We start from the raw sequence: 144,179 nt of genomic DNA, 5'->3' as shown, positions 1-144,179 counted from the left end.
CTTGGTGCATATCTGCTTTTCTATAAAACTTGAAATTAATTTGTCACATGTAGACAGAGGATTAAGCATTAAAAACCCCTTTAAAATTTTAATTAACTGGTACTTATGCATCTCTCCAGATTTGCTTTTAAATCTTTTTTTTTCTTTAGGCCTGGCATATGTTTGGTAGAAAAATATGTACTTTAAAAAATTAACCTCCAAAGTTGGTTAAGTCCCAGGCTGGTAATGGGGTTGGGCAGAGGGAAAGTTACACATTGTTGCTGGAGGGCTGCATGATCACAGTAATCAGACACTCCAGATATTTTGGGTAATCTTTGTGTGTAATAGCAAGAAAAATCCAAAGAGCACAGAGATAAATGAAGGTTGTTTCCTTCCTGTAATAGGTTATTGGTAACACACATATAATATATAATTGAATTCTGATCTAAATAGTTATCTAGTCCTCCTATGAATGAGCAATTTTTTTCCACATTTTCTTGGTGCATTCTAGCTGTACATGCTAATGGGATTTCTTGTTACATATGCATACCTCCATACAATGCACAGTATAACAATATAAATTGGTAAACAACTTCTGATCATCTTTTAGGTGCCACACATGAAATACATCAACAAATTTAAAAAAGTCCCTGCCTCTGTAGAGTTTACATTCCAGCAGAAAGATCATGATTCCAGATGAACAAATCTTTACAATGCTCAGATTATGAAATTTTTAAAAAATAATCATATAATATTACCCCTTTTTCAGTTTCAATTCTCCTACTTTCCTGATGGCAACAGTTCAAAATATTGGAGGTCATGTGAAATGTACAGTTAGAATTATGTTAAAATAGTTTTAAAAACTTAAAGACATGACATCAACCTCTCTCCTCAAAGGATGAAATCTTCTGCTAAACTATATTTCTGTCAACTATTAATCATTTCTTAAGGTAGGAGGACAACTATGATAATGTAGTCATATTTTTTATTGATAAATTGGTCTGTCCAGGAAGAATATTTCTCTAATCTTAATGGTCACAGAGCACAGAAAAATTTAAAGTGTACTTCTCTTAAAGAGATAGGAAAAAAATCCCTTGATCTATGATCTATCATTTAAGGTTCACACTGCATTAATCTCTCCAAAGATCAGAAAATAAAATCGCAGAATTAAAAAAAAAATAGAGGACCATCCATTGCAATGTCAGTTCTCTGAGCTATTTGGCTAGATGATATGTGTAGCTTATAATACAAAAGCTTTGCATTTATCAGTTAGGTGAACAAATATAGAGCAGTCAACCTTTAAGTGGTTGACTAATTTTTTTAGATACCCCCCACTGAAAACCTTTACAAAATTAGGAAATCTTGGAAATAATAATGGGTCATTCTCCATAACATTGCAGGACTCAAGAGTTTGTGCCAACAGAAGTATATGTCATTTCAGAATAGATTCTTGGAGCTTTGAAAATATTAGCAAAGCCAGATGTGGTGGCTCACACCTGTAATCCCAGCAGCTCTGGAGGCTGAGGCAGGAAGATCACTTGTTCCCAGCCAGCTTCAGCAAAAATGAGGTACAAAGCAACTCAGTGAGACCCTATCTCTCAATAAAATACAAAATAGGTCTGGGGATGTGGCTCAGTGGTCGAGTGCCCCTTAGTTCAATCCCCGGTAACAAAGAAGAAAATATTAGCAAAGACTACTATTGATTAAGGGCATGTTAGATGCCACTAGTGAACTTGAAACTCTGTGCCAATTATTTCATTCAATACTCGACACAGTCTAATGAGGTAGATCTTGGAATACACATGATACAAATTAACAATTCAAAACTCAAGAGATTGTGTGAGCACCAAGATTTGATTCAAATCTCCAGACTTCATGCACTTTCCACAATGTAGCAATGCTTACTTTTAAAAAAACTAAATTTATTGGTGCATTATAATTATACATAATAGCAGGATTCATTGTTTCATATTCTTACATGCACATAACAATTTGATCTATCTCATGAAAAATGATTCTTTTAATAAAGCTTTTGAATGGATGAAAAATTAAAAAAATCTACTTTGCCTTTTTGATGTATGGTTTTATGGGGGCTTCTTTCCAAATATTAATACTTCAGTCCTAGACCAAAAAGCTAGTTGTCAAGCTAAAAAAAATCCATAAATTTGAAGGAACTGGAAGGCTTACAAGGGTCTCACGTATTTTCAACACATTGTCTGTAACAAAAGAATTTTTGTGTGTGGTTAACACAGGCAGGCAAATAGAATATTCATTTGCCTTCTAAGACTGTATTCTGGGCATCAACTCATAAGCAAGAGTGCAAAACATATAAATTCGTATGAATGCCTAGTAAAGGCTTCTGTGAAAGGAATTCATTTCAGGAACACAGAAAGGTAAAATGTTCAAAAGTTGAACCCACTAAAATACTATATCTTTAAAACTAATATTGTTGGGCTCTATAATATGCATAAAATAAATGGAAGATAGAGAAGATTTTGGCCAACTAGATAGAGGTAAGATTTCTAGGCTGCATGATTTTGTGCTTGATGGTTTAGGTTTCTACTGTACATTTCCTTTAAAGAAAATCTTATTTTCTAACATTAAGTCTCAGCAAGCATACACTTGGCTAACAAGGGGAAAACTCCATCCCAGTTTTCCATAATGAATTCATGAAGGGATTTGAAATAACCAACATTACTGTAGAAGGGAAACTAAAAAATTGTTGTTCCCTGGCATTTCTTAAACAAACACAAAAGTTCAAGCACTATGGCTATTAAGTTCTTTGGGGGCAATATAAACACTGGCTTATTTCTAACCCCCTATAATCCCTGCATCAACACTAGCCTTCATTTGCTGTTGTAATTTTTCCTGCAGTGGCCCAGACACCGGAAGCTTTGCCTCTCAGTTGGATTCCTATAGTATGGATATTAGGGACAAGGACTTCATTTTCTCTTGCCTGGTGGAGACCTGACATAATAACTCCTTTCTTTTCTACTCTTTCAGCTACAGAGAGCTCCTTCTCTTTGGGGGAAAATGTAATTTCTTCTCATATACTTTTTCTCAGAAAAAGAAGGAACGTATCTTGGGAGGATGTGGCTGACATATTTGTCTTCTGTATGAACAGGGGAAGGGCATTCTTTTCAAATAATGATTTGCTTTATGCAGAGTCTCTTAGGATATTTTAACATGTCATGTGATCATCAGGCTCAAAGGAACCTGCTTTATAAACCACAGCACAAAAAGATAGGATGGAACTGCTTTGTGGTCTTGGAATGAAGTTTTCACAATGTCCCTCAGTTCTCCTCAGTCAAGACATTTGCCTAGTTTGGTATGAAATCTCTCTTTCCTTTATTGACTGCCTTTAAAAAACAATTTGAGGGAGAGCAACAGTGAAAGGATGAGAGAGAGGGAGAACAATTAGCTACTATCACCTGAGCAATATCTCCTCGTTTTTTTTTTTTTTTGGTTTGTTTGTTTTGGGGTACCAGGGATTGAACTGAGGAGCACTCGACCACTGAGCCACATCCCCAGCCCAGTTTTGTATTTTATTTAGAGACAGGGTCTCCCTGAGTTGCTTAGAACCTCACTTTTACTGAGGCTTGTTTAAACTCAAGATCCTCATGTCTCAGGCTCCTGAGCCACTGGGATGGCAGGTGTGTGCCACCATGCCTGGCCCCTCGGGTTATTTTTAAATACTGTGCAGCACCATAGACCAGATGCACCAATTTCCTAAGTGGTGATGGAAGTTCTGCAGAGGACTATGTACCAGCACATGCTACTCAGCTGAGTCCATTTGCACAGCTACAAGTAGGCCCAATAATTGTAGGTGAAAACTCACAGCTAAATTAAAGGCCAGAGAGGCTTTCCTCCCACTTAAGTTCCTGAGCCAAAAGCAAAAAAAAAAAAAAAAAGCACAAGAGATGATCATTACAAACAGAGGCACAACCCCACTTAATATTGAGGCTCATTTGTGTAGAGATCAATATTTGGAGAACATTGGGATAAGAAGGCCAAGTTAACTAAAAAAATCTATAAGCAAACTTTTCCTGAAGTATGGGTTACTTTTTATGGTTTGAATTTTACCTGTGGGTGCTTTGTTATTATTAAACAAATGATGAGAATTCACATTGATTTACATCACAGTGGCGATTTTCACCTTAATTGATTGATGTTTGTGGGGCTCTATAGAGGAAAGCTGAAGTACATGGTATGTGCAAAGTATTTTTCTAAATGTAAAACTAACCCATTACAATTTAAGGTGTACCGCCTTAAATTGTAAGAATTCTTTTAGGGAAACTTTGAGCATGACACTTTATCTTTGCTCCAGACCTTAATTTTTCTATGAAGGTTGAAATCAGCGAGCTTTAAGATTCCTTTGATAAGTTTAACATTCTGATTCTACTCAATGATTGAGATGAAGAGTGATAGATTTTTCAATCTGGAAAAGATTGTAGAGATTATATAGAATTGTCTTCTGACAAATATGGAGGCATTAAATAAAGATTTTATGTGTAGATGCTTATCATGTGCCAGCCACTGTAAAAAATACCTCCATATATTCTTTCAAATGCATCTCAGAAAAATTCTGTGAGGTAGGCATTGTGATATTTCCATATAAGGAAACTGAGGCTCAGGAAAATTAAGTAAGCTGCTTGTGATAGCTTTCCATTGCTGTAACAAATACCTGAGAGGGTTGACTTTTAAAGAGAAAAGGTTTATTTTGGCCCTAGTCTTGGAGATTTCAGTTCCTGAACAAGTGGTCCCTCTGCTCTAGGCCCGTGGTGAAGCATCACATTGGCAGTCGTGTGTGGTATGGCAAAGCATACTGCTTCATGACCAGGACAAGAGAGAAAAAAGAAGAGATAAGGGTCTCACAATTCCTTTTGAGAGCATGCCCCCATTGACCTAAAGCCTCTCACTATACCCCACCTCTGAAAATTTCCACCACCTCCCAACAATATCAAGCTGAGGACTCAGCCTTTAACACATGGGATTTTGGGGTCATTCAAGATCCAAAGGAGAGCATTGCTTAGGAACAATAGACAGAAAAGAAATTCAAACATTTCTCTCAGTCTCCAAACTCCATGCTCTTAACTATGACCAGACTGTCTTTGGCATGGCTTCCCAGAATCTCAGTACCTGAGCAAAATCTGAATTTGCTTTTACTCACTGCCTACTCTTCTATTGGCACCCAGAAAACAATACTTTCAAAATGAAGTCTTCAGAAGCACTCTGGAAGCAAAGTTTCTTTTTAATCTTCTCCTGCCCTCCTATTTCCCAATATCACTCTATTCCCAAGACATAGGAACTAGAATTCCTCTTCTCCAATCTGGATCATAGAAACCAGAACCCCTTTTTCCTAAAGCCAGCCATAAATCCTAAAAATACTACTCTAAACTTTCCCTAACTTTTTATAGTAACCAGGTGACTCTAAAGAAATGAAGACCCTCATTCCAGGGGAATCCTGCCTATGCTCAGGTAGAACAAATGCTACAACAAAGAAGACAAGAAGAATCTGAATGGACAGACTTTTTTGGGTTCCCCACTCCATCTCTTCCTATTAGATCACACCCTTTTTTTGTTCAGTCTATACTTCAATGAACATACAGCTGTCTCTACTTCATTGAACCTGAGTATGAAAAAGGCTAGTTCACCCTGGGTCTTTGGGTCTGCATTCTGGAGGCTCCCATGCCTGCAAAACTTTGATTAAAGAAATGTGCTATTGAGGATGTCAGTTCCTGAGCCAATGTGATGGAGATTTGGACCCACATTTTCTTCTAGGAGGCACAGGGTTTCTGGTCTAATGTCTAGGTCCTTGATCCACTTTGAGTTGAGTTTTGTGCAGGTGAGATCAATTTCAATCTACTATATATGGATTTCCAGTTTTCCCAGCACCATTTGTTGAAGAGACTTATCTTTTCTTCAATGTATGTTTATGGTGCCTTTGACTGGTATGAGATAACTGTATTGAGGTGGGTTACATCTCTGTGTCTTCTACTCTGTTCCATTGGTCTTCATGTCTGTTTCTGTGCCAACTGCTTTTCTCTTCTTGTTAATTGTCTCCTGTTACAGGGGTGTCAGCCATGGACTTTTCCAATGGGCAGGAAAGAGATCACCCCAATATGTCCCATGTCCCTCTTGTCTTCTCTCAGACTCACAGTGCTTTTCATTTCAAAGAAAATAGAGTGAAAAAAAAGGGAGCTGCATATCTTCTCAGGGCTTAAATATCTGTATTCAAGCATCTTATGCTCAGATATCGGGGCAGGCAGGATAGGACAAGTGACCTTAGTTCTAACACAAGAAGAATTTTCTCTGGAATTTTATCCAGGCTAACCTGGCATTCTGATTTCCTGTTTCCTGGCAGGAGTCTAAAGCTTTGTACAAGCCACGAAGGGGTAGGGAGGGCGTTCTCCTTCACTGGGGAAGACAACGGAGGATCCCTCTGAGAGACACGTGCCTCTCTTTCTTCTCTCCTCCCTTTGTTCCTTTGCCCACTGTGCAGGCAATTAGTGCAATTGAATCCTTAATAAGCCAATTTAGTCCAGCCCACATAGCTATTTTGTTCCTAATAAATCAATTAATTCAGCTCACATTGAGGAGACTGTCATGTTTACAATATCACAGTCAGTATCTACATATTTCTGTAAGAAATAAGATGGTGAGAAGTATTATTAGAAAAAAAAAATTCTCATCTTTCTCTAGGGTGGAGGGGCTGGTTGTTATGCTGTGGCTGCAGCTGCTGCTGGGAGCTCTTGTCTTAGCCAGGCTGGAGAAGATGACATAGCAGACCAGTGGATGGCTTGCTTCACAGGGGAGTGAACAGGCAAAAGTCCACAGAGGTTTTATTTGCATTTTGCAAAGGGGATTTGAACAAGGACAGGGCAGCCATTTTGTGGCAAGGGTTCTCAGAGCTTTCCTATAGGGAGCAATCCTATAGGGAGAGGTGAATCCCACAAAAGGACATGAAATCTAAAGCTAATCTTCAGTGGCCTTCAGTTGGTCTGAATTATTGCTACTTATTCAGTCTCTTTTGGCTTCTGCCACCATGTTAGCAAGGTAAAGTTGAATCTTATTAAATTAAGATTTGAAACTTAGATTCCAAATGTTCCCATAGCACTACCCTAGAATAGAGGAAGTATAGGAGCCACATCTATAACTGGATTTAGAGAATATTCTTGATAAATAGAACTAGAGGAATTAATGGTGTGATGGTGTAGTTACTCCCATAAGCATTGGTGAAATACCCAGAGAGGTCAATTTCTGTGCTTTTCTCTGCCTTTTTCATTTTCATTACTTAAGATAGTCTGGCTTAGTAAACTTAGAATGTTCTAGAAAGAGTGTCAAATGGCAAATGAATTAGAAATTGTGTCAAATGTGAACCAGACGGCAGATGTCGACTTACTTGTTTAGAGAAAGGAAGGCTCATTTTGGTGAAGGGAGTCCTTGCCCTGAGAAATGCGACACCCTGTTGGGTGACTCTTTTTAGTCCTTTCACATAGAAGAGAGATCAGTTTATTCAATATGACCTTAAAAAGAGAACCAATGTCAATGAATATGACCAAGAAAGAGCCACAATATAGTTTAAGTACAATAATAGGCTTTCTAATAGTTACAGCTGCACAGACATTGGCGCCACTAAGCTACTGTTCTGGGGACATTTGAGCTGAGGCTCCGTGTAAGGGCTGTAGTGATTCTGTAGTTGGGGTTTGGTGGAAGGAGGTTAAAAAAAAGAATCTCATATTTGTTTCTTTCTCTGAAAGAAAGATCACTATGCTATAGTTTATCTCCTCACTAGAGATATCATCTATATTTGTTTGGTTCCCTTGAAAAACAGCTTGGGCTCAATAAGAAAGGACAAGAAGTGTGAGGCGTCACACCGTGGGATGCTGGGGCTGTCACCACGGCAGCAGGAACTTCCTTTCTCTGCATGGCAGCAGTCGATTTCCCTTCACTTGACAATAGTGTCTAATAATCGGGGCCTATGTATCTTGACATGGCACTGAATGGTAGCCTACCATTCATCTGTTCGAGAATACTTCCCCAGAATCTGCAAGAAGATTTTACACCCAGGATGCTAAATTCAGTAAGATAGTAGTGTAAGTTTGGGTAACTTGTCTGGAAAGACATGCACATGGGAATCTTTTTTTTTTTTTTTTGGTGACCTTTTCAATTAATTAAAAAATTAATGTAGACTTTAATATAATAGAAAGCTGTGGGATTTCTTGAAGATACAACATTTTGTAGTACAAATATACCATAGAAGATTTACCCAACAGGGTACATGCAGAATTACAATGAAAAGATTTTTCCCTTTGAGAATCCTAATGATTTTATTTTGTCCTCCTTTAGTTTTTTTAATCACTATCCTTGACTAAAAGGTGAAGTAAACTGGCCCAGTGTTCAGCTCTTTGTTCATGAAAATAAATGAAATCTCTTTGTGAATTCAATTGTTAACATAAAAATCTAATTTTGTATTCTTACTTGCATCCAACATCTTACCACAGATGATAGCACAACTATCAATTAGTTGTATTCCTTTTATATTTTGGTTGAAATAAAGATAAAAAAGAAATTGCAGTTTGCCAAAAGTAAATTTGTAATCATGGAAATATTAAAAAGGTTTGTCCTGGCAGCTAAATTTGATTTTTAAAAAAATCCATGGCTGTTAATCAGCTTTCCATTACTGTCACAAAACACCTAAGAGAGAAGTAACTTAAAGGTGGCGAGGTTTATTTTGGCTCACAGTTTTAGAGGTTTCAGTCCATGGTCATTTGACCCATGCTTTGGGCCTGTGGCAACACAATGCATCATAAGGGGGAGTGTGGCAGAAGACAGAGGCTGTTCACTTCATGGCAGCCCGAAAGCACAGGGTTGGGGGTGGGGGAAAGGGGTCTGGGTCCCAATATCCTCTTCAAGGGTACACTCCAAATGACCTAGATTCCTCCAACGAGGCCCCCACCTCTTCACATTTCTACCACCTCCCAGTAGAGCCATGGTTTGGGGACTAAACCTTTAACACATGGGCTTTGGGGACCTATTTTAGATCCAAACTATTGCAATGGCCTTTTGTGTTGTAAGTAGCATAACATGATTGCCACCAAAATCTCTTTTTTTTCAGATGGAGAAACTGTTTACTTCCTCCAAATAGTATGTATTTCTTGTCTTATGCTAAGTTACACTTTAGTAATGAATGACTCCAAAACATCTGTCCCTTAAAACAAATGTTTATTGTTTACCCACATTATACCTGCACTGTGGGTCAACCCATCTGGAAGATGTTACATCTGTTATTTACTCAGTGACCCAGGTTGATTGGGACTGCTGGGCTGATGGCAGAGGGAAAAGAAAAGGCCTATTTTCACATCTCATTCCATTGGTGAAACCAAGTCACAAGTGTGATGTCAATCAATAGGGTGGGGCGGTGGAGGGAGGAGCCCGTGGTTGCTGAACTTTATGCTACAAGCATCAAAGGGACATTTACAATGTGATCAAATACATCCTGAAAATATTTCCTCTCGACTGCTTTGCTTCTCCTCAACTATTTGAGTGATTTGATCAATTGAAGGATTTTATCAAGTCACCAATATTTCATCATTTGTTATTGTGTCCTCAGCCTTTGGTAACTTCAGATTATTTGCCCTGCAGAATGACAGTTCAATAAATTTTCACTGAGAATAACTAGAGAATATGATAGTTTTTGTCTTTTTTTCCTCCAGTAAAAGAACACAGTACCAAACAAAGCTCCGATATGTACTTTGCTCATTAACTCTTTAGAGTAAATGGATATTAATTTATGTTACTATACATTACAGTGGGGCATCTAAACTGCTGCAGAATTACACCTTGCAGCTACACGAATACCTGGAGAGTTGCTGGAGAATGATGTGATTATCACAAGCAGCACTAGAGGAAATAACATAATTTGTTGCCTACTCTAAAATGCTGTCCCATTTTTCTTAGAAGCTTGACAGGCTGAAATAAATTCTTTTAAAGTCAATTTATGAGATTAAAAAAAAAATCTCACCATTTCCCTCTTCCCTTCCTCAACCTAAGACCTTTAACAAGCAGGTGCAAAAACCAGCAGGCAACTAAGCTTGGGGAGGATATTCGTTCAGAAAAATGCTTCTGGAACCAACCAGGATAGCTATATTCTAAACAACATTTTTAAGATCACTGTCACAACAATTTGTGATTGGTGAGTCTGAAATACATTTTAAAATTTAAATTATGATTAGAGATTTAGAATGGTAAATGGGAAGATGGACAGAGGGAGGGCAGGAAGGAAAGGCCAGAGGAAGAGAAAGAGAGAGAGAGACCATTGATCAGAGAGTAACAGGATTATTTCTTCTAGTATCATGGTCTCTCTCCTCTCTTCTTCAGGCATGTCACCAATGGGAACATATTGGGACTGTCTTTAAGTAGGTGCGGGTACTGAGTGCGGCAGGGCACTAATTTTGGTGGCTGTTAGTTTGTACTCTGGGTTCTAATTCTCTGTCTGGATGCCCAGAACAGGCATCCTGGCTCCCATTGAAACTATTTGTCCAATTGTTCTTTGTCCCTCCAGGGTCAAAGAATTCAGTAGTATTTCCTCAATTCAAATCCCACTGTACACTTTTTGCTACCTGATTGTTTGCATATTGTATTCATACCAAAATGCTCTTTCAAATCAAAACATAATAAAACAAAAGCTAGAGAAATGACTCAAAATGAAAAAAAAAAAAAACACAAACAATGACTACATTCATGGTCTTACCACTGACTTATAATTTCACAATTATAAATCCAATTTGCGATTTCTTTCCATATCCAGTTACTAAAATATTCATGGGGAAAAGAGAACAGAGAAAATACATCTAGTACTGATCATTACTCTTTTAGTTTCCTACCTCAATATCTAGGTGCCCCCCTTATAACTACCCCATCACGGAATCACCTCACATAGTTTGCCACCCAACTATTAGTAATTCAATTATCAGCTTCATGCTTAATGATTTAATTCAACTCTGAAGGTAGATCAAACAGAACTTGCTGATGGGTTTGGATAAGGTGTTTGAGAAAGGGAAGAGTGGAGGCAGATAAAATGGTGTGAGCATCTAACTAAGACAAAGACACTATTGAAAAGATGGATATGGGGTAGGAGAATATCAAGAACTCTTTTTGGATCTTTTAAGTCTAAAATATTGAATGGACAATTGAATATGCAAGTCTGAAACTCAAAGAGGCTGGAGGTAGAGCATTGTCAGAGGAAATATATAAATATGTTGACTCAATATATATGGATTTGGATGGAATCACATAAAGAAGGGTGGAGGTCCCAGGAGTGAAGGGAGGAACACCCAACAGGGAGACTGGAAAGGAGAGGAAGGTAGGAGAGAATGGCATGAAAGGAGACAATATCAGCATTTCTTCCAAGGAGTTTTGTTTGAAGTGGGCCAGGGAAATAGGTGGACATCAGGAGAAAAACATGTCAAAGGAGATGTTTTTTTGAGGATGACAGCTATTACATCATGTTTGTGTACTGGTAAAATAATTCTACAGAGCGGGTCACCATGGCACACGCCTGGAACCCAGTGGTTCTGGAGGCTGAGACAGGAGGATCATGAATACAACGGCAGCCTCAGCAATGGTGAGGTGCTAAGCAGCTCAGTGAGACCCTGTCTCTAAATAAAATACAAATAGGACTGAGGATGTGGCTCAGTGGTCGAGTGTCCCTGAGTTCAATCCCAAGTACCCTCCCAAAAAATAAATAAATAAAATAATTCTATGGAATTAAGAAATTATAAAGGAGAAGGCAGGCTTGGGTGTGGGAGCAAAGGTCTTGCACAGTTAAGAGGGAATGGGAACCCAGGTCACAAGTGAAGGGGTTGGTCTAAACAGGATAGGAAACACTTCACCCATGTGAGAGAGACAGGTGAAATGGTATCTGTGGTGGAAAGACAAGAACATAGGCCTCTGGGCGCTCCTAATTTCTAGGTAAAAGAGTGGGCAAGATTTATCAGTTCCGAGTGAAGACTGGGGAGTTGGAGAAGGAACCCATGGCTGTGATAGCTTTGGCAGACCAATTGACAAGAGAAATAAAATATGAACTCTGGGAAATATTGCTGAACCACTTGAGATTATGGTCATAAATTTGAAGCAAGACTAGGCAGCTCAGTTATGGAATATTTTCTGTAACCACATTAGGCAGTGAGTAATTATTTTTAACTAGATATTCTGTTGTGTAAAGAGAGGAGTGAAAAGAGTTGAGGTGAAAATCCTGGAACACAGCTTGGCAAGAAGGAAGACAAACATCCCAAACCGAATTTATGAGCTTTCTCTCCAGGCCTGATTCTTGTGTCTTATTCTTTCCTGAGTTGTAGATACTCTAGTCCTTAAGGCAAAAATCTCACCTTCTTTTGTGTTTTTACCCCAACCAACTTCTCAACTTCTCTCAAGTTTCTCCTATATTGCTCGATTCTCTCTTCTCCCTTTGAGTTTCCTTCGTTTATGCTGCCTGATCACTTATACGGATTTTGCAAGAAATTTCAAACTGGTATTCTCTTCCAGGCTCTTACCTTATTGATTCATGCTCCAAATTTTTATTAGAATGATTTTTTAAAAAATCTGATTATACTAACTCTCTACTTAAAAACCTTCATCACCCCCAAATATCCTGTCTAGAACCTTTGAATAACCAAACAATAATGACAGTTGTTGTATTTTCAACAGCTACTATGTGCCAAATGCTAATTTAAGTACATTTGATATGCAAACAGTTTCAAGGGTTATTAATTAATTCACATATATTATTCTATAGAAATACTACATTATAGACCAAGTAATGGAATAACAAAAATATTTAGAAATTTGAATAAAGTAATACTTGGAAGTGGGCCAGCCAGGGTTTGGACTCAGATCTGATTCCTGAATGTGCCCTGATGAATGTGACCTTCAGACAATATTGTTTGAATACAAAGACTGCTATAATCCAACACTTGATTATTCAAGTCTTGTCTCCCATCACATCTCACTCTTGTTCCCTGACCTTGATCTTATATAAAATCTGATTTTGTCACTCCATGCCTGTACTTCTTTCTGTATGCTCCTGTGTTTGGAATGCTTTCCTCACATCTTCCTCCTTCTCCCGAAATCCACACCCTCCCCATCCAAATGCCCATTTCTTGCTGGGACAAACTTTATTAATCCATTTAAAATTCACCTCCTCTTCTGAGACTTCTGGTAAGATAAACATTTTTCTCCAGTCCCACTGGGCCTTCTATTAAGGTACCTTGATAGGTTGTTGCAACTTTTTTATCTGTTTTATTTATTATGGACTGAATTATGTCCCTCCCACCTCCCCCTAAAATCATACATTGAAATCCTAACTCTTAATATCTACAAGAAATTCTAAGAGAGGGAATTAAGTCAAATGAGGTCTTTAGGTTAAGCCCTAATGGAATCTTATTGGTGCTCTTGTAAGAAGAGGACCTTTGGACACACGGACACCAGAAATGTGTCTCACTCACTCACTTTGTGGGCACATACAGAGGAGGGACCATGTGAGGACAGTGAGAAGTGGACATTTGCAAGCACAGGGAGAAGTCTCAGATGAAACCAAACCAACTGACACATTGATCTCAGCCTTTAGAGCTGAGAAAATAGGTGATATTTTGTTAGTTAGGTGATATTTTGTTATGGCAGCGCTAGCAATCTAATACAGCATCTATCTTTACTACCAACCTTCAGGGTAAGAACTAATCTTATTTGCAGCATTAGGCTTTAGGATTCTTCCCCAGCCCCCTCAACCCTCCCTGTGAACTGTCATCTGCCAAATATGACAGATATTCAGAACACCTCAACAGAATGAAAGAACAGATGAGAATGAATGTATTTGCACACAGATGTAAATTGTCTATTCCTCAAACTTGGATCTGAATCCACTAAGTATTCCAAGGGCAAAGGTTAGTTACTTTCCGTCATTTATTTATCTTCACCATCCAAATCTCTCCTTCCATATGTTTTTTTTTTTTTTTTGAGAATAATTGTTGGGCAGTAGGAAATTTGGCAGTGTTTGTAGTAAATAAACAGAACTCTAGTGATTTTCTTTGCCAAAATTATAAGCCAATGTCCAAGATTCTTGACTTAAGCCTTCAAAGTTATCACATTTGAGCATGCTTCTTTCAAAGTAACCATGAAAAAGTCATCACTGAATCTGCAGTTCAGGTATGATCAGAAATTGAGCTCCTTCTTCTGGTGTCTGAGTGTTTTCTTTAAAGTCAGTGTGTTTGCCTGGCAGATCTTTTCAAGTTTTCGTGGTTCTAGTTAAACATTTCAACTTAACACTGATGTATTCTAACAGATTAAAAACTTAAGCAGGCAGGATACAATAGATGAAGTTTCCCACACATTTTGTGTATATACATGCGAAACTCCATGTATTCTAAAGGGATTCCATGCCTTACAAACAGAAATATAATTTCAGTTGATTCAAACTTTGTGGAGAAGAAAATTATTTCTTTCTCAAATTATTTCAGCTTCTAGAATAGCCAAAGTTTCTACCTCGTGAAAAACAGCCTTTAGTTTTATGATATCTTACTAAACTCTGAGGATCTTTAATGGACTTGAATTGGATTTTGAACCACTTTTATCATTTCTGGTGAGAATTTAAGTTTCACCAAATCTCCAAGTTTTTTGATTTGGTTGTCTAAAGTCACAGGATTTTATTTTATAACCAAGAAATTTATGAGCGGGTTTGATAACTTTAGAATGACCCGAAGGAGCTCATTTTTTGTATTGTATAAAGTGACTAAAGGGCACTTTGACCTTTTTTTCTCATAGATTGAGTTAGGACTAGGAAGAAAGTTACACTGAAGCAGAAAACCTGTTCTGTGCCTACAAGCCTCCATCTGCTCTCCCACGCCTCCCAGGTCACTATAGAGCTATGTAAGCAAAGACAACCTTAAAGAGTTCTCTCATCTCTCCAGTTCTTACTGCTAATCCTCCTTGTTTTACTCAATTTTTTCACTGCTGTGACCAAAAGAACTGACGAGAACAATTTTAGAAGAGGAAAAGTTTAGTTGGGATCTCACGGTTTCAGAGGTCTCAGTCCATAGATGGTAGCTCAGAGAGGAAAGCGGCTCAGTCATGCTCCCAGTGACCTACCTCTTTCAGCTACATCATACCTACTCACAGTTACCACCAGTTAAACTCCATCATTGAATTAATTCACTGGTTAGGTTAAGGCTCTCATAATCCAATCATTTTACCTTTAAATATTCTAGCATTATCTCATATGAGCTTTTGGGGACACCTAATATCTAAGCCATATCACCCCTATATTGTCTGCTCATTGTTTTCTAGACTTCTGTAAGCATTCCTACACAAATTCTCATACTGCAATTTTATTTTTCACTTAAAAAATTATTAGACACTCATAAGCCGTGCAGCCAAGTCTAGTTCTCCATATTCCCAGTCTCACTGCAGAACATCCCTCTTCTGGGTTTGTAGACTTCACTTCTACTCCCTTTCTTTCTTCTGCATATTCTCAATCCCTGAGAGAGTGGTAGGAATTGTAAGAGAGGAGGATTCCTGAGGTCAGGAGACAACGAATTCAATGATGGAAAGCTACCTAATATCATGACTTTGGCAGCACTTCAATTTTCCAATCATCTGAAATATTCTATTCTGCTTTAGAATACACCATACTTTGAAGTGGCTTTTTTGAAACTATGCAAGCTAGACAGACACCCTATTTTTGTAAAGCTATCTTACCTTTCTTGTTCATGTTTATACAGAATATCAACAAATAATACTGAAGGGTTCCTATTGCCACTTTACCTATTCAAAGGGCATGAAAGAGAGAGATTATGAGATTTGATGGATTACCTATTCACTCATTATCAAATAGGGCAAGTTAGGACCATGGTGAGGATATTATTGAAAAGACTAAACTTAGTAAGAGGTGGATTTTGTGATAGAAACTTTGGATCCAGGAAGGAGAAGGTTCAAAGATAACTTGGGACTCTTAATCTGTTCAATGCTGTAAGAACAAAGAGGTGGTTTTTAGATTTTTTGGATAGCTCTAATTCTTTGATGGAAGTTGATCAAAATATAAACAATTCCACCTTTTCAACTGTTTGATAGGCAATGCGGGTCCCAAGATTTAACCAAGATAAACACCCCATCCAGCAAAAGAAACACTGTTTTTTCAATTAAAATCAGAAATGACCAGGAATGGAAACCACAGTGAATGCTACTCTAACAGCATATGGATTCCAGTCTGGTCTCTATTATGGAAGCTGAGGGAATTTAACCTCATCCTACCCCCACCAAGCTCCTCATCCTTGACTTAAAGCCAGGGTTTACTGTATATGTTGGAGCATACTCCCAAAATTCTCCTGCTCTGTTGGCTACAAAAAACAATCTGTCTTTGGTAACTTGTCTGTGAGAATCCACCCTCACTCCTAATACAATCCAAGAAAGCTCTGTGACTGCATACAGCCACAGCTCCTCCTCCCAAACAGCAAAGCCATGTGTTGTCCACACCACTCTTCCACAGGACAAAAGGTACTGGGACTTTCCATGTGGGAAGACGTGGTCCTGCTGTTGTAGAGATGGCTCAGGGGAATAGGGGAGGTACCGGAGGTGAGGATATGAGAATCTGAGATCTCCAAAGAGAGGGGCCAGAACTGGGGTGTGGGAAGCTTTGGCCCCATTTTATGCACAGCTGTGTTATAAATGTGGAGAACTAGCATTTCTTGGATGGTGTTCAGTCTGGGTCACAGGACGGCTAAGGTGGGAATAAAAATAATGTTACCTTAGACCCACCCTCCCCCAGGATGTCTATTTCCAAGGGCTGAAAATTGCTGAGATCTGTCTTCACAGCTGCAAGGGCTCCAAATAATATAAAGATGATAGGCATTTTGTAACACCTAGTTCTCGGTTGTTTATAATTTAAGGTTGATAGGATCCCTCTGCATTCCCTGTGTCCCCCCCCCACCCCCATCTATCCTAAGACTGTTTGGAGGAAAAAGCCTTAGGCCACTTGAAACTTCCTCCACATCTTCAACATGGGAGGGGGAAGTGGTGGTGGTTGAAGACCATTCGTCCATCCCTCCAGCCGTCATCAAATGATCTGCCTCACATTTGGATGAATTGCTGAGTGAGCTGTGGTCCAACAGCTCTTGGACTGCAAGAGGGCCTCTGGGTGTTCCTTCCCCTGGGGAACCCTATTTGAAAATTGACAAATTATATAAACATTTTCCAAAATGTCTGCCTGCCCAATATTAACGACATACAAAACCTTCCTTCATAGATGACAAATCCATAGAAATCATTGCATATTTCAGTCCAGGAGTGAGTCATGGTTTACAGGGATGGAGGCCAAATTACCAGTGGAGAAACTGATTACTACAAAAGAGAAGTTAACACTTAGAGTCTGGCCACCAGGAGACAGAATACTGTTTACACACCTCCCTGGGCCGCCTTCCTCCTGAGAAAAACAGCACATCCCCTATTGATTTCTGTGTCATAATGAACCAAATGTAATTATAAATATGAGGGCGGGAAAGACACAGAGGGAAATTGATTTTGAAAAGAAACAGACAACTCTTTCTGTCAGATGCACGTCTCCCCCCTGTGAAGGCTGAGCAAGCAGGGAAGGCAACCCAAGGGTAAACTCTCCCTGCCCCTGGTGGGCTGCCCATAAGCACATCCTTGGACTCAAATGAGGTTCGAAATTTACGTCAGCTGATGCCTGTTGGAGCTCTAATGTTGAGCCAAAGTGAAAAGTCTCACTCCAGGGATCATGTAAAAACGTTCAAGTCAAGTATGATGAACTTCTAACTTCCTCGTGCTCACATGAATTGGCTTAGAAATTATACTGTATCCAGAAACCCATCCCTTTAAATGTCTTTGATCACACTGTTTGAATCTATTTTTTTTTTTAAAGAAGTAGATTTAAGCCCAATATATGTAATTTGACAAAAAGTAAGCCCATAAAATTCTTGGCAAACTCACGTGAAGCAGAAAGTGTTCTGAAAACCTCGAAATCCTAGAGATTGGCAGGGCATCCATTCAGCTGCCATCCCTTTAAAGAAGGGACCCTTGGAGAGGGCGAGGCCAGTTGCTGGCACAAGCTATCCCTGAAAGGCAGTGAGTGGTCTCACAGAACCATCTGAGAACATCTGTTTCCCTCTGTCATGGAATTCCAGACTGGGACACCCGCACTTTTCCTGAGTCATGAAGAAAACCACACCCAGCTATATCTATTTTCAGGGAAAAGTTAATTAAAATTCCCACGCCCAGCTAATAAACTCCAGTGGACTTAATCCATTTAATGTTCACCACAAAATACAGAAAATGAGAACCAAACATTGTAGGAGACAGATACAGGGTTAGAACCAGGAAGAGCTCAGAGGAAGGCTAATGAAGTGAAAGGGGAGACCTTGTGGAATATTTCTAAACCATCAAAGATAAATTCAACATTCTTACTATCTTTTGTTCTCTTTCTGTTTGGGAGTCTATTTGACAAAGAAGTGTGTGTGTGTGTGTGCGTGTGTGTGTGTGTGTGTCTGTCTTTGCAACAGGCTTTTTTTTTCTTTTTAATTCTCAAAATTATGAGAAGGTATTGAAGTCATGAAGAAAGGGTAGGAAAACAAATTGCAAAATAGAATTTGGGCCAATTTAAAACATGTCACCATATACATATTGTAGTTGATGATTTGAAAAATGGAGTTTATGCTTCTTTGATCTAATAACCAAGATCCCAAACAAATAGCAAAATAATTATTTTTTCTCAAAGTGACCCAAAATGAGCAGAAACTAAGTTAAATTAAAAGCATAGAATATTTTTACAGCCTCTTCAAACCCAGGCTCTTGGCGCTTGACCCATTCTTTTTCCCAGAATGAATTGAAAGGTGAACATCACTTATTAAAACTCTTGTCCCGAACAATTAAATTTGCAGATGAGATAGAGACATGGGTTCATTTGTCCTTTTTAATTTTCTTTCTTTTTTTTTTGTTCTTTTTTTTTTATCACATTGCTTGATCACTCTCCCAGTTGTCTTTTGTTCTAGAAGCACTATGGCTGCTAATTTTCTTTACTCTCCATTTTAAAAAAATTCCCTTAAATGCTTTTGCATAGAAAGAGCAGTAGAATATCATTTCTCTTGAAATGTCACTGATCTTATTTTTTTCCAGTTCTAGAGGGCTTTCTTAAGTCTGTAAGAATCAATGCACCTCCAAACTTATTTTTTTCACACTCCAACCTGTTTTATACCTTAATTCCAGGCACTTTGGAAATTCAAATTTTGTCAATTGATTTCTGAGGGGGAGGAGTGGGGGTCCTTTACTGTTATTATCATTCATTCCATTTATTCCTGTCTTGTTTCCACTATTCTATTCATGGCTTAGCCTATCTCTGCTTCTTTTTCCCCCTCTTTTACCAATTTTTGGGGGTCTCATGTTAGTCAGCTTTTCATTGCTATAACAAAATATATGATTAGTTTATATAAAGCCCGAGGGTTTATTTGGGTTCATAGTTTTAGAGTTTCCAGTCCATGAGCACGTGGACCCACTCTTTTAGGTATCAGGTGGAGGTTGCCATATGGTGATGGCAGGGAGTGTGTGGTGAAACGAACCCATTTACACCACAAGTCAGGTAGGAAAAGAGAGGAAGAAGAAGGGGCCAGGGTCTTGCTATTCTTGAGGGCATGACCTAAGGGCCTCCACAAAACCCCACATTCTAAAGGCTTCACAGCCTCCCAATAATGCCCCCCTGGGGAATAAGCTTTTAACATGATGGACCTTTGGTGGATACTCATCCAAACCATTTTAAGTGTTTCTAAATCGCTTTCACCCATAATTCCTTTCACAGATTGTCCGCCTATTCGAGTTGAGAAGAGCAATGGGCATTCATCAGCAGCAAGTAAGGGGCCATTTGTCAGTCCTTGATGAGTGGTGAAGGGTCCTTTTTAAGGGCAAATTAAATACTATAGTTGTTAATTCACCCTTTTGACAAGGAATAACTCAAAGCAAAGCAAGACTAACATAGCAGCAGCTCTCAGCCCTACTGTTCCTCTCAAGTTCTCTTCCCGTTGTCAAACCTCTTAGAAGAACGGAGTATATTAAAATTTCAACTCTTTCTCCTTTTACATAGTTTCCTTCATCAGGATATAGGCATTCCTGGCAACTAAAGCAGAAAAATGCTAAGAAAGTGAGGAAGGCCTTTTTCATATGGAAGGATTCTAATACGTAGAATAATCTTTCTCTCAGTCTGACTCAGAGCAATACCAAACTTCCATAAAAATGGAAAATACTCTTCTTAGCCTTAATTCTTTAGTGTTAGTTTATGAAATACACAATGCAGGAATCTTAAAGTTATCTTTAATTTTCCTCTCTAGCTGTTTCCAGTTTCTAGCAAACTAAACTCTAGAGTTCCTCTAGAGATCGACTGGAGTCGCCCCCAGAGGGAAACAACAATTGATCTCTAGAAGTCCTTGCTGGACATGGCAGCACATACCTGTGATCCCTAGGACCTCAGGCTGAGGCAAGAGGATCGCAAGTTCCAGGCCAGCCTCAGCCACTTAGGAATGCCAGATCTGAAAGTAAAAATTTAAAGCAGTCCTGAATTGAATCTCCACTACCAATAATGATAATAACAACAATAATGATGTTGATGATGATGCTACTAATAATCCTTATTATCTCCTCTCTGTGCTGAGATCATTGAGAATAGATCATGGTTTAGCCATTTTTGTATCTGATCCAGCCAGAATGGATCCAGGATATTTAGGTGCTCAGTAAATACTTACTTGTTCTCTAAGTGAGGATGACTGTCATATTAGACATTTTATATGAGCACAATCCTAAGTGGATAAATTGAAAGTGTTTTTATTATAAATTTCATGAGGGCAAAAACTGTGAATCATTGAAGTTATATCTGAAGTATCAATTGATACTTTTTACACTGTGGGTATTCAGAACATGAATGATTTAAACTTACTTGTCATTCATTCAATATTAACCTCTGTATTTCCCCCCGCCTTACCTCTTTTTCCTTATTTCAATCTAGCTTCTGCCTATGAGAGAAAACATTTGACCCTTTACTTTCTGGTGGTGGTTTATTTCACTTAGCATGTTGTTCTCCAGTTCCATCCATTTACCAGCAAATGCCATAATTTCATTCTTCTTTATAGCTGAGTAAAACTCCACTGTGTGTATCTATACCATAGAAGAGAGATTCATGGAGTAGAAAGGAAGGGATTGAGGAGGAGGAAGGAGGAACACGAAAAGAAAGCAAAGGTGGAATGAAATCGACCAACAATCTTATTATGTACATATATGAATATAACAAGTGCATTTCACCTTTATGCATTTCTATAATGCACTAATTTTAAAAAATCAAATATAAATAAGTAGAAGAAAGACCAGTAAAGTGGAGGAAATGGAACTGGCGGAAAGAAGAAGAGAAAGGAGTAGGAGGAACTGAATTGGAACAAACTAAATTCTATGCTTGTATGATTGTCAAAATTAACCCCAATATTATGGATAATTATAATGCATTAATTAAACAATCTCTACTGTGTTTCCCAACAAGTAACCTAAGGAAAATTGGGTTAGTGTTGCACTTTTTAGGTGAACGTTGCAAATCATAGAAACTGAAGACCCTTGTAACTGACAAGCTTTATAGAGTATCAGAAGTAAAATTAAGAAGATATTCTGGCAATCTAATTTTAGGACAGTTATTTATTTATTTTTTAAATTCTTTTTTAGAGAGAAAGAGAGATTTTTTAATATTTATTTTTCAGTTTTCAGTGGACACAACATCTTTGTTTGTATGTGGTGCTGAGGATCGAACCTGGGTCGCACACATGCCAGGTGAGCGCGCTACCGCTTGAGCCACATCCCCAGCCCAGGACAGTTATTTTTGATCTGAACCCAACCTAAGTTAACAATTCACCGTCTGTGTTGGGTTTTTGCAGATCTCAGCATAGCACATACCCATCTGATATTCACTATAAGCCCAGGCATATTTTGCCAAAGAATACGTTCCTCATTGAAAAGCAAAAATCACCCTCACCATTTTAATACAGTTTTGCTCTTGAAGTCAGCAAAATTAATTTTTAAGAATCATAGGATCCCCAGGAAACCTTTCGAGATGTTTTGTTAAGAGCAAACAAATCTAAATACCCAAAGTCTCATTTCTTTTTTTTTCCAGCTCAAAACTACAGACCCAATAAGGGTGGAGCAGCATTTCATTTGGCAAAGCTCTATGTATGGGTTCTCTAGAAATATCAATCACCCCAAACAAGCAGCCAGCTACTAATCAGCAGCCACATAAATGAGTCTCTCTGAAAATACTTTAAGGTATTTCTTGTATCAAGTTAGACAAAGCTGGGGAAAAACATTCCCCTTTTGATTAAGCATCACAAATGAGAATTTTATTTAAGCAAATGCTTTCTGCTAACTAATTTGGAGAATGCACAGGAGACACAGGTCTTAACTGAGAATATGGAGGGAAATGTGGAAAGAAACATGAATGTGTTTGTGGATGCTCTTAACTGGGGACAAGCGAATATCTATCACAATTAAAGATGACAGTTAATATTTATGGAAAGGATATGTGTGTGCACATATACCAAACATCAGTCCTTGAAGAAGAAAACAGAAATGCAAGTGTAATTTTACAGGCTCAAAAAACACCATTTTGGTGCATTAAAATTCCTTCATTGGAGAGGCGAGAACCTAAGTATCTTTGAGTAGGGCCCGCTAAAGTCTATGGCTCAAACTCACAGGGGTTTGCAAATTTAGATGGGAAGAAAAGTACACTTTTATTTTTACTAAACTATAACTCAAATTTAGACATTGCCTTCAATTTTAAATGTAGGCAACCAACCACATTAGTATTAGCCATATCCATGACTTTGTGTCTAATAGAAATCACAGGTTTTCCATAACAGTATATTTATTATACTTACCTAGAAATAATGTTTTCATCACTCTTTTAAAATTGTGGTAGCTATTAAACTAACTACTAGATCTAGTTTACCACCTAATTTTTCAATTAAAAAATGATTTACCACACATTTTCTTAATATTTTGAAACCAAATTCAATAATATCAGTTTTCTTTGCAATGCTATACATTAGTTTATGCATAAAAAACATTCTGAGTCAGTATTTTTCATTTTACCAGTATACAAAAGATAAGAATTTCTGTGCTAAACTAACCTTTGGAGTTCTGAATGAAGTCACCAACATATTTTACACATATTTGTGATAAGTGTTTACCTTGACAGACACTTTGGATCATTCTCTACTACTTGATGAGATTATGTATTATAGGGTGAACTTAATGACCTAAATAGTACCTTGCAAACTAATTTGCTGATATAAATTGGCTAGATATGTTATTTAAGCAATATATACATTGCATATTTTCTAATAGAGGAAGATTCTTTCTAATAGGTGTTTTCTACTCACTTTATACCAGCTATTGCTCAAACTTGAAAAAATGTTTTCCATTTATGTCAGGCAATTTATCCAGCTAGTTATTTAAAACATAAGACTTCAACAGGTGAAGGTAAATCATGCCTTGATTTTCTGGATTAAGGAGTAGAATTTTAATTATTCCATTCTTACATCTATTTTCATTGCTATAGTCTGTATTATCAATGGTGACTACTTTTTAAATACTGACTTTAATATATTATACATACCCTATGACTTTATTTATTCATCTGTCCTGTCATTCTTTGAAGTTCCCTACATAAAGCTGTGTTAAGCACTGATTCTTTGCTCATTCTGTCAGTTTGTAGATTCCATATCTTGATGCTTTTTCAATATGCAATACATGATTCCAATGCTCTCGAAATTGGGAATTACTAAAAATATGCTTTTTAAAACTATGGCTTTATGGAAGTTTTAGAAATAAAATAACAAGACATCTGGGACTTTTTACATGGATTACTGCCAATGGGGCTTGACTTGGTAGAAAAAAAGCAAAAGCAACGTGTGTGTGTGTGTGTGTGTGTGTGTGTGTCTTTACTACGACATCCTAATCTCATTCCTTCCAAACCTTTCATTTGTGACATTTTGCTGTCAACTCCTCATGCTCCAACACCTCTCACAGGGTAATGTGAGAAACACTGGTGAGAGAAAGAGGAAAAAAAATAAAGAAACAAATAAAACCGAGAAGTAGAGTTGTTAAAAAGCGACATGTATATTCTCCAAATTTAAGTGTCATTTCCTACGAGTAGACCACTTTTCAAACAACTTTTTTTCATTCTCTTTCTGTCTTTTTCTTTCTTTCCTTCTCTCTCCCTCCACACTTCCTTCTCTCCTCTCTTCTCTCATTATATTTCTGCTTTCTTCTTTCACAGCATTTCTTCTTTCTTATCTTGTAGCCACTGTTTTATGTGCTAAGGACAAACAAAAGAGAGAGAAAGAGAGAGAGAGAGAGAGAGAGAGAGAGAGAGAGAGAGAGAAATCCTTGTTCTCATGCTGCCTACATTCTGGTGGCAAGGACAATCAGTAAATAAAGTAGGTCAAGATCAAAAAATATAGTTCAGTATAAAGTGTGTTTTAATAAATGTTAAAGAGACAAAGTGCTGGAAGGAATGGTGTGGCTCAGTGGCAAAGCACGTGCTTAGCATGAGCAAGGATCTGGGTTTGATTCTCAGCCTCAAGAAATAAATAAAATAAACAAAAATATGAAGAAAAAGGACAGTACAAAATTTCTGGATAGGGAGATTGGATTAACTAGCTTGATAAAGAGGAGCCTCACTGAAAAAGTGATTTTTGATTGGATGGAAAGGAGGAATCATTTCCAGGTTGGTGAGGTCTGAGCATTTTAGTCAGAAGGGACAGTAGGCATCCAGGCCTTCGAAGCAGGACCAGCCCTTTGTAAAAAATGATGTTATTGAGTTGTAATTGTCATACAAAAGCTGTATGTATTTAATGTCTATAGCATTAGGAGTTTGGAGATAAGTATATACAAGTGAACTTATCACCACAATCCACGCCATAGATGTATCCATCACTTTCAAGTTTCCTCCTGCCCTCCTTATTGATGATGATGTATATATGTGATGAGTGTATATATGTGACAAGGCCATCAGTGAGACCAGAAAGGCGGACAATCATACAAGGTGTAAAGTCTGTGTTTCCTTCCTTTGACATGAAGATGCACAGTTTTTGAACAGAAAAGTGACCCAATTTAACTAACATTTATAACAATTATTGATTACTCTGGTGAGAGCAGACTTCAAGGGGTGGGTGAATAGGGAGTAGAATCCAAGAGATCAATCAACTGGGGGCAACCTGTTAATGGAGATTAGAAATGATGGTGTCTGAGAGCCAAAAATAGCAGCTGTGAGTAGAAATGGGTGAGTTCTTGATGCATTTTAAGGTAAATCAGTAGGATTTGCTGACAATTTGGAGCAAGTTGTAAGAAGAAGAAAAGAATTAAGGCTCACTCAGAGAACAACTAGAAAAACAAAGTAGTCATGAACTCAGATGGAAAGCAGATTTGGGGTTGGTGGCTGGACATATTTGACATATTGATTTTAAGCTGCTGCTTACCATCCAAGGGGAGATGTCATTTAAGCAGCTGGAAATATGAATTTGTATTTCAAGAGAAAGGGCCATGCTGGTGATATGAATTTGGGATTCATCTGCATACAGGTGATAGCTTTAGATATGGGTCTAGATGAGATGACCTAGGGAGAGGGTACAAATATGAAAGACTATAAAATAGTCTAAAAAATAGACTATAAAATAATCCTGGGAAATTCTGCAGGGAAGATGTCATTTGTTTCAATTGTGTTTAAAGATGCAGAGAATGGTACATATGCAGCCCATTCATATTTTTCTTTGGTTTGAATCGAGATTTGCTGGCTGTAGAACACTAAAAATATATCATACTGAAAAATGGACATGCAGAACACTCTGTGTGTATGTTTTTCACAGTTTCCCATGACATTTTAAGTAAGCGTGGAGGATATTGTTCTTCTTTTCCTTGCACTTGGTATGGCTAATGCTGAATGTGTGGGGATCACAGTCATACCATGTGACAGACTGCAGTGTCATTCACGGGAGTCTGGAGGGATGAACAGAAGGGAACTGTGGCTATGAGAGAGAAGCTATTTACTCAGCTACAAAGAGGGTCACAAAGTAGAAATGCAAATTAAGAAAGTTGCCCATGAAATTAAAAGCTTCCCTTCAGGATGTTTCTTTTTTACTGTTACCTCCAAGAATACATGTTTTGTTCGTTTGTTTGTTTTTGTTGTTGTTTTTAGTTCAAGCTATCTCCCCCAGTTTTGTAAGCATTAGCATATTGACAAAATTCACTGTTGGTATTATTTTGTTTTAAAAAATAATTCAACAAAAGTTAACTTTTAGACTGGGAAAACAAACAATAAAACAGCTTTCTTAGGAAATCAAATAATGATCTTTGTAATAAGAAAGAAGTACCAGGGAAAGAAAGGGACTACTCATGTTGCTTATGTAAAACTGTACTTAAAATTTGGAAGCCAGATACATTTGACCAGAGAAAAAGACCCCAGGTCATTGTCAGATGACAGTAGCCTAGAATGTGGCATTTTGGGACACTGAGCCTCTTTCTCTGGACAGATCAAGGAAGGTAGAAAAGACAAACATCAAAAGTGTTAATTCCTCATATGGTTCTTATCGTTAATTTTAAGAAGAAAAAACATTTTGATAGAAGTGCAAAATTTTAAGTAAAATGAGGTTTTGGTCTGGGGTGGTGGCTCAGTGGTAGAGTGCTTGCCTAGCATGTGTGACACACTGGGTTTGATCCTCAGCACCACATAAAAATAAATAAATAAATAAATAAATAAATAAATAAATGGTATTGTGTCCATTTATACTAAAAAAAATTAAAAATGAAGTTTTATATATTTTGTAAATATAATTTGTTTATATTTCCTCCGAAAATAATGTCACAGAGACACAAAGTGAGATGCGTGCTTACCTGCAGAAGAAAGGGCCTTATCCTCTCTTTCTGTCCCATCCTCTGCTATCATGTGGCTGGCTGTGGTTTCTTGTATTCTGTCTCTCTCTCTCTCTCTCCCACTGTCTTCTTTTTTTACCTTCAATGATATTGCTAAGTTTAGAATTAACTCTTTTTTTCTAGATAAGTTTCTGGATATAATTTTATGGTATAAGAGAAAATATATACTTTTTCCTCGGGCTGAGTAAAGATAGATTTCTCAGGACCCATTTCATACTCATTCAAGGAAAAAGACCTTCATACCTGGACTGATTTATGTTTTATGCAATGAAAATTTGTTCTAGGAAGTGTGCAAGGAACAATGTTTGAATTCCAAGTTTAGAGTACACCAGTCTGTGAGGTAAAGTCTAATAACAAGACTCTTTAAGGCTTTATTTTTCAAAATTTATTTAAGTGAGTTTATGAAGAACATTCCTCATTTTATTATTAGATATTTAATAAATATTAAATTCAATAATAAAAACTTGAGCCAAACACTTTACAGCCTCTTTTCTCTTATAGAAACAATATGCCATAAAGGAAAGTCACGATTTATTTAGCTTCATATGCATTCTTCTGAGAAAAAATAAAAGGATTAATAGAAACTGAAAGGAATCAGCAAGAACATCAGACTGAGTACATGGAAATGTTTTGGTTTCTTTTTTTCTTTTCTTTTTTTTTTAAGTATTACTTTAATACAGCAAAACCAGGTCAATGACAGGTGATTCAGTTTAATGATGTGGTCACAAGCATCCTAAGGAAATAAAAAGACAAAAGTAATTCAACTTGTGTCCAAGATTTATAGCTAATAATTTTGTGGCAATGCGGGGGGCGGGGAGGGGGGAGCCCATTAAGCATTTACTACTCTCATTTTTTCCCTGGAGGAAAACAAAGTATTTATCTCCCTTTACCATGATTAGAGAATTGTCACCTTTAGAAACATTGCTCTTTGTCTCCAAGCAGAAGCAGAGAAAGGCGTTTTCTCTGGAGCCACGCTGGCAGTCAACCTTCATTGAGGTATTTCCTTTAACCATGAACCTGGCTTGGAAAATGAGATATAAATGAATGGAAGTTATTATATAATTTCTGTGTTATGTCCTTAAAGAAAAAGGAGTTTACCTTCTTCTTCTATTCTTCTCTGCCCCTATGGAATGGAATGCAGCTGTGCTGTTTAGTAATCTTCCACCACGCAATTCACTAGGGACAGAAGAGGAGCACAATGGAAGTCCACAAGTCCTCAAAGCCCATAAGCCATCACCAGACGCCTGGATTCCGATTCAAAGTATTAACTGACAGTGTCTTTGGAGTCTCTCATTACATCAGACATAGGCATATCCTAACTAGAACAGAACTGAAGACAGATTTTGATGTAAACTGGTCAAGGATCTAAACAAACACTAAAGTAAAACTGAGGGAAGCAGAAAAACAATGAATAGAGGAAAACTGATGTAATGAAATAAAAGAAGACAATGAAATAAAATCCGATTCTAGAAGAATTCCATTCATACAAAATTATACCAAAGGTAATGAAAAAGAGAGAAAGAGAGAAGGAATGTGTAGATAGAATGGTAGACAGGTGATAGATGATAGATATTACAGGTAATATTGAGGAATTAAACTTGAGAAAAGTATGGGAAACTTTATAAAAATATATTTAAAGTGCAAAATTTTAATGATTTATAAATATGTAAGTTAACTAAAGATACTCATATGTAAGTTCACAGCTCAAATAGGCCTGTAGCAATTAAAGAAATTCAATAATTATTAGAAAGACTATAACACCAGATGTTTTAAATGGTGCATTTTACCAGGTTATAAAGAAAAAGAGAACCCTTTACCTATAAAACTCTTTCAGAATTTTGGAAAAATGTTAAAGTTTCTCACTTGTTTTATGAAGCTGATATGAGCTTGCTAACAGTGATGCAAATATAATAGAGCCAGGATAATTATTGGCCATTATCATTTATGAAACAGATGCAAAATACCACATAAAATCAGTAAACTGATTCATACCATGCATGTATGTGTATAGGTCAAAAAACTTATTAAGTAAATATACTTTACCCTGAAAATATGCAGAGGATTTATTTTAGAATATGTATTAATATCATCTACCAAACAGAAAATGTAAAGAAAAACACTATGTCAATAAATGCAGCAGTCATTTAATAAAATTCAAAACCAAATTATTGAAAAAAATAATGAACAAGTTAATAGTAAATTCCAAGATTAACCAAATTACATTATTACATTGTACAAATATGAAACAAATTCCACTATTATGTATAATCATAATGCACCAATAAAAATATTAAAAAATCATTAAAAAATGAACAAAGTAATAGAAAGTAAATTTCCTAATCTACTACTACAATGCAAGCAAATACAACAATGATGAAATGTTAGAAATATTTCCTGAGTTATTCCCACACACATCTAAATCCAAGTTTAAGCTAATGAGTGAAGGTGCAAGTTACACATAGCAGCTTCCCAGAGCCTTCCTTAATAGATACCTATCCTGGTACTTTTGCCCTTTCTATTTCTTGTTTTCTTACTTATGGCTGCTAATGTGGAAGATGCCTTGATCCAATAGGTGTCAGAGTCAAGTAGTGGGAGGAATCTGAGTCTATAACATGTCATACCATGGCAGCCCCAAGATGATGGCTTCCATTTGTGAAATGGAAGAAAAAAAAAAGAAGTTTTCATTATGTTTAAACTGTTGTTACTGTGACTGCTTCTTCTTGACATTGTACTGAATGTATTAGCAAATGTAATGTGAGAAGAAAACATGATATAAATTACAAATAAATAAACCTAAATTGGTTTTAGAGAATTATATGATTGCATACCTAGAAAATCAGAGAGACCCATTGTTACATCAATGCACAATTTTATACCCATATTTTTTTTAGAAATTAAAAGCTCTGAAAATACCAAGTATTAATAAGTTCATGGATAAATATAAATATTACTAGTGAGAGCATAAAGTTTTAGAAAACATTTTGGACACCTTATAGTAAGAATTGTTTTGACTGTGAACAACAGAAACCTTAGTTGAAACTGATGTATTTAACACGGAAAGCTGTTATGTCCTGAATACAGAGGTTAGGTGAAAACCAGGCTTAGGATACTGAGTCTAACAAGTGTCCAAGAACCAGTTCTCTCCAAATCTCCTTTTGTCATTCTTAATATGTCAGCTTAGACAACAGAATAGCCTCCCTTTTAACTGAAGGAACATACAACTATTACATGGATCTTATCATTACATCATAAACTGGCCTGCCTCTTAATTGAACCTCATCCAGAGCATATCCAGAAGAAAGAGGACCCCTAGTTATTGCTACAGAAATAAACAAACCATTTCCAGAAATCCATATTTCTTTAGTCAGTGTTTTTCGTCAGCTTTTTAGTTTCTGTAACTGAAAGATCCAAACAGAACACCTGTAGAGGAGGAAAAGTTTATTTAGGGGCTCACTGTGTCAGAGGTCTCAGTCCATAGACAGCTGGCTCCATTCTTCAGGATTTGAGGTGAAGCAGAACATCATGGCGGAAGAGTGTGGTGGAGGGAAGTAGCTCAGGATATGATCAGGGAGCAGACAGATATTCCACCTGCCAGATACAAAATATATACCCAAAGGCATGTCCCCAATGGCCCACCTTCTCCAGCCACACCCTACCTGCCTTCAGTTACCACTCAGTTAATCCTGTCAGGGGATTAATTCCCTGATTGAGTTAACACTGTCATAACCCAATCATTTCTCTTTCTTGCATTGTCTCATACATGATCTTTTGCGTAACACCTAATATCCAAACCATAGCAGCCAGCATTAAGTGTTTGCCGATTACCAAATCAAAAAGATGGAATAACATATTTGTTGGAGCCAGGTTGTAATAGTGAAAAGTTAGAGACTAAATATTTACTAATAAGTAAATAGATAAAATTTTATATTACATTACAAAAGAATATTATGCAGGAAGAATCTTAGGTAACATTTATTGAGGTGTTAGTATGTGCCAGGCACTGTTATAAACCCTTTTATAAACCTGTCCATTATGTGGTCATTTTTCTGCACCTATATACACATTCATGTTCAACTATATGGGAGTTGGCCATTTAAATTGAGAGAGCAATTTAGTATTATTTTATGTGCATAAGGCTGGCAAAAATTTAAATATCTGATAATAATAAATGCTAGTAAAAGATAGTTATGTGCCTGTGTATATACATATATATGTGATTACATACATGAGAAAGAAAACTCTTGTATGACTTATAAAATTTTAATTTTTCACATGTAAAAAACTAAAGCATGAAGAAGTTCAATGACTCGTCCAAATTTACAAAGCTATCGAGTATCAGAGATAAGATTTGACCCAGAAAATCCATTAGTTAAAATCAATAAATGGGTTCACATATGTCAATTTAAGAAATATTAAAAGCATAGTCTTGAGTAGATGGTAGCCCTACACTACAAAAGGAAATATAAGAAAACAGGAGTTTTGTCCAAGGTGGAGTTGTTACAAGCTCACTTTAGGGCAAGTTACATCAACTATCTAGAATATTGAGGACAATGCCTCATATTCACATATACAACTAACCATGAAGCCATCAGTATAGAGGTTTATAAAAGGGTCTTTGTGTATGGAGAGTTGGATGTTTCCATGTATTAGATGAAACTGTAAAAGTGAATTTGAAGTGAAAAGAGAGAATTAGGGGCCTAGGGTGTGGCTCAGTGGTAGAGCACTTGCCTAACATGTGTTAAGCCCTGGGTTCCATCCCCAGCACCACAAAGTCACACAGAGAAGTCGAAAGGAAAGATCTTTGAAGCTAGTTGGGGAAAGGAGCCAGAACATGGAACCAGAAAATGGAGGGATTTTTGGACAGAATGTGGATCGAGAGTGATGTCTCATGTGATAACGAATGGGTAAGTTTTATGGATATTATGGTCAATAAAATCAAATGTGACAGAGAAAATTGAAAATACTTGGCATTAAGTATATCATCAAAGACTTTGCAGAAACTGGTGTCAAATGCAGTCACAGTGAGAAGCCTGCCTAAGTGTCTTGAAAAGTTCAAAGGGGATGAGGAGAGGGATAGAAATGGTGCCTATTGTTCAGAGAGGGCTTGGTTGGCGAAGGGGAAGTGATTATTAGGACATTAGCTCCAGGGAGTGAAGGATTTTTCTATGGAAAACACGTGGTAATATTTTTGGCTTTTGTGAAAACAGTCAAGGGAGAGATTTGAAGTATTGAAAAGATGGAAAGAGTAGGCTTCCTGGAGGAGCAACATCTGGGAGAAGATGGGAAGCAGCTCACGAGGAGCACAGGTGGAGAATGTGGCCTTGAACGTGAGAAGTAACAGGAAGCGCACAAGCATCTCCCAGATGATCAGGGAGACAGATGGAAAAAAGAAAGGGGAGTAATGAGTTCTATCCTGCTGTTTCCAAGCCGTCTTTCCCGAAGGGATACTTGGCCAGGAGAACAGGAAACAGACAGGTGGTCCAAGGTCCATTGGGTAAAGTTAATATATAGTTGTTTGATTATTCAGGCCTGAGTTTTAGGACCAAAATGAAAGGAGTAGATTAAAAGTAATTACTACAACTTCATGAATCCCATTCAGTTACCCAGACAACCGTCTCCTGACCTAAATTTCTCTCTCCCTTAGTGAGTGGAGCTGGAGTCCATTCTAAATTCACACCACCAACAAACTAAAACTAGAAAAGAGCTCCAGAGAAGTCTCAGGATGTTAGCACCAAAGGCCAGCTTGTGGTCATCTACATAACCCTCCTCCGTAGGGGAGGAAACCGAGTCTCAAAAGCATGCACAGCAGTCCCAAGGTCTTGGAATCACCCATTGGTGATAGTCCCCTGCTTCCCTTTCCACCTCAACTGCTTATGAACAACTGACATACTATATATTTTCCTTTGTTAATTCATTTATTTTTTCCTTCTTTCAAGAGACTATGATCTCTCTCAGGGGACATTTTTCTCTTCTGCTCACTCCTGTTACCTCAGGCTTTAATGTGTGTTTGGCATTTAGAAGGCACTTGGTCTCTATTTGTGGAATGGATGGATTTCTTCTACTCCTTTACACTTTCACAGAAAGCCCTTTAGAAGTGCAATTGATAGTTCTAATAATCACTTCCATGCAAACAGTTTTCATAAACCCTGCTTCCCCATTAGGTAGATAAAGCTCCAGGGTAGAAGAGAATTTGAATCCAGATCACCAGGCTCCAGAGCCAAATGCTGAACGAATTCAATCCATTCAGTTAAGTCTCCCTGAAAAAAAGGAAAGGACTTTTGAAACATTAGAAAAAATAATGACTGAAGACAGGAAAGAAGTAGGGAAGAAAAAAAGGAATAAAGGAAGAGGGAGAGGAAGAGAGGGAAGAGATGAAGGGAGGGAGAGAGGGAGGGAAAGAAGTAAGAAATGAATGGGGGAAGGAAGGTGGGAAACCAAATCAATATTATAGACAAACTCTAGAGATTATATAAACATATGCTTCATGCTATATTTTTGTGTATCTACATTTATATCTTTACCCATACCTTTATGTGTATGTCTATGCCTGTGTCCATTTTTATACTGCCCAAAAGGAGTATCAGGGAAAGATTCACTATGTCTGCTGCTAGAGAAGCATTATGAAAATTGTGACATTTTATGACCCTTCTCTGCTGTAGGATATTCTCCATTTTTCTGTTTTCATGTGAAAATACAATGGGAATGAAATACTATGTTGATCCAGCTACAAAGAAAAGAATTGGTAGTTCCAGGGTGCATTGGGAGCTATCTCCAAGGAAAGGAAGGATCACCAGCCTGTACAGGTCCTTCCCAGAGGAGCCATTTGAAACCATCAAAGCAGCTTATAGGACCAAAGGTTTCTGGAATTAAGTAAGGAAATCAAATTTCATGTTTGGGAGAGATGCAACTGAATGTTTAAAGATTCTTATTGCCTAGGACTTTTCAGTATTTTTTGCAACCCAGACCCCTAATGGCAAATGTATAGATTAGTAATGTTAAGCTTTATGTCAAATAGGATACTCCACTTGCAGAATTTTTGTTATGCCCCAAAGCCAAGAAAAAAAAATGAGTTTCACTTTCAGAGAGTCTGACATCTTCCCAGCAGGGATTAGGGGAAAGAATCAGGTTGGACAATATGTATCCACTGATCCTTTCACTCCTCCATACCATCTAAGCCAAAGTAAGAGGAAAGGAGACAAGAGAAGGCTCGAGCCTTGTGCAGAGAATAGAGTTTCAGTAAGAAATAAAACCACTGCAAATTGGGAGGACTCTTAAGAGAATCAGAAGCAGGTTGATAGAATCTACCAGAGGAACCTGATGACACACATTTTAGCAAAATGTGGTACTAGGTAGAACTTAAGGTTTCTCTCTTGAGTCATTGCCAATGCTCTGTATAGTCATAAAGTGTGGATTCTGGAAGAGCATCTGGGAGTTTAAGCATATAACCTTATCCTTCTCCCTTGAAGTGTCCTTGAATTTGGGAAGAATTCATGGACATGAGGTCTGGTGGGCTTCCTCTAGCACAGTGGCACACATTAGCAGCCCTTAAAGTGACAGTGGTGAGGTGTACCTGGGGGCAAGAGGATGGAAAATCCTACTCTAACCCAGTTCCCCATAACCCTCCAAGGTATAAAAGTGGCTTCCAGTGGTTTCCATATCTATGCTGACAGAATTATAGACAAATAGCTGAAGAAGTTAGGTCTTAGAGCCACCAGGTGACTGCTGGGACAATCCCAGAAAGTTTAGTTCAGAGAAAAGGTTGCCATTCCTAATCTGCTCTTAAGGAAAAAATGCCCTGTGGGGGTTTGTAATTATTTGGATAAAGGCAATTAACAGAGTGTCAGAGAAAATGTCATGTTTCCCATATGACAGGAAGGGAAACAATTTTTCTTCTCAGCACGTAACCTAATTTTCTTTTTTTTTTTTTCATCAAAATGGAAGGATAAGTCTTTCTTTCTTGCTACCATAGAAAGAAAATACAGAAATCAGAAGGAAATATCCAGAGAACACCAAATATCCAAGAAAGGAAGACATCAAGTAGAGCTTCAGGGTCACAAAAATAAATAAGCAATTCTCAGAGCTTTAAATAATTAAAGGGAGAAATCTTTTTTTTTTTTTTTGATTTTTTTTTCTGAGTTTTTTGTTGTTGTTTTTGTGTTTCAGGAGCACTGTGGAATAAAGGTTCGGTACATAACCAGAGAATTAGAATTGTCTATAAATAATAATAAGGCTACTGACATAAGCAAGGGGGAAAAAGAAAAAAAAGTGTGAGGAAAAATTAGTGTACAAAACACCAAACAGATTTGGGAGAATTTGGATAATATAAGAAGAAAAATCGGGACAGGACCCATGGTAGATTGTAATTTTCAAAATTAAACACCACAATAGAGTCCACCCCAGGCACCATTTCCAATGACAGTCACAACTCTTTGAAGTTAAAAAATCTGTCCCCTCCCTTTGGGCCTTGCTTAATAAAATGCACAGAAGTAATGCTGTGTGACTTCCAAGGCTAGATTAGAAAAATGTCCTGCTCTTCTACCTTGTTTCCTTGGGACACTTGCTCTGCAAACCCAGACTTCTGGATGTAAGAAGCAGCCTAGAAAAGGCTGACAAGAGGGGACCCAAGCAAAGAGAAATGGAAGCCCTGGCCCTCAGCCTTCTCTGAGCTCCAACTAACAGCCACCATCCAATTGCCAGCCATGTTACTGAGCCATGGTGGAAGCGAGTCATCGGGTGTCCTAAAGAGATGAAGCCACATGAAACAGAGAAATCTTCACTACTGATCACCTCTTCACAATGTTCCTCTGGGCCAGCGGGGGGGGGGGGGGGGGGCTGACCCTACACTAAATAAGTGGTGGTGGTTCTAAGCCACAAAGTTTGGGAAGAGTAGTTTCTTACACGTAAGAGATTACCAAAATAGGACCAGAAAGGAAGCAATTTACTTGGCCAGAGTTACCTAGATTTCTGTGGTTCCTTTGGGAAGAGGAACCGAAAGATGCTATTGTCACTCCATTTTCTATTTGGGTGTCTTTTTTTTTTTTTTTACACAATCAAATTTTCAAGGTTTATTTACACATTCTTTTTTTTTTTTTAAATTTTTTTATTGTTGGCTGTTCAAAACATTACATAGTTCTTGATATATCATATTTCACAATTTGATTCAAGTGGGTTATGAGCTCCCATTTTTACCCCATATACAGATTGCAGAATCTTTGGACAATCTGTTACCTTCTTCAAAAAGAATGCCCTGGAGACTTCTCACTTAGGTCTAGGTGATCGCCATAACTCTCTTGGTAGTCTTTATTAAAGAAGTAAAGAATTCTGTAAGTATAATTTTAGTTCACTGTATGGAATGATCAGTGTCAAATAACAACTGTGGTCAGGAGCCTGTTGCTTAGTGTAGCTCAGTGGCACACACCTCTAATCCCAGTAACTGAAGAGCTGACACAGGGGACTTGCAACTTTGAGGCTAGCCTCAGCAACTTATCAAGCCCTGTCTTAAATAAATAAATAAATAAATAAATAAATAAATAAATAAATAAATAAATAAAAAGGGTTGGAGATGAGGCTCAGTGGTAGAGTACCCCTGGGTAAAATTTCAGTACCCCCCCCCCAAAAAAAAAAAATTTCTGTTGCTCAAAGTGGCATGCAAGCAAACTTACTCCACAAAATTCTGATTTTCCTGGACTACTTCTTGGTTAGGTGACTAACATAGGATTTGTACGTGACTAACATAGTTATAGGATTTGTATCTGGCTAGACAGATTTTCCTCAGAGCAGAGTGTTATATTTACAAGAAACGTAATCCTTTATGTGACTGCAGTTAGTTTGTCAGTCGTTAGTGGGGTTGCATTAAGTGTGTGTCTGCAAAAATTATGTAGCACTTAATTTATTCACATAGTAATACTCCAGAAGAGATTTATACAGTGCCATGATACATCAATATAGGAGGAGACATGGGTGATAAAGCAGGGAAGAGAATCCAGCGGTCCTGATGGGATACTCAAATGATAAGGAAATACATACGCTTCAGAATTTGGGGAAGTACAGAGAAAATGAAGCAGGTAGCCTGCCATGGGGGTGTGATGGAGGGCAGGAGAGCTTGCTAGTATATAAGATGTTCAGAATAAGTAAAACCTCTGGTATGGAAATATCTGATCGGAGATCTTTGGGAGGTGAGGATGGCTCAGGCAGTGTCTATATGAAGAGCATTTCAGGTTAGGGGAATAGTGCATGGGAATAGTTTCAAAGGAGCCCAAACTGAGTGAGAAGCAAAGACTTCACTGTATTGAGGAGAACAAGAAGCATCAGGAGCTGGAGGAGGATCATGTAGAAATGTAGAGCACTGCAGAGACCACAGAGGAGATTTTAGCTTTCACTGAGTTCAGCAGTTATCCACACAGCCAGGTGTCCCATAGTCAATGACAGACTGCATATATGACCACTCTCTCCTAAGATGACACTACCTAGTGACTTAGTAGCCTTCTTACTTTGTGCAAGTACGTGGTGTGATGTTCCCGCCAAGATAAAGTGCCCCAGCAACATATTTCTCAGGCTGTTGCACCAAATATTTCTGTACTCCCAAAGTCACCTATTGTGACAGAAAGACAGAGAAAATGAGCCCAGCAGGAATCGCAAAGATGGTATGTGTCTCCCAGAGAGCTAAGATATGTAGCTAAAAACTACGATCCAGACATGTGATTCTGAGTTGCTAGGCAAAATTGATCCCTGTCTTATAATTGCTTATCTAGGAAATTCTTAGATAACTAAGCACTCAGAAACCCCAACTGTTTTGACCAAGGGAAACCCACCATGTTGGCCGGGCCTCATTATAATCACCAACTGCCAGAACTCCGAGAAAATAAGGCTCTGGTGTTTAAGCCAGTGGGTCTGTAGTATTTTGTTATGGCAGCCTGACCCAAGACAGTACAACTATAGCCCCCATGATGTCTAGTGTAACTACAATTTCAGTCAATTTTGATTCAACATTGAAAAATTGCTGCAGTCCGGCTGCAGCAGAACCGGGGAGTGACGAGCAACTTGTGTACATTGATACAGCAGGAGTAGAAGCCGTTTATTGTACGACAGGAGTGGTATTTATACATTCCACACAGCTTATCTAATTAACATAAACTCGATACAGCAGTCAACCAATAAGGAATTTCCACACTTAATGGCTCACTGGCGTTACTTCACAAACCACTCCCTCTGGCATTTTGCCAGGCTCCATCTTGACTTGTTTATAGACCCTAACATTTCTCTGGCAAAATGCCAGGCGCCATCCTGACTTGTTTATAGACTCTAACAAAAAATAGGTGTGTGTGTATTTGTTTTTACAAAATATTTTATCCTCTTGACTTCCTCAGTCTACTTCTACAGTTTTTGTAAGAAAGGTGTTAATTGCATAGTTCATTGCCTGAAAATTGTTTAATGGTTGGTTTCCATTACAATGACTTCTCCAGTTATATTACTAAGATTCTATTTTTGTGCAAATCTAAGCAAAAACCATGAGCTTTGAGAGGTGTGTCTCTCTCTACTAATTAGAATGTCTTCTGTTGAAGTCTTTTTGTAAGCTCTGTTACAAATTTTTTTAAAGTTGTCTCTAATATGCATATTACAATGTAATTGGTAGAGATTTTATAGTTTTTAAGAGAAAACAGTATTTTGAATGGGAGATTTTTGATTATTATGTAGAAATCCTTTCATCTTTAGCTATTTATTCATTTGGTTAATTATTAATTATATTGCTTTCTTTCATGATCAGATATTTCCCGTGGTCAAAATAGTTGGATTTCTGCTTTCTTTTCAGTGGTTAGTTATCTAATGATGTCTGTCATGGCTTAGATAGCAGGTGTCCCCAAAATCCTCATGTGTGAAACAATATAAGGAAGTTTAGAGGAGAAATGAATGGTCTGTGAGAGCCTTCATCTAATGAGTGCATTAATCCACTGATGTGAACTGGCTGGTACCTGTAGGCAGGTAGGATGTGGCTGGAGGAGGCAGTTCATTGAGGGTGTGCCTTTGGGTTTTATATTTGTCCCTGGTGAATGGAGCACTCTTGGCTTCCTGTTTGCCATGTCCTGAGCTCTCCTCCACTATGCCCATCTGCCCTGATGGTCTACCTCACTTCAGGCTCAGAACTCTGGACTTGGCCATCTGTGGACTGAGACCTCTGAAACCATGAGAGCACTCAATAAACTTTTCCTCCTCTGTGTTGTTCTTGTCAGGTCTTTTGGTCACAGTAACAACAACAACAACAAAAAGTGACTAAAACAATTTTATACATAAGCAATTAGAAGGCAACATTAAATATTACCCACCAACTCAGATTCACATGATTGGATGGTGGTTCTTACTGTCTCTGGGCTACATATCCAGCTCAGTTAGTTTCTCTTAGCTTTCTGGAAGGTACATACCCTCTTCGTGATTCCTGCTACAGGGTCATTTTCTCTTGTTTCTCTGTCTTTTATGGGAGTGCTCAGGAACCACAGAATAGCAGGAGTTTGGGATACTGAGTCTGATTTCCCTTCTGCTCAAGTTTGAATCTTGCATGTCCCCCAAGGCCCATGTGTTAAAAGCTTGGTCCCCAGGAGGGTGCTATTGGAAGGTGGTGGAAACTTTAGGAGCTGGCACCTAATGAGACATCCTTGTCATTGAGCATGTGCCCTCAAATTAGATTTTGGGAGTCTTGTTTCTTTCTTTCATTTACTTCCTGACTGGTGAGGTGAGCAGCTTTGTTCCACCACACACCCAGGCCATGATATAAAACAATAAGGCCAATGGATCATGAACTGGAACCTCTAGAACTATTAATCAAAATAAACCTTTTCTCTTTGTAAGTTGATTATCACAGTTATTTTATTTTAGTGATGGAAAAATGACTAAAACACTTGTCTAGAGCAAATCATATCTTACTCTTGGTTGCAAGTGCCCTCCTAATACTACTACTACTCTTCTTTATTCCTCTTGCTCTTCTATCTCTTTCTTTTTTTTCTTTCTTCTCCTCCTCCTTCTTATTCTTCTTTTGCCACTCATGATTTGTATTCATGTCCCTTGACTCCAGATATTTTTTTATAACTCTGGGATTAACGCTGAGATTTTAATTAACTTTCTGCAAGATGAGAGAAGCTATTGTTTTTCAGTCACGACTGTTTTTAGGAGGGCAAAAACATCAGCTTAGCATTTATTTACAGAAAACAAACAAAAGAAGCAAACAAACCAACAACCTCTAGCTCTGGAGATTCCTACTCTTGGCCTTTAATATTCATCTAATGTGAAATTAGGGCATAAATGTTGCTGGGCACGTGTTGCTCTTTGTCTTTTAACTATCAGCTGAAGCTCTATAAAATCCTTAATGTACTCAAATAAGAGCAGTGAGATTATGAGTTCTCATCTGGGCCAAAACACGATTCTAAGAGTGAGAGAATCTATCATTTTAGAGGAAAATTAACTCTCTTATTAAAACCAACAACAAGAAGTACAAAAGACTGTTTTATATGGTATCTCCATACAGACACAAATGGAACACTAGTGTCTCAGCAAAATCAGGATCACAAAAGGAACTAAGTAGACATTTATTCCTGAGACTCAAAAAATATATTTTCCAACTTGGTTTAGATTCTCCATCTTTCATGGTAGTTTTGGCTTTTAAATTGATGGGCTGCAGCAAGAAAATTTTGAAACAAAGTTGACAAGATTTATGAAAATTTCATTCCATTATTTGAAAGAAAAAAACACTTTCATTGAAAGAAGGTAAACATTTATCTCTCTCATGCATCATTGTCTCAATTGTATAGGGCACCAGAGCAAAGATGTTTATATGATTGGTAGAGAAATGAATAAACCTGTGAATTTATACTTGATAATTTTAAAGAGCTACATAATTTTTATAAGGGAATTCTTATCTCCTGTGCAGAGTTGAACAATTTGTTTAACCTCATTAAGTCTGAGTTTTCTTATCTGAGAAACCAAACTAATACTAGTGCCTAACTCTTAGGGGTACTGACAGAATTAAACAAGGAAATTAAACATGAAACATTTAGTAACACACCAGACACAGAGTAAATTCTCAGATAATGTTAGATAATATTATTGGAAAGTGCATTTCCATTGTTTGTGAGTTATGAATACCGATATAAAAAAGTACTTTCTTCTGTTCCTAAGTATGGACCTCATTCAAGTTACTTAACCTTTCTAATCTTTAATATATATCCTTACATAAGGTCTTTTAGACATATAATGGATTATATCAGCTATTTAGCTATCGATAAGCTATCTTTAGTTCATCGTTTTGCTTTCTAAATGCTAATATTTGCTGACACTGGTTCTACAGCTTGCCAGGCCTACAATTCTAAGTCTGAGTTAGAAAATGTGCTTCAGGTTCTAAGATGGTTTCTTTTCTGTAGTCATCACACAACCAGATTCCCCATTTCCACTCTTAATAATCAGCAATGACATCCAAAATCTATATTAAGATAATACATAATGACAATAACTGATTATGCTGCATAACCTTTCATGTAGAGGTTACGTAGTCTTGACTTCAATGATTTTTCAAATACAAATGCTTGCCTTTCTATTCCTGCCCCCTTTTATCTAATAATTAAGATTCTCTTCTATGTTAAATAATAATAGAATACAGTTATTAGTCTTCTGCTAACCGTAAATCTATTATGTAGGTATTATTCTCCTTCTTCTTCAGATAATGAATCTGAGGCTTAATTTAATGGAGGTTAAAAAGTCTTGACCAAAATCAAAAGTCAGTAAATAGTAAAGAGTGGCCCAGGATTGAACTCGTGGTCTGTCAGGCACCAAGGGAGCAACCCTGACCAATGTGTCACCCCACAGCCTACTTACCACCAGACAGGAAGATTTTTCAGGCAGCCACTACAGGAAAACGTATTCCTCCAAATGAACAATACCAAACTGTGGGTTACGTGGTGCCACTGTCTTTTTCCCATGCATAATTCAGGTGCTTTTTGACCCACAGGGGCTACACCTGTTTCTCCTCACATAACCTACAAATCTTACTGTATAAATAACAGAGGAGCTGGATGGATTCTTGTGAATTTACACACCATGCCAAGTTTCCAGCAACCTGGCTTTAACAGGCCCTGTGTCGTTGACACAGGGTAGGGTATTTACACTGCTGATTTCTAGGAAAGCTAATAAGCGCTGTGTAGTAATAAAGGGTCATTTAGGTCATCTATTGGGCTGAATCTTACATGTTAAAATATGTTATATGTTTGTTGCATTCTTAATAATCTTCATAGCAAACCAACTTCATTTGATATGTGGGGAGGTATACCACAGTGGTACACATTTGAGTGACTTTTGCTGGAGAGGGGTTCAATTTTTTGGGGGGAGGGGGCACATGTATACAAAGCTCTAGAGCAAATAGAATTTTTCTTCCAAAAATGTTATGAAGTTTTACAAGAATTTGGTCCCTAATATCGCTAAGGCATATTGTATGATTCATATTTAGTATTTAGATAGAGAAAATTATTGTGAAATAAATGCTATTGTTATATTTTAAATAAATATTTTACTAAAATGGTTGTGGACAGGTTTTTACTGTCCTCATTTTATATTTCCAGAGCCTAGTTTTCACGATTTGTCTAGACAAAGGCACGCACACACACAAACACACATAGGCATCCCTTGAAGTCAATATTTAGAAAAAGGACATTAACAGTTTAGGTCTTCTGTAGGAGAGCTTTGCTTCTGAGTTTCTCTAGTCCTGGTTCTTGGATGTCTCCTTGGAACTCCTACTCAGAGCTTCTTGACACGGTATGGTGCTAGTTAGCATAACTGCTTGGGAAAATGCTGTCCCCAACCAGGTGACATGACTAAAACAAAACAGCACAAACCTGCTATTATCAATTACTGATAATATTATCAAAGAATGTCTTTGTTTAGGACCTTGGAAATTTTATTTAATAAGATGAATTCAAGGAAATGTGATACACTTTACTACATTAAATAACATTTGTATGCTGTATTCTTATTTTGATGATTTGTTGCTGAATTTTCAAAAAATGTATTCATTTACATAAGAAAAACATGGCACCTTTCTCATGGACATTTGCCATTAAAAAAAAAATCCGTCTCCAAAATCATTCCTTTCAGGAATTCAATATGATTGAGATACCTAAAAATTACCTCCTCCTCCATAAATAAGAGTCAATGTATGAAACATATAACTGCATTTTTAGGTAAATGATCATGGAAGGACACGGGAAATCAACAAGAAAGAGTTTGGAACCCTGTAAGATTCAGAGACCCCTGGACAGCAGCATAGAAAGAGTAAGAAAATACCCCAGTATTTACCACCCAACCTACACAGCAAAGGGGAGGAGCAGTCTCCTCTTCGAGGGGATAAGGGATAAGAGAGAGCCCTGGTAAGGGTGGAGGAAGGGTGATTATGGCTTCTCTTCTGACAATCCCAGCTACTAGAAAATTTTGCAACCTTACACATTTGGATTCCACTCAGTTACATAACCTGAAATATGCATAGTAGCCTAACGGTGGAACAGTATATCACATTATCTCCCAGTGAGCTATAGCTAGACACCATCTTGAAAGTGAGTTAATCTGTTTCAGTTTTGGCTATTTGGGGAGTCAGAGACCCCTTCATATTCCTGTCTCTTGGAATGCATAGATATTCCACCGCACTGGATTGGGGGACACCTGCCTCAACAACACAACTTGGTCCATCAGAGAGACTTGGGACTGAATCTGCTGGGTGCTTTGCACTGCAGGGGATGTATGTTGAGACACAAAGGAGAATGGAGGGTGTTAGCCTCAAGAACTAGGAATCAGTTCCATGTATGGACTCATGTCAGTGCCAGGACCAAATAAACATGGTTCCCACCAACCCTTACTCATATGCAGCAACCAGGAGCCTGCTACTGACAGGGCCCCACCATGATTCTTGCATTCTATAGGAGCAGGTTGAGGGATTCTCAAGCTACTCTGTGGTTCCATGGCTCCAGCTGTCATTCTGGCCTTGGGGACAGATGGCAAAAATTAGCCATGAGAGGATGATTATATGGCTTTAGCCATAGTCCTGCTCCCTGGTGGGCATGGTAATGAAAGCCGCAGAAAGGAACACCATGGTTCTTGGTGACATCACATCTGTGTAATTCCCATTGAAACTCTACCCCTGTACCTGATCTGATCATGCACAGCTGTCTGGACTAGTGTGAGACCAACAGAAGGTGTGCTATGGCATCAGTGATGAATCAACTGAAAGAGAAATTAGGAAAACTATCCCATTCACAATAGTATAAAAAAATAAATACTTGGGAATCAATCTAACAAAGACTTCTAACAAAGATCTCTAAAGAAAGAAATTAAAGAAGATCTTAGAAGATAGAAGATCTCCCATGTTCTTGGATAGGCAGAATTAACATTGTCAAAATGGCCATACTATCAAAAGTGCTATACAGATTTAATGCAATTCCTGTTAAGATTTCGATGACATTCTTCATAAAAATAGAAAAAGCAGTCATGAAATTCATTTGGAAAAATAAGAGGCCTAGAATAGTCAAAGCAAACCTCAGCGATAAAAGTGAAGCAGCAGGCATCACAATAGAAGACCTTAAATTGTACTACAGAGCTACAGGAGCAACATTGGATTTGTTTTTAACACCAAAACAGACGTGAAGACCAATAGTACAGAATAGAAGACACAGACATACCTACATAAATACAGTTATCTCAAACTAGACAAAGGCACCATAAAACATACGTTGAGAAAAGATAGTCTCTTCAACAAATGGTGCTAGGAAAACTGGAAACCCATATGTAACAAAATGAAATTAAATCCCTATATCTCACCCTGCACAAAACTCAACTCAAAGTGGATCAAGGACCTAGGCATTAGACCAGGGACTGTGTACCTGCTGGAATAAAAAGTAGTTCCGACTCTTCATCATGTCAGCTTAGGAACCAAATTCCTCAACCAGACTCCTAAAGTACAATAAGTAAACTCAAGAATCAATAAATGTGATAGATTCAGACTAAAAAGCTTCTTCAAAGCAAAGGAAACAATTAAGAATGTGAAAAGAGAGCCTACACAATGGGAGAAAATCTTTGCCACCTGTACCTCAGAGCATTAATCTCCAGGATGTATAAAGAACTCAAAAAACTTAACACCAAAAAATGAAATAACCCGATCAATAAGTGGGCAAAGGAACTGAACAGGCATTTCACAAAAGAAGAAATACAAATGGTCAACAAATATATGAAAAAAGGTTCAATATCTATAGCAATTATAGAAATGAAAATTAAAACTGCACTGAGATTTCATCTCACTCCAATCAGAATGGCAATTATCAAGAATACAAGTTGTTGGGCTGGGGATGTTGGCTCAAGTGGTAGCGCGCTTGCGTGGCATGCATGTGGCCCGGGTTTGATCCTCAGCTCCACATACAAACAAAGATGTTGTGTCCGCCGAAAACTAAAAAATAAATATTAAAATTCTCTCTCTCTCTCTAAAAAAAAAAAAAAGAATACAAGTTGTTGGAATGGCACGCTCAAAGAAATCACTTGAGACAGGGTCTCACCTTGATAAGCACAGTTTACTGCCAGGCTGCCAGTTGGGTGGCACAGCAGCCAGTGTCACTTGAATGCAAGCTTATATATCTTTTGGACAAGGAGCAAGAGCAAGCTGGAATTGACCTTGGGTGCAGGAGGTTGGGTAACAATGTTTCTAGGTGTTTCAGGGACTGTGTTGGGAGGAGGTTACCAGAACAGAATTTCTTAAGTTTCTTTTCTTTTGGCAGTTTCTTAGCTTCAGTTTCGGGTCAAGATGGATTCCCAGAACCAAAATGGAGTTACTAATGTCTAGGATATCCTGTTACAAGTAATAATAAATGTTGGCAAGGATGTGGGGGGAAAGCACACTCATAACATTTCTAGTGGGACTTCGAATTCTTGCAACCATTCTGAAAAGCAGAATGGAGATTCCTCAGAAAACTTGGAATGGAACCACTATTTGACCCAATTATCCCACTCCTTGGCATATAGCCAAAGGACTTAAAGACAGCATACTACAATGACTTGGCCTCATCAATGTTTATAGCAGCTCAAATCACAATAGCTAAGATATGGAACCAACCTAGGCGCCCTTCAACAGATGAATGGATAAAGAAAATGTGGTTTATATACACAATGGAGTTATTGTCCAACCATAAAGAAGAATGAAAATTTGTCATTTTAGGCAAAATGGATGGAGCTGGAGGCATTATGTTAAGTGAAATGAACCAGACACAAAAAGACAAGTACTACAAATTCTCATATACAGAAGCTAAAATAGTTGACATGAAGGTGGAATAGTAATTAGATAGTAATAGTAATGGGGAATCAGGGTGGAAAAATCATAGTTGGGTTTGATAAAGTGCATGATGTATGCATGTATGGAAATATTGCAATGAATCCCACACTGCAAAACTCATTCCTTTCCATATTTTTTTTACCTTAGTTCCTTTTTTGTTGTTTACTTTAAAATACTAGTCACAATTTGTAATTACTTTACAATCCCACAGTGCACAGACCATATCAGTTTTATTTACGATTTGATCAAACACTCTGAATGACAAAGTGGAAGCCCTCAATAAACATTTGTTGGATAAATAAATGAAGGAATGAAATAAAGAGAGATATTAACAGCATAATTAATCAACTTTTTTACCTCTACAAACACTTTTTAAATGGCAAACATATTTTAAAATACTTTTTGCAGATATCTAACCTGAGAACAAGAGACTTTGGATAGAAATATTGGGAAAGGGAAGAAGGGAGTGTGAATAAGTTTGAAAAATACATTTCTTTGAATCTGATCCTGATATTTTAAGTTCGTATTCCATAATGAGTCAAAGACAGAATAGTTTTCATTTACAGAAAACTATTTGTTTTTTTTTTGTTTGTTTGTTTGTTTTGTTTTGTTTTGTTTTTGGTCCAGTCTCTAGAATAAGTAGGGGCAATAGCAAAATCCTTCATAGAAAATCAACCTTTAGGAGGTTCCTTCTTTGTGAGTTCTGTCCTCTCAGCAAAAAATTTGAGATTTTAAGCAGAACTCTGAGATCTATGTTAGTGCTAATGTATGCATCAAAGTGTATCTGCCAATGGTCTTTTCTGCCCAGAGAACCTACTTCCCTTACCCACTCCACAGAGCATGATAAATCCCCCCATAAAGAAATATGCAACCTATGAAGAGTCATGCTGGTATGATTCTTATGTGTGAAAAAGAACCCTAGAACTCCCCTTTCTTGCCATCCAATGGAGCGTCTGCCCCTCTTTTACTGTACAGTCTCAGGCTACCAACCAATCAGAGAGGCAGATCTGAGCTAAGAACTCCTGACATCCTTGCCTTCTAACTGCACCATGCAACTCTTTCTTTTTGCAAAACCAGTGCCACAGTTTTGACTTCTACACATGCCTTGTAGTGTGTCCTTCTTCAGTATCAATATAAGCCTCAAGAATGCCCCAGGTTGATTTTGAAAGATTTGTAAAATGAAGGGAAGGACAATAATCTCTGCAAATACTTTCTCTTTTCTAGTTCAGAGCTGGTAACTGTTTTTGTTTTGTTTTTATTTTTGGAACTGGAGATTGAAACCAGGGGCACTTAACCATTGAATCACATTCCCAGCCCTTTTTAATTTTTTTTTATTTGGAGAAAGAGTCTTGCTAAGTTGCTTAGGGTCTCACTAACTTGCTGAGGCTGCCCTCAAACTCGGGATTCTGCCTCAGCCTCTCCTCAGCTGCTGGGCTTACAGAATATCTAGTAAATTTTTAAAAATCAGATTTTTACATAGTGTCATACCAATAGAAAATTAAGTTGTTTAAAAAAAAACACAGTACTGACAATGAACAACAACAACAACAAAAAAATAAACATGATTTAATTTACCTGGAAAGAGACTATTTCTAAGGATACTAAAGCAAACCATTTCAGGCCAGTTCCAAAGGCTAGCCCCCAATGTGCTTCATGCTTAATTCTTTAGGACCTAAGTTTCAATTGTAAGAATCATATAGAAAGATTATTTGATTAAAAAGAGAGACTTTCATCCTTTCTGTCCACTTTCCCAAACATTACATGATAGCTGATTCTTGCCAATACAATTCTACTTAATCATTTTTATGAGAATTAGGTTGCCAAACTTTTCATCAAATGTCTACCAAATATTGGAAAAATACAGACTTTATGGTCACATTTAATTTACTGTTCTACAAAAAGGTTATGTAAAGACTGCATTTATACATTCAAAGGAAATGGAAAGCGTGGTGGTACTTTCCTGGTAGTCTGTGCTGAGGTCAAATTTAACCTTGGGACACCTGAAATGAAAAGTCTTAGGATGGGAAGTAGTTGAGAAATTGAACCCGAGTTTCTCACTTTTTAGAGTAAACGATGCCCACTTCACTTTAAAAATGCATCATTTCAAGCAAAAAATGAATTTGAGTTTTTTTTTGCTAAAAAAAAATGCTGCAAAAAGAGCTAATTAGACACATTAGAAATTGAGGAAACAATTATTATTTTTTTTAAAAAAGGGTCTTTAAAAATTTGGATCACAATCTATGTCATGTAACACATTCTTCTAGCTAGATCCCTGTTCTCCATGATTCTAATTTAAGATAACCTGTCAATTTAACTGTCGCTAAAAGATCTCTTTGGTTCAATGGTATTGTGCTCACTGAGTGCCTTTTGGAGGGAGGAAACAGAATGTTCGTATGAATAACACACGGGAAGGCTCTGAACAGTCAAAACAGAGGAACAGCCCTCAATCTCATTTTTATCTTCCTGCCATCCTGGGTGGATTCCCTGAGAGACAATAATGAAGAGTGCAGAAAGGAAACTCCTACAAGATGAGAACAGTAAATTGTTGTTTGACAGCTAGCTTTGGACTCTGCCCCTCCTCTGCTAAGCAATCCTACAAAGATCCTGTGAGCCCGGGAGGATACAGTGGTATTTTTCTTATAGTGTAATGAACACAAAGCCAGAACTGCCTCCCAGGGTCACAGAAAATGGAAAATACACCATACGCATTTCCATTGCCTTTATGTTTTTAATTATATCTTCGGTGACTCTTATTGGGTTTTGGCTTTGTCTTCTTTTTACAGTTGCTTGTGTTTCCTGCTCTTTGCCATTTGCTTGGAGACTGCCACTAGCCCTTCCATAAAATATCTTAATGGCCCCCTGCAGGGCTTCACTAGTGAAGGGTCTGATAATGTTCCCATTGTGACCCTGGTCTCGGAGATCTTTACATCACAGTCACCTTAATTTGCATTAGACCATGGGGAACATGTCATATAGGTCTGTGGACTAATATTTTAGGTACATTGGGAAAAAAAAATCACTGAAATTCCTCTGCAGTTTTATAGCTAGAGAGCACTGAATCCAGTTAGTAGCATTTGCTGGGGTTTTAGCTGAGTAACTTCCATAAAAGTTAATTGAAATTACCTAAATGAAGTCTCAGGTGATGCTTTGAAAATGCAGACTAACCTTGTATCTGCCTCGATCTCCTCTTACCTTCTTGTCTTATATAGTAGTGCTGTAGCAGATGAGCTAGACTCACAGCCATCATGTTGATGGAAAAAGGACATAATAATTAAAAACAAATGTATCTTGGTCTAAAAGTTTCCCAATATAAGAAGTTGTTTTGAAATGTCAGTATGACCTAGGATAGAGATAACAGAGAGAAGCGAATCCCGTGGCACAGAGCCCCTGGACACAGATACCTTCTCAGCATGGTGGTCTCTCGAACTTGACTTGGAATCAAAGGAAATTAGACACTACTTTGAAAAATGTTTGCAATCTCCATTTTCTTCTCATGTCCAAAGTTTTACTTAAAGCCTGAATTAAAGTACAGAGAAAGGAATAGAGAAATATTAGCAAAAAGATCCAGTGAGGGGCTGGGATTATGGCTCAGCGATAGAGCGCTTGCCTAGCACGTAAGACGCCCTGGGTTCAATCCTCACCACCATGTAAAAATAATTTTTTTTAAAAAAGGTATTGTATCCAACTACAACTAAAAAATAAATATTAAAAAAAAACAAAAAGATCTAGTGATACCCAAATTTGTTGCTTGTCTGGTTTTTAAGATATGTTTTAGTGTTTGATTATTCTTTGAATCATCACAACAATCTTGTGGATCTCAGATAAGATTCCCTTTATCAAGATAAGCAAAAGAATGCTGACTGTTCTTCATGAACTTTGAAAACAGAAATGGATTTGAATCCTGCCCTCCATTCACTGAGTGAGGGTTTGGGGCAAGTTATTCAATTTCTTGAAACTTCATTGATGAACTTGCAAATGAAGAATGTAGTGTCACTTTCACAGGACTCTTTTAGGGGATAAATAAGATTTATATAAAGCCTCACACCACTCTAGTGAATTCTAAGGAACTCAGAACGTTCTTCCCCTATTGTGTTTCTTAGAGAATATGAGGACTTACTTAATGACTCATATGTAGTTAATGGCTAAGATTAAATTAAAATATGAGTGTTCTAACTTTTGTCCTGAAGCTGTTATTCTTCATACATTGCTCCTTACCATTAAAGATAATTCATCAAATATTCACACTTAACTATGCTTTAATGTATTGAAGAATGATCTAGAACAAAGAGTACCATCACATAACTGAAGAATATATGATCCCAATGAAGAAAGTTTCTTTCCTTCCAGGTGAATTTATGGAAACACAGGAAAAAAAAATCAGTACTATCTTCCAAAAGTTATGGAACAAAATGTATAGAATCTACCACAATGTCACAAAGAAACCAAAGTTCTGAAGCGTGGAATGTAAAGTAGATAGAGTCGAACTATATAGATCATAACTATGTTGTGGAATTTCCCTCTGGATATCTAAATCACTGTCTAGTGAGTTAGTTATTCGACCTTGTTATCCATTTACACACAGAGCATCTCACAGAATGCATTGTAAGGAAAGCACTTCGGGAAACGCTCAATCAAGAGTGTAGCTCAACGTTTCCATTTGCCTGTGAGAGTTTCTGTTTAGGACTTGTTGTTCTAAAGCAATTATTAATAGTTCCACTTTTTCACTCAAAAGTATCCACATTTGAATGACAAGTTGCACCATTATTCTACAGGTTAGAGACACAGCTTCTACCATGAGAATCTGCAGGGCTCTACCAAAATTCTTTACCCAAGACCAGGTATGATAGTCACTGTGCCTGTGGAAGCTCATTGCTCCTCATCACAATCCAAGTCCCAGAGATGAGAGCTATTTGTGAAATAGGATGTGAATCTGTTTTAACAAAAGCCCAATGGTCTTTGGGGGCAAAAGGAAGACATTCACGGTAGGACACATCCACTGCATCAAAATTAAAGCATCGGGGTATTAACATTTATAAAAAGAGTTCCCAGTAAGGAAAGATAAATTCCAGAAAGGAGAGTATCCAAACTAAGCATCCAAATCATGGAAGTCAATCTCTAGGGTAGGAACCTTCGGGTTTGAAGTATGTATGTTCTTGTCAATAAAACTGACAATATTGTTGACAGTAATGTCTTAGTGCCCTACAGGACATTTTGATTAAGATTCTGGGAAGAATTCCTGCTAGATGATGCCTGAGAAATTTTATCATGGATTTGTTAGTTCCATGATAAAATTTGCAATCAGTTGTTTGTCTTTGCTTCTTGGAGTGCACAGATCAACTCCTGCACAGTAGTTGCATTTCTAAGTTGAAACACATGAACTTGTTGCTTTTCAACCACTTCACTTAAAACAGAATCCCATCTGGTTTAACCTAGTATAATCCTATTAAGATAAGAAAAGGAAGACAGGGAACTTAATTCAGCACAGTAAATGATCCTGAAAAAATAGTAAAAGAACTGAGAGAGAAAGAGCAGGAAATAGGGAGAAGTCACTAAGTAAATGTTTATTGTGCACCGATTTCTATATACTACATAACTGTGCCCTGGGCTTGGGGTCAAACTGGGACTAAACATAGACAGTCTCTTCTCTTATAACACAGTCTATTGGAACATATATTAAGGGTTCATTCTTCTGATATCTGTTTTTAAAGATAAATTCTGAAGAGGCAACCTGTTTTCCTCCTTTCTATACTTGATTCCTCTTTTCCTTTCTTAATTAAAAAATCCAGAATATTTTTGTATTACCTTCCCTGCTTAATCTAAACACCTAAATTCCTAGTGCCTATAAGGTACATACTTTTCTATGCCTGTACTGGCTACTTGTTTTGAATTCTGTGTCTCCTTGCCTCAAAGCACCAACCTATATGCTCTTTAATGATAGAGCATGGAAATTCTTAACTTAATTAACCTGTCCTGTACTTATATTGCTGGCCTTAAATGTTGCTCAATAAATTCTCATTAAAGCAAAAGTTACCTGAGATGTACACTGGTGATGATATGTGGACTGCACAAATTTGATCGTATATATAATCTAGAGATACTTATGCTATCAACTACCCAGGAATTAAATATAATCACTGAGCATTACATATGGAAACAACTAAAAAAACTTTTCTTTTCTCACATATGTGTAATCCTGGTCTATTCACATCACTGAGAATTATTTTTTATTGCTTAGAATGAAACTAAAGAATACAATTTTATAATCTGACTCTTGATGTTTGCTACTCTTTTATGCCATCATACAAGAGATATAAGTTGTTAAATTACATTAAACATCATGCTCATTTTCTATAAAATCCTGTAGCAACTTTGAGAAATGATTTTCCTCTTGCCTCTTTTCCTGAGAGGAATCCTTGAATCTAGAACTTGAAGGTCACTCTTAGTTGTCCCAAGATGTCAGGGGAAGATGAGGACTGCCAAGTTGGAAGGTCACCAGAAAACTTGCTAATTTATGATCTGAGTTCCTGCATCTCACAATATTTTTATAACATTGTATCCTCTTGAAAAACGTAATAGGTAACACAAAGCAATTTACTCTTGAAATAAATGGGAATCAACTTATATGTGAGTGTGTGTGTGTGTGTGTGTTGTGTACAGGGGGAAGAGTTACACACACATACACATTACATATTTTATTGAATTTAACTTTGGATTTGAGAAAATAAATATTCAATTATGACTTTATTCTACTATGTATACAAAGTACTTATATATTCATTGTACTTTATTAGGCAGCATATTATTTAAACTAGTGCCACTAATCAGTGTCTATTGTGCCCTCTAAATGTAATATTTCTACCAATGCTTTTAAAATGTACATTAAGTTAAAATCTTTGAATATGCTAAATGTGCTTCATATAGAAATTCTCCTGAAGAAAAATTGTCACAGTACAGTTCCAAAGCCTTGGGGAAACAAAATCTAGAATTGGCAGAAGAATTTTAGCCCAGGAGACTGCTTGACCTTAGAAGAGGCCTGTCTGTGGCTCCTGTGACAGATGGACAGACTGTGCTGGAGGGAAGGGCTGATGTGCCCTGGCAGGCAGATTCCAGGATGGCTCACATTTTACTGTGCTCCTTGCTGGTATTTAGGTGAAAGGCATGGAAGTGATTCACTAAGCAATCTCTTTGGTGTCTAAGAATAACTTAGTTGTAGTAATAAATTCTATTTTGGCATCTGGAGAACACATTCTAAATGGTTCTATATTTAGAGCTCCAAATAGTGTGAGTTTTAAGGTGTTTCTCTGCTCCTGTGCTGCAAGCTCAAAGGGTCTCCATCTACACGTGTAGATCTGGCCCACTTTGTTTTTCTCAGCACCAGGACAGAATTTAGCCCATCATACATTATCAATAATTGTGAGCTTAATTTAACTTGATGTGGAAAACTAGTCCATATTAATTTTCATTATAACATTAAATTAGCTTTCCATCCCAGAAGGAGTAAAGATTATAAACGGAGTGAAAGAAGAGTAAAGTGGGAGGAAATAAAATAATTAGGTTTGCAGCTATTTGAGTCTGAGCTAATATTTATTAAGTGCTAATGAATGTTCCAGGCATCTTATAAGCAGGTAGGTCTTTGATCAACCCATTGGACAGATGAGAAAACTGAGACACAGAAAGATTACGTGATTTGTCTAAAGCCACCATGCAAATAAGCATCAGGACCAGGATTTGACCTAAGTCATTGCTATTGTGTGGACCTCAAATGTCCCCCAAACGCCCATGTGTCATTGTCTTGATTCCTGGCATAGTGCTACCGGAAGGGGGTAGAATCTTTAGGAGGTAGGTTCCAGTGGAAGTAAGTAAGGTCCCTGGGGGGCATGCCCCCAATGAATATTGAGACCCTAGACCCTTCCTGTGTCTCTCTTTTCCTTCTCAGTTACCATGAGGTGAGCCGCTCTGCTCCTTCACATATTTTCTTCCCTGGTGTTCTTCCTGGCTATAGTCAGAGCAATGGAACCAACAGAACCAGGAATGAAACCTCTGAAACTGTGAGCCAAAGTAAAGCTTTCCTCCTTAAGTTATTTACCTCAGGTATTTTGTCACAGTGATGGAAAGCTGAGTGATGCAATTGAATAAAGAACCTACATCTTAACAGAAAAGGTAGTTTCCTCTAGAATATCGTAATATCAAACTAACATACAAAAGTCACTATGGGAAAGACAGAGGTATTTAATGAATATTCATGAATTTTGCAAATTTATACAACACTAAAAACAACCAAAAAAAGGTAGAATCTAAGATTTGCCAATAGTAATTTTTTTTTTCCTGGAAATGAATCAAGTATGATATTCAGCACCCTAGATGAGATCTTGAGAAGTTACTCCTTGACATGAGCACATATGAATATTCAATCAACAGACAAATATTGAGCGACTTCATGAGCAAGGCAATATGCTAGTGATATGGGCAGGAGGTATTGCTCTGGCAATCAAGCCACTTTCAGATTTGAGAGGTGATAAGGGTTTACATAAGTAGCTGCCTTGCATAAAACCAGTGCACACAGCACATTTTGAGGGAGGAAGTTGTTCTTTCTCTGGGGACCTAGATGTGTGCAAATTGAGAGAGAACTCGGAGCAAAAAAGCAAGGAAGAACTAAGGAAAACACGCAGTAGTATACAGTTCAACCGGTATATACAGCACAGGAAGCTGATGAAGAATGTCCAGGACCCTGACCCTGCTGGGCTGGAACAAAGCAACGAAGGGTATTGTGTAGATGTATGGGGTGAGCAAGGGCATGCCCACCTTATCATTTCTGTGTTATTTTTCTATCATCCAGGTCTGTATCCACCGTCTATTTACTGTGATGAGTATGAAATTGCAAATATATCATGATAGGATGGAAAAACAAGGACGTTGGCATGAGACAGACCTGGGTCTGGATTCAGGCTCTCCCTCTAACTCTTTGAGATCTCAAAAAAAAAAAATTATTTGATATTCTTCACTTTTGATGTCTTATTCTGTAAAATTAAGAAAATACTCACCTGCAAAGATATTTTGAGGACTAATCACAAACCAAACCACATTGTATGGGCTCATAATTATTACTAACTATTCATTATTTACCTAAGTTTATGAACATCGTCCTTTATTGTAAATTCGCTACAAATTTTTCGGCAAAGGAGTAGCATAATTGATTCTGCCTTTGGTTCTGATTTCTGTGTGGACAACAGAGAGGATTTGTTTTTACCTTAATTTAAAAATCCGTCAGTAGCTAGTGATATATATTATTTAGTCCTCTGTTTCTATTGCTCTTACTCAAATTTGAAGGACAGGTCACTTTGCAGCCACATTCAAAGCATCAAGAATTCACAAAGGCTTGTGTGATTTCTTCCCCTTGGTCACATGTATGACCAGGGACTCTGAGTTTCAGGGGCACAAGAGCTGTCTAGAAAATATTGTTCTGTTACTCACCTGTGTTCTATTTGTTTTCTGCTCTTTATTAACAGAAATGCCTATGGAACCTGTGGAAAAATAATAAGAACAGAACATACTTGGGACACCTTGTGGAATATACCCCTGTTCCTCTTTGGTTAACTGTTTCCATGCCCACATGCACAGAATTGGTACAGAGGGACGGCCACACTCTCTTCTGAATACTAACAGCATTCATCAGAATAGCTAAAAAGAAAAAGAAGTAGGAGCTACAGTCTCCACATTATGAAGTAATTTCATGTTAAGGGTCAAGGAGAAAAGTCAGGGCTGGTGGAGAAACGAGGACACATGAATCTTATGGCAGATGTAGGACTTTATGGGCTACCGACATAATTTCCATATCCTGAATGCCCACTTGAATACTTCCTATATTTTCACTTCTAGGCATAACTGAAAGATTTATCTCAATGTATTTCTTTCAGAGATCAATTCTCCAGAGATTTTAGGGACATATATTCCTTTTTTTTATGGTTTTAAGTTCCTAGAATTTTTTTCTTCAGAATTGAATTGAGTAAGCCACTTACCACTCCGTGCTTATAGTCAATCCAAGTCAGGTTAAGTACTCTTTTGTGACTGCCTCTCCAACACCCCAAGGATCACTGTGTCAGCAGATTTTGTCTTCCTAATGCATATGCCCTCTTTCGGGTCATTGATGTAAAAAGTGAACAAAACTCCATCCTAATATTTATCCCTGCAGCAGTCCATTAGTTAGCCCTGACCAGTTACTGTTCTCAATTACCTTCACTCAGTTATTCAAGCTGTTTTCCCCCTCATTCAAATATCTCATTCCCTCATGTCATAATTGCTAACCTTGTAAATCAGTTTCCCTGCATTAAGACATGCCTTAAATTCTAGAGAAAGTATATGTTCATTGCTTTTCTTCTCTTCAAATAAAAGTTTATGTCCCTTATTCAAGAAAATTGTATCGGTTTTACAAGGTATTACCTTGTTTAGTGAATTAACATTATCTCTCCATTTTAATACACTAATTTTTATATATTATTTCTCTTTTATAAACTTTACTTTTAGATAGAAATCAATTTGTTTATTTGATTTGATTTGATTTACTGTATATAAGCTTTATAACTTAAAACTTTATTATATATTTTAAATATTTCCAATATGCAGTGATTTCATATATTAAAATAAAAATACATTTCATATTTTTAATCATATTCACCTGAACTGACTGTAAACGATGGAAGTTAAAATGCTTTCTGAGAACCAAAATACATGGGTTATATGAATATGTTAGGAAGATCTCTGTTACTGTGACAAATTACCTGAAATAATTAACTTTAAAGGAAAAAATGCTTATTTGGGCTTATGGTTTCAGAAGTTTTAGTTTGTGGTCACTTGGACTAGATGTTCTGGCACTGTGACAGCACAGTAACTTATGGTGGTAGAAGCATGTGGTGGAGGAAGCCTGTTTACCTCATGATGGCTGGGAAGGAAAGACGATGAGAGAAGAAGAAAATAGCATGCAAATATCCCCTTCAAGATCACACCCAATTAACCCATTCCTTCTAGTAGGTCTCCACCTCCCAAAAGTTCCACCCCCTTCCAATAGTGGCAAGCTGAGGACCAAGCCATTAATACATGGGCCTTTCAGGAACATTCCAGATCCAAACTACAGCTAGTGTCAACGGTCCATTTTGGAAGAAAAACGTGTCATCTCTCTATTACTTATGGCTCTCCAGAGAAACAGAACCAATGAATAGACAAATTTATTTAAGAGAGAATTCATTTTAGTAACTGATTCACTCAATTATGGAGGCTGAGTAGTTCCATGAACCAGAAAAACTGATAGGGTAATTCCGTCTGACTGCAGAGGGGAAGAACCCAGGGTAGAGTGCAGTGGGTGGGTGGGGCTTCCTTGTACATCCTGGAGACCCAAGGTTTAAGAACAGGAAGTGCCCATGTTTGAGGCCAGAAGATGCTTGTGTTCTGGAAAAGAAACCCTTCCTCTACCTTTTTTATTCTCTGGGTCCATGAAAGATTGAATGATATCCATTCACAAGATGAGAGTGGATCTCCTCTATCTACTGATCAAAATCTTATCTCTTCCAGACACACCCTCAGAGGCAAATCCAGTAATAATGTTTTATCAGCTGTCTGGCTACCCCACAACTCGGTCATGCTGATCTATAAAATTAACCATCATAATCTGCAAATATCTTGCCTATCTAAGAAATATTGGCTAAATCTTATTGGTAATGAATTCAGAAAATTAATTTATCTTCAAGAGACTGTACTCTTGTAGGTGACTGAACAAGCCTAGAAGTCCCTAGTTAAAAAAAAAAAAAAAGTTGAACTGAAAACTCTTTTTAGGTTTGAATATGATTGACTGACATCTGTTGGTAGTGGTCTTGAATTGCAGTGTCTACTTGTGGTTAATTAACCTCTCTAGTTATCAATTTTTTAAAAAATCTACTGGGCAAAGTTCATTTTTGACCATACGAATTAATGTACATCGAAACTGTAAAGATCTTTCATATATATTACTTAAGATACACTGCCATCATTATTATATAGATAATAGAAAACTTTAATTTGGATTTAATTATATTGATTCTGATTGTAAGGAAATACGAATTACAGCCATAGCTAGAAGGTCATTTGAATTTTAGGTCAAACCTTGCCTATATCTACGGCTCAAACATCCAATAATACTAATGGAACAGAGTGTTTCTTTATCCTGACTAAATTTTTTAAATGACTGGAACAAGTTAACCTATTTTCATTATATAGTTGTCATTTTCTAATTTTAGGATTAGGTCTCCTAAAATCTAGGGAAATAGACTTTGATCATGCATCTATCTCACAGTAATTACTCAACAGCATGCCTACATTGTTTCCAGTTACTTTAAAACTCCAGGAAATATAGACCCATAGCCATATTTTTTTTTCAACATGGGTGAAAAAGTCTAGGAGGATATTTTTTTTAAAATGTGTTGCATTTTGAAGAACTTGGTAGGATTCTTGATCAGGAAGTGTTATTAGTATGAAGACTTATACAACAGAGAATTAGGGACCTGCATCAGGAGTGCCACCATTTCCTTGCATTGCAAGGCCAACTTCAACTTCAGTGCAGTTCAATTTCTGTATCTTTATTACCAGTAAATTAAAATGTATTACATTATCTATTCCCATTGGCTTCTTCCAGTCTATTATATTACTATCTTTCTTGGGACAAACTTACAAGTTTTCTTCCTATCTTTGTCTAATTCACAACACTTTAATAGAATACCTGGGATTACATGATTTTTAAGGAACAAACTTTGCTTTGCTTACTGCTCTGGAGGCTGAAAAGTCCCAAATCAAGGAGCCACATCTGGGGAGGGCCTTCTTGGTTCTAAAATATCACAACAGAAGGTATCACATGGGGAGAGAGCAAGAGTAAGAGCATCGGAAACGGGATCAGGTTACCTCCTTGTATGACTAACCCACTCCTGAGATAACCACTTACTCCCACAGTGACATCATGATGTCTGAGCCCTTGTGACCTTATCACTTTTTCTAAAGGTTCCACCTTTTAATACGGTCACAATGGCAATTACATTTCAAAAGGAGTTTTAAAGGTGACATTCAAACTACAACACTATTTAGGCAAACAGAGACTTTGAGGTATGGATGTCTTTGGCATCTTGCAAAACCAAAACCATGGGTCAGTGGTGATGGTTAGCCATTCTCTCTGCCATGTCGAGGGGGATAAAGCCCCTGCAGGGTACTCTGTCCTTCAGTCCTGTCCTGATAAACCCTGGACAAAGTACACATATTACAGAGCTACACGGATTTTATCTTAGAAGAAAACTCAGCAGTTTTCTTCTCCCCTTTGGCATTTATAAATCTCTGTGACTGCTACTTAGAATATAACAAACATTTCACTTGTACTTGGAACCAGCCATTCCCAATCAGCGTCTCTTTATTAATTTGCCACTCAGTCTCTTCCCTGCTCATTAAACACCATTCCTAGCACAGCTTCTCTTAAAATATCACAATGGATGCCCAACAGTAGCTAATTTACCTTTTAATATAAAAGGTAACTTGTTATATACATTTGTATATCATTGATGGTAGAGAATTCAATTTTTTCATGTGTAATTTTTGTGCTGAATACACTGGGAACAAAGGTCCAAATTATATTTTTAAGTTTTCCATTTCATTTTTATTTGGCACACTTGAGAATACCCATTACTTTAAATTAAATAGCTTTTATTTTTTTTCCTTTTTCCCCCTAATGTACTACATCTAAGATTTCTTCTGTTTTTGACTTATAATGAGAATTTAATTAACAGAAAAAAAAGAATTTAACATGTTTCACCTCGCTAATAATAAAGAAGTAAAAATTAAAGTTAGATATTTTAAACTATCAAATTGACACAAATTAAAAGCAAAATGTTAACATCTGGTGTTGAAAAGTGCATTGTAAAAGATATTCTCATTTGCTGAAGGTAGTAATTTAAGTTGGTACAATTATGTGAAGTGAATTCTAACAATGTTTATCAAGACCATTAAAAATATTCATGCCTTAAACTTACCTATAAATGTTCCAGGAATTTATAAATTATGTAAGAGCCAAACTTGCATATAATTTCATTATAATGAAGTTTTACATTATTTTATATTATATACATAGATCATACAATTATAATTACAATAGTAACCCTTAGAAACAAGCAAAATTTCTAAAGATTAGAGGAATGATTCACTAAATTATGTTATATGCTTATTATGGAATATTATACAGGTACACCACTCAATGCTATATACTATGTATGACATAGAAGAAATATATGCTTGGTCTCTGCCCCAGTTTTCTTGCACAAAGTACCTAAAACCTTTGAATTCTCTGAAATGATTTGCCAATTTTTATGCTAATGAGATGACTAGTTGCTTGGGGCTCCTGAGGTTAGCACTGGTTGCCAGGGGAACTAATCTGGTGGTGGAGGGTTGCAATTTTCACCCCTTTCCCTTGACCTCAGAGGAGGGCACAGTGGCTGGGATGAAGGTTCACTCAATCACCAGGGGCCGGTAATTTAATCCATCTTGCCTTCATAGAGACCCAAAAGGACAGGGTTCACAGAAGTTCTGGGCTGGTGAACACATCAAAGTGCTAGGTATAGAGGTCACTAAGCTCCTCACCCCTAACCCTATTTCTTGCTCTATGCATCTCTTCCACCTGGCTGAGTTGTATCCTTTTAAAACAATTCAGTCATCTAGTAAGTAAAGTGTTTTCCTGAATTCTGTGAGCCATTCTATTAAATGATCCAACCAGGGAAGGGGACTCTGTGACTGAAGATTCACAGCTGATTGGTCAGAATAATAGGTGACAACCAAGAGTTGCAAGTGGCATCTGAAGTTGGGGTATCAGGGGAGCAATCTCCTGAGACTGAGCATGGGGGACCTGATGCTATCTCCAGGAGACACTGTTAGAACTGACACCTTGTTGGTGTCTACCGAGAGTTGAAGAATTGGTTGGCCTGGGGAAAGTATTTTGGTAACCAGAAGTGAAGTGCTGAGAAAACAAACTGGTTTTCCTATACATGTGCATATGAATATTAGTAAAGATACATAAATATAAACCAACGAAAGAAACATAACACAAAAATGTTACCCATGTCTATTTTAAGTAATGGGATTGTTAGTCATTTTTCTATTTAATTGACACTTTTCTGCATTTTCTTCGAAAGTTTTATGACTATCAATTATTTAGTAATTCGAGAAAATGTTCTAGCAATCTAGAAAAAAGAAAAGACCTTGGAAAATGGTAAGGAGAAACCAAATTAGGTTCAGTGTTCTCGCTTTCCTTGTAACGTGAATTTGGAATTTCTCATGCTGGTCTATCCCATTTATGGTAAGGCAAGAAGGCACCTGTCTATTATCTGTGTCCCTCTTGAAACAAAGGCTATTGCCATCTTCTCTTCTCCCTTATGACTCCTTATTTTTGTCTCTGGCTTTGTGCTTCAGTTGGGAATTCTCTTGCTCAAAATATTCATCCTTCACAACACTTTCTGTGTGGTTCCCTAGTCTCCATGCTTATGGAGAACCTCCCACTTTGTAGTGTATCCCCATTTGTGGTCAAAGAGCATCACACAAATTTGTTTGCATCTCTGCTCCTGATATTGTCCTCATACCTGCTAATATGGGAACTGTTTTGATATGATGGGTAATAACCTCCATTGATTTAATTGTAAAGGGCCACAAAACCCATTTTCTTTTTAAGTTAATTCTATTTTTATTGTGTACACTTTTCTTAACATATTAATTTGCTGTGACCTGCACAACGGTTGATTCAGGTAACTGAACCAGGCAGTGAGGGGATGAAGAAAAGACAAACAGACACACAAATAGAGAAAAAGTCAGGACTCAATGGTTTGCTAACAACCCTGATTGGGAGGTAGTGACCACGAACAAGTTCAGCATGTTTATTGTATAGGTTTAAATATCAAAAGGACTTATTGTGAGGAAATTTCTTCAAGATGAACAGCACGAAAACTGAGGGCATAAACAGCCCAATTAGAATTATCAACTTGCACCCATAATCATCTACCCAGGGACAGCTGGGTTTGAACTGGGTCATGAACTGATAATTTCGTGGCTGGCACCAAACCTTCTTTTGAACAGGTCATTACCACAGCAGGTGGCAGTCTCAATTAGATGCCTTTGTACCAAGAGTTAGTGGTGGTGGCAGCCTCGCCTGACAGCTCAAGGACCATAATTCATTTGCTGCTCCTGACATTAATTTTGTTTCCAGTATTATTCTATGATTTATTGTGTCAGACCGGTAAAACAAAAACGAAACAAAACAAAACAAAACAAAAACCTGCCTCTGGTCCATAGATTAAGAAAATTCTACACTATTTTTAGTTAGAAGTTGCTTATCTTTTAGATATGTGAGGGAGAAAATCACGATCTTTACGATTTGTAAAGGGAGGTGTATATTTTTGGCACTAAGATTTTTCATGACATTTTCTGATTTGGGGCTTTCACTGATGGGGTGTCCACATCTGGTACTAGGATTGGGATTTTTGGGGAAGATCCCTAACTTGAGGATAAGATGACTTGAGACAGGGAATGGAATGCTCTAAAACTTCTCTTACTGGCCAGGCATGTTGGCACCTCCCTAGGATCCCAGCAACTTGGGAGGCTGGTTCAAGGCAGCCTGGGCAACTTAACAAGATCCTGTGTCAAAAATTAAATAAATAAATAAATAAATAAATAAATAAAAAGATCTGGGGATGTAGCTTGGTGGTAGAGTATCCCTGAGTTCAATCCCCACTATAACAGCAACAACAAGATTCCCTTTCAGGTTGCTGATCCAGTCATATGGCCAGTGGGTGCAGAGAGTTACAGTACTTTATATTCTATTTGGATACTTTTTTATTTTCATGATGACAATGGCGTCATTTCATTGTTTTGGCTTCAATGTAGGCAACAGCAATGCAGCAATAACAAATGTCTAAATTCATAATTTGGAGGTGAATTGGTCTTCCTGCCTGCCTACAGTTGCTAGCAATCCCTGGGTCCCCTGACTAAGCTGCTTGACTCTCATAGTACATGCTAAGGGGTCCCTAAAAATACTCATAAGCAGTTGGACAAGAGATCAGTTTTTCTGAAGTCATATAGGATAAGGTTACATTTATTTTATTTAAATTAAGGGGGAGGGTAATTCCAGAAGGATAAGTATAAATTAAATATAACATCATTTGGGATATAGGATTATATTTATTTATTTATTTCATTATTTGATTTGATTTTGCTCATTGCTATGCAGTTCTAGCCATGTGATTTTAAATGGAGACTCCTTCTGCCTTATACACATAGATTACTTTGTCTTATAAAGTGGTGTGTAAATGAATTGATTTTAGACTTTTCCTTTTTTTCCCCTTATGATCCTAATGTTCTTACCCCATATCTATACTTCCTTAAGTTATGCTTTTGCTTTCTGAGTTTGCTTTGTTGTTGGATTTCCTAGAGCTGCTAGAATAAAATACCAATGATTTGGTGACTTAAAATGACAGAATTTATTCTCTCACCATTTTGGAGGCTGGGAGTCTGAAATCAATGTGTCAGCAGGGCTGTGCTCACCTTGACGGTGCTAGAGGGGGATCCTTCCCTCCCTCTTCCTGTCTGACTGTGGTTACCAGCAATCCCTGGGTCCCCTGACTTGAGCCTCCTAACTCCAGGCTCTGCTTCTAACTTCACATGGCATTTTCCCTCTGATCATATTTTTCTCTTGGTATATAAATATTCATACCAGATTTAGGACCCTCACTAATCCAGGATGACCTCATCTTGATTACATCTATAAAGACCTTATTTCCAGCTGGGCACAGCGGCACATGCCTGTAATTCCAGTGGCTCTGGAGGCTGAGGCAGGAGGATAGAGAGTTCAAAGACAGCCTCAACAAAAGCAAGGCACTAAGCAACTCATGGAGACCCTGTCTCTAAGTAAAATAAAAAATAGGGCTGGGGATGTGGCTCAGTGATCCAGTGCTTCTGAGTTTAATCCCCAGTCTCCCCCACCCACCAAAAAAAGACCTTAATTCCAAATAAGGTTACATTAACAGGTTCCTGATGGATATGAAATTTTGTGGGATAATATTCAACCTAGCACAATTAAATTCGAATGCATCTTTTTTATGCTACACAGACCTATGGAATCAGAGAACTTATATTGCCAGTAGGACATAAGAGTGAAAAACATACCAGCAAACTCTGTTTTCTTCATTAATTAAGCAAACATTTACTAGTGAATATGCACTCTATGTCAGGCACAAGGGTGTATCTGACTTCATCCAGTGAGGTACCTGACCTCATGAGGTTTATATTCTCATGAGGGTGTGAGGGAGACAGACAAAAAATCAGCAAATAACTTCATAACATCATTTCAGATATTAGGGAAAAAATAGAGAAAGAAGAGAGAAATTTCCCAGCAGCGGTGTCACCGGGAAGGTGACTTTTGAGCAGAGAAATGAAGGATGAGAAATAGCCAGTCACATGAATTCCCAGGTCAAGGCATTTGATGAGCAGTCACAGCCAATGCAAAGATCCTAAGTCATGACACATCCATCAAGAGATTTAAATAGGTGAGCTTTTGTAGAATGTAGTAAACAGAGGGGAAATGTAGGCCATGAGGCTAGAGAGGAAGATGGGATTCAGGTTACTTTTAGACCATTCCAGGAATTCAGATTTTATTCTGTTAATAAGAGGAAGTCACAGTAAACATGGGAAACATATGATCTGATGTATGCTTTCAAAAATATTGTTTTGTGGTGTTTGCAACCATTCTCCATGACCTTGGAGAGTTATGCTCTCCCCGTAGAAGACAAGATAGCTCAGGTTATGTCAGAAAAAAAATAGTTACACAAACTCTGAAATTTCACTGGTGCAATACAACAAAGATTGATTCCTCCCTCACATTGAATCTGACACAGGTCAGAGGTCTCCCATCAGTCCTGTAGGTACATGACTTAACACCTGTGCTCCTTGAGGATGCCAGGGCCAGGAAAGAAAGAGGATTTCAGCATCATGTAAGAAACTTTTGAGGACCAGGCCAAGAAGGGCTTGCTGGCATCTGTCCACATTGTATGTATCTGAACTCAGTCATGTGGTATAAAACTTCCAACAAGGAACTTTAGAATTTTGTCTCCTGCATGTTTAGGAAGAGAAAGCAGATATTCCTGCCAAACTATGGTAACTCTGACTTGTTAACTAGAAGGTGGTAGACATTCCGCCCTCTTCTACAGATACAATGTCATAGCCCTCAAAGGTCCAGGTCTTAAAGTCTTAGTCACCAGCTTGGTGCTATTCGGTAGTGGTGGTGGAATCTTAAGAGGCAGGGCATAGTGGAAGGTCTTTAGGTCATGGAGAGTGTGCTCTTGAAGGAGAATATGAGACCCCAAGCCCTCCTCTTCCTCTCTTTCAGTTTCCCACCTTGTATAAGCAGCTTTGTTCCACCACACTCTTTCCCCATGTTGTGCTATGTTACCCCAGGCCCAAAGCAACTGAGTCAAATCATGGAATGAAACCTCTGAAACCCATAAGTAAAAATAAACCTTTTTTTCTTTATAAGTTGATTTTCTCAGGTATATTACAGTGATGGAAAGCTAACACAGATGGTGCACCAAGAGCTTCAGATCTTTTCAGGGTCTTGGTACTAACCCAAAACCTCATTAATCTCCTATAGTTCCAAATTCCCACAGACCTCTGGGCTCTTGATGTCATGATGATCTTTTGCTTGGTCCTTCTGGATCAGCTTTGCCTTGCTACAACAAACTAAACTAGTCTCTGTTAGAGAAGTTTTAGTCTCTCTGGGACTAAAACCTAGAACGTTGTACACCCACACAAGTCAGAATTCAAAAAATAGACACTGGGCATGAGCAGAATGCATTGTGAGCAGCTGAACTGTATCCTCTACTAAGTGAAAGGTCTGGGTAGTCAGTACCACTGAGGACAGTCATGTCTCTGATGCCACAGCCAGCAAAATTGCATTTCTTCCTCAATGTTTATTTTACATAGCTTCCTTTTCACTCTGAGAATGGGAAACTTTGTATTTTTTGAACCACACAGGGAAAACTGTAATTATTATGACTTTCGAGGGACCTGCCTGCAAGCCAGTGATAATACAAACATCAGTGATGTTGAGAGTATTTGTTTCTTTTGCTAGAAATTCTGATAAGTTGTTTTAGAATTCTTCCTCCTTTAACCACCACCACAAAGCTACATAGTAAGAACCACTACAAGTTGTTGAAACTGTGGAGCAGAAAGGCTAAATTCCTCATCCAGTCACACAGCTAGTAAACAGTGAGCCTGTACTGAAACCCTGGGTTCCTGATTCACAAGGAAAGGATAAAAGAGATCCTTTGTTCATTTTGATTCCATAAATATAGAAATATTTAGGTTAAAATTTCATAGACATTCATCATTTTCCCTAATACCAAGAGATTCTAGAATCTATAGTTTGAGTCTTTTTATGACAAGCAAATTTAACAGGTATTAACTTAGTTTTCACCATGAAACATAAACGTTCTGAATAATTCTAAGTGCTATGGAAACATGAGGATATACTTCTATAGGCATCAGATGTCTTCTCTTGCAGTATCTATGCCCCACAGACAGCATTGAATCTCTCACATTGCAAATGTTTGGAACTGAGTGAATTCAGATTTCTTGAAGTGCACACATACCTAGTTGAAAATATACAGGATAAACACCTAGTATGAATTTCTTTGATGTGTGCTTGCTTTTTGTATTCAGAGTATCTTTTATTTTTATTTTCTTATTATATTTATAACGCATGATCATGGTAGGAGAGATAGAAAGCTGATAAATTTTATAGAGAGTATATATGTACATGACCACATGTAAAATGGGCTTATGCTAGAATACTGTTTTTAATTTTTAATTTGCCTTCCTTTCAATTACTAATCAATTAAAAAAACAGAACAAGTTTCCTATGAAATATCTAATATTATGTGGCTAATTTGTATATTAACCATGTTCTTTTTGTGCTGTAGTTTTCTGGAAAGAAATAAGAGAAACCAAGTCTAAACCTTCTTGTGATATAGTTTAATATGTTTTACTAATGTGCCAGTAAAATATTCTTGCCTCAAAATTAACAAGGTGGGTCCATGTGGGCTTCTGTTCTTCACAGGTATAATAAGTCATATAGTAGATTTATACAATTACAAAAAAAAAAATCTACTGCTAAATAGTGGACAAAGTCCCTTCATAATGAATGCAAGCAAAACTAGGAAAAATAATTAATCAACCCTTTAAACCCACAAACACAACACACGCGTTCGTGCACGTGCACACACACACATGCAAACACACACACAGTCTCATTAGCTTTAAACTATAAGAAATTAATTACAGATTCGCTGCTAATGAACATATGGGACAAGCGCTGACACTCAACTGGTTTCAGTTCAGTGATTGCAGAAACAAAGCAAAGCTCACAGAAGGATGGTGGGGGAAAATGTGGGTGAGTGGGGACCAGGAAGCAAGATTCCTTCATAACTATGGAAAACAGTTCCAAAATATTCAGACAGAGAGAAAAGGGCTCCAAAATCCATCCCATTCTGAATATGAACAGCCCTTCTTCACCACTACCACCTTCTGTCTCTACCTCTAGAAGTCCTAAATGTCTGATGAAGGGGACTCTTGGGGAGAGAGGCGACAGGAGACGGGGAGCTCCAGAGCAAAAAAGTACCTGACGCTCCCTCCCCCCCAAAATAGAGAATATTGTGTCTGAAAAAGAGTATCATAAAACTGGAGTGGACAGCCAGATATTGAGTATTCATGGGTGAAATCTGAAGGTAAGTCACCCAGAGACTGCAGAGAATTTAAGAGGGTGATAATCTGTGTCCTTTTCTATTTAAACATGCTGACAATTTAAAACACCCTCATTGAAGATGCAGCCCAGGAAGACACTGGCCTTTTAATAGGCTGAGCTTCAATGTCAAACTCTAAAGAAATCACAGCAGCACGATCAACATCGCTTTATCTTCAACATTCTCACTTTATGGAAAACAGAAGGCAGCTATGTTGGGCTTCCTGTTTGTCAACAGGATGTAGAAGCAAGTAGTTCCACCTGGACTTGCCAAATAGTAGATGCTGCCTCCAGTGTTACCTGGGATGAATAAATTTCTCCCGGATTCCAATTCCTATTCAACACCAGAATCATCAATTCATTATGCATGACCGGAGGGTTTGCATTACTCATGATTAAATATTTATCAGTTCATATTCCGTGATTCTTCCTATTGAATCACTCTCCTATTTTGCGTGTAGTTTCATTGAAGTTACATCTTAATTTGTCTATGAAATGGGATGATCCTAAACATTTGAGCCCTACCTCTACCTTCTTACTTACAGTTAAGTTTTAAGAAATTATTTCCCAGATTTATTAACTTCTTTTAGAATTAGATCCCCTTGATTTTAGTCCTTCTTAGTCCTAAAATCATTTCCCATCAACTTCCATGACCTTTAACTCTATGCTGTTGAAGATTTTCAGCTTAATGTGAATACTAATAAATTAATGTAGCTTCTGGTTAGTATTTTCATTTTTCCATCTGTCAGAACTTTACCAATCTTGAAAAACAAATCAGACACTCACTTTTGATTATAAACAAAGGCAATAATAGTAATTAGAGAATCTAAATGATTTTACATAAAAGTGTGCCTAGAAAAACCATAATTTAAATAATGTAATTGGACCATAAATAAGAAAATATGATGAATTACATACTACACTGTAATGTGAAATTGGAAGCATTTTTTAAAGTTTTTACCTATTAAGAGTTACTTTGTTTTTAAATCTTTTTAAATTTAATTATTAATTGACAAATAATAGTTGTGTGTATTTATAAAATACAATTTGATGTTTTAATGCATGTATATAGAGTGGAATGATTAAATCATGCTGATTAACATATCCATCTCCTCACCTACTCATCATTTATTTGTACTGGGAACTTTAAATTCTAATCCTTTAGCAGTTTTAAAATATAAAATACAATATTACTAACACAGTCATCATGTCCAATTGATTACCAAATTTTATTCTCCCTATCTAACTGAAACTGGAATGTTTTTTTCTATTCTTCTTAGTAAGAGAAAGCCTCAGCTAAGGTATTTCCCATGTAAATATTCCAGCATCCCAAAGAATATATAACTACATATAGAACAGGTGCACCCCGTAAATTTTCAGTTACTAATTTTGATGGCAGGGAGCTTATTCATTTTTCGGTTGATGCTGAGAAAGTGCAGTATGATGGCTAAGGGTATCAGTCCTTTAAAGTATAACTGCTTACTTTCAAATCCCAGCTTCTCTACTTGCTGGCCAAGTCATGTGCCTGAGTTCCCTTTTATGTAATATGAGGAAACACTAGCTACTGGGAGAAAAGATTATCGTTCCAGGACTAAGACATAGTGGCATGTTTGGTTTTCAAGTTTTCAGAGCCTATGTGATGAACACCCAATGAATGCTGCTGTTAGCACTTTGATAAATGGCTTTAAAACAATGGAAACATCTATTATAAGGAAAGGAGGAGGTAGGGCCTTCCATAGGAGGAGAATTATATCTCACAGCCCCTGCAATAAGGGTGCTACTGGTTTCACAGTTCACGAAAATTTTATCATGTTCCTTGTGTGTATTAGAGGAACACAGAGTTAAAGAGAACTCCTGAATTAAAGATAAGAGAATATCAAAGTTGGGGCATTTTTCCATTTGAAGATCTCTGTAGGCATGTCATCCAATTTAAGAACTTGTCATCATCAAAAAGCCCCAATGATTTATTTGTTCAATTCTTATTTATGCTTCTATGTTGCTGTTTATATTTAAAATAAAATGCGTGGTGGATACTAGATCCACTTTTTTCCTTAGCTTCAATGGTCACAGTTTTTTCTGGTTCTCTGGGTGTTTCCTTTGCCACCCACATAGACTCTTAAAGGGAATTCCTTAATTTTATGTTGCCTCAGCAGCCATTTTGGATGTTTTTAACTTTCTCGTAGGGGAGCAAGGCTTTGTCACCCCGAAACAGTTTCCAGTTCTCTGCCCCCTCCCTGTTCCTCAACATGGTTGACCTAGATATCTGCCTTAAACAAGTATTTCCTGGTGCAGACTTTCCTAGGACAAAGTAGGATGCAACCTGCTTGTCTCACTTGTACCCTGCAAGCCCCAGTCACTTCTGCTTTGGTCACAGTGTGACTCCAAGGAATTCATGTCTGCTCCATACAATGAGAGCTCTCCAATGTAAACCTGCTCGGATAATTCCCTGGACTCCATAGAATCATTGGCCATAGCCCCTCCACCTTTCTGCCTGCTGATTGGAAATGTGTGTCCCAATGCCTTTCTCTTCCCATAGGTCCTGAAAAATATGCTCTTTTCTTCTTTGGGGGGTCTGTAAATAGTAACCTACTTCTGTTATTCCATGTGTTTTATTGAGTGGCCTCCTCTGTGACTCACCTGAGCAACCCACTCAAAAGTAACTTCACTCTCAAGGTTCTCCTATCTTGGTAGGAATAAATGGACACCATCCAGAAAAGAGCCATGAGGACATCTTTCAGAATAAGTTTTCCTGAGAGATGGACAAGTGGTCATTGGTCAGGCATAGGTATCAGGTTGTCCACCAGGAAAAAGAAGTATCTCATCTGGTATGATGGTACATGCCTTTAATACCAGCTAGTAAGGAGGCTGAGGCAGGAGGATCAGTTTGAGGCCAGTCTTGACAACTTGGTGAGACTCTGTCTCAAAATAAAAAGTAAGTAAGCATTGGGGATAGAGCATAGTGGTAAATATTCCTGAGTTCATTCCCCAGTATCACAAAGAAGTATCTCATGTAGCTTTTCTGCATTCATTAGCTCACCCAAGAAACCTAGAACCTGTCCTGCTCCTCTACTATCCCCTAACTCTGGTCATCTCATTGTCAATCAAGGTCTTTCAACTTTTCAGGTCTCAGGTCTCCTAACCCAACATTTCATCATTTCTTCTTCTAATCACTGCATTAACGTATTAATTATTCCCAGGTAATTTTATTTTCATATTGTCTGAGAAATGGCTTCCTTATTCTCAGTACTTAATATATGTTTCATTCATACCTTTCATCAGCTAGTATTTATTGAGTGTCTGTCATGTGCCAGGCCTTGCTTGAAGGCCCAGGACACAATGGTGACCATGCCTTTCTCATAACACTCTACATAGATGATTTTAAACACACACACACGTGTTTGTACACACACATATATGGACATTAAACATCTAAGAGTATCAAACCTACCAAAGATTGTAATTTCCATTTGAAGATATATTAAGAGTATTCTTATCTCATTGATATATCCATTCATTCATTCTTTCAACAATTTATTCTTTGGTATGTCTTTCATGCCTTCAAGATAAAGTTCAAACTCATTAATATTACACACAAGTGCCTTAGTGATCTTATCTCTGTCTTTCTCTATAGATATAATTTCTGCTACTGTTTTCATGTATCTTCTATATTCCAAGCACAAGATTAGTGTGCCCTATAATCTTGTCTCTTGCCTGAAACATGACATTTTTATCCCTCCTCTAAGGAATATTCTTTCTGTCCTATTCATGGAAACTTTACCTCTTCTGCCTACAAACACCTGGCAGTTAACTTGTCTTGACCCCTGACCTGGGTTTTTGGGGACCCATCATTATACATACATCTATCCCACTCACTGCCAAATTGGATAATTATATATCTTCTAATCTTTACTCTGAACTTCCTAATACATTTCCACCATATTTTCTTTTTGGCTGACATAAAGTTATAATCCATCAGTATCTTTCAAATGAATAAATGACGGAATAAACCAGTAAATTAGACCACAAACACTTGCAACAGATGCTGCAGAAAAACTCCAGGCTTTGTTAAACAGGATGCCTTCATTTTTTCTTCTTTTTTGGAAAGTTCTGAAATAGCAGGCAAAAACTATGATGGAGAATTTCCTAAACCAAAATTCAATTTGGCAGGTGAGCCAACTAAATTCCAAGTAAATTATCTTCATTAGCAGTATCTAAAACTCTATTTAGCAACCAAAATACCAAAAGCTGTAGCAGAGAGTTCATTGGTTGTTTTTCTTAGACCTGAGGAGCACTGCTTTTTGCTGTAAATGATGAGGCCCACACATTTCGAAACCTGTATGGTTCACCCAAAGGACAGCATGGCCCAAGAGATTTGTTCTTAAAATTCACCTTTACCTCATCTTCCTACAAACACTGGGCAGTTCAAAGAACTGATAAAATCTCTGATGTTCTTTGTGTCTGCTTTCTCCCACTTTTTTCTTGGAAATGGAAGTATCCCCAAAGCCCCAAACATTGAAAACAGGTGTAATTGTTGAGGCTAATCTCATCTGTCCCAGCACCATGAAACAGTGGGTGAGTGACATAATCTCCCTGTGATTGACACAGGGTAGCCCTCCCGATCTGAGTGGGAAAGCCTGCTCCCACCACGGTAATCTTCAGCTTCACAAATTCTCCCATGACTCTTTGATCATTTTCCCCCAAAAGTTGACTTTAGAGAAATTAGGATTCTTCAAATGAAGGATCATCTAACAATACCAAATTCTAAAAGGCTAAATCTATTGCAAGTTATACATAATGCTTAGCATAGTGAGCACTCTTGATAAATGTTCTGATGTGAGTCAATAAACACATGAATCCTAGAAGAAATTATTACCTCATACAGGAAATGAAGTATTTTATATATGCCTACATATATAATTTTCTGTGTAATCTATTCAAAGTCAGAAAACCAAATAGAATAAATAACGTATGGATTAAAATACAATTTGACTTTAAACAATTATGTAATATTCTGCATTCTTCTAAAGCTATAGGGAAGTTAAATATCCATTAGTATGGCTCTTCTATAATCCTGCATTGTTCATTAATTGTTACTTGAAGATTGAGTATGAAGTAATGAATTCTAAGGCACTTACATCATATTTTATGTTTGCAAAGTGCTTTGCAATCATATGCCAGTTAAATGTTAACTGGCCTTATATCCATTATAGATGAGAATAAGAAATTTCTACATGTAGAAGAACAGCTTATTGGAGCTTCTTTAAATGGGAACAGAAACCTTTTCATTAACTACACATGTCCCATAAATTATTGACCTGTCTATGTCTTTCATTTTATGAACAGTCTTTGAAGTTAGAAGTTTAAAATACTAGTCATTCCTCAATTTCCATTCAGCTCTCGAAACAAAAACTGCACCAATTCTAACCATTATATCTTTTTTCAAATCAACATTCTTCCCAAGTTGTCAAATCTGCCCTGAATTTCAGGGCAACCTAACACTGATATCTTTTTCTTCGACTCTCTATGCTATAGAAATCCTTTATCATTTGGTAGAAAGTTAACTTCTCTTTCTTCTATTCCATTAATCTTTGTATTTTTTGTGTCAGCACCTGAGTATTTCATGTTCTTGGTTATTATTATTGTGTCTTCAATAGGATTAATTAATATTTTTAAAGGATACATGATCTCCTTTCACTTTCTATCATATTTATGAACATGGGATCTTTTCATAAATAATATTATTTATACTTATTCAGTATAATAGTCTTTAAAATCTCATGTTAGAAGAATAGTTTTTTTTTTTTCTAATTTGGTTTAATTTTAAACGATATTGGGTGAACTGAAATGGGGTAAGCCAAACCTACCAAGTAGAAGAAACTAATAACCCACACAAATCACCCCTTGGAAAGTCCAAATTCTAAGTAATTAATTGTTGAGAAATAATTGTAAATATAATTTATCTAAATGCTTAAAAGATAATGGTTATAAAAATGCACAAACAGGTTAATAATATAGTACTGAACTAATTCTTTAATCTAACAAATCAGAATGTTCACATCCCTGACTAGAGTCAGGAAGACTGGGGAGAAGGTTCTGGAAGAGTTCCTGTGACAGTCTCTGAGGACCTGAAGCAGGAAAGGGTTGTGAGGGTGCTGAGAAAAGGGAGGTGAGGTCAGAGTGAAGCTGCTGCGGAATCATCCTGATAAAATAGGAGTAACAGGGAGAGAGGAAGGCACTGCCTGAAAACCAGGCAACAGAACAAAGATGTGAATTGAATTTTTGACATTTCAGATTTAGGGTAGAAGCATGTGTACAAAATGTAGAACTGGAGTGGGAGACAGGAGTGAGGCAGGCACGGATTTACAGATCGACTTTGCAGTTATTTCTCTAGGTCTATTTCAAACAAAAACTGGAGTTTGCAAAGTCAAGATGCACCCTTCTTCCTGGGTCCTAGGCTAGACTTAAGGAGAGGTACTGTATCATATGAGCTATATAACGTAAGATCACATGCAGGTAGACAAAATTTAAACAAATAAGATCATATAAGTACAATTTAGAACTGTTTTCATGAATTCTTGTACTGTCATCACTTGGTACCTAGCTAACTTTGATTCTTCACACAAAATATTTATTCCTCTACTCCAATCATTTCTTAGAGGCAAAGCCCTTAGAAAACTAGGGTAGAGGTTGGCCTTAGAGACTAGAATGCTATGGTGCTGGAACAGTGAGCTTTCAAAGTGGTGTGCATGTGTGTGTGTGTGTTTGTGTGTGTGTGCATGTGGTTGTGTGTGTGTGCATGTGGTTGTGTGTGTGTGTGCATGTGTTTGTGTGTGTGCATGTTTGTGTGTGTGCATGTGTGTGTGTGCGTGTGTGTGTGTGTGTGTGTGTGTGAACCTCTTCCAGTAAGTACTCCCAGCTTCCCACTTTCACTTGGTCAAGGAGAAGCTCTGAAATGCTTTTATTATTGATATCTCTGCTGAGTTCTGTCCAAGCCTACCTCTGTTCTTCCAGCTTCCTGGCTTTTTAAGACTTGGAGAAAAGAAGAAAAACAAAATCCAAAACTAACAGCTGAAACTGAACACTTGTGCTTCACTCTTGTGCCCAGGGGACCATAAAACTCTTCCTAATCAGACCAAGTCACTGTCTCTTTTTCACCTCAGCAATTAGTCCTTCATGGCCATGTCTAATTATTGCTCATTTGCATTGTATATTTTATCCTTCAACACATAACCAATTTCAGATATAAACAACTTTCTGAAATTTATATTTCATATTTATCAATTTTTCCAAAGTATATTGCGAGTACATTTCAACAGAAACTTTAGTCAATTTTTAAAAGAAGATGAAAAATTCAACCCAGGCAAAAAATGATGTATGTTCAATACACCTTTGCAGCCTAAATATTATTCTAAGTAAAATACTATGTGAAGTTATAAAGTAAATAATTTTCTGTTATCAGGCTAGTGAAATGGGTTCTAATATTTAAGTTGTAGGCATGAACTTTAATGAGAAAAGCCAGTCTTGAAGTAAAAGATCTGAAAATAAAATAAAAGTATATTCTGAAACATTTAATATAGCCTCACAAATAAAAATAAATTGATACCAAATCAAATGATTATTTAAGATTAAGTAGAATTGTATTTGAACATTAAAAAAACTCATAGAGGATATATTCTAAGTCAAAATAAATAGGCAGATTTATGTATTACTATAAGGCAACTATTTTCTCTTAGAATACATTTAGAAAGAAAGATTATTGCCAGATTTATTAGCAGATTTGTGGCATTTCTCTTATCACTTAGAAGGGTTTTTTTTTCTTTTTTATCACTTGGAAGGAATCCTTCTTATTTTCCCAGTACACACTAAGTTTCAATATCTGCTTTATAGTTTGTATTCTAGGTGCATTCTATGTTCTATATATGATCTATGTAGCAAAGATGAAAATGTGTTGTAACACTTGATATGTTAGTGAGAAATTTTGTGTATCAAGGAAGTTATTTATGTAATTTACTGAAACTAAAACAGAAATAATTTATTGCCAATTTAAATCTTTACACAAGAAAGAAAATATGTGCAATTTGTAAAATAGTGCTTGAAAGCTGTTAAATTTGACACATTTCCATGACTTCCATCAATCAATAGTGGATTTCTTAGTGCAAGAGTTTTTAGTTTTACACTCAATGAATATACAACAATACATAAGGCTTCATTTTTTTTCTTTCCCTTGTAACTATTTTATTAAGTTGGTCCAAGGCAATCAATGCATATTTGAAAACATCCTTTTCCACCGTAAATGTGTGAGAGCAGCAAACACAGCAATATTTTCATTTTTATCTCAAAATTCTACTTAATATCCAAAGCACTCATATGTAAAAGTTAGTGAGCCAAAGCAGGAGGGTGATTTAACAGGGGTGCTTGCCCAATATTCTGCTGAAGAACAAGAAAGAACATAAAACCCTGAAGGCTGAACCATTCTCCTCCTTTGATGATATGTGTTCTCCAGAGTGTGGGCCTCACATGGGATCATTTCCTAGAAGACAGGAAATCTAACACTTCATCCAGTGGGTGAGCCAATCACTTTAGGAAAAAGCAGGCCACACTAGCAGTGGAAAACAGTGTGGGGATGTGAGGACTAGACAGAAAGAATCATGGCAAAACAACTATTTCCTGGGTGAAAGGGAGCCTACAAATAGCCCAAGGTATCAAGGCCAACCTGAGTCACTTGGCAATGTTTTTTGTCAATGCTATTATTAATTACATTTTTTTCTCTGTCTGCTATTAAGTTTGGGTGGGATAGACTGGATGGAAGATTGGTAGGGTTGGTAGATTTAAAGCAAATAGAAACACAAGATGCCCAGCTAAATCAATGGATAAAATTTTTCATTGTTTATCTGAAATAAAAATTTAACTGGATATTCTGTGTTTTCTCCAGAAACCTTAGATATGAGAAGAAAACCTGGAAGAGGACAGACGTGTGACAAAGAAAGGAAAGGGGTATGAAACCTATCTGAGGTCATGTCATCATTCTCACCTGAACAGCTTCCATAAATCCCTACGATCTGTGATCCTGCCTCTCCTTCCTCATTACAGGCTCATGCTGAATATTCCTCATGCATTCCAAGAGAGGCTTCTACATTCTTGGAAATTAGAAAGCCATTGATATTAGAGCTTCAAATACATTTCGCCACAATCTGCTTTTCGAACTGCTTTGTGAGGCTATGTTTTCTTAAAAGGTCTTCCTGATAACCATGCATAATTGTACTCTGTCTTTGGATATACATTACTCTTTTCTAAGCATACAGTGTGTCTCCTGTAACCTAGAAATAACTTGAACCAATGCTCAAGGAGGCCTTGAGCTCCATGCTTTTACATATGCCAAACACTTTCACAAGAAGACCCAGAGGAAATCTTACTCTCCACATAAACCAACTTCTCATCTGAAACACTTGTCACCATTACATATTAAAAAAAATATATATTCTGGACAACTCACTTAAGACAGATGCCATGATAAGAGTCTATGACATTCTTAAACTCATGGAAAGCAGCCAGATTTTATAAATCTGGAGAGCTTCAGCAATCATGCCCGATAAGAGGACGGTGCTCTTAGGAATGTCAGTCCAATCAGTAATCTCAGATGTGCACTGTGCTCCCGGGCACTACCTGTCCGTCATTACAAGGGCTGTGTGGAATGTGGTGCTGTATCTAGGGGGATCCTGAGTGAGTCTATATTCACACTAGACCTGGTTAAATTCTTGGAAGCTAATGGGTTAAGCAGAAGAAGCACTTCACCATTTCTTCAATGAACTCATGCTTTGGCTGTCATACAGAATGATCTCGTGGTATTGTGATCTCATCCTATAGTTGGACATTACTTTGTTGGCTCCCACACTTGAAGCAATTTGAATTTCTCAGCAGCCATACATCACCAATTTTGACAGAATTTGCAGGTTTATTCTATACTCCAAGCCTAATGGATGAAATGAAAGTTGGTATGCTCCCAGAATTGGACAACCTTCAGAATGCTGAGACATACCAAAGGAAGGAACAAAGTCCTTACTTGTATTCTCAAAAATTCAGCCCTCCCAGTGCCTGTGGCAAGGTCACTTGCTTCAGTGAAAAGTCACTGAACTTTGTGAACTGCAAAGTGATCTCCTCTATTACACAGACTTCTGAGATTCCAGAATTCTTTGTTCAGAATCCTTGGGTTTCCCTCCAAAGAAGATAGCATTTGGTGTCTGACCTATACCTGACCTAGTAAAATGACTGGCATGTGCAAAGTAGATTCTCAATTAATATGGGTTCACTCTGATTATCTCCAAGGCAAAAGGCACATTATAAAACCAGTTTGAATTATTAGGGTTAAGTTCTTTTGCTTTTTATTTTTTACATAGTTGAAAATGCCTCTCAACTTCTTTTGATTAAGATTGATTTCAAGATTAATATCTTTAAAGTTGTTTTGTATTTGTACATTTATAAGGATATCAAACTATAGTTTACAACGAATGAGTCCTCAGATGTATCAGTTAGGTGTACTATTTCAGGTTCGTTTTTTTCTATATCTGGTTTAAATGTACAGATTTCTTACTAGTATATTCTACTTCTTGACAGACCAGAAGTAGCCTGAAAACATCTCTTATGTTTGCTTTTAAATTAGACATTATAATCTTGACCTTGCCTTTGGTAAAGATTGCTATGTAAAAATAGAAAAGAGCCATTTACCTAAATAAAACAACTTTTATTCTTCATACTAAAAAGTAGTGTTGGATTTTAGATCAAGTGCTGTTTTTTTGCTTCCTCACATAAAAATCATTTCCAGTAGGAGATCCAATAAATATCAGGATGGTGTGAAAACATTGTTTCCCGTAACTGAACTTTGCTTTCTTCACTCATTAAGTTCAGCAAGGATAGAGGGAAGATAGGTATGGAATGAATGTGTCTTTATGTACTATGAAACCCTGCTGCTGAGCCCTATAGCCCCTGGCTGAGGTCAAATGAAGGTGGAAGAGATGACTTCATGCAGGGTCCTGCCAGAAGCTTGATATGCAATGTCGGCTGCTGACAGCAAGCCAAGTGAATTCACTAAAGTTTGGACACTGTACAGCAAGTTTGGAGCCTCATGTGACTCTGTAATTGGTCCTTACAACCCAGATTAGGCTATTTATAAACATTGAGGAATTTTCAGGGTGATACAAATTTCACTACAAAGGAAAAGGGGTGCTGAGCAGTACTCACCAACAATCCATTGATTGGAATCAGAGGTCTCCCTGGGAAGATTAACAAATAGGATGGACCCCAGGTACTTTATATGAAGATAAATTTTAGAGCTCAACTTCCTCCTTCAGAAAAAAATGATCACTTCTGTCAGAAAATTTGCTTGTTTATTTTCATGCTTACCAGTACCTGACACATTGGAATATAAAGTCCCCAAGAGAAGGAGAGGCTGTCTGTTTTGTTCACTGCCATCATCCCTAACAAATAGAAGAGCCCTGGACCATAAGAGACCTTAGCAAACACTTATCCAGTGAATGACCAATGATGGAAAGAAGCAGCGTAATTCAGGTTATGGTTATCACTGGATAAAGAAAGAAGAGAATTAAAATCATGAAAGGAACACAGACATCATCTGTATCTGTAATCATGTATCACCCTTAGAAAGATCTGATATAAATATGTCAAAACATTGAGCTCTGCCCCCACCCCAAATTCAGGTAAACAATAATAAACAGTTTGCAAAACTGGTTAGGGCACATACCGTGCACTTAAAAATTTTATGTGGTTTGGATTCACATTAAGGAACAGAAAAAACTGTTTTTCTTCCTGATTTTTCTTTTAGGGTTATTTTAAAATTAACTCTTTGTTATCAGCTATCTCTGTCTCAGTTTAGTTAAAGATGGCCATTAGAACCATTTCTTAATTGCTTAATTTATAGACTACCTTTCAGACTTAAATTTATAATCAATAGTTTACAATTATATGATACAATTAGTCAAAGGTTTCATATTTACCTGTATATTTGACAAGTTGAAATTATTCAAGCCCATAGTGACTTGAGAGCCCAAATTACTATTGGATGAAAGTACTTTATTGATTAAATTGACTAAATAATTTTAATTCTCCTTTTTATTCCACTTTCTTCAGAAATAAGATCTTTTGAAAATGATAGAAAACTTTTGCACATATTATATTCTGGATCTTACTGACTTATAAAAATACATTTTCTGTCTCTTGCAAGATACATTAAATTTTTAAGGTTGAACAACTTCTATTGTTTTTCATAATATATATGTATAAGGGCAATTTCAGATAAATGATCAGCAGATGGAAAATAGCAATGTTTAATATAGACACTGGTGTGTTTAGGCCTAAATTATTTCACTGGCAACTGTTTGAGAGGAGAGCTTTCTTTTATTTCTATCTTGTCTTTTCCATGCCTCATTTCAAGGGAATTCTATGGCCATACAACAAATCCATGAGCATTCTTGAAGGGAATCTAAAATATGTTACATCTCAAGAAAGTTCCCCTAAGTTTTTCCCTATATACAACAAGCGAAGGTCTCCTGATTTTCTCTGCATAGACTCATTCATCCAAGGTACATTCTGAATGCCTCTGTCCTCAAGAAGAAGAGCCTGAGAGTACAATATAATGTGATCATTGTCTCTTGACAAAAACATTTTTCCCTCTGCATAAGGGGTAGTAAAGTTACTTTAACATCTCTCCCTGGAGTTCTGGGTCTGTTTTCCTCCAGGGAGATGATGAGTAAGGAGAAAGAGATCCTTGGAAAGTCATGCAGAAGAAGAATGCTGAGATTTTTTTAAAAAATTGTTCTTTTTAGATATATATGACAATTGAGTGCATTTTGATATATGATAAATATAGGATTATAACTTATTCTGCTTAGGATCCCATTCTTGTGGTTGTACATTATGTAGAGTTTCACTGGTTGTGTGTTCACACACAAACAGGAAATTTATGTCCAGTTCATCATTCTACTGTTGTTCCTTTTCTTATCCCTTCTCCCTTCCTTTCATTCCCCTTTGTCTAATCCACTGAACTTCTTCCTCTCTGTCCCTACACTTGTTGTGTGTTAGCATCCACATATCAGAAAGAACATTTGACCTCTGTTTTTTGGGGGCTGGCTTATGTCGCTTAGCATGATAATTTTCAAATCCAATCATAAAAAGTTATAAAATCATTCTTTTTGGAAAAACAAGAGGCACAGAATAGCCAAAGCAATCCTTGGAGACAAAAGTGAAGCAGAAGACATCACAATACCAGACCTTGAATTATACCACAAAAATATAGTAGCAAAAACAGCAGGTATTGGCAACAAAACAGACAGGAAGACCAATAGAACAGAATAGAAGACACAGAGACATATCCACATAAATACAATTACCTCATACTAGACAAATACACCATAAGATACATTGGAGAAAAAATAAATGGTGCTTCAACAAATGGTGCTTGGAAAACTGGAAATCCATATGTAGCAAAATGAAATTTAACCCCTATCTCTCACCCTGCACAAATATCAACTCAAAGTTGATCAAGGACTTAGGCATTAGATTAGAGACCCTACACCTAGAAGAAAATGTAGGCCCAACACTCCATCATGTCAGCTTAGGAACAGAATTACTCAACAAGACTCCTGAAGTACAAGATATAAATTAAGAATTGATAAATGTCATGGTATCAAACTAAAAAGTTTCTTCACAGCAAAGGAAACTATCAAGAGCATGAAGAGAGAGACTACAGAATGGGAGAAAATTTTTGCCACCTGCACCTCAGATAGAGCATTGATCTCCAGGATATATAAGGAACTCAAAAAACTTAACACCAAACAAACAAATAACCCAATCAATAAATGGGCAAAGGAACTGAACAGAATGTTGAGATTCTTAGAAGGCTGTCCTCCTCGCATGTAATTTGAAATATTTATGGAAATTGTTAAGATTCCCTTTAAGGCTTTTCTGAAATAATTTTGGATAAAACTCTCGTCAATAAACAGTCCTGGTATGTGTGGTGGCTCGTGATTTTGTGCCCAGCCAGACTGCGGCATTTGGCGTCCCGTGCGGGGAACTTCTGAAGCTTAGAGGTAAGTGAAATTTCTCACCCTTGAGGAAGAGAGAAAGAATGGGTGACCAATTCAAAAAACAATGTGTTCTTGTTTTGACTTATTTTGTTTTTATTTCAAGCTGCCTGTTCCTAGAACTTTCTCAGGCAAATTGGGGAAAATGGTTGACTCAAGGTTTAAAGTTGTTCGCCTCCAAGGAAGAGAAATTGTTAGAGGAAGGAGGCACCCCAGTAAGACCAAGAACAATTAGGGCATATGTTGATACAATACAAAAATGTAGCCCATGGCTTTTTAAAGACGAGTTATTAAGTATATCAATGGGACCATCATGGTATCCTGTAGAAGGATTTTTCTTCAAGAAAGAGATGGCTAGTTCTGTTTACTACATTTGTGTAAGATCTTGGTTTTTACAGACATCTGATTAATTTACAATGCTAAAGTGTTAAAATATCAACCACTAAATATAAAATCAAGTATTCTTTACTTATTAAGTTACATAAGGTAATATATTTAAACATTATGTGTGTTTTCATAAATTGGTGAATGGAAAACGTTTAATATTGCTTTGTGTCTGTATCTTTGCTAAAACAAGGTTACTAAGAGTTAAGATTCTATCATGTGTAATTTATATACAAAGAGTATAAGAAGTTTCAGTTGGGTTTCAATTATAGTATTATAGTACCATAAAAAATGAAAATATTTAGAGTAATTTGTCTAAATCAGAAATTTTGTAAGAGTTGTTTCAGAATGTGAATTTATAAAAAGGGTTAACGGCTACAAAAGAGATATTAAAAGATTGAAGATGTGAAAATATATTTTAATATGGAAGGTTAAAAGAAAAAGAAATGTTTCTAGATGAGATAATCTCTGTGTGGTAAAGTAAAAAGTTGTAAAATGCCATTTAAAAAGATTTTGAGGAAACTAGACTTACTTTAAAAGCTTGAGAAAGGAAGAAAGAAGAAAAAGGTATTTGTACATGGCAGATTGAGACAAAGCTTCTCAATGGAGTTAAAAAAAAAAAAAGCCTTTGGTTGAAGGGCAGCCATGTAAACTAACATTAAAGCGATTTAAACAGAATCTAAGCCTCGTTTAAAAGAGTGAAGTTGTAGGTGGTGAAAAAGTACATTTAAAAGTACAGTATAGATGATAATTAAAAGGCTTTAAAATGTTAAATTGAAGGTGGTGGAGATACCTTCATGGCGGAAAAAAGAAAAAAGAGATATAAAAAGATTCAAGATGTGGAAATATATTTTAATATGGAAGGTTATAAGAAAAAGAAATGTTTCTAGATGAGATAATCTGTGTGTGGTGGCTCGTGATTTTGTGCCCAGCCAGACTGCGGCACTGGTATACTTTCTTACTTAATATTTTTTTTCTCCTAATGTGCCCTCTATCTAGAATAACTTTGCATCCTCTACCACAGGGAATACCATTTACCCTCTAAGGCTCCCTTTGAATGGAGCCAAACCTCTGATCCAAACTTTTCTCTAATTTTTGAAGTCATTTTTCCTTCCTGTGATTTTCTTTAGCATCTTTATTTGCCAACCTAATAGCCTTTGAAAATTCTCAACATATTTAACAGCTATCGAGGTGCTTTTAGAAAGAAGAAATCATTATTTACCTCTGAATTCTCCAACTTTCCCGAAAGAATGTTTTGCTTGCAATAGACTTTCAACCTATGTAAGCTGAATACTAATTGAACAGTATCTCTATTCCATGGAGGAAAAGATCAAAAGGTTACAGTGTGGTAGCATTTTTCCCCCCATTTCTAGCCAGTTTGTCTACTTTAGACAAAGCAGGGGAATAAGCCTATCTGCAAAAACAAAAACAAACATACCAAACACCCAATACTAATAATGAACCAGCTGCTACACCTTTCAAGCTCCAGGAATTCAGTACAATTTGGTTTTAGTGCTTTTTTTTTTGATGTGTCCAATAAATTCAATTTTAGATTTTACTCATAGAACCAATGATAGATTTAAAGGTAGCTTAAACAGCTTTTGAATATGAATTCATGAATATCTTCTTAAATATAAATATCTGAATTGAAACAAGTGAAAAAAGATAAATAATGACATAAGGCACATTTAAACAAAGGTTTCAGTGCTCTTGAATGCTTGATTCTACACTAAAATTCTGAACGTCAATACTAAGGAGTTGTAATCAGTCCATTTCCATTAGTATAATAAAATGCTTCAGAGGAATGTTGATGAGGAGAAGAGGCTTATTTTGCCCACAGTTTTGTAGGCTGGAAGTCCAAGATCAGGTAATCCTATTAGTTTGTTTCATAGACAGAAACATGGTATCATGGTGGGAGAGGGGAATCACATTGCCAGACAGGAAGCCATAGAGAGACTGGGGTCCTAGAAGAACTATCTAATCCCTTCCAAGGACATATCTCCCGTTCCTAACAACCTTTACTAGGTCTGCTTTGATTTGGATGTGAGATGTCCCCCAGAAGCTCCGGGGTTAATTCAGGAATATTCAGAGGTGAAATAACTGGATTGCAAGAGCTGTAGCCTAATCAGCCCACTCTAAGTGGAATGGACTGACTGGCTGGTAATTGCAGGTACCTGGGGCATGGTTGAAGGCGTGTGCCCTTGGCAGGGCACCTCTTCTTGTGGGTGTTCCCCCCTCCTCTGTTTCCTGGTACCCTGCCCTTCCTTCATGATGTGCTACCTCACTTGGGCCCTGAGCAATGGACTCAGCTGTCTGGAGACTGATACCTCTGAAACTGTGTGCACTCCAAATAAACTTTTCCTTCTCTAGCTTTTTCTTGTCAGGTTTGTTGGTCACAGAAATAAAAAAGCTGACTAAAACAAATCTCCACCTCTTAAAACTCCCACCTCCTCACATCACCACACTGAGGACCATGCTTTCCACACAGGGAACCCCGGGGGACAAACTCAAGCCATATCCATACCACAGCAGGGGATGATCAGGTAAAGGGTCATTAAAGTTCTGAAATTATTCTATTCCTCTCCCTATTCAGCTAGGTCCTTAAAAGGTGACAAATAAATAAATAGGTAGATGAAAATAAAAACCCCTGGCCAAAGGATGAAAAGCAGAAAAGGATGCCAAGATAGAGATGAGATTCCCACTTTGAATACTTGTGTATTTCACTTACAAATTAAATCAAAATGACAAATATCTCAACCAGAGTTCACCTGTAAGTCATTTGAATTTATCTATACTTTGTTATATTGTTTGTTTTCTGGTCATCCTTGGTGTAATTTATGGCACTGATTTCTCTTCTGATATATTTCATTAGCCATTATGTATTATGCCCGATGATTTTTTTCATAAAAGAAATTTAGTTCTTTCTTATAGGTAAGAAAATCATCGAGATCACATATAGAGCTAGAGTTAGAACTCAGCTTTGGAATTGTGGTTTCTGTTTTTTTAATTTAGAGCTCCATATAAGTCTCCCACATCCAGAAATCATCAAATTTCAAACTCATTTTGAACTCATAATAACAGATAATTTAACTATAGTAGAATTTTTCTAGAAGATATCTATTACCCAAAGCAGAAGAAAGAAGTAATAAGATAAATGTAACAAGATGTAAAATAAAGATAAGGAAAATAATCTGGCAATTCATCAAAAGGTTAAATAAATGTATATATATTCACTATGCCAGACTGGCTTTCATTGACATTGTCAACTCCCTACGTCCATCTCTATCTTTAGACTGAGAACGTCCTCGTACCCCTCAATTTCCCTTCAAAGCACATCCTGCTGCAAAGGATCTCTGTGCTCTGATCACTGTTGTCCTTTAGTACCTGGAATACTGAGCTTGGTGCATGAAACATTGCACACTAACTAGGAAGACCTCAAAACATCCTAGGAAAGCATATAAATAATTATAACTGCATGAAAGTGTCCATGTTAATAAAAATCAAGAACAGAAAAAATAATAATATTCTTTCAGTTGGAATTTTAATCCCAAATCTTCCAAGTTTGTATAAACCACACTTCAGAGCAAAAGAGATCATTGAAGGATTTCAGGGAAACTATGATGTTACTGATGTTGTTGCCAAATTTTCTTTGCATGTGTATTTTCTGAAGGTCTATAGCTATTATAGTTTTAAGAAGCAAATAAGCCCTCAGTTGGTTTCTGCTAGCCCTTGACCAAAAAGTATCCAGATTGCGAATGCCATACAAAATACAAATACTCCACGTTTTCACTGTTGTCATCGAATCCAACAATTTTTATTGATATTAATACTTAATCATTAACTGAATATGACCTCACATCTCCACTTCTATTTCTTTGGCACCAGCATTTGTATTTTCCTGCCTGAACCACCAAAACAGCAGGCTAACCACACTCCCCACCACCAGCAAAGAGGTGTTCACATTTTTCCTCAGAGAATTAATCATTCACAGATGGATGCTCTGGCAAACTAAAAACCTTTGGGTGAATGATTACAGCATGCATATCTGCAATTATGATTGTTTTACTTTCTTCTTTTTTGGTTGGTATGTATAAAAGAGACAATCAGATTCCTATGAACAAAGACCATGACTAATCTTTTCTATATTCATGTCAGCAACATGTTAGATGTTGAATTGCTATTTGTTTAATCGAAAGGATCTTTAACCCCCAATGCCTAATATGTGCTTTGCATATGGAGGAGGTGTAAGTAATATTGTTGAACAAATAAATAATATTTCTATATGCTATGTATTCATGTGGATGCATATTCTATGTGCTCATTATTTGGGTGTTCTTCTAAAGCTCTCCTAGGGGGAGAAAAAGGGCAAAAATCTTGAAAACAGCAGGAGTTTACATTTACATATGGTGCCTTAAAAAACTGTCTTAAAACCAAAGCAAATAAAACTCCAACACATACTTATAGTACAGAGTGGATAAAACATAGTCTTGAACGTTGCTAACTTGAAATTGGCATCTTATTCCAAAGATATTTCTAGATTATTTTAATACTTTATGTAAATTTATAATAACTTAAATTCAGGAAGCTATTTTATCAAGTATTATTTCCACTATGTAGAATTAGTCTATTAAATTTACTTCATGTTGCTCTTTCTTATAAAGTTTTAATATACATTTAGTTATGAACTAATAAAGACCTTGTACAACAGGTAGCTGTTCTATGGTGGTACCACAAGCAACATAAAGGGCTTATTTTACTTTTGAACTTCTGGTTCTATGTTGGGTAATTACTTCGGGTGTTTAACTAAGCCAGTTCTATTATATATCCTTTGGTAGACAATATATTTTCAAATGAGGAGGTAAATGCTTAGATTTTTTTTAAAAAGCCTAGCATATCATTAAAAGGCATTTGAAGTCTTTAAAGAGCAAACCTGTGTTAGATTATCGGTATCCAATCACCTTGAATTATAGTATATGTGATAAGTAATTGCACAGGCCACCTTTGCTGAATGAATTCCCAGCCACCCATTATTGCTGGAAAAGTGCTCATGGTATTCTCTGTGGCACTTCCTTTCCTGGTACCCTAGACTTCCCACACAGCCACTGACTGGCAATTGGCCTTTGGCAAATCTTTGAGGCTTGATGACATCATCTGGAAAATGAATATAAAGTCTTTACTTGTGTTAAATCATGTAGACTGAAGATCAAGTGTTGATGTTCTTTCTAATACCAAGGTCTAGGGATCCAAATTTACTCAGTATTCTTGGATTTAGTAACATAAGGTTAATTTTAGCAAGACAGAAATAGAAGAATCAAAGGAAAGCCCTGTGGACCATCTGGAGGCACTGAATGTCTTCTGAACTTTGAAAGTGTTAATACCTGGCACCATCTTGCCAATCCCATAGCCACTGCCATGGTCATCCTAGCGTCACTGGAGGGGAGGTGACCCCACTAAATTGATGATTTGTGTCCTAAAGTAATATTAGTTATATTTTTAGCTTGACTGTGGTGATCACTGGGTTTATTTCACTCCCCTGTCATGTCTTAAATAAACTCTAAACTCTAAATGACTCCTGAGTTCTCATTCTCAGCAGACAATCTCCCACTTAGACGTCATCCTGGGGAAACAACCTCCGCTCCCCTCCTTTCCTCATCACCAACACATATTTTATGCCATTAAACCATTTTCACAGGCTTTGCTTGAGGACTGGAGGACTAGCTCTTCTCCTCCCCCCAAGCTCAGCTGTGGCTCTGTGTGGGTGCATGCGTGCGCTCGTGTGTGTGTGTGTGTGTGTGTGTGTGTGTGTTGTTCCTGTGGTGGATGGATGTTGAACAGGGCTCTAACATCCCCACCCCCTCTTGCTTCCTCTCAAGTCTTGCTGTCACCCCTGAATCTTGAACCCTTCTTGGCTTGTTCCTTCAAAATATCTGCTGTATTTCTACATTATTCCATCTATCTTCCATAAATATGTCAAATATTTTATAGTTTAAAAAATAAAACAAAAAATCCCCACATGTCTGTCCCTTTTGAGTACCTTCCTGGTGCTCTCTCCCCTGGAAAGAATAGTCTATACTTTCTTTGTCCACATCCTCATTTTGTGATCATTGTTCAAAAATCTACCTCTCCAATACCATTAAAAGCAATTCAGTAAAAGGTCACCAGTAGTCTCATTGTTCCAAGTCTAATGCAATGGCAATGTTCAATTTACCACATACTTGTTTTTAAATTTCTGAATATTTGAGCTAATTTTGCATTTCTTCTTTCTCTGACTTCTGGGAATTTGACATTTTTACTGTTTTTTCTTCACTTCAACCCTTCTCTCTCAGCTTTGTTGCTGATCTATTCCTCTCTCCACTACTTATGTGTTAATGACCTTCACAGCCCCAATAGGGACTTTTCCTTTTAATTTCTCTCTTCTTATTTTAAATATTATTCAAAATCATATTAATTTCCATGGATAGATAAACTACCCCAAATTGATATTTTATAAATATTTACAATTCCAACTTAACATAATAAAAATTAGGTGAGTCCTTTCTTCCAAACATGAACCTATTCCATTGCCCTCCAATGGAGTAATTGAAGCCTCCATTCACAGAATAATGACAGGGTGAACCTTGGGTCTGACTGAAGATGGAAATTCAAAAAAGGGTAAAGATATGGTAGGCAGGGGGCACTGTGGCACACACCTATAATCCCAGTGACTCAGGAGGCTGGGGCAGGAGGATTGCAAGTCCAAGGCCAGCCTCAGCTACTCGGCAAGGCCCTCAGCAGGCAACTTAGTGAGACTGTGTCTCAAAGTAAAAACTAAAGGGCTGGGGATGTGGCTCAGTGGTTAAGCACCCCTGGGTTTAATCCCCATTACAAGCAGGAGGAGGAGGAAAAAGGAGTAGTGGAGGAGAAGGAATTATAGGCAGTTCATATAATATGGAGCCATGAATACTTAACGCAGAATCCTGGGAAAGATAGTATTTCTGGGTACTACATATTAGAATCTTGCAGATGGAATTGGAACAGGGAGGAAGGAAGACTAATTTTTTAGTCTCATATGAAAAATGTTTTCAAATATTATATTATCCATGAGAAACAAATATGTACTTATTTTGGAATTTCAAATAATATTAAAGACTTTGGATTTTTGTGTTCAACAAGAGTATGCATGGATTTCAAAGGTCAAGGGCCTTTCTGTGTTCTCTAACATATAAGAGCAATTTTTTTAAAAAGAACCTCATTGTAAAACCAATTATTAAATAGATAGGAGAGTTTTTTTTAATTGCTTTAATGCAAGACCATTCATTCAGAAAGCAAACCACAGTTGTCTTGATGGGAACCTGAAATAATAAAGCAATCTCATATTAAATTGGCTTTCATAATATCATTTGTTTAAAAGGTTCTCCATGTGAAGAGTCCTTTACATGTTCTCCAGTATTTCCTAGAAACTAAAACTGGCCCTAGAGAGTTTTGATCATCCTCCTGAACAGGGTCGCTGAGGAATCTTTTATAATCCCTGAACTAGGAAATTCATGGGGCGCTCATGATGTCATTTCTCAATAGGCTCTAATATTGTGTCACCATTTCATACTTGCTGCTCACAGGGAATAACACACATTAATATTGATTACAGGATCCTTGTAAAAGTTCTATACTTTCAAGCAGCTCTAATGCAACATGAATTTAGGTAATTTTAAATAGTAAACTACAACAGGGCTGGGGTTATGGCTCTATGGTACAGCGCTTGCCTCACATGTGTGAGGCACTGGGTTCGATCCTCAGCACCACATAAAATCAAACAAAACAAAATAAAGGCATTGTGTCCATCTACAGCTAAAAGAAAAAAGAAGTAAACTACAACAAAAGTATTTCCCAAAAAATCTTGTGGGGTGAAAAGAGAGGTGAAGATAGAGGACACAACCAGTAAGAGGAAGTAGACAGATGTTGAAAATATTTATGATGTGTTTCTTAATTGGGTTAAAAGTTTATAGAGTCTAAGAATGTAACTCAGACTCCACATGTCACAATGTTATTATCCCCAGAGGACTCAAAAGCACTGTGTTGTTAAAGTCATTATGCTTGAATTTACTATCTTGGCATTCATGTCTGCATTCTTCAAAACTTCCTCAATCATCAGAATTTCAGAATAAAATTAATTCTCAATATCTGCATTAATGAAGAGAAGAAGAAAAATAGAAAGCTAACTACTAGCAAAAGTCAATAACATATAAAAAGAAACTAGTAACTCAAAATTGACTAAATATCTAAATGTAAGAGCTAAAAGAATCCAACTTTTCAGAGAAAGCATGAATGTAAACCTTTATGAGCTTGAATTAAACAATAGTTCTTAAATATGATACCAAACTCACCAAATACAAAAGCAAATATACATAACAGAACTTCACAAAATTAAGACAGTGTTGTGTGTTGAAGATCTCTATCAAGAAAATGAAAAGCCACCACATAGAAGGTGATAAAATTCTTATAAATAATTTGTCTGATAAGGATCTATGATATATAAAGAATTCCTACAAATTAACAGTTTAAAGACAAACAACTCAATTAAAATATGGAAAAGTGTTGATATAGATTTCTTTTTAAAGATGATATAGAATTCATCTAGATAAGGAAAAGGGATGGGAGGGAAAGGGAGGGGTAGGGGATTAGCCAGGATGGTGGAAATGTGATGGACATCACTATCCAAAGTACATGTATGAAGACTCGGATTGGGTGTCAACATACTATATATACAAACAGAGATATGAAAAATTGTGTAATAATAATTGTAATGCAAAGAAAAACAAAGTACATGTGTAAAGGCATGAATTGGCGTGAACATACTTTATATACCAAGATAAGAATAATTGTGCTCTATATGTGTAATAAGAATTGTAATGCATTCCATTGTCGTGTCTTTAAAAATAAAAAATAATAATAAAATAAAGATGATATAGGAATGGCCAAGAAATACATGAAGACATTCAACTTAATTCATAATCAGGAAAATGGAAATCAAAACCACAATGATACGAAGATATCACTTTCACTACCAGAAGACATATATATGCATATATAAATATATATTATTTTTCCTACATATAGGTATATATTAAAATAACAACTATTGATAAGAATATGGAAAAATTGGTGATAGGAATATAAACAACTTGGTAATTCCTCAAATAGTAAGTTATACTTTGAGTTACCATATGACTCACTATTCTACTCCTAGATATATATCCAAATGAATTGAAAGATATGTTCACACAAAAACTTGTACAGAGATATCCACACAGTATTATTCATAATAGCCAAAATGTAGAAACCACCCAAATGTCTACCAAATGATGAATGGATTACAAAACATGGAATATGCCGCAGTCCGGCTGCAGCAAAATAACCGGGGAGTGACGAACAACTTGTGTACTTGATACAGCAGGAGTGGGAGCCATTTATTGTAGGACAATAGAGGTATTTATACATTCCACACAGCTTATCTTAATTAGCATAAACTAGACACATCAGTCAACCAAAAAGGAATCTCCACACTTAATGGCTCGCTGGCGTTACTTCACAAACCACTCCCTCTGGCAAAATGCCAGGCGCCATCCTGACTTGTTTACAGACTCTAACATTTGCCAGGCACCATCCTGACTTGTTTATAGACTCTAACAGGAATATCCATATAATGGAAACCAAGGGAAGACATACTGACACATTATCCAACATGGGTGAACCATGAAAACAGGTTAAATGAAAGAAGCCAGTTACCAAAGGCCATATACTGTATGATTCCATTTGTACAAAATGTCTAGAATAGGCAAATCAATAGATACACAAAGTAGATTAATGTTTGCCAAAGGAAGGTGGGTAGGTGGGGAATAGATTTATGGTTTCTTTTGGGAATGATTAAAATGATCTGGAATGATTAGGGATGATTGTACAATATTGTGCATATACCAAGAATCAATTAATTGTATGTTTTATAAAAATTAAAATGGTGAATTTATGTTATGCGTGTTTTTAAAAATTTTTTGTTGAAGATGGCCACAATACCTTTATTTATTTAATTTATTTATGTGGTATTGACGATCGAACCCAGAGCCCCATGCATGATAGACAAGCACCCTACCACTGAGCCCATGTGTGGTTTTTAATCAATAAAAACCATTTTTAAGTAATCAGAATATTGTCTGATCCAGCTTTGAAGAATCTAAAAAGCACAAGCAAGCATATGTACATTGACACTGACATTTCTTTGTGACTAGTTCTCTGATATTTCTAGTTAGGCTTCTGGCAAAATGATTCACCAAAGGAAATCATTATTGATAAGCAAAAATGTACACAGATATTCTTTTTTCAGTCAGAATCTCATCAGGAAAATAGGAGCAATTCTAGATATTAGAATCAAAAAGAAAATTAATATAAAAATAAAGGAAGTTTAGTATGTTGAAAATAACTGAAAAGTGTGGGGTCACACTGTAACACTAACTCTCCAGATTACCAATGAGTTCCAGAGATCAGGAAGTGACCCTATTAGAAAATGTGTCAATCTGTTACCAGGTACTTGGAGCATTCACATGGGCCATTCACAGGGCAATGCCCATAGACTGGCACCAAATGTGTTTTCTTAAGCCTGTATCTCTTCCCATATTCAAGCAATAGTTTTTGGTAGAGTATACAATGTACCCAGACTCCTACAAACAAGAGAACTTGAGAAATGTAATTTATAAGCATCATGTCTTATAAAGAAAGGAAACTTACAATATATAAATAAAAAAATAATAAAATCATCTAAGTTAAAAACTAATAAAATCATTTCTTTATAACATACATGATGAAGTTAACATAATTTCTGCATGGATATTTTACGATATAACCTAGCTATAGTTATATTATCCCTTTTATGTTTGAAATTGAATACTTCCAATTTAGTTTTGAATGAAATTTTAAAAGAAGAGAAGGTTCTAGTTTACTTTAAGCTTAAATTATAAAATTAAAAAGTCTTAACTGCTCTGGCTATGGATCCCTAAATAAACATGAATGCTACTTGTGATGGTTAACTTTAGATGTAAACTGGGTTAGGTTAGGGAGTAGTGAGAAATCTCTTGTGTTCCTTTGGGGAACCTCTGTGAGGGATTTTCTAGAGATCAGTATGTGCATCTAAGTGGACTAGGTGGGGAAGGCCTACCCTCTAATCACCAGGGTTCCCAGAGAGAACAAAAACAGAAAAAAGTCAAGTGTATCTATGCATGTCTGGGAGCTGGGTTACACTCTCTCTCTCCTGTTCTAGGATCAGAACTCCAGGCTTCTCAACCTTTGAATTCCAGGACTTAAACCAGAGCTCCACCCAGGTTCTCAAGCCTTTGGCCTGGGACTGAGAGATACAACTTTGGTTTCCCTGGTTCTGAGGCCTTTGGATTTGGACTGAGCTACCTACCAGCATCCCAGGATTGAGAGCTTACAGATGGCTGTCATGGGATTTCTCAGCCTCATAATTATATACCTCAATGCTTTTCATACACATCCTTTTATCTGTTTATCATCTTTCTTTCTATCATCTGTCTATCGTATTCTGTAGATCCCTGACTCATACACCAGCCAAAACTCAGATCTTTATTTTAGTCTCTTTGAAGAGTCCAAGATAATATTCTGATCGTTTTCCTCCACATAATGACTTCATCACTGGCCCATAAAGTAGGGGAAATAACGGTAATGATTCATATAAGTTATTTTATTATGTCTTATTTGAGTTGGAAAACATTTTGGGTATATTTCTTATCTCTAAACATGTAAGAAAAATTTTTGGACATAACAGTAATATTATTAAGGTAGCATTTTCTCTATTTTTTGTTCTCTGGATTTTACACTATGAATATAATTTGCAAAGAGCATAATAAATGTAAATAAATAAAAATTTAAAGAGATAATTTATGACAACTACTTCAAAGTAGACCATTAATTAGTTAGAATGTGCACAAATAGTTATCTACTTCTAAAATACTAGAAAAAACAACATTAAAGTCTATTTCAAGTTTCACAACATATTACTAAAGAATGTTGAATAGCTGTCAAGTACATTTCTGCAGGGTGGGATCTTGTATTTTTTTGTTCACTTTATCCCAGCACTAGGCTGACAAATTCAACAGAAAACATGTTGAATGATTTATAAGTTATAAATTTTGTTAATGGGTCACAGCATCAAATAGATATATCACTTCATTTCATGGTCAAAATTATGTTTCCTGTTAAGTACAGTAAATCGATATATTTTAACTTTCTTCTATTGATAACCTTGTCTACTTTTACTTTCCATTAGAATAATGCTTTTAAAGAAACCACCTTAAATAAAGATAATAGACTATCACCTCTTTGGATAATATGCACTATTTCCACTCCATGTCACTTATTATTATTGAATATATTTCTTTATGTGGTCATTATGAGATAAAAGTTAATGCATAAACAAACATTTAAAATTTTGAAACGGGTACATTTCTGTATCCCTCCACAGTATGACAGAGCCACTGAGATCATTACTAACTCAAATTCCTTTCAAAGTTCTTGCTTAATAGCTTAGTGATTTTCCCCTTGATGATGTGTGAGCCTCTACTCTGCAGATGAGGAGTCTGGCTCAGAAGAATTCATACCTTATGTCAATTCCTAATAGTTAGAAGACAGAAATCTTAAAATCAGAGATCTTAGAATTTAAACATTTTCATGACAATTTATAAACTGTCATTAAATTTGCCTACCCCGCTAGCACACAAACAAAATAATTTGACAGACAGAAGTAGACAAATGGAATGATTAAATGCCAGCCTGTTTTTCAGAAGACAGGTTGAAAATAATGTTTGGTGAATTTAAGAGTTAGATTAAATAAAACTGAGTTTTCCTACTTGAATTTGCTACAAATATCCCTGCATCTCATTAAAATACTTTTAATTGGTCTCATTCATGAACCGTACTCAAAATTAAGAAGAGTGTGACCCTTTATTAGAAATGAGTAGAGGAAAAAACATCAAGAAAGTCTTGGAGTCACAGACATAAGTAAGAAAATATTTTAAGAAAAAGTGAATTCAACCTTGTCAATGACGGTTGAGATGCCAAACAAAAGCAGAACTGTTAATTTTGTGACCTGGGATTGCTGATCACAAAGGTCAAGTAATTTTATGTGTGGTTGAGGATTAATGAAAGCCAGATTACTGAATTAAAGAATAAGTGAGGGATGCCTGTATTCCTAGAGGCTAGGGAGGCTGAGGCAGAAGGATCACAAGTTTGAGGCCAGCCTGGACAACTTAGCAAGACCTCTGTAACTCAGCATGACTCTGTCTCAAAATAAAAAATAAAAAGGTCTGAGAATGTGGCTCACTAGTAAAGCACCTCTGGATTCAGTCCCTAGTACCTCCCCCAAAACAAAACAAGACAGAGTGATGGATGAGGAAGTGAACAAAGCACATACAGAAGTAATTGTGATCCCAAATTTCTTTGAAGCTCCTCCCATTGAGATATACAGTAGAGGTCCCAACCCCAGAACTCTTCATCATGGGCATGATTGACCAACAAAATATGTCATGCCAGTTTCCAGAAACATGTCTCAAGAAAATGACAACTTCTACTTCTTCTTTCTGGCAATATGGGGAACATTCTGTGAAGAAGCCCAAGTCATACTGTGGAGAGGCCTGAATGGAGAGTTAGCCAGGGAACAACCATTTGCCAGTTACTTAAGGAACAATTGTGGCAGTGCCACCATTGATGCAGTTGAGATGTGAGGTGAAGTGTCCTCACTGAGCCCTGCCAAAAATGCAGAGTTGAGAACAAAATAAATAATTATTGTGTGTAAGCCATTGAGTTTTGGAGTGGTTTATTATCCAGTAATAGATAACTGGTGAAGACATTCGTGCTGCAGGTGGTGTGCTGCTGTAGCCATACCCTAAAACCTATGGTGTTGACATTAGGACAGAAGGGTTATCAGAAACTGAGAGGGCTTTGCAAAACGTGTTTGGGAAAGCCCAGAAAACCTCAATGCTAGTAAACGCCAAAAAGTTTGAAGAGAATGTTGGTAGAGTTCTAAAGGGTTTTATAATACTTTTAGCAAAGATTCAAAATACAGAAAACTGGCAGAAAAGGGACCCTGGGTCTACAGAGGTAGAAATTTTGGTAACACCTCCACCTGCTGAAATGCAGAAATGTGAATATACCTACTGCATTTGATTTCATAGTTAGGGTGATTTCCAAGCAAGTGTTGAAGGTCGTGCTTGGCTTCTTCTAGCTATGTACAATAAAATCAAAGAGAAAAAAGATAAGACAGAAAGGAAATATTGAGTATTTCAACAAAATTTATAGGAAATATAAGTGATTCCAGAATCTTCTGGATTCAAAGATTAAAAAAATGTTTATTACCAGCCTCTGTAAATAACAAAAAATACTCAAATTAAAATATGGCTTCCAGCCAGGCATGGTAACACATGTCTATAATCCCAGCAGATGGGGTGACTGAGGCAAGAGGATCACAAGTTCAAAGCCAGCCTCAGCAACTTAATGAGAACCTAAGCAACTTAGTAAGACCCTGTCTCAAAATAAAATATGAAAAGGGTTGGGGATGTGGCTTAGTGGTTAAGCACCCTGGGTTCAATGCCTAGTACAAATATCTATCTATCTATCTATCTATCTATCTATCTATCTATCTATGATAGATAGATAGATAGATAGATATGATTTCCAAGAAAAGATCAAAACCATAGTGAACCTATAAGATTCTTCAATCAAATATTATTGAAATAAGTCAGACACAGGGAGACAAATACTGCATGTTCTCACTTACATGTGGAAGCTAAAAATGTTGATCTCATAGTAGTATAGAACAGTTTTTTTAGTCAGTTTGACGTTATTGCTGTTGTTGTTTTTGACACTGTAGCCAAAAGACCTGACAAGAACAATTTTAGAGGAGGAAAAGTGTACTTGGGGCTCACAGTTTCATAGGTCTCAGTTCATAGATGGCCAATTCTTTTGATCAGGACTGGAGAAGAGGCAGAACATCATGTGAAAGGGAGGAAAACAACTCAGGACATGATAATCAGGAAGCAGAGAAAGCTCTCCCTCAACAGGGACAAAATAGAAACCCAGAGTCATGTCCCCAGTGGCCCGCCTCCTCCAGCCACAGCCTCTCTGCCTACAGTCAACACCCAGTTAACCCCTGTTGGGGGATTAATGCACTTTTCATGTATTAATAACCCAATCATTTCACCTCCAAACTGTCTTGCATTGCTTCATGAATGAGCCTTTGGGGAATACCTCATATCTAATCTGTAACAACAGTGGTTTCAGAGGCTGGGAAGGGAGGAGCATTTGGATGGAGAGAAGATGTTCAACAGGTGCAGAAGTACCATTGGTCAGGAAGAATAACTTCTAGTTATTTTACCTCATAACAGGGCAACTATGATTGATGCCAGATCATTGTATATTTCAAAGTAGTTAGTAGAGAAGATTTTGAATGCTCCAATACAGAGAAATGATAAATATTTGAGGTTATTTTTAAGTTAAATAAAAATGATAAAACAAGAAAAAAAGATCTAAGGCAACATCTTATTAAGCCTTTCAAACACACAAAAGGCTTTCCAAAGATATTAAATGGCAGGCCTCAAAAACTCTCTGTATTAAATAATAAGAATTTAGGGACTTTGCCCCCCAGTAATCCATGGTAGAAAAGGGTGGAACTGAGGATTGAACACAGGGTCTGCCCACCTGCTAGCCAAGCACTCTACCACTGACCTACACTCCCAGCCTTTTAAAAAAAATTTTACATTGAGACAGGGTCTTGGTATGGCTGGCTTTGAACTTGCAATCCTCCTGCCTCAGTCTGGTGAGTCGCTGGGATCATAAGTGCACACTAACACACCCAGCTCCATAGATTTTTGTTGGTAGATTTTGCCTAGTAGAAAGAACTCCAATAAAAGACAGAAGCTGCAGCAGACACTCTTCTTCTGGTCCATAGAAAACAAACAGGCATGTTGTGAACTGCCTGTGGCAGGGCCATGTGGTTAGGACCTGAGGGTGATCTTTAGGCATCAACAGTAAGAAACAAGGACTTGTTCTACAGGTACAAGGAACTGAATTCTTCTACAACCACAGGCACTTGGAAGAAGGCCCTGGATTTCAGGAGAGACTGCAGCCTTGGCTAACCCCTTGACTTTAGCCTGTGTGATCCCAAGTAGAAGCTCCACTGCACCATGGCCACACTTCCGCTGTGGTTTGGATATGGCTTGTCCTCCAAAGCTCATGTTGAAGTTTAATCCCCATTAGGAGATATTCAGAGATAGGACACTTTAGAGGTAATTAGGGTTTAGCCTTCATGAATGGATTAACCCATAATGGATAAAAGGATAAAAGGATTATTGGGTTCTCTAGAGAGAGATCTGCTGTAAAAGCAAGGTTGGCTAGGTCACTTGGGTTCTCTCTGTCTCTTGCCATGTGATGTCCTGTGCAGCCTTGGGGCTCTGCCAGCAAAAGGGTCATCACGAGGCATCGTCCTTCAACTTTGGATCAGAACAGTGAACTCAAGTAAACCTTTCTTCTTTATAACTAAGTCTATGTGATCGTATTTTTAAAAAGAAAGCATAGTGTCAGACAAACTCTGACCTATAGAATAGATGTAAGATAAAACTGCATGTTATTTCACCCACTAAGTTTGTGGCATTTGTTTTGCAGAATTAGAAAATGACTTCATTCTCTCATGTGCCCTCGCAGTTAACTCCTTCATCAGAGGCTGTTCTGATTTCATTACCATATTTTAGTTTTACCAGCCCTACAATATACATTTTCACATATTTAAATAAAATCTTTTTTGTGTCATCTTCCATTCACATTGTTGTGTACATCAGTAGTTTATTCTTTTTCTTGCCAAGTGTTCCACTCTATGAATACAGTGCAATTAGATTATTCACCTGATTTTGACATTTGGGTTGTTTCCATTAGGGGCTTTTCTGAATAAAGCTACTGTTTTGAACAGTCATGACCACAAACCGATGGTGGATCTGTTTTCTTTCTTTGGGGCAAGTACCTGGATTAGAATTGCTGAGTCACAGGGAAGGTGGATGTGTATAAAACATTGCCAAACTGTTTTCCAAGGGATTATGTCATTTGTCACTCCCACTCGTAATGCATGAGCATGCCAATTCCTCTGCCTCTTGCCAACACTTGTTATTGCCAGTCCTTCAGTCTTTTTAATAGATCTTGGAGCAAGGCTGCCAACATTTGGATCTCAGCATTGCTACTTGATGCTATAACTTTGAGCAAGTTTTTCTCTGAAATTCAGTCTTCTTATTTGTCAATTGCGGATAATATTAATACCTCATCCATAGGATCATTTTGATGACTATATGAGATTATGTCAAGTCCTTAGAATTGCTCTTGACCTTTGATATGAAATAAAGGCTCTTTTTATTTAGGATTTTTGCATCTTATTCATGAAAAATATATATAATTTTATTTCTTCCTCTTAACTTTTAGAGTTTTGCTGACTTCTTAAATTGCACTGCTAATATTCTCTGGTAAATTTTATAAAATACTACAGCTATCCAAAACTTAAATGTTTGGTAAAGCTCACCCATAAAGCTATATGAAATTGTGGTTTTATTTTAGGAAGATTTTTAACTATTTATTTTATTGCTTTGTTATATGGAAGGTCTAATTTTCTACTTCTAGAGCAAGTTTGGTAAATTATATTTTTTCAGTAATTTGTCAATTTTACGTACTCATAAAACTATTGGCTAGTTTTCTTTCAATGATTCTTCAAATTTTTGTTCCATCTCAAGTGTGAACGCAATTTATTTCCTGACTTTTTTGTGATTTTTCTTCTTCCTTTTTTTTAAAGTTTGTAAAAGTTAATCTTGTCATCATTTTATCTGTTCTTAATGTATTGAAACATGCATGTCTTAAATTTGTTGATGTGTTTCAAGAATAATTCTTCTCTTTTCTTTTTTAACTTCTTAATTTGGGTGTTTTTAATTCTCAGTATTTCTTTTAAAAAATGTCAGCACTTAAGTTTAAGTCTGTATTTACCTCTATGTACATTATTAGCTGCATACCAAGAGTTTTTATATGAAGTATTTTCAACAAAACTAGTTCTAAGTATTACTTATTTGCTCTATTTTTATTCTCTGATATAAATTTTGCATACAGGTGTTTTCTAAAATTTCAGTATGAGAGCCAGGCACTGCAATGCACACCTTTATTCCCAGCAACTCATGAGCCTGAGGCAGGAGAATAGCAAATTTGAGGACAGCCTGGGCAACTTAATGAGATTCTGCCTCAAAATAAATTAAAAAGCACTGGGGATGTGGCTCAGTGGTAAAGTGCTCTGAGTTTAATCCTCAGTACTAAAAAATATACAATACAATTTCAAAGTAGACAGACTTCCTGGCCATCTTTTTGTGATTTGTCGATTAATTTTCTATATTTTTTGAAAAAAATAAAGGCATTTCTTGTCTCTATTCTGATCATGTGGTAAATCACATTGTTGGTTGTCAGTTTCTGGGATACTGGTGAGATGCTCTCTTGATATTTGTGACTCTATCCCACTTCTCTGTCTCTCCTATAGCTTCCTAAGTTGGGCTACCATCTTTTCTCAACTGGATTCTGGCTTTGCCCTCCTTCACATTGAGGTCATATCAAACTTTCATGGTGTTATCCTCAAGTTTGGCATGAAATCCAAACTCCTCAGAGGAAACAGAAAAAGGAATGGTCAACAAGATATGATTAAGACTGAGGGCTGTGCTGAAAAGGGAGTTGAGCTAATTCAAGAATGGGTTAATTCATGGCGCATCTTGCTTTATATAAGGCCATGCATCTGTGTCATTCTATGTCTGAGTTTGAAAAAACATAGATTCCTACTTTGAATCAGAGGGTGGATCAAATTCCCAAGTTCATCACTTGCATTTCAAAGCAATCAAATTGTTTGCTTAAACTAAAGAGATGTTTGACAGAAAGTTTTAAGTGTTTAAGAATGTACCCGATTTCTTTTCTATGAATAGAAGAAACAGAAAGATGGATATATATGCCTCATTATAGAAGTGTTCCTGAATTATGACTTTACTCAGATAGATAATGATATGTTGACTCTCTTTGCCATTATTGAGCATTAGATCATCATTAACACTGTGGTTCATTTTCTGTTACCTAAAAAGTTGGGAGGAGTAGAGAACTGGGTCCTCATTTTCATAAAAAAGGTTTAAAATTATTTTATCAGTGTATAACATACTATGATTGTAAAAGCATGAAATTAATTCCCTAGCTCAATTAATTCAAAACTAATTTTAAAACCTATAATCTTTATTGACAAGTAGGAGTACAAAGGAAATAATGAGTTGGATAATGCACTATATTATGTTTTCATTTTCCTGTTCGTATGCAAGGCACACTCTCTCATATTCATGTTTATCAGTGATCCAATTGAAAAAGTGTCTGGCACTTTAAATTCTTGGACAGAAGGGGAAATTTTGTTGATAACATATCAATACATCTAATACATTGGCAAAATTTCATTTAGTAAAAATCTTTAGATAGAGAAAAGCAAATTTTGCGAAGACTATTACCATGGTTATAAACAGATGAAGAAACACAGATGTTAAAGTAACAGTGTTGATGTAGATGTTTCAGAGAAACAATATTCAGTCAATAATTCCTTGCCAAAAGCAGGTAATGTTCAGCACATACATGAGTATGTAGGCATTAAACTCAAGTCAGCTGCAAACTATTTTCTGTGTTAGGGTTATGCTAAGATGAGTGATTTAGGTGACTGACTTCATAAACCTACTGCCTTGCAAAGTGTCTCGACAGCTGTGGCTTCTGCTTTCCCTGTAATAGGTTTATGGCTAAAATTGAGCCAGGCTAGCTCAAAATACCAGGAACTTGCTGATTTTGTGGTCTATTAACAATTGTTTCCTGTGTCATCATCATCAGAAGAAACAGAAAATAGCATGTGGGGGCTGGGGTTGTAGCTCAGTGGTAGAACACTTGTCTTGCATGTGAGAGGCACTGGGTTCAATCCTCAGCACCACATAAAAATATGAATAAATAAAATAAAGGTACTGTGTCCATCTACAACTAAAAAGTATTTTTTAAAAAAGAATATAGCATATTGACTCCTAGACTAGTATTGTCCAATAGATATACAAGTAGGAAACGCAAACCACACATGCAACTTAAGGGTTCCTGGTACTGCATTAAAAAGGGGGGATTAATATTAACGATGTATTTTATTTAACCAGATGTCCAAAATACTATAATCTCACTATCAAATCAATTTAAAAATTATTAATCGGATATTTCAGCTCCTATTTTCATACAAAGTCTCCAATTTTTTTTTTTTTGTGCTTACTATATTGACAGCCCACTTCTAGAGGAAGGAAGGAAGAAATGAAGGAAGGAAGAAAGGGAGGGAGGCAGCGAGGGAGGAAGGAAAACCAGAGGGGGGGGGGAAACACAAAAAGACAGGCTTAATGAAAGGGAGCGCACTATCTTCACTGCATCTCTTTGATAAAAGAAGGTTAAGAATAATGGTTAGTTTTTGCCAAGCTTGGTGGCATACACCTGTAATCCCAACTACTCAGATGGTTGAGGCAACAGGATCACAAGTTCAAGGCTAGCCCTGGGCAATTTAGTGAGCCCTAGTATTAAACGAAAGTGGAAGCTATAGAGGAGATGTGGGGAGAAGGTGTGGGTGGGGATACCTCATCAGAATCTAAGGGAGATCAGCAGAGTAGAGTCCAAGGGGACAGAGGAGGAGTGGGAAAGGAGTTATACTGGGCAATGATATTGACAAATTATAATGTGAAATTATGTGCATGTACTAATATATAACAACAGAGCCCACAGTTATAATGCACCAGTAAAATGTATAAAAAAATAAATAAAATAAATGTCATAAGAGAAGATAGGAAAAGAAGCCCTGGGGATATAGCTCAGCAGTACAATGCTCCTGGGTTCAATACCCAGTACCAAAGGGTAGCAGGATAGAAAGAATATGCTTAGCTTTCATTTTAAATACTGATAAATTGAAATATTTGGCATGAACTTAGTATTAATTTAAATATCTGTTTAATGAACATTTATTCTTTGCTTACTGTGTACTAGGGTTAGCGTCATAAATATTTCCCATTATTATGCACATTACATTATCACAAGAAAGATGGACAAATAAATATTTGTTGAGTGTTTAGAGCTTGAAATTCTTCTAGGTGTTTTCTATGTGCTATCTCAGGCATATATCAGGTAGGTACTATTGTTCTCCCAAATTCACAAATGAGAAAATGATAAGACAATTAAATTAGCTTCTTGCTGGAATGTCCTATCTGTCTCTTTCCTTCCCGAAACTGAAGTTTTGGGTTCTCATCTCAAAGTGCCCAGGGACATGGTCTTCTCTTGTGACAGTCCATTTAGAACCTCCTGTGAAAATTTTTAGATGTGAAAGCCCTGGAAACTTTCTGAGAAATTCTGATTAGCTGGACTAATTTCCAGATACCCAGGTAGTTCATGTTTTTTTTTTTTAATTTTTTTTAGTTGTATATGGACACAATATCTTTATTTTATTTATTTATTTTTATGTGGTGCTGAGAATCAAACCCAGTGACTCACAGTGCTACTGGAGCATTTTCCAGCCACAACCCCAGTTCACCATGTAGTTCTAAAGTAACACCAGGGTTGTCTCACAGGAAGTTCAAGGGGATGGCCATGGGCAATAGCACCTGTCACCAATGACAGGTGCTATTTTATTTATCATAAAATAATTAAGCTTTGGCATTGTCTAAACACAAGCTCTTAAGACTTTTGCCCAAATTCCTTGTGCCATTTTCTATTTACCTCAGAAACTGTATAGCACATAGCTCTTGCTCAACTTTCTATTGGGTCTAACATCTATAGAGAAGGGAAAAAAATCTTTTCTTTCTATGCTTAGATTCATTGGCTGGAGCCCTGTAACTGACAAAAGTCAGATTAACAAGAGAAAAAGCAAGCAGAGTTTTATTAACATGTGCTTCACTCATACACAAGGGGGCGCTCAGAGGTGACTCACTCAGAGGGGTGGTTCAAAGTTGCATCTTAATCAAAGAAGAGTAATTTTTGAAAAGAACTTCGAACAAACTATGGGAAGGCAAATCTTTGCAAGAAACTAATAAAAAATAAAGACTTGTTAATGAAGTTTGTTATGCAGATTCCTCACATGCTATCTTTAGGCTGATAAGGGTCTAGAATTGTTTCTGCTGTTTAACTTCTGTCCCTTCTAATAAAGAGAATAAAGAAGGGGGGGAGACATTTTTAGATGTGAAAGCCCAGGAACCTTTCCAAGAAAGGTCCTATTTTTGTATCTGTTTCTTCTCAATTGTCTTCAGCTCAAAGTCATCCTATGTGGTATGTGGGGTGGCACATTCTGCTATCCTTCAAATCCTCTCAATCCCCACTCCAACACAGGTCTATGTGGTCTCTTAGATAGCTCTTTCCCATGCTCTGATTCAGTTTATCTGCAGTTTATCTAAAACTGTGCATTTCCTACAATATCCCAGGAGCTGCTGACATGGCTTATCCAGGGATCGCAATATGAGAAACACTGCTCTGTGGAAGGCTGGTCCATATTTGTCAGACTGCTTGCCATTAAATCTGCATGCCTGTCACACAGACAGCATGACACTTGTCCCACCTGAGTGAGTATGGGCACTTAATTTCCATCCTGTCTTGCTGCACTCTGCATTTCTATATCCAGCTATGTCATGAGAGATATTTACTGATCTTTTTAGTAACTGGAGCAATGATGCTGCTGTGGGTTTCAGACAATGCTCTCTTATCAATGAGCACTGTATGTGATGTATGTTCAAAGCAGAACTTTAATTACCCTAGAAATTTTGTACTTTTTTACATAGAACTCAAGGGCATGGCACCATGTAACTTGAATGGTATGAGAACAACCGGATAAATGAGCAGAAATAATTTAAGGATAGGAAAGCATTTCAAAATCAAAGAATGGAAATATTAAATCGGATCTTAGCACAGTGCTGCTGAATTGTTGGCCCATTCAATATACATAATGTACATTTCATGATGTGTCAGCATACAATAAAACAAGGTCGTCATGTCTTCTTGGGTTAATGAGTTCTCATTTCATCACAATTGGTCATCTTGTGAGTTGCATGTTGTGCTCCATGTTCTGCATGTGATATTCTTACAGTTTGGCTCCTTTACCTTTATACTGTTGAGTTCATTAAATAGCCATTGAACTGTTCACTGTCTTCCTCTTTATCTTCCTCTATGGTACATATAATTGATGTCAGCTGCATATTTGAATTATTAGTTTACTTTTCCACTAAAGGTGACATATCTGCGACATGATCCTTATCAAGGAGATGTAAGCACAAGTCCCCAAGGGGAATGGGGAGGGTCCAACACTTCCCAAATAGAAAGGAAAATCCTACAAGAGAGGACTTTCACACTAAATCCTTTGCCCTTTCCCCATCCACCTCCATCCTGCTAGAACAGAAACATCATGTCTTGTAAATCATATTGTAACCAAAGAGGTAAAAGAAAGGCGGTTAGAAGGTGTGCAGGTCTTTGATAAAATCTTTGAGTAATCCAACCACTCCTCAACTGCCTACAATTAGTATTTTTTTACATAGGAACAGTAATCCCCAGTTTTATTTATTCTGCTGCTTGTCAAGTTTTTGTGAGAGCCAAATTTAATCCTAATTAATACATATATTAAACTCCTAAAGATTATACCCTTCAAACTATTAGATTGTTACTGCTTTCAACATCAGCATATTCACAATAACTTCAAGCTCCCATCTACTGATATTACCAACCAAATCTTGCCACTGAGTAAAAGTCCAGACTGCCCTGCCAGGTTTTAGGTATGTCAACATGTAGGAGTTTCTCTAGTCTTGAACTTAAATGTCCACAAAGGCCCATGTGTTAGTCCCCAGCACTGGACTGTTGGGAGTGGTCGAACCTATAAGAGGTGGGGCCAAGTGGGTCTTTGGGAACTTGTCCTTGAAGGGGATACTGGGATCCCACTCTCTTCCTCTTTCTCACTCTCTTTTCCTGGTCATGTTACTAGTCATCCTGTGTAATGTGCTTCTGTCATGATACACTGCCTTGCCACAAGTCCTAGGCAATGGGGCCAACAGATTATGGACTGGAAATTCCAAAACTGTAAGCTAAAATAAACCTTTCTTCTTTTATCTCAGGTATTTTCCTACAGTAATGGAAAACTGACTAACATAGGAACTTAGGTAAATTATTCCTTTCCTACACCTGAATGTTTCCAATGATCAATGCTCATGGGCTCTCAGTAACATGGGGAGACCATAATTTGCTTGCTTATGGTGAGCTACATTGTTTTAACTAAGTCAACCCTCTCTCTCTCCTCAGTCATTTTTGGCATATGGAGAAGAATTTTTGCTGTGTCATCAGCAGATAGCTGGAGGAGGATGTTTCATCCTATAGGTTACCTCTGCACATAAGCAGAAGGTGCTCCTTGACTAGATTAGTATTTATAGAGATTCTTTGCCACTGAATATGCAGAGACTAAATCCTTCTAAAGCTACTGGCATGAAAAAAAAAAGTAAAGAATGCAAGAAACTTGCTGGTTAAATTATTAACCAAAAAGAACTTAGTATACTAGGGGGAAAGTGCTATGTTTAATATTTTAGAACCTTTTAAATCCCTGCAGTAGTGAGCTACTGTACTTTAGTTGAGATTAGTGCCACGTAAACTTGCCAAGATAAAGCACCCTTGTCAAATGACTGTTTCCCAGCTGCTTTATGATTAGCAATACAACAATCATAGAACCACATCTTGCAATCCCCTACCTGCTAAAGAGTTTCAATACACCAGAATTTCACATTAAATGAAAATGACTATTAAAATACATTTTAGTTTATGTTGATTGGGCCTCTGCAGTTCTGAAATTTCTGATGATTTCCTCTTTTCATCGTTTTGTACTGCATTTTAACATTCTGAGCTTAAAAAACACAAATTCACTTTAGCTTTCATGTCACTCATTCCTAAGCAAAAAAAGAACCACATCTTTTTTTTTCCCCCTCTGAAAAGAAACAGCATTACAAATTTACCTAGATGCAAACATATTTTTTCAGTGGTCATCCAGGCCATATTCAGAAACATTCCAGTGGAAGAAAATGACTGGGTGGCATTCTTTACATTTTTAATTCCTGGCATTATTCTTGTGACTTCAATGATTTCATTATTAAGTCAAAACGAAGGCCTTGGCAGCAGTATCCCTTGAAAGATGAACAAAGCAGGTTAATTAGAAGCATTTTGACTTTTCTTAGGTTACAAATTCTCATGAGTATAAGAAATGGAGGAAAAATCTCATAATGCAAGAAGAAAAATGGCATTGTTTTTATACTCCCCGATGAATAAGCTAGGCTCTAGAAAAGCTATCATTTATGGAAAATCTATAACAATAGTGGGATTTTTTTTCCCCTGAGAAAATTGGCCCCGTGCCTTCTTTCTTGCTGAGAATTTACTCCCTATTGCTACCATAGCATCAGCATTTTTACATAACATTTTCTTTTCTCTTCTTTTCTTCCCTGTCTTACAGCCCTTCTTCTTTTCCATGTTTGGATGGGAGGTGGTGAGTGTGTGTGTGTGCGCGATCACAATGATCTATAGTTTTCTTTCGATAATCATCATGGACATTTTCCACTTCCCAGATTACCGCCGGCACTTTCTGAGCCAGCTTCTCCCACTGTGCAGCAGGCTTCCAGGATAAATTCCCTGCCATCAGTTGCTGTGTGGGCAGCAAATGCAAACTAATTTTAACCTGAGCTTAACCAAAGCATTATTAGAATCTTCAAACCACAGAAAACAAATCATATGAGAGAGGCCAAAGGCAAATAGGAGTGATCTGGGGAGCAAGTATGTGGCTGTGTCACATAGGGGGTTATTCCAATGTCTGATTCCTTTAATGATAACTGGGAGTAGAGTCTATAGCTGTGAATATGTATTATTCCTAAAGCACATGTCAGACAGGCAATATTTATCTGGGTCAGTGAGTTCAGTTGGTGTGGTGTTCGTAAGGCCAAAAGCATGGGCTCCTTCTCCATAGTGACCTGGAAAATGTGACTCTGGGAGAAAAACAAACCTATTCTACATTCACAAGTTGCACCCCCAAAGCTGGCCAGACATCTCGCAAATGCATGCTTTGGGTAACAAGTGGGGTGGACGTGCTCCCTCGGAACAAGTCCAATGCAAATGTTCTAGAGCTGACTCAAACTGAGGTCCTTCAGGAAGCAAGTTAGGATTGTGGGTGATCAGGAGATATGGGAATTCATACACCAGATAAAACAGGCATACAGAAGCATACCATTGCCACTTTCTATAGGAAAATTGTAAGATGTTGTTATTTATACTGGCATAGACACATTATTTGTTTTAAAGAATTAATAAAAATTTTCTGATGGTTTCCACGATGCTCAGGGTCTGCATCTTACATGTGGCTCAGTGTCTTGGCCACTTTGGAAGTCTCTATATAGAATTATACAGAAGTCACTGTATAGAATTATTATCTTTGCAATCAAAGAGACCTGAGATCAGATCTTCCTTTGATTATTCACACATGGCCTTGGGCAAGGTACTTACATTCTTCAGTCCTCACATGCAAAGTGAAGGTATAATAGAGCCATAGGGAGGATTCCATGAGATAAAGCATATAAAATTACTTAGTATCTAAGACATAATAAATTCTCCTATAGAAGCCACTTTTATTATTATTATGCCATGGGCTAGCCTATGAAAAGTGGCTGGTATGGTGTTAATTTCATAATAGGCAGTCAGTAAAGATGAGTTCCCATTCTTCTTCCCTTGCTTGATGGGTTTCTGTTGTTTTCCTGCTGGTACCCCCTTTTTCTTATTGTGCTGAGTTTCTTGCATTTTGTGGGGCACTCTGCTCTTCCAGCCCAGGACAATCCTGCTCTACGAATCCTGGTGCGTTGCTAGCCCAGGTGTGTTGTGTCCTCCAACCCTGCCTTCCTGCCTGGACCATGTTCGGATGCCCTTTTTCTGAAACAGCAATCTTGTTATTTAACTTTCTCCAGAGCTCACTCATCAGGAGATTTATGTATCCTCAGCTCAAAAAAGTTTATACATGGTGGTCTTCCAGAAGCCAAATGTGAGGGATGCATTTGGAAGGGATAGACTACTTAGTTCCAGAAAGTTGAACTCTGTAGATTTCTTAGTGTCTACGAGCTGTGTTCTAACTGATATGAGTGGGTAGATGGCAGGAGCACCCTCCTGGATTCCAAAATCTCATGATCTGGTTAATTTAACCTTGAATTGCATCAACTTAGTTCCTTGTAGACCTGCTTACATCATCGGCATAATAATAAAGTTGGAGAAGGCCTTGCTGCTGCTATCGCAATTCTTACTGGGAATGTATACCATAAAGTGAGCACCATCCAATCAGCAGCCTATGCTCTTCTCGTCCGTCAATCAGTACAACTATAAGAACCAGTTCGCTGTAATCTTCTCTTCCTTTCCTTCTCTCCTTTTTTTCTTTCTTTCCTTCCTTTCCTTTGCTTTTCTCTTTTTCTCTCAGTCGATGAAACCAGACCCCTCAGATGCCACGTGAGGAACCCCTACTCTGGGCCACTAATTCCTATTTTTCCCCAAAGAGGCCATCCTCCTTTGGGTTCTCACACACTGTGCCCTTCAACTTGCCTACCAGGTTGACAGTGTCTTTACCACATTCAATCTGCTGAATTCATTTTTAAATTCCCCTCTCAAGTGAAATTGAAAGCTGGCTTCATCAAAACAAATTTGTGGGCATGAGAGAAATTTCTAATGAACTGTAATTCTATTCTCCAATGTTATGTTTCTCAAAATTTACTGTAAGAGTAGGGACTCTTACGCTGCTTCTGTATTTCAGTGATTTAAGGAGTAGAAATCACCGAATTTGACTTTTCCATTTGCATCTGAGACAGTGCTTTTAATTCATCTTCCAAGCCATTAGAGAAGAAAATTCTCATTTGCCTCCTTCATAGGAAACAGGTTCGAAAGGCCTCTGTAAGAACCTCACCAGAATAGTCCATGATTCAGGAAATTTGTGCAGGACTAACCAGTTCTGAATCCAGAGGCCCTACCCTATCTTATCTCACCTTATCTTATCCTACCTTATCTTAATCTTAATCCTTTTCCAAAGTGTGTCTTAATCAGATTTGATATCTTCTGTTTTTAATGCAATCCAATCTCAGTTTTTCCACAGATGTGATTTTTCTGTGTGATTATTCTAGACCTTCTCAGATATATCTGACTGATACTTGTACTTTGTATGAGTTTTGGAAGCAATTGGTAGGAATCACAGAGACAAGATTGTGGATGCAAGCATCTTGGTATGGAAGATACAACTGAATGAACAAAGACCAATAAATCACATATTTTAAAAGTGTTACCCCTGAAAAAATGAATGGCATTTTAGAAAACATCTAAAGGATTTTGTCCCCAACCTCTTCTTCATATAATATCCATCAATAAAAGCAGATGTGTTAAGGGGTTTGTTTTGTTTTCTCAGATTCTCCAAAGAATTTGTGTGAAAACGGACAGGAACACTAGGAAGAAACATCTTTCCATATGGTTTAAAAAGCTAAAAATTTGGTTTGCAACTTGGGAAGGCATGTTCTAATATTTTCTGGCCACCCCATGAATAGTGTCCAATACATTCATTTATTCATTCAACTAATGTATATTAAACACTTAAAGATGATTAGACACACAGATTTAAAGATGAGTTCATTATCTCTGCCCACAATCTAATAGGGAAAGACAGACACTTAGACAAATCACACTATGAAGTTAATTATATAGATAAGTGACATATTTTAATACTTAGTTTCCTTATTGACTATATGTTCTGCTTTTAAATACTATTGAAATATTGCATCCTTTTGGATGGAGTTATTATCATATATTTTTCTACATCAAGTCTCACTATGTTCTTTATCAATATTATTCCCATCCTCGTTTTTATTTTTAATTTATTTTCCTTCTTCTAGGACTCAGGCCCTTGACTAACCAGTTTTCTCTTTGCTGAGAGGCAGGAACAGTATTATAGGTTATAGAACTAACTAAATCACTACATATAGTCAAACCCAGAATCATTTGACAATGCTGTTGATTGGAATTATATACTGGATGATACTCGAATTGAACACAAATATGAATACTTTTTATTGAGACCCTCCCTTTAATCAAGAACTCACATTTAAAATCCCAATATACAAATAAAGTCCTTTCTTATGGATTTATTCACTTATTCTAACTGCTGACATAATGTTTTCAAAAATGTATGGTCCCAGAACACCAAGTATATTCATTAAAAAGGTATATCTTAATCCAATTACAAAAGTTAAAAGATCTCAATTAGTCAAACTAAGCTCATGAATATTCATACAACTTAGCATGCTTTTTTTTCCTCATAGAATATAAGACCCAGCAAACGTATTCCCTTTTCTTTATACTGAATGAACTTATTAACAAAGATTACAATGATCAGAAGTGAAATGTTTAACGGAGCTGACATTTAGGAGCTCATAACTGGCTTTCAAAGTTACCATATTATTGAGACGGATAGGAGAATTTACTGTGTCATTTTATCTTGTTTTAATGGTCTAGTTCCATGGGCCATGGTACATCACCAGAGGAGGGCATGGAGTCCATGAGTTTAAGATAGGATCCAGTAGAAATCTCACAAAGAGCCATCAATTTTCAGGAGTCTTACCTAGAGACTTTCAGTACTCTTCTAATATGCTGTCTCTGTACAAGTTGGGAATTATACTTTGCTTATAAATCAACTACATGTGTTTGTGTGTCTAAGTGTTTTTCACTTTGTTCCCCTCTGTTACATCTGTTTCTATACTTTTCATCTTTTATTTTTCCTTTAGCCTCTGGAAGAAATTGATTCTGCTCAGGTGCTGCTATGTAAGGAGTGTTTTTAATCTAGTGTGTTCATTATATGTACCAGAATCCTAAGATTTTTCAATTGTATCCCTGGGTTAAGCCTCTATCTATAAAAATAATAGAATGAGTTTTTACTAAATCTTAAAGCACAGAGAGAGTGCTGTGAAAGGGATTCCTGTACAATTCACTTAAGAACGATAGAAAATGAAGCCTTGATCTAATGTTAACATCCAGTCCAGCCCTTCCTTAAATTGGTGACAGTCTTAGGTAAATTTGGCTAAAATGCTTGACTTTAACCTCTTTAAGTATGGATCCTCTTCTTTGATTTTTTTTCCTGACATTGCTTTGCTCCCTTGCCAAAAGCTAAGTTCTATAAGGCAAGACTTCCATCTATTTTGGTCTTTTTTGTTTCCTTCTGAATTTCCCATGCCTGGATGGTTCTAAATCTTACTACCACATTAACTTTTTCTCTGGCTTCTAGGAGGGTAGTGACTCAGCTTTTCTGTATAAATGTCATGTTTATTTTTATGTAGCCTACTAATTAATCATATACATACATATATATGCATGTGTATACATATTTAATTATGTATATACGTGTTATAATTTTTTTCCCCAGAGCTGGGAATTAGACCCAGGGCTTTGCATATGCTAACCCATGTCCTTCCACTGAATTATACTCTCAATCCATATATAAATATTTGTAGACAAATTATATGTATACATGAGTAGTGAGGAAATCATATCTATTTGCATAAATTTATATTCATATATAAATGTATCAATAAATTTATATATGAATAAATAATTTTATATATTTATATATGAATAAACATATGAATATAAATTTATTATATTAAAATTTATATGAATGATTATTTAGGTAAATAAATACATTTATATAAATTTATATAAACAAATTACATGTATTTTTATATGATTATATTTAAAATATATTTAACAAATATATATATGTGTATATGTATATAATATGTATATTTATATAAAAATACATTCACATATTGCATACACACATCCCATGGCATATCATATTTTCCCTTTTTTGCCAACATTTCACCATTGTGTTTATTCTAATTCTTCCACCCCAACAAGAAATAAATTGGTTTGGTATACTAAGGGAGTTTAATGTTTGTTTTATAAAACTGGATGCTCTGGCATTAGATGCATTGGAAGTTTTTGATCTAATACAATTTCTGAAACTTCACAGCTGGTAGGATGGGTAAAGTAATTTACTTCCTTGAGGCAATATTTTCTTAACTAAAAAATTATAATGCTTATCTCCTTGGCTGTTGAGGTTACAGTACAGCAATGTACAGGAAGTGCTCAGAACAATGTTTGGCACCTAGTATTTGCTCAATAAATGTTATCACCATGGTGGTGGTGGGCTCATTCTCTCTCTGAGATTAAGAAGTGTGGAACATGGTAATGACAAGGTCTATGAGATGACATGGTACCACATAGAGAAGGCCTGGCCAGAGTTACTGTCTCTGATATCTTACATACATGACAAGGCCTGGTTAACCAGAGGATAATCCAATTACTTATTTTGGCCTTAACATTCAGTTCTGCAGAATTGGTCACTATCCAACTAGTCAAAATGTATACTTTTTCCTGCTAGTGGAAGGGCATTAGGCAAGCTCTGCCTTTTTTCTATTTGAAACGTTTTAGTGCAAATTCAGGCAAGTTCTAAATCAAAATTCCTTCCTCAATATCCAAAGTTAAAACAGTAACTTACAAAACTGTAGCAAAACAAGCAATATATCCAGATGTGAGTATCAGTCCATTAGTCCTACAGAATTCTAGATTTTTGAACATTATCAAATGCCAAACACTCCTCTGTTATTTTCTTAGTCACACAGGACTACATGGGTGTATGGCAAACAGTACTAGGATCATCTTTAATTTTACTTGAAATGTCTTGTACAACTATTCCAAAGTTTCAGAAAGTTGCTGCTATCTAGTATACAACCCCCTGAACCTCAGTTAAAAAAGATGTTGCAAAAATCCCAGCTGTTCACTCAGACATTACCAAGTCATGTCTCACAATGCCACTAGGTTGTAGGAGGGTCTAGAGAGAAGACTTGGATTTGAAAAATTGGATCTACCTCTTCAATGTTTCCAGGTGCTAGAGCTCAGTACTGTTCTATCGTGGGAACTTCTGCCACTGGGTTTTTTCCCTTATGCTTGACATAACAGAGCTTGAGATTCTAGATTTGCTTCTAGAGAGAGGAACAAACTGATTCTTTGCATCTGCAGAGCTAGATGTGTGGGAGAGAAGAGAAAATTCCAGATGCCATAGGGAGCCACCTTCTGGTGGAGCAGAGTGCAGTGCAAAGGGATGAAGGTCTAGAGAAGCCGCAGTGCAGCAGCCGTTGTGGGTCTCAGAGATTGGTCTCTGGGATATTATTTCTAAAAATCTCAAGACTTCTGAGATCAGAGGAGATGAGATGGAGCACATTCAGGGTGGGATGGCTCAAGACTTGATGATTCATGAAGGGTGGAATTCACCTTCGGATCAAGACCACCAACCTGTTCACCATACATCTACCTCCTCTTCTGGCCCTATTCCTGGCATTTGTGTTTCAATATTTCCATCAGTTTATGGCCAGTTTTATTCAACAGAGATTTTCATAGCACTTCATGTATGTTGAGAGCTACTCAAAGAATTGAAAAATACTAACTCAGTGATTCTGCACCAGGAGCCATACTGGGAATATTTTTGGTGACTGTGATATGAGAGGGGTATTGCTTTTCTGTCTCATAGGTAGGGGCTCAAGATGCTGCTCTGGGTTCTCTCATGCACAGGACAACTCGCCTTCTTCCACCCCAACAAGAAATCATCCAGCCCCAAACCTCAATAGCACTGGTGTTGAGAAACTCTGCATTAGCTCATTAATCTCCTTAACAGTCTTGTTAAGTAGGCACTGTTATTCTCCTCATTTTACAGATAAAGAAAGTGAGCCACAGAGAGGTTAACTAACTGGCTCAAGGTCAAACAGCTGATAAGTGACTGGTGCTCAAGACCAAGTAGCCTGTCTCTGCGTAATCCATGCCCTATCACCTCACCAGGATGCCTCTCCTGCAGGCTTAAGTGCAATTTACCTCCACTATTTTGAAATCTCACAAAGAAAGGCCACTCTGTATGTCATTCCATTTCCTTACCCCGAGACCACAGTGCCCAGACACTGCTGGCTTTGTTCTACGTGGTGCCTTCCTTCCAAGGATGCCTCATATTCTAACCAGAGCAAGTATGTCCAACCCGGGGAATTTACTCCTCCTGATGCTGATCTCAGCTTGAAGTGCATCCTTAATACTTCTCTGAAATTATTCGATCTTTTTTATCCTCTTTTTCAATACTTCTAGCCTTTGGGCTATTTTTAAGCTAATTTATGTATGCTTCAGAAGGTAGGTAAGGGGTAATGAAATTTAAATGAATCGCTTTTGTGACAAGTTAGCAGTACCAAGAAGATGTAAATATACAGTTTGAAAAATAATGAATAAAATTAAAATTATACCATTATCTGGACATTCTTTATATTGTACGAATTTTCTAGGTCCTTAGATTTAATGCTAGGTTAAATGTAAATACATTATTGACAGTTGCAAAAATTGATGCAGCAAAATTACATGATAAATCCCTACTTAACCTGAAAAAAATAAAAGTGAAACTGGGTATTTGTGTTATCCCAAACAGTACTGGATGTATATTCCCTGGGAAAACACAGGATTTCTAAGCAATATGTGAATGCTGTCACATAAAATATCTCATGGGAAATATACTAACATGCAAGTTTCAAAAAGCTATTCTAAAGTTTGCAAAACACTTGCTGCCCGTCAAACAATGTGTGGGTGGACAGCCTTGCTCTCAGTAAATAAGAAACAGGGTGTAATAATTGGACTCCTTTTTACTTTCCTGCACAATGTGGCACTGTTGATTATGTATGATGTTGAGAAATCATGCTACTTCATCATGACTGCCTAGATTTTTCTGATGTTATGTCACAGATGGCCTGTGACCCAGAGTTACCTGGTGTGACCTGTGGAGACTGTACACAACTCCCTTTCTATTAAAGCTCTCACTTCTGTGACAGCATCGTTACCAGCCCATGGGTGCTGAAGGGATGAGACCCATAGGGGAAGAGAGAAAAGAGAAGCCAATGAGAAGAAATGGGCCAAAGCTCAAGTCTGTCAACATTTAGAAAGAAGAGGGGGACCAGTAAGGAAGACAAAGAAAGAAAAGAGAATCACAATGAGTGTACCCAGTATTTAGGAGATAACACAAATACCCAGCTTCACTTTATTTTTTTCAGGTAAGTATGGATTTATTGTGTTATTTCGTGTAATAACTCTCCCTGTTCAATGACAATGTTATCTTCCAAAGGCTGAAAAAGAAGTATGTCAAAGTGAATAAACAACAACATCAAATATCCTGTGATCAGATAGAGTGAAAAATCCCCAACCTGATCTGTTTGGGTATTTTTGGTTTTTGTTTGTGGGTGTTCCTGTTTTTGTCCTTTTTTCCCTAATTGTTTAAGACAGCGTCTCACTAAGCTGCCGAGGCTGACCTTCAACTTGTGACCCTCCTGCCTCAGTCTCCTGAGTAGCTCAGATTATAGGCATGTGCCACCACACCTGGGTCCCCTCCAGGCCTTTCTAGCTGACACTCAGGCCTGGTTTCCCAGTCTTGGGATATAAGTTCTTCCCATGAATTTCTTTGCTTCTGGCCACCTCAGGTAAATTCAGTCATGTCTCCTGATCACCTCCTAGGATCACCTCCGTCATCAGGACCAGGGGCATTAGACACAGAATGGAAGAAAACAAGAGAGAAGAGAAGGCCCCACCTGCCCAGAAATCCTAAACTCTCTTGACAGTCCTCCCTCTTTTGTTCTGTAATATTCTTTCCACCACAGAATTGGACTCTAGGCTATTTCTTCAGTGTTCTCCTGCTAATCTAAGCTAATAACTTGGGAAAATGAATTTTGTTTCTGGTTCCCTTACAGAACTAAGATTTTGAAGCCAGGCACTTTTGGTTTCTGTTCACATTCTGCTGCAGAGCACAGAATAGAAAATATTGAACATGGACCTTTTCTTTTAAATACTGAAAATTGCTACATCTGGCCACAATTCTTCAGTTAGTCAGGCCCATTACAAGTGGCAGAATCACTAAGCTTTTATCAATAGTGATTCTAGGACCAAAATTCTATTCTCTTTTGTGTTCTGTGTCTGGGCACACATGTATGCAGAAGCTAATGGACACGCATGGGCACAGAAGCTAATGGACAAACATGTGTGAAGAAGCTAATGGGCACACATGGGCACAGAAGCACCATGGCTCTCCCTCATTAGAGTGAACATGGTATCAGAATGCCAGGACACTGGTCTGCTTTTCAGGTGGTTGGCTGGAGAAAATTAGTTCTATCAAAACTTTCCTCCAATTACAGTTACCATGCACCTTGCACCATTTGGTGTGGAAGGTCCCTTAGCACTAAGTAGGAGTACCAGAGCTTCCCCTCTCCTCAGGAACCATGCTCTACTTGTCTTAAAAACTGGTCTTCTAAATCAGAGTGAAGGATCCCATGTGGTTGATGCTCTCATGACTGTATTTATTGGGAAACACAAAATGTCCCTTTGAGAAGAAGTGTAGCTGGCCAATAAATATATAAAAAATACTGCATCTATAGCCATCAGGAAAGTGCAAATCAAAACTACAGTGAGATTTCATGTCACCCTGGTTAGAACGGCATTCATTAAGAAGAAAAATCAGTGTAGGAGAAAAAGGGAATGAAGGGAAGGGAGGAAGGATGTACAGAGAAAGACTGGAATGAATCTGACTCAACATTCCTATGTACATATATAAAGACACCACAGTGAATCCACCATCATGTACGTCCATCCTTAAGACTCGATTGAAAAAAATAACTATAAGTAAATAGAAAAAGGATCAATGGAGTGAAGGGAAGGGACAAGGGGGTGGAGGAAGGGATTGGAGGGAAGGGGAGGTACTGGTGACTGAACTAGAGCAAATTATATTCCATGCTTTTTATAATTGTGTGAAAATAAATTCTATTGTCATGTATAACTAAAAAGAACCCATAAAATTTGACTTAGCTATCCCTCTCCTTGGTCTATACTCAAAGGACTTAAAATCAGCATACTACAGGGACACAGACACATCAATGTTTATAGCAGCTAAACTGTGGAACCAACCTAGATGCCCTTCAGTAGATGAATGGATAAAAAAATATGGCATATAAACACAATGAAATTTTACTCAGCAACAGAAGAGAATAAAATCATGGCATTTGCAGGTAAATGGATGGTGTTGGAGAAGATAATGCTAAGTGAAGTATGCAAACCCCCCAAAAAAACAAATAATGCTAAGTGAAGTTAGCCAATCCCCAAAAAACAAATGCTGAATGTTTTCTCTGATATAAGGAGACTGACTCATAGTGGGGTAGGGAGGGGGAACATGGGAGGAATAGACAAACTCTAGATAGGGCAGAGGGGTGGGAGGGAAAAGGAGGGGGCAGAGGGTTAGCAAGGATGGTGGAATGTGATGGGCATCATTATACAAAGTACATGTATGAAGACACAAATTGGTGTCAACATACTTTATATACAACAAGCGAGATGAAAAACCTGTGCTCTATATGTGTAATAAGAATTGTAATGCACTCCGCTGTCATTTATTTTTTAAAAACTCAATAAAAACATACAAATAAAAAATAATAAAACAAAAAATAATATTAACTAAGGAGGCCATATCCTCTTAAATAAATACATTCAAATAATTTTAAGAAGTATGAATTATAGCCCAGCACAATAGCTCACTCCTGTAATCCTAGCGACTCAGAAGGCTGAGGCAGGAGAAAGTCAATGTCAAATCCAGCCTCAGCAACTTAGTGAGGCCCTAAGCAACTTAGTGAAACCTTATCCCAAATTAAAAAATACAAAAGAAAGAGTTGAGGATGTAGTTCAGTGGCCCTGGGTTCACTCCTTGGTACCAAAAAATGAAGACGACATACAATAAATACTGGTGAAAATATCAAGCAAAAGGAATTCTTGCACATTGTGGGTAGAAATGTAAATTAGTTCAACCATATATGTAATTATGTTTATAGCAGCTCAATCCACAATAGCCAAGTTATGGAATCAACCTAGGTGTCTGTCAATGAATGCATATATAAAGAAAATGTAGTATATATACACAGTGGGGTTTTATTCAGCCATTAAAAAGATTGAAATTATCCTATTTGCAAGAAAATGGAGGAGGAAGATTTCATGCCAATTGAAGTTGGTTAGACTCATAAAGTCAAGGGTCCTATATTTTCTTTTACATATTGAAGCTAGACAGACCAAAAATAAAGGGGGGCATCTCATGAAAATAGAAGGAAGAGCAGGAGGGCAGAGGAAGAGGACCTGGGGGAGGCAGAAGGGCAGGGGAAGAGGAAGTACTGGGGAATGCTATATGCCAATATGCCACAACGAATCCCAGTATAATGCACCAATAAATTTTAGAAAAATAAAATATTTTTAAAATTTGAACACCTTTTTTTTTTTTGGACTGGGGGTGAACCCGGTTGTGCTCTAACTATTGAATTACATCCCAGCCTTTTAATTAATTAATTAATTATATTTTGATTTTTTTTTTTTTTTAGGAAAGATCTCCCTAAATTGCTGAGGCTGGCCTTGAATTTGTGACCCTCCCACTATAGCCTCAGCCTCCCAAGTCACTGGAACTATTGGCATGTGCCACCAGGCCCAGCTTTGAATACCTTCTTAACACAAATACAACATCCAACAACATACAAAGACTGTATATGTGTCATATGATGAGCTTTACCAAATACATTTATCTGAATAACCCATATCCTTATCAGGACATAAAGTATTTGATCACTCCAGGATATTTCCTCATGGCCCTTCCCAGACAGTCCCCTTATCTGGTTTCTGTCACCTTATAATAATTTTGCCTATTTTGAAAATGACATAAATGTTTCATACAATATTATGTATAAGAATTATTTTACTTTTTCTCACTTCTTTATCATGTTTTGACATCTTTCCCGGGTGTTGCTTGTATCAGTTCATTTCACCAATTGCTGAGTATTTTTCTGTTACATAAATGTACTATGATTTGTTTTTTGATTCTCTGGTTTGGGATACCTGAGATGTTTCCTGTTTGGGGGTTATTATAAATAAAGCTTCTACCAACATTCTTGTTAGAAAAACAAAAAATAAAAATACAATGCCTCTTTGAATGGAAAGATTAACAGTTTGCTAAACTTTTTAAAATTTTTTTTTTAAATTTACTTTTATAAAAGAGAAATCATGTGGGATGCGGTGGTGTATGCCTGTAATCCTAGTGAATCAGGAGCCGAGGCAGGAGGATCACAAGTCCAAAGCCAGCCCAAGCAACTTATACACTCTGTCTCAAAACAAAATTTATAAAAGGGGCTCGGAATGTGACTCATGATAAAAAAAAAAAAAAAAAAAAAACTAAAAAAAAAAAGAAACACCATCACCACCACCCAAAAAACGGAATTGTTTCTGATTTCCAGGAAAAATCTGAGTTAAAAATATGGAGAGTCTTTGAGATCCTACTATTGGATTTATTCTAACCCTCCAGATAAGTATTAAGAACGCTATTTTATACTGAGGAATTGGCGGGCCACTCTGATAGCTGAGGAATCACATTAGTCCCATTGAACAACAATCTAATGCATGGAGCTTGGGTCATAATAAGCTTAATGGGAGTCCCAAGTTAAAAAGCATCCAGATAAAGGTGGATAGATAGAACAGGTGGCTTGTAGGTGGCCAGAGGTAAAAATGGTACAATGGAGAAATACTGGGCTAGAATAGGATCCCCTTTCCTAGTGGCAGCTGTACAAGTCTCAGCTGTGTGATGGAGAGAATTACACTCTCTCTGAGCCTCAGCACCCTTATTTCTAAACTGGGACGTGGTGATGTCCTGCCTACTCTCCACAGTCTGCGTTTCTTCATTTGTGCAATGAGGTATAACTTGGTAGTTAAGAGCCATGGCTGCAGACTTCCACCACATCCTGTTGGATGACATTCACAAGTTACTCAGCCTCTTTCTGCCTTGTTTCTCATCTGTAAAATGAAGAAAACCACAGCACCTGCCGCCAAGGAGTGTTCTGAGAGTTAAACAAATCGATCCTTAGAAATAGTGAGAGGGATGCCTGGTGAAGAGTTAAGTGCTGGTGTTAGTTGCAGTCTCAGCCTGGCCACCCGTGGGATATGGGAGTGAGAGGGGAGTGAGACATATTTGTCCCGTGCTCTTGTGGAGTTTGTTGTACAAGGACTGTATGCACAGAAAACTTCACACATTTGTTTTAAGAATCAAGAAACAATAAATGAGGGAGGAAAGCTTTGTAAGTTAAGTTCTTTACCAACACAAGGCATTATTATTATTACTACACGAACACCCCCAAGGAAGAAAACTGACTTTAATGATGTACATTAAGCTGAATAATGCAGAATTTAATTAGTTTAAACGGTGGGATTCTGTATGAAAGACTTTTTAGGTGGGTAGTAGCATTGCTTTTAGGAAATAATGGGTCCATTTTAGGGTATTAAATGAGTATCTAATGCCTTAAAGAATGAATGTGCCCCCTGATGAGCCCTTCTTAGGACCAACTTGGCACTAGGGAAAAGACAGATCTTGTTGAGGCTGAGACAGCTCTTAATCCCTCAAATAAACCATCTTGGGCCATGCAGGAATGGCCTGGGATTAGGCAGACTTCTTTTTGTTAGTAGTTTCCATTCTACTTTTTAATAGGTTTAACCCTTTCAATGTTTACTTTCTTTAAAAAGTTTGAGTGTTTTCTAGTGTTCTGTTTTATAGAAGGTTAAGTTCTTTAGACTTAAACACAAGAAATTCTTAGTACTGTGATTAGTGTTGGAGGTCTTGGGAGGTGAACCCAGAGCTTTGTATATGCTAAACAAGTGCTCTACCACTGACCCACATCCTGCACCCCACTCCACCCCTTGCACCGCCCTTTTTATTTTTTGAGACAGGGCTTCACTAAATGGCCAAGGCTGGCCTCAAACTTGTGATCCTTCTGCTTCAGCCTCCTGAGTAGCTGGGATTACAAAAGCAGGCAACCGCACCCGACAAGAAATTATTATTTTTTTTAAAGGAGACTGATTCAAACACTGGTACAGTGTCTGTCAGTTTTTAGCCTGACAGTTGAATATCTTGAATCTTTTGACAATTTAAATGTTAATGTCATTTTCAGCAGCCCCCTATGTGTTATATCCAATACAATTGAAAGATAAACAGATACACTCGAGAGAGCAGGCGTTTGATAATGTGAACTGTCTGAAATGTCCAACAGAGACGTTCCCAAGAAAAGGGAAAAGTGCGATTTTTGATGCAAGACCTTGGCTTCCATGTAGCTTCTCCATTTCTAGAAAAGTTGAGTCTAATTTCATAAAAGATCCTACCCAATTTGCTACCTCTAGAGATAGACAGTTTTTGGATTCAGGGGTTGGGCTGGAATAAACCCATCATTTTTCTCAGAAATAAAATCTCTAGCGCCTCAAAAATGAACCACTGTCAGAAGATGGGCTCTCAGTTTCCTGCTGTTATTTTGAAAGGTAATCTTTGAAAAGCAGTTTTTAAATCAATGGTACAGCTTTGATAGAATTCAAGCACCCAGGTAGTTTTAAAAATGAAATACAGCAGAAAATTCAGACACAAGTTAATTGTTGGCTATATTTAATAATCATGAACTTCAGGTAGCATCCATTGAATTCTGTATTCTACATTCTGTAATGAGTAATAACCAGAAATAAGATAAGTTCCAAGAATTTGCAGATAGAATTAAATTGACAAGATACAAAATAAGGATGGCTATAAAGAATAAATTCAGGATAGAAAAGCCAAAAATTATATAGTAATATTCAGTCTGTCACAGCTCATCTTTGTACCAAATGGTGAATCTAGAAATTTTTTCCAAGAGAAAATTTTAAGAGTAAATGTTCAATGGCTCACTTGGAAGTCAACTGGACCTGGAATTGAATCCTGTTTCTGCTGATTATGTGATGTAGTATGTGATGATGGACAAACTACTTAAACAAATCTCTGTGCTTTCCTCTGGAGATAGTGTATAATAATGTCTACCTCTAGAACTGAGGGGAAAGAGCATGACAACATAATTGAAAAATTCTTAGCTCACAATGAATAATTTCCATGTAGTATATATGTATATGTGTGTGTATACATACTCCTCACTTACATAAAGACACATTGAGAACATGATGAATAAAATGTCTTCTCCAGGCACACAAAGCTTTTCAGTAGCAAAACTGACTTTGAATCGAAGACAAACTTTTAAGTTTTCTCATAGTCAATGCAATCTTTATAAAGACCAATAAAATCTGTAGAACCCTTTAATTCTCACTTCTAAAAACTATTAGTTTGCTTGGTTATTTCTATACCTGATCAAGTAACATAATGACGATGACAAAAACTGTGTATCCTTATCCAAGTGAAATAACCCACAAGCCAGCATGACAGAAGACTGAGGAAGTCTCCAAGATGCTAAAACTGGAAGAAAACTAATTAACTTGGAAAGCAGGTTAAATGTAAACACAGCAGACAACCTGCTGGGTCTTTATTTAGGATTGGTGAGTGGGAGAGAAATTTCTATTTCATTCACAGTGTAAACTAAACCTTGCAGTGGATGTCAGCAACTTAGCATATCCAAAATTTTGATTCATCACTGTAGGTTTTACTTTCCTTTCAGCCATCTTTTGCTTTAGCTTGCGTGTTTTTGCTTGCAGTAATAATGATAATTAATAGTGATAATTCCTGCCGTTCTTCCAAGTTGTATTTGAAACTAAGTCTATGTTAAACATCAATTCCCCATTATGAATTGATAGCAATGCAAATGTAGTGCCAATAATAATGCTTATGCTTTCTCTCTCTTCAAGACTATATGGGGTATGTAAATGATTCTAAGATACGGTCATTGATTTCAATATGTCACTATCATTTGGGAAGAAAATATTTAGGATTAGGTTACTTTATAAGTGAAAGAAAAATTCAAAAAACAGTGACTCAAACAAGTGGATCTGCTTCCTAGGGTTGCTGAACAAAATGATCACAACTTGGTGAGCACAGATATTTATCCTCTCATAGTTCCAGAGGTCACAAGCCCAAAATATAGGAGCTGGCTGGGCCTACTTTCTTTCTAGAGGTTTTGGGGGGAGATTTCTTACTGACCTCTTTCGATTACTGGTGGCTCCCCCATTCCAAGTAGCGATAGCCTCCCAGTCTGCCTCCTGCCTACCTGCCCTCCTCATTTGGATTCCCAAGGCTTCACAACATCACTTTATCTGTCCCCTATAAGAACATGAACTTAGGGCTCACCTGGAAAAATTCAGAATGTTCACTTCCTAAAATAAATGCTTACCTTAATTACATTTGCAAAGATTTTCCAAATAAAATGATATTCCCAAGTTACAGAGACTGGGATGTGGGCATATCTTTTGGGAGAGCCACTCTTCAACTCAGTACAACTAAGTAGAAGTGTATGTGTCTCTTATAAAATCTAGGCAACCAGTCAAAGGCTGATTTGATTTTCTGCACCGTCTGCAATCCAGACCCCTACCCCCTGGTTTCTCTGCTAAAAGCAACTGACTTTCTGAGAAAGAAAGAAACCACCTTATAGTCCATGATGGTTTCCCAAGCCATCACACACTGATTTTGAGTTAGTACAAGGAGAAATAGGGTAAAAGAAAGATAAGAACCAAAATTTAAGTCAAAAAATGGCGCAGCTTTTCCTGAATTTGTAGGCATACATTTAAACTTATGTGTGTCTTAAAGGAATCTTCAAATGGCCATAAAAGAGCTGCAGAAGAAGTTTGGAAGAATTCATGTGCTCAACTGAAATTCAAGGTTTTTATTAAATGTGGAGGGTCAACTGGCAGGTCCCTGTCTAGAGAATCTGGCAGAGACTATTGCCTTGCTAACCTGGCCCTTCAGCCCTTATCTGTTTTGTGATAAAGGCTCTAAAAGCTCATCTCCCTATTCTGTGCACCCTGGATGCTCAAGCTGGCCATGTGATCCAGTTGAACAGAAGTGAACAGAGCAAAACATAAACAGAAATTGCTCCAGCATCCTGGGAAAAGTCAGCATTCCTGTTGAAAGGGAAGATGTGGGTTCTGCTTGGAGCTGGTGCAGCCATTGTGTTATCATGAGACAGCTTTCCAAATAAATTGCAAAGCTGCTGCCTCTGATACTCCAGGCTCCTTTTTGTGTAAGAAATATAAACTCCAAATTTTAGGTCTTCATAAATTAAGCTAGCTTTTCTGTCCCTTTCTGCAAATACATTCTTAAGAAACATCAGGTCATGAGGTTCATAAACACATTATATGCTATTAAGATACAGAGCAACACCTCATAGTGGGTGGTCATATTGTCCAGAAGAAGTAGGGAGACTTCTGAGGCTTAGATGCTCCAAAAGGAACTGGTTCCTTAGTATCATAAAGATTGATGGGATTTAGCAATCTGGGAAAAAAGCGATTTTCAAATGCCTTTAAGATTTGATTGTAGGTCTTGATCCTTAAAATGCAGCAACTTGGATTGTCTTAGTTACCTGTTACCTAAAAACACTCAGATTACCACATCAGGAACAAAATAATGTTATCCTGAAAAGAATCTGATGTTGCACCACTACTAGCCTCTTAGGTTTGTTTTGTGATGTTAATGGAGGTTGGTCCAGGAAGGAAGGTTAGATGAAACCTAGGTTTACCTAAGAAAGCACAGCACTATCTGAAGAACAAAACTTGATCTGGAAGATAAGCAGACAGGTGAGAGGGTCAAAGATTTGAGGCAAATGGGGAAAGAGTTTGTGCAGGATACTATTGTTTGCAATACTGCTACCCAACCCATGCTGCTGCATACTTAATCTCTCTTAAAGAGAATTCAGAACTGATTTCAATACTGTTGAAGACCTTTGACATAACATCTGGATTTCTTCTAATGTTATTTAATGTAGACAGCAAGCCTAAGACAAGGACAAGAAAGAAGGTTCAGATATTTAGGCAAGGCATATTTGGGATATATTTGTACCTCAAGGATTAAAACAATAGCAATACTCAACTAACTCTGCACTGTCTAAATCCCCATTGTGATCACTTGTGATTATCTTAAAGGTAGATAACTCCAGGTAGAGATCCTTGAGAAATTAGGCACAGAAACATTCACTCACTTAAAAGAACAGAAAAAAAATGGAGAAGAGGAAAACAAATATTTAAGTGTGGTGTTAGGTATTGGTCATGTGCATGTTATGTACAGTAATATTTTATCTTCTTTTTTGAAAAACTAACATGCAACGTATGCAGATATTCACCCTGAATATTTGTCCATAAGTTATCATTCCCCATGTGAAAGGGAACCCTGGATTCCCTGAGGATCAGGCACCTGGTGTTTACTTGCTACACACTGCCATCTGGTGGCAGGTGCTGAAAATTTCAGACACAGGGTCCTTGGGTTCCAGAAGACTCTCAAGGTCATTACCTAAAGTGTTAATTCAGTGGAAAATAATAAAATACACTGACTGAGAAAATCTGCTGAAGTTGAAGATTGAGTTAATTATGAATTATTCTCATTGGTATTCCCACTACATAGTAAATATATTCCCAATAAAAATGAACTTCTTTAGGGAGAAATTGATTCTTAATCCAACAATTCTCCCTTTGCATAATTCTGCAGTATTTCAAGTCCCATTCATATTCATAATCACGCCAGATGGGCATGGATATTATGCCTTTCTTACAAATGTAAACTGAGGCTCAAGTAAGTAAAAGAAAGCCCTCAAATTTACAAAGCTTTTATTTCAAAAAATGCTAGTGAAGCACAAATAAAGACTGTGTTTCCAATACATATGCTTTCTTCCTAGTGATCCTGTCCCCCTCTGCTTAAAATGGAATGACGCTCTTTCATTAACAAGATTGGAGCTTGTGCTCTAGCTGAAAGAAGTCTTGAGTGAGTTAGTACTAACTCAAGTGTCCCCACAGAATCTGGAGGAAGACCCAGCAAACCTTGGTAGGAATCCCTGTGCATTCTGAAGCTTGGTGCATGACTTTTTTCTTGTTGTCTTCCCAGTTAAACATATGCAATGTCATTTCTTTGTCTCTGCATTTTACTCTACTGCTTTGTCTAGGAATTCATTCTTTAGAAGCTATTTTCCATCAGAAGCACCACCTACTTTTCTGTAGACCTTCAGGTGGCCTCTGCCTCTCTCCCAGTAGATGTATTTCCTTTGGAGTAAATCAAAGGGTGATATTTAAGCTGGCATCTCTGACTGGACATCTAAGATGACTTATGCCATTCATATCAATGAGACCTTTTCAACCCTAATATCTGTACCAATGATCTATGGAGTATAGCCTTGAAAGTTAATTATGGCCATGTTTCAAAAGCTTGATGGACAGCTTTAAACATCTTGCTTTAACATCATTAAACAGTCCTAAGTTTCAGTGCTATAAAAAATTGAAGACCAGTCTATGCATGTCTTACCTTCATTATGATCTGTAGGTATAAGCCGACATTTCTCAGAAACTATCGGAAGGTTTCTTATTTTGTGGCTATGATATTTCACCTTGAGTAGAACTATTGAAATTTAAAACCATTTTTTTAAAAGCCTACTTAAGCCAAAGGATATTGTCGCGATGCTGTCAGTAAGTACTTTGGTCACTGTTATATAGTCACTACATTATTAGACTTGAATGATGAGTCCTGTAACCATTCCAGGACCCAAACTGAGATTTATTCTTGTATTCACCTAAAATAATCTTCTGAGGTTATTATTAATATGCATTTTTATAATGATTAGTTTTTATTATTCCATCAAATCTATTTAAAATATATACATACTTTAAAATTTATCTGAAAATGCAGAACATCTTCTTTTCTACAGTTAGAACTCCACTACAAATGTGAACTTTCTTTTTTGTTTATTACATTCACCACCAGCAGCCATAAAGATTTTGGAATTAGAACTTAGGTGACCATTTGAGGATGATGTATTAGCCTGTCTTCGGCTACATTTGGTCTAGAGACCTGATTAATATAAACGTCAGTTTATTTGTAAACTAGGAATATGTAACACAGAAAAGAGCCGAGACTGCCATTCAAGAGCCTTCTCCCAAACCCTAAATGAACTTGAGTTGGCCACAGCTGATAAACACTGGAAGTCATGCTGCCCACTGTGGCGGGAAATACACCGACATTAATCTCCTGTCAAGGTTAAGAAGGTGGTACTCTGTGTCAAGAGCTCATCATATAAATCCAGTTTACAAGAAATTTGAAACTGATCAACAACAACAAAAAAAAACTGTATATATTTGCCCGTGAAGTCAAAAGGAAAACTGGTGTGTTGATGGAGCCCAATAATCATGCTTTAATAACACCGGGAGGGAGCAGCATGTTGGAAAGGGTAAGGAAGGTATAAATCAACTGAAGGAATTCTGAGCCAAAGACCTTCATGTTTTAAAGGCGGAGATTAAAATCACCAAGCTAATAAGATCTGCTCAGGGACCTAGAAATGTCAGCCAAAAATGTGGAAAATGTATCCCCCAAGAGCAAGCTTTATTCAGGTTGGTTTATAAATAATAGTTATCTGCTGAAAACAGACTATTAAGCTTGCCATTTAGCTTAAAGGCAGTATTTAGTTAGAATTCTCTATATAGGATGTCTTATTCACGTATTAATGTTCATGTCTAATAGGGAAAGGAATAAACGTCACAGTGTTTGCATTAGTTTCCGATCTCTTTGCTTCAATCTGGCACTTGCCTCTCTGCTCCAATAATACCAGCTTTGAAAACTCTCCCCCATCCAAAACCCTCAAAAAATCCTCTTTGTCAATGGGGTGGCCCCCTTTTACTGGGGGGGATATTGATTTTATCCAGATATTGTTGTTATTTACTACCTCTAGATACAGACATTGTCTGCTGAATTGGTGATCATTCCCAATAGAATAGAGACTGTCTTAAAGAACAAAAGAATCACCTTGTTGATTTTTATATCTCCAGAGCATAAGAAAATTCCTAATAAATGGTGGTGCTCAATGCAAAACTGTTGGCCTTTATTTGATCTCTCACGATATCTCCATATAAACCTATATCCAACCCAGCTCATCAAGTTACTGGTCCTTAGACCCTAAAATTTCCACCTCAGTGACCTGCCTCATACCATTTCTTCTTCCAGGAAGTTTGATTCTTGTTTAATTTTTAAATCTTCCTTTTCTTGTTAGTTTATTAAACATTATTTTCCAGAGAACATGAATTTTTCTCTTCTGGAGTGTTTACTGTTTTCTTCAATTCTCCTAGCTAGCCATTATTCATACATCCTAGCATGATTTTGGCTTATCTTTGTAACTCACAACCTGAAGTTCTAAATGAGGTTAAGTTTCCTCAGGAACCAGAGTCACATCTTGGATTTTGTTACCCAGCAGTTACCTAAAGCATTGTATCAGCACGCTCGAGTCCTCAGTAGTATTGTGTTTAAAGAAAGCTGGTACAATGTTAGTCTAATAAGATAGCTTTTCAAAAAAAATGAAGCTCAGTGCCTGACAACTACAAGAAGAAACCATGAATAGTATCTTGATAAATTGTGCGAAAGTTCAGGCTAAAAACACAATACACACAATAACTGGATGAAATTCACTATTATAGGTAGCGTGAATCATAACAAAAAGTTGTGTAGTGGATCCTACTCATCATTCAAGGTGCGAAGGAAAGACATGCCCTTGATCTCAACTAGAGATAATGACCTCCTACCATACCTAAGTAACCAAAACATAGAATTTGTTTCTCAAGTATTTTATTTTCTCTACTATTGCTTGGGGTTTCTATCATCTTCATTTTAGAATGTACTCCATCAAACATAACCTGATTTGTTCTCTTCTAAGACAGGGTATTAAAGGAAAGGGTCAGAATTAATTTATCTTCTAAATGATCAAATGATCCAAATACTTAAAATGCAGCCTTTCAACTGAAAGGAATCTATGTACACTATATATACATACGTGAATGAATAATGATATATGTCACTAATATGGATACATTCAAGTTATAATTTTAGTGCCTGGATACTACCAACTCTTCTTGATCCTAAAAAGGATTTTTTTATGGGGGGGAGGGTACCAAGAGTGGAATAAGGAGCACTTAACCACTAAGTAATATTCCCCAGGCCTTTCTGCTCTTTATTTTGAGATAGGGTCTCCCCCAAGTTGCTTAGCACCTCTCTAAGTTGCTGAGGTTGGCCTTAACCTTGCGATCCTCCTGCCTCAGCCTCCCAACTCCCTGGGATTATAGGCATGCACCACTGCCCTCGCAGCATATTTTTGAATTACAATGTTTCTGGAATAAAAGTATCTTTTGCATTTGATATAACATTTAATATTGTTGGTGTGCTTGTGTGAAAAGCAGTTAATACTCAGTGGCACATCTTAGAATAAATGCCATCTTTGATTTGAGGAAATAACATGTAGGTCCAAACTTCTGGCTTAAGGATCAGATACTGGGTTTACATGTGTCTACAAAAGAAAGCACATGGTTTAGGGTGAGGTGAAGAACTATCCGTCTTCCCAGAGAGGTGCAGAGTTGTTTGCTCTGTGCATTTCATCTCTGTAATGGAACCAGAAAGTCTCAACTAGGACTAGAATACATATTGACCCTTAATGAACTCCAAGGAGTTGTTTTAAAAGGAGTTCTCCACCTGCTCATTTCTCTTGCATTTGTTCATTCTCAGTGTGAATCTGTTAGCCTCCCATTCCCCATTAAAATTTTAGTGCCTGGAGACTACCAACTGATCTTCTTTAAATATAGTTGCCTTTTCTTCCCCTTCTTCATTCATGTTTTTCCTGAATCTTCTCATTCATTATAGAGAAGAGCTACTTTGGATATGCAAAATCTTAGGTCCATAGCCAAATAGTGGTTGGCTGATTTGCAAATTAAATCCTTGGTTACAAAGAGGTCCAGGAAACAACCAAAAATGTGCACAACATAGGGCGCCTAGAATTCTACTTCTAGAAACACATTCTCTGGCCCTAGATGTGCTGACAGCATGATGTGAGCATGACCTTAATCACAAAGGACAGCAGGCTAAGCTACTCCCATTGCAGGGCAGGAAATAATCAAGAGTAAAGAACCATCTCTGATCCCCTGCCACCTTCTTTGGGATTATCCATAAAATCAATAAAAGCAAACAGAGGAGAGAAATTACACACTGCATTCATTTTGGATAATGGCCAAGACAGCTGCTTAAGTAGATATTCAGGAAATCTCTGATAAGACAAAAAGACATTTATTATTTTTCAGGAATGAAAAAAAAATATATATATATATATTGCTGTTGTTTATTTCTCTTTTACATAGCATAGCAGTCAAATCACTATGTGTCTGCGCATGTATCTGGGCAGGGATGAGTGGGCAAAGTATAAAAAAGCATTAAGTGGAATTGTATTTTGACATTAGATCATTGCTATGAGGCTGCCATTTTCTTTGTGAGTCCACAGAGTTAATATTTTTTTCTAGCAAGATGTTATTTTCCATCCGAAAGAATCAGATTACTCCCAGAAAAATGCCACTTAAATGGAGGAAAATAAAAGAAAGCAAGAAAGGGATCGACAAAAAAAAAAAAAGTGGGTTTGAATGCATAATGAATGCTTAGCCACTCATTGATAGGCAACCCTTAAAACAAAGCATCGTTGTGTGAAATGTTCTAGAGAAAGGAACTCCAGAGTTTATCAAATGAGTTATTGGAAAAGAACATTTTTTTTTTACATTTGCCAGAAATGTACCAGGCCATTATTGCAGCTTATAAATTATTTATTATTCTTAGATGTGTCATAAAGTCCAACCCAAATAAAAGAAAAATGCTGACAAGACAGAAACATCATTGTGAATATAGAGATAGCTTCCTGAAGCCGTGCAGAAAAGTTCCAAGAATCTTTGCACCCTGCCTGCCACATTTTCTCCACTTAACAAAGTTTGCATCTGTGCAATTGAAAGTGTCAGCACTTTCCTTTCCCAACCAGACCACCCTTTCCTATTTTTCTTCACATGACTTAGCTAAGAGAACACAAACCCACAAACCTTGCATGTGAATGTATGTACGTGTCTGTGTGTGTGTTAGAGAGAGGGAGAATAGATTATGACAAACTAAGTAAAATACAATAGAGAAGTTCAATTCTTAAAACATCAATCAATATCATTGCTTGGCTTCTGTGCACCTTTGCCAGATTTTCCAGTTGCTCAGGACAGCCTTGGCTCTTCTAGAACCTCACTTAATGAAACAGTGAGGTCTCCCTAGACTTTCATCCTTCTGAAGCAGGCTAATGAAATGCCATAGAAATAGCTTCATGTTAACACTAGAAAGTCATTAAATGTCTGACTGTAAAATGTTTTTCTCCCGATTCATTTTTAAGGATCTTATGAGAACGAGTTTGGTTTCAAGTGATAGATATCTCAAAGTTGCCTGGTTACATGAAGATAGACCATCTTTCATCTCTTGCTTTATTCTTTGCCCACTGCTTATTTCAGATTCTGAAAGCACATTTTTTTTCTCCTTTGTGGCCTTACCAGTGAATGAATAGAACTAGATCACAAATTCCTTTAGGTGACATCCTGCCTTATATAGCTGACAGTCCTCAACATTTCAAAAGCTTTGAAGGTCCAAGTTATAAATATTCCTTGATTTTAAGGAACATATGTGGAGGCTGGGGTGGGGAGAATATTTCACATCCTTCTACTGGGTACTTAACAAAACTCTTGGGCACTGAATATCACACCAAATTATCTTATCTTCTTCCCCATGGCTGATGTATAGGAGATCACAACTCCATTCCTTTGAAGTTGAGAAATAATATAATCTCACCATTTGCCATTTAACTCCTGTTCATAAACAAAACAAACCTAAGAAGCCAACTTGCCTACTGTCAACCCTCAGGTGACTCAAAACTTGCCTACTTTCATTTTCTTAATCTTTTATCTAAGTAAATGCACTTTGGGTTCATATTTTTTTTCAGAAACATTCTGCCATTACTTTGCAAAGGATTTCTCTGGAAGTATTCAGATGCAAGAAACTAAACTCTGGATGGCCTAATATGTAACAGAAAGTAGAAAATTCAAGGCATTATAGTAGCAATTATAGAGGGAATGGAGGAATGATGTAGAAGGGTAAATTTGCCTGTGGAAAATAAGGAATTAGTCCCATTTTATACTCTCTATTTTCCCACCATCATGGCCTTAGAAAGACTTAAACATAAATATGAAGTTAAGGCAGTGGAAAAGATTGGGCTGGTGATGAGGATGGCTTACTGCTAACACATTGGGAGTCAGGTGAAGTATCTGCAATTGTAAAGTGAAGACATTTGTCTGGATTACTTGCTTTTCCCATCAGCTTTTGTGTTCTTTGGAGTTGGTCTGATTTTTTCCTTTCTCCCAGGTTCCTTTATCAATCATTCCACAAGGACTCCTGATGTTTCCTTCAAAATGTCCCTCCATCTCTTCTGGCCACTGTCTTAGTTCAGATCAATATCTAATCTTCCTATATAAGCATGTCTTTTAAAAGCTAATTCATCCTGTATTTTTTAGTCTCCTCAAATCATGAGATTTGCCCAGCTTTCAAAGATACCCCATGACTAGAGAACACAGTTCATCTGTCCTACCCTAAGTCCCTCCTTAGGTGGAGTTGCATTTGCTTTCCATTTGCTCTTTGTTGAGAAGTTAGTTACCAGCTGGCTTCCCACCCTTTCTTTCTAAATGTAGGTACAAATGATTCTCTCTTTTAAGTACCAAACATAATCTTTACAGGTGCAATTTGAGGACTACTTCCTTTCCTGGTTCACGCTACTAGACTTCCTTATCTTCTAAATCTCCATTGGTGAATGTCTTTCCATTCATTTCTCCTTTGTCATGTATTGCCTCATAATTACCTGAAAACATTACCTTCAGTTATTATCTGTGTGGCTTTGGGAAAATGACCTCCTCTCTCAAATTCTCAGTAGCTCTATCTGATAAATATGAGTGACAGACATATGCACACAAATAGTTTGGGATTCTTTCAGATAAGCATGCAAAGCATCGAGCACTCTGCTCAGTTCCTAATGGCAACTGATGTTAATACCTAGAAAACATGCACATTGTTCTTTCTCATTATAAGGAGTTTACTCTCCATTACAATAAGGCACAAGGCAAGGAAAAACAAAAGTAACATCTATTTATGGGGAGAATTTGTTAGGTATCTAAACATATGACTGTTCTAATAATGATGTAAGTGGTCAAAAGTTTGTAAACATGGGGAGTATGAGGCATCTATGGTAGAAAAAGATATGGGAAAGTATCATCCTCATAATTTTCAAGGGCTTCCTTGTAGAAATAATGCAGGGAACCATATTAACAGGTGATACTCAAAGGACTTATTGCAACTCATTCCTTTATGACACAAGGGTATCCTGATGGGATCCAAATAAAAGTATTAAAGACACTTGGAATGGTATTTAATTTGGAGAGCAAAGAACTGGAAGTGAAGGTGAGCTATAGTGTAGAAGGGATTCCCTTTGGCAACTGTGGATTGAGGACAGTTGAGGGGATGAGAGAGGGTCTGTTCAGGGTCATGGGTGTTTATCCACAGCAGAACAAATAGTGGTGTGCTTTCCTGCTCTCCCAGACCATACTGATGCTCTTAACCACTAGGAAAAGACAGTGTTGACACTCTGCTCCTCTTTGGAGGATTTTCTACCACTTAAACAAGGAAATACACGAAGTAAAAATCCACTAAATCAAACTTTATACTGTGTGTGTGTGTGTGTGTGTGTGTTGTTTTGCCTCCAAAATAATAGATTTAACAAAAGTCCAGTCAATACAATTGACTGAAGGTGTCCATTGAATTCATTTTTTTAAAGTTCAAGTAAATGCTATACATTTGGTTGCAGAAATGGCAATGTCAGTTTTTGAAAAGTAAAATATGTGATATTGTGAGAATTTTTAAAAATGGAACCATAGTCTTAGATGACATGAAGAGAAAACCAGAACTTGAATAAAAAAAAAAAGAGGGGTAAAGTATGATGATGTTTTCATCTTGCATTATAGAGAGCTAATAAATGCCATTTTGTTCTTGATATTAATAAAGCATTTTCTGAAAATTAAGCATTCATATAAATAAACTGTGGGTTATTAATATTTTGATATTAATATATCCAAACTGAATTTGTCAAATATATTGGGAGAGACTATGACAAATGCTGCATGTTAAAAATTATAGAACCTGGCCAACATGAAATTTAAAAGTAAATTTATGCCACAAAGTACTATACTAACCATATACTATGATTAAAATAAGAAGAAATACATGTATGCAACAACAAAAATAACAGTACAAAAGAAAGGAGGAAAAGAAGATATAGAGATATATTTAAAGGTAAGCATAGGCAAAAATGGTTAAAAGGAATTCTTTCTATTGATCACTCAGAGTGATAAAAATGTTCATAAAATTTTGAATGACATTTGAGCTTGCCTGATATAAAATATTGGATATATGGCACCTCAAAATTAATTTTAGAGGCTCTGTAGGGCAACTCAAGTAGGTTTTCACATCTTAATAGAATTCAAACTGAGGATGAATTTTCATCTAATCTTAAGGACAACTGGAAAGGTCTTCTGTCAAATAAATACCATAAAGGACACACAATCTTGGGAGCTCATGAGGGTAACTAAAAGTGATGTTCTTAATTGTACAAAGTGACTGGAACTGAGGCAGAATGAGTGATGAAGGGATTAAGAGATGGGATGTACCACACGTAATGTAAACATGGGGAGTACGAGGAATCCATGGTAGAAAAAGACATGGGAATGTAAGAGAAAAAGAAGGGTATATTTCAACATAAGGATAAAATTAAAAAATCACAAGGATAGAAGGAAGAAGTGTGAGGAGACTGCAATTTTATCTTTTCAAACTACGTTCCCTTTGCCTCCCAAGTCCTGTGGGGGTGATATGGAGTCACTGCATGAATACTGGGCACCCAGCAGATTTATATCCCAGCTAGAGAATCCTGAGCTGGATTCTAAGTCTCCAATAATGGGTGACTTGTAACCAGCCTGACCTATTTTCCAGAGGAAAGTCTTACCTTTATTATTCTCAACAGTAAAGAAAGTTTCCCTCTGCTCCCAAAGAAGATACTGTCTCTATCTTCCAAGGCTGTCTGCCATGCAAATATCCTTGAAAAGATAGTCTAGAACAATGGCTGCCCTTGCCTCTACTCACACTGTGGGAAACACACATGAAGTATTGTTTCTACCGACAGATGCTCTAAATTGCAGATATTCATTTGTAATTTCTCTGCCTTTTACCTGTTATCACTTCCTATAGCATGTGAAAAAGATAAATAGCAGCCAGGAATTGTTTCACAGTTCATGAGTCTTTATGCAAATTAGGATAGATAGTTCAGCCAGTGGTATATAAATTTAGAGGTTAAAAAAACCCAAACCACCGGCTGGATGATCTGGACAAAAGTAAAAATCATAGAAAATTGGAAACTAGGGAAGATGTATAACCATAGATATAGAAATCACAAAATTAATTATTCAAAAGCACTATATGTAATTAATGATAACATTGCTACAATGCATAATCCTCTAGGAAAACATGAAATACAAATATTTTTGGCATTTAACATTTTAATTCACTTGGAATAAACTTTAGTAAATAATATGATAGAGGCACTGAAGTTTTTAAACATCAATATTTCGAATACCCCAACATCATGTATTATATAATTTGACTTTAATGTACTTAGAGAAAACTGTAAATAAAATCAACAGCATAAGATTAGAGAGCACAAAAACTAAATTTTTCATAGTTTTGATTTGTGATATTATTACTATAATCCTACATTGGAAGTAGTCTAGGGTAACACTTACTAGAATAGGACCAGGTAAGATATTTAGCCTGTCCCTTAGTAGCCAAATGACTTGGAAATGTTCCTTTACCTCTTAAACTTTCTGAACCTCTGCTTCATCCAGTGTGAAGTGACAATAGTAATGTCTATACCTTTTATTAGAATTAAATGAGTCAGTAACTATGAGGGGTTAAAGCAGTGCTAGCATATAAAATTCTTATGCATTGCTAGTTATTGCAGAACACAATGAATAAATGTAGACGGCAAAAGAAAAAAAGTGTAATATATCTGAGGGGAAGAGCATGAAGATTTAATTTTTCAGAGACAGAAAGATCTTTAAGAAAAAAAAATATGAATATACTGCAGTGAATCCTACTTATATATGTAATATAATACAATAATTGAAATAATAGTAATAATGATGATAATGATAATAGTAATAGAAGGGAGATCAGCAGAGCAGAGCAAAAATATAGCATGATGAATCATAATGAATCCTTCTATACTCTTTTGTGTAATTACAATGCATCAATAAAAATTTTTTAAAATTACAAAGACCCTGATAAAGAAATATAAGCTAATGCACACATATGAAAGTACAATGGAAAATAATATACTAAATTATTTAATATTAGTAACACTAAAAAATGAAAATTTAAACAACTTTTTTTTCAAACATTAAAGTATATAGAAAAATACGCATGGAAGTTCCTATATGAATGAAAAAGTACAGAATGTTATCAAACTTCTGGAGGACATACATCAATATGGATCAAATCCTCAAATCTCTTAAGAAGAGATTTCTACAGGACTTGAAATTTATTCCAATGATAAAAATAAAAAAGTCTACAGTGTTATTTTTATATGTTCACATAGAATTATTTATAATAGCAAAATATTAAAAAAGTATAAATGGACCAACGGTAGACCAATAGTTATGTACATTATGGTGCATCTACAGAGACTGTGTGCAGGACTGGCCCTTGGGCAAAGCAAGGGACACACTCAGGACACAAAGTGTAAGGACTCTCTGTCATGGTCATCCAAGCACTGACACTGATCTTGTAGACCCCCTAAGGGTGAGCAACTACTTAAGCTTCACTACCAAGGCCCTTTTTTTGCCTCACACTAATCCAGTTCCTCAATGTGAGTATCATTAAACCCACACTAAAAAATATTGTTTAATGATTTAAGCTCATATTTTTTATATTATTTCAAATGCAAAAGTCCAGGCTAGACATATGCACATATATAGGATATTAGGTTTATCACAGTCTAACTTTTCTATTAATTATTTGACATTAAATTATTTAATCCCATGCTTTTATTTTACTACTTTCACTTGCATTATAATGACTATCTTTGTACGTAATTCTTTCTATAGGTTGCAGATTATATTTGTTTATTTTTTAGAATTGAGATCATTGGTCAAAGAGAATAAGTGTCTTCCAGACCTTTGATAAAAGTAGATGATTGATTTACAGAAGGCCATTTTCCACCTTCAAGTGGGCAATTTAACTCTCTAAGACCACTGGACCAATCGCATCATCAACTTGCATGGCTTCCCCAACTCACCAACCATGTTGAATCCTCCCTCCATGAAGGGAAAGATGTGGCTGTATACATTTTTGTTTTCCTTTATGTGTTTTTCACTTTGTATATTTAGGTCATGTTAGAAACCTACTAGGTCAGCTGAGGAATAACATCTTGGACATACTTTTCTACCTCATTCTTTAAATTTTTTAAAACTATGTAGTTTTTTTTTTTCTTTCCTTCAGCCTTTGGGTAGCAGCAATTTGAAGGGAGGCTGGCCAGAAGTCAGGGCAAGACAAAGGCTGGCTTGGGAGCTTCTGTAAAGTGGTAGGAGTCACAGCGTGGAGGATGCTGAGAAATGGCAAATTAACGTTAAAGTCTTTCAGAAAAACTTCTCCCTCTGCCTCTTTCTAGCCCTGATTGCCACTATTCTGGGATTAAACACAAATGATATGGCTCAGGTCATATTGAGAATTTACTAAATTGAAATGTGAGCAATGAGAGATTTTATATATATATATATATATATATATATATATATATATATATATTCTTCAAGATATATATTTATATATCTTGAAGAAGAATAGAGAGAAAACAGCCCTGACTCTTGCTTGCTTTGTGAGGCATATCAGAAAAAGGCAGCTCTCTGAAATGTTTTCATGGGAATGGCCTCAGTGTCAAGACATGTTGGTGCTCTCAGGCCACATCTAAACTGACCCCTGGCTACTCTATTAATCTTCTTGATTTCCTGACTGTATTAATGGGAATTTCCACCCACTTGATCAGGTCAGTGATCCAAACCTGCTATTTAGGGACAGTAAGTATACAGAATCAATAGTGTCACAACTGAAGTTTCCTTATTCACCAGGACATGGGTCCAGACACCACATTAAATAACTTCAGGCTTCCCTGTTAGTAGTGACTTGGCTGCTGGTGACAGTGAACTCCACAGCTAGAATTTGCAGTGTGAGAGAAAAACTGACACACACCCCAAATATGGTATTGTCCATCTTCTCAGAGTCTAGAGAGGAAAATGTATTGTTTAGGTTTTGACTTTAGTTCCTTCCTCTACCTCTTTTGGTCCCCATCTCATATTTATGAGTTTATAAGGGAACTGTCAACAAAGACTACCTGTGCTTTTAAAAAAGCAGGTGGTCCACTATGTTATTACCTAATAACCACAAATAGGCTCTTTTGCAAAGAGATTCAGGTATTGTAGATAGACATGGAAATTATTTTAAAAAGAAGAAAGGCCAATGTCAATTTTAGCCATTGACCCAGAGGTAGTTACTTGTGATCTTTCTTCCAGGCACTATGAGATCATTCTTACAATTATCACTTTTGAACTTTGAACCATCCACATCCCTTCTTTAGCAGCCATGATGTTTAAAACAGTAATATGGTTTTTAAAAATCTAAAAACCATTTCTGAGAACCTAAACAAAATGAAGCCATCTTAAGTGTCTTCTCTCTTTGGTCTCTCAACATCTAGCTGGGTCAGGCTTTCTTGGCACCTGCTGTCCCCAGCTGTGGTGGCTCCAATCTGGCCATGTAATAATAGCACTAATCAGAATTGTGTACTACCAGCTGCTCCATGCTTGGATGTTTTGTCCTCGGGGTCCCATTCTGATTCTGGTTGACCCACTTGGTTATAGTGCAAGTGCTGTGAGCATGAGTTATGAATGGCTTGCCTTGGCCCATCCATCATCTGGACTCCGCAGGCCACCCACACCTGTCAACACAGGCAGGTTGCTCCTTGCAAAAAGCTATCGCCAATAACTGAGCACATTCAGGAGGTGACATTCTCTGCATCTGTGTTGTGTAGTTCAGTTCTGGGCCTTTCATGTTCCCTGATCTGTTCAATAGAGCTTTCCCTTCTTTCTAGCCAGTGAGGACGTGTTGTAGTTGGAAATCTTCTAACAAACATAAAATGAGATGAGAGGAAAGAGTCAGAAGAAGTCTTGAGTCTGAGTTCCACTTGAGGATGTGAGCACATTTTTGCAATCTGGACCTGCATATTCATCTAATGAATTCCGTTTGGAAATTTGGCTCCCAAAGCTACTTCCTAAAAGAGGTGGAGTGCCAGGAGGGGAGCAGCTGGGGGGGAGGGACGGAAGGCTGGAGAGTGGGCGAGACTAATTGGTCTTGTCACATAACACAGATTAGATTATGTCTGCCTAGACTGAGGAAAGGAAGGGAGATTTAATCTTTGTTTATACCAAAAAGATACAGAGCAGAGCATCCTCACAGAACCAGAGGCAGGGATAGAAGCACAAGTCTCTAGACAAGAAAACAGGAAAAACTAAGCGTAAGACAATTTTAAAAAGAAAGGCATGACATTTTGCTCTTCCATTAGATACGGACTGGGAACCAGAACAGCAAAGCATAATGTGATAAGGATTGTATGGATTTTTGATAATCCACTAAGGTCAGAACCAAACTCTTCCTTGCTAAGTTGATCAACAGATTTAAAACAGACAGAGAGTGCAGGGGTTGCGGGGAGCATTCTAACAATAATGAAAGGTCAAACTTTGCAAGAAATTAAGAGTAAGCATTTTAATATGAATAATTAATATGATTACTGTGAACTATTATCTGACATCAGAGTAAGGCATCTTAGGATCTCTTCTCTAACATGAAGTTGCTATCGTAATCCAAGTGACCATATGTTCTACACCGTAAAACAGTATTTTTACAGACAATACTCGGTAGGTCAGATTCAGAATCCAGGCCGAGCTTTCCATCATTGACTCTCAATATTTAAGGGGCTCCCTAGGAACAAAGTTCCTAAAAGAAGAAACCCCATGTGTGCATTCTCTATCCTCTTCTTAGCTTCAGGTTCTGCTCCTGTTCTTTGATCTTCCTGTTTTTCCTCCTTTCCTAAGATACTTAGTCCCTTTCTACCAAGTTTCAGTTGTTTTACTAGGAAAACACAGGGAAGAAATAGAAAGTGTTGATTTGTGACTGAAAGGTTCCTGTAGATTATGTGTAGGTCTGTAACATAACCTTTTCCCTAGACTCTGGGACTCAAGTGAAATAGATATTTCCCACTGGTCATTATCTGTGTTGTCTCTGGCCATGGACCAGAGTTAAATAAACCTCCCTTGGTTTGTCTTACATACCACATCGAATGTCCTAAACACCCTTCATTATTAAACCCAGCTGTGAGCTAACTAATAGAACCGAAATAGATTTTTTCTCTCCTTTTTACTGTTTGGAAAACATATAACAGAGTCATAGCTTCCTGTACATAGCTGAGTTGGTTTTGTAGCTTTAGTAAATAACCCGTGGCTTTGTAATAGAACATTTTTATTTAATTGGAGGACCTGGTTGGTCCCATTGCATTGCACCGAAGACTTTTTTTGTTGTTGTCTTTGAGAAGGTGCCTCGAGGTTTCCTTTACTCAATAAATCTTTCCAGCTTTTTCTTTCTTTTTCTACTTTCAGTTGCTAAACATTCATTTTCTGTGAAATTGCAATCAGTAATACTCCTAAAAAGAATAATACTGGATTTTATATTGCACCTTTCACGCTCCAAGTTCTCCCCAGACAGGTTTTAGCAAGGTGAATGTTAAGGCAACAGAATTACAGGGAAGGTTAAACGTTTTAATCATTTGTTGTTCAAAACTGGCTTACCTATGAGCTCCAACTCAAACTCAAAACATTTTTTGGGGGGGAGAGGGGGAGATATTGGGCAGGAAGTCCTATCAGGGAAGATTATTGCTTTTAGACACATCAGAGAATAATTTGAGCTTTTAAGTATATATCCACATGATCACAGCTGTTGATAAGGTGGGAGTTGGGGGGTAGGTCCCAGTGGGAGCATGCAGAGAGGGAGGGGTCATGAGGTGAGGAGGAAGGGCATTTTGGGTGAATATGTAACAGGAGCACAGGAACCAGATCATTTGGGAACACAAAAGTGACTTTGACCTTCAAATTCATTACAGGAAAACTCTGGGCATGACATAATAAAAAAAATAATCCTCTTAATTTTTTTTTAAAAAAGTAATTAAATTATTTTTTGCAGACACTATTGCCAAACTCTGATTTTCAAAAACATCAGAGTTTTCTCCAAGATATAGGTTCAGGAGGAGCAAGCTTCCTTTTCTTGTGACTTTCCTGTCCACTAAACTGTGGAGCAGTATTTTATTCTGTTGTGGTAATAATTGCAGCTGCAAGCAACATGGACGGCTCTGGTAGTCCATGATACTTTTAGATTCCATTCCAATAAACAAAAAGTCGTCTATGCCTTTTGGTGTTTATGAAGATGATTGGTGCTAAATTTTATTGATCACTTATAATTGTGATAATGGTATCTATCTATCTATCATTAAATTCTCATAATTTTATGAAGGTGAGTAATATACAATGAAAAAAAGTTAATACTAAAAGGTTGAAAATTGCCTAGGGTCATAAGACAAGTAAGAGGCAGAACCTAAGACCTGAATCTGCATCATTTTGATTTCAAAGTCCATATAATTACCTGGCTGATTTGACATTCTAATAGATTTCATTTTATTACATGACAAAAATGTGTTTTTACCAGGTAGCAGAGACAAGAGTTATAAGAAATGTTGAAATAAAATGACCTGGTTTTGTTTACGTTCATTTGCATATTTCCCCTTTTCTGGTTACTTATTGATGAATAAATTCTTACCCAGGTAATTAGATCAGAAAAAGTACCGATAGGTTCATAGGATTTCATGTTGGTACTTTCTGTCTGCTTTAGCATTTGCATTATTCTCAGGGAACATTTTATAAGTGTTCTGAGATCTTCTTTCCCGGCTGTATTTTGCACTACTTGGTTTCTGTTTTTATTTGTCCCTCAAGAGACAGAGTTTTAGTCTTCATAAAACTCATAAGAGTAACTAGAAATATTTCTCAAATCCTAAATGACCAATAAGTCACAACCTTGAAATGACACTGCACTGTATTTTTTTAAAATATTGAATTTGTCTGAATCCTATTCTTTATAAAATGACTTAATTTTACTTACAGGAAAGAGGCAATGATACTAATATGAAAAAAAAGGGGATCAGAAAATAAGTTGTAACAAAAAGGGAAGATGGCAGACAGCCCATTGCGGGACTCATTTATACAA

The sequence above is a fragment of the Marmota monax genome, unplaced genomic scaffold, assembly GCF_021218885.2.
Source record: "Marmota monax isolate L192 unplaced genomic scaffold, Marmota_monax_Labrador192_F-V1.1 WCK01_AAM20220418_F8-fsc00002, whole genome shotgun sequence".
NCBI lineage: Eukaryota > Metazoa > Chordata > Mammalia > Rodentia > Sciuridae > Marmota > Marmota monax.
The sequence above is the reverse complement of the archived record's forward strand: the minus strand, read 5'-3'. Positions refer to the sequence as shown.